Source organism: Oryza glaberrima, chromosome 1 (assembly GCF_000147395.1).
Source record: "Oryza glaberrima chromosome 1, OglaRS2, whole genome shotgun sequence".
Classification (NCBI taxonomy): domain Eukaryota; kingdom Viridiplantae; phylum Streptophyta; class Magnoliopsida; order Poales; family Poaceae; genus Oryza; species Oryza glaberrima.
The window spans coordinates 32653270-32789754 of record NC_068326.1 but is presented as its reverse complement, the minus strand read 5'-3'; the positions used below and the strand labels follow the sequence as shown (position 1 = coordinate 32789754).

Sequence of the window (136485 nt, the reverse complement as noted above, 5' to 3'; positions counted from 1 at the left end):
TGACTGCAGCAGGTTGGTTAGCTTGATCGCCTCTCCACCCTCTCCGACAAGATACGGTCCAAGTCAACCCGGTACTCCTAGTGCAGTCTTTTGCATCACCATCCTCGGCTGTTTGGCACGGTGGGGGCATCACCGAATCGATGAAATGCACCCATTCTGCTTGCACGTCGTACTATGCCACCTTGGTTCGCTGTTCACCATCTCCCTATTTATACGCGGTTGTTGCCGGATCAGTCTCACCAACACCAACACTACAAAAGTACAAAGCACGAAGAACTACATTGTCTGCTCTGCTCACTTGCTCAGTGGTCGATCGAAGCGGGAGAGAGTGTGTGCATCATCGATGGCAACGAGCAGCCACGCTCCGGTGAAGCGCTGCCTGAGCAAGGCGCCGTCGGGGAACCCGCTGCCACGGAGGGGCCAGGTCAAGGAGAGCATGGGAAAGCAAATCGTGGCGGCCGCGGCAGCCGTGGCCACCGCGGCGGCGCTTGCCTGCGAGAAGACGGGCGGCGGTGGCGCTGGCTCTGGCGACAAGAAAGGCAGTGGCAGGCCGGCCCCCGTGGTCGGCGCCAAGAAGAAATGACCAGCGAGCTCACTAATTAAAGCATGGTGCACGGCAGAGTGAAAGCAGAGTGCATGTTTGGTTCAAAAAAAAAGCAGCATAGTGCATGTTGCACGTACTTGCTCCGTCCAAAAAAAAAAAACTCAACCTCATACGTGTTAGTGTCCGATAGTACTTACCATGATGCGAATTACGTGCATGGCCCTTTTTCGGTGCACCAGAGGGACCTGCAGCTATCATGCTCGGTTTCTCTGTGTAGCGTGTGTCGTCTACGAGGCTTTTAAATCTTCCTTGTTTTGTTTGGTGTCAGTATGTAGTAGTAGTAATTGATATGGGTTTTACAGGGGTTTGTATGTAGAATCTTGGATCTTTCCTTGTCACATGCATGCAGACTGCATACGTTTGGTGTTTCTACTTCTTATCTTACATAAAAAAAATCTCGCGGTACTACCTCAAACTTGTTTGAGTACTGATTATAAGACGTAACAGTTTATTAATAGTTAAAAATTAATTTATAAGTAAAATTTTTATGGTAAATTTTGGTACATGATACTCAAATTTTGTATAATTTGCTGATAGATATCGAGAAAACGTGTCACAGCTTAAAAACATTAGTAAAAAACTGATAATTTGATAGAAGACACTTTCGGCTTAATTGGATTGATAATTTCTTTAAAAAGACGAGAATGGCCCTAATACCACGCCCTTCAAACATGACATTAAAGTAAAAGATTAGAAATTATACAAATCTAAATTTACCGTCACCCTAAATACACCACTAGCATACATTATACTCCATCTTTGCTACAGTCTTAGCTCAAAAGCTTTTGACCTTAGGGTATTCTTCTCTTTTTGAAGAATTTCTCTCCCCAATTGAGTCCAAAATGTTCTCTAGCAAATTACCAGTTTTTTAAAGTGTCTTTTGGCCGTGACACATTTTTATGATGTCTACCAACGAATTACACAAATTTTGACTTTCCCGTAGCAAATTTTGCCAATTTTTATATATGTTTGTAGAAATTTAAAAATAAACACTGAAAAATAAAGTACAATGAAAAAACATCAAAATCAACTCTAAAATTTAATTTTTGGTTATGTTTATAAGCTTAACGATGGGACTGTGATTGAGCTATTATGAACGAACAAAGATTCTTTATTAAGATATTCTATATTTTGTCATCGATAAACGATTGATTATAAAAATTGTTGAAGCCATCGATAAATTATGTGAGTATGACAAATCGTGGTTAGCCTTCCATTAACCCCATGCAACAAGTACATTTTGCCTCTACACGCTAAGCTAGGGTAGAGTGCATTTGACAGAAAGCTGACAACGATGGCATAATGAAAGAAAAAGCATTTTGAAATGAAATTTTGTAGAACTCGCATTTATCAAAGAAATTTGAACAATAAAAAAATCTCCTTTTTCAAGGACATAAATTTTCTCTTTAAATAATTACTTCAAAAATATAAAACGGTATGCTTAGATTTGTCTTGAAAATGAATTTTGCAATCTCATAAACTAATTATATTTTTTATAGCATTGAAAGGTCTTTTTTTTTTGTAATATCGAAAGTTACCCATTCATTTTGATAGCACAGTTACCTTTCGTTTCCTTTTTAACTCTTCGGTCAATTTCCTGTCGCTTTGTTGTCAAAAGTTTCCTCTCTCTCGGGATCGAATAGTAGGCTGCACCGTAGCAACATCGTCCTGCCGTCCTGCTGCTATCGGAAGAAGGGACAGCACGGCGCGTGCTCTGCCGCTGCCCCATCGTCTGGAGAATTTTTCCTTCTTTTTTTTAACCTTTTTAATTTTTAATTTTAAAAATAAACCCTTCCACAATCTTTTTTTAAAATCTAAATTATTTGATCACACCAATTCATCTGGTATGGTAAAACAACATTAACACACCACCTATAACGGACACAATAGTATTGTTTTGCCATGCTAGCAAGAGCGGTATGGTCAAATAATGTTGCCACGCCAATGAGATCGGCATGGTCACATAATGTTGTCATACCAGCGAGATCGGTATGGTAGTATTGTTTGTCACATGTTGACGTACCAAATTTAGTTGTTAACATCGCGCCAGTTCGGCTGGCATGAGTAAAAGATTCAGATATTGAAAATAAGTTTTAGAAGTGTTTATTTAAAAGTAAAAAATTTAAAAAGGTTAAAAAAAATAAAAAACATTCTCGCCTGGATCGCCACTCACCCTTGCAGCCTTGCTCGACCGATTGCTTGCTGCGACGGCCAGTTTCATCAGCTCTTTGGTGGTGTGGTTCCGTCTCCAGCAACCTCACATCCATAGCCGGTACCATTAATCCCATCAATCCCCAATCCTGCTAACAATCTCCAATCCTGCTAACAGGAGTCGTCCCATAAGGACACTCACAATACGTCACTAAATTTTGAGGAGCCAAAACTGCCACATAGACTAAAAACTTCATAAGCAACAACCTACTAAAAACTTCATAAGCAACAACCTTCACACAGTGCATGTGGTCTATTTAGTGGGTCCCACAAATACCAACTTTATCACTTTACTAGCTTTTCCTTTATCCTCCTCTCTCACTCCTTTTCCCCACCCCATAGCGCCGAGTCGGGCCGAGCTCCTCCGCTGCCGACGGTAGGGGTGGCGGGGCTTGGCGCTCGCCGACGCACCACCCTCTCCCCCCCCCCCTCGCCGAAACAACGGCGAGGTCAGCACGCGGAAGCGGGCGGTGGAGGATTCGGCGGCGGGGGAGCTCGGCGTTGGCTAGCGAGGCCGCCGTCGCTTCACCACCTCCGCGGGCGAGCTCCTCTCGTCGCCGCCGTATGGGATGGCGAACTCGGTGTGGATCTGGCTCGGATTTGGCGCCCCTACTCCTCTCCCTCTCCGGCGAGCTTCTTCACTCTCTCTCTCTCTCTCTCTCCTGCTCTGTGGCATGTGTTTTTCTCTAACAATTTGCTGAGGTTCTCGGAGCCAATACTAGCCATGCGAAGCTGGTAAAAACGCGCGCCCCACCTCCTTCTCTCCTCCACGTATGCATTGGGCCGACGTGGATAGAGATTGCCACACGCCACCTCACCGCACTGTGAATGGTCTAAAAAACTAACTTAGTACTAGATGTGACACATCCTAGTACTATAAATCTAGACATATAGATGTTCAGATTCATCGTAATAGAATATGTCACATCCGATTCTACATTCGTTTTTTATAGACAAAAGGGAGTACAGCACAAGAACCTCACCGGCAGAACGCAACCAAGGCGGGCAGGGCTCCACGCCTCCACAACTCTATCTCGCGGCGTTGTGATTCCTTACGAATGCAAATATTTCCGGTGAATCAAGAAGCCATCATTTCCTTCTTTCTTGTCGTGCACATGTACAGCCAGATTAGATTATACTCCAATTAGTTTCCTATAGAGAGAGTATCAAATTATCTTTTGGTTGTTGCCTCGGCGGCTCGGCGTATTTTTTTCGAAAGGCTGAGCCAATACCAGCCAACCTTGACGTCAAACAGAGAAAATTGACATAAGGGAGGTAACATCATGATGCTACTAAAGTGAAAACGTAACTTTCAGTGCTATAAAATCAGGATCAATTTTGCCTCGACTAGATATGCACATTTAAGATTGCTATATGTGATTTATCCAAGGATGATTCAACAGATCGGCAGCAAAGGGGCAAACTAACAGAAGGACGATTCAACAGATAGGCAGCAACAAACCTCGCAAAGGGGCAAACTAAAAGAATTTCATCAAAGGATAAAGACTAACCTGATGAACTTATGGCAATGTTTCACATCAAAAATCGGTTATAGTGTGCACGAGGCCAAAAAGTAGTCATGTTATTCACAAGTAGCAACGTAACTCCCGCAAAGATAATATAAAGGGCAGATGCGTCAAAAAATCAATTGTCATGTCATAACAGCACTGAGCATCATTCACTAATCATGGATAGATGATCAGTCTGGTTGAAACAAATTGCACTTGCATCTATGCTCCACCTTCCACCTTTTTTGTTTCTAAAGCAAGTAGGCAATTTAAGGCGCAAAAATGGTGTTCTACTTCTCAATGGCCTTCCAGTCCAGAGTGTTACTGCTCAAGATGATGTTCCCTCGCCAGGTTCTCGAATCTGAATGGAAGTTCTTGACAGGCTTGCTTCAAGCTCGTTTAACTCATCAATGTCCAGGTCATCATCAATATCTATATCTTCATCATCGGACTCTTCCACCTCCTTGCCATTAGAAGTTGATGAACTTGGCCCCTCATCCTGGTTTTTATTGCTCTGCAACATGGAAATAAAAATATATGTAACACATTCATTGAATTGCCACAGAGCAGCCTGCACTTATCTACTATCTGCCAAAATCCCTTTCAAGCGGAAAATATAAAGGAACAAAATTATTTTGGGGGGTTGAAGGAACCAAAGTTGTTAGGATTAGGATCATAGGTAGGGTCGCTTTTCTCCAAGCAAAATCGGACCATAGGATTGGGATCCTATGAGATGTCTTTTGTTTCAATTTGAATTTAATATTGGTATTCAGTTATATGTAGTTATATTGGTATCCAATTTGCATGATACTACAATCCGCATCGCGATACCAAGTTTACTGAAAACAATGAGTTGAACTGAACATAACAACGTGACATGGATACATGATATGTGTATTTCATGTTGACCATTCTATCCAGGCATACCTATTCAACTTCAACGCATACAGGTGTTTCAGGCACAATAAATACATTCAAATAAGCTAAGAAAATAATCTCACTACGAAGTGTCACGCCAACAAATAAACCTAAGTACATTCATGGAAGAAGAAAGAATCAGTTTGGCATAAGATTCAGATTACTTCTTTATTGGAAGTTTTTCCTATTCATTTAATTTCTCAGGAGGCGATCGAGCATAGATACAGTTACCGCCTTCTGTAAAAGTGCCTAAAAAGATGTTTCATTTTTCCATAGACTTGATTTCAGATATGTGAAGGACAACAGCCCAACATATGTTCTGATTGGGTATCTACAACCCACTTGTGATTCAGGCATGTCAATAGTCTTGAAAATAACAAAGGGAATACAAAAGGAGTGCTCCCCAAATAATTTTAAGTTCAAGGTGTATCTGCCAAAACTGATAGTTCCATTATATAACTTTAGAATCTTTGGGGGAGGGTATCTGGGCCTTTTCTGCTCCCTCAAACAATTAGTACTTTCAATCTTTAGTTGTAACATTAATCAAACAATTTGTTAGGAGCAAATATTATAGCACATGAATGAAAATTTACCGGTTCTTCATTAGCCTCTGATTCTTCCTGTCTTTCATATACATCATATGCTTCAGCATCATCAACGAACACACTTGAATCAGCCATGAACAGCTCACGGCCACTGGACACAATAGCAAATACAATCACAGTAAGTACCTCAAGCCTCGAGAGCTCAAAACGATAAACTAATAGGAGCAAATACTACCTCATGCGATCATTCTTAGCCCTCTCTGCCCTCAAGGCAGCCAGACCAGCTTCTCTTTCTTCTGCCTTCTTCCTTTTCCATTCCATGAATAAATCTGTGGTCATAGGAGTTGTTGTTTTTACCTTTTTACGCTGTTAGATGGACATGGCAACAGATCGTCATAATAGTGAACAAGTGGAAAGAAGACAACAAAATTCAATATTCCAGACAGAACAATTTTGACTGTTGATCGTAATTCTACCTGATCTTCAATCTCATCTTCGATAGCAATCTTTTCACTCTCTTCCTCCAATAAGGCCTTCATTTGGGACTTCAGTACATAGCCAGGTGGAAGTGCATGCCTGTAGTGGCAATCTTTGCCCCCATTTGGGCAAACCCAAAACCAACCGTACTGTTTCTTCTCCACGGCATCAAGAAAGTACTTGCAAACCTACAAGACAAAAGAATTACCAAATCAACATCATGTTTGAAGACAACATCTTTCAGCTTGCAAAACAAAAAGAGTTCTTATGGTTTCACTGCTACATAAATTCATCTTCCAGGAGAGAGAGAGAGAGAGTAAAGAAGGCAATACAAGTTACAAATGCAACAGATACAGCATAAAGAAACAGAAAACTGATTTTGTAAATCGTAGCAGCAATGCAATGAAGACAATAAATATGACTTGTTAGAACAGATGCAAATGCATCAGAGCATAATCATAGCTTGTTAATTTACTATATTTTCAAACTGTGCATCATCAAACTTCCCTCACTGCCAATATATTGGCATTCAATAGGTTAGGCTAGCATTTTGTAAGGAATGAAATAATCAACAAACATTTATTAGACTAGAATCTTAATGGCTTCTATAACTTATAGGTGAAAGCTATTACTTAAAAATGATGTTGCATCATGCACATTGCGAAACTATGTACATAGCCAAATTGCCACCACACAGAATCCTAGTAAGTAAAGAGCAATGGTGGAATGACAGTAAGACTACTTAGGCTGTGTTCGGCAGCTTACTTTCCCAACTCATCTCCCTCATTTTCCGTGCGCACACTTTTCAAACTGTTAAACGATGTGTTTTTTTACAAAAATATTTCTATACGAAAGTTGCTTTAAAAAAAATCATATTATTCCATTTTTTTAAAAGAAACTAATAATTAATTATGCACTAATGAGTCACTCCGTTTTCCGTGCGTGGGAGATTAGTTCCCAAATGCAAGGAACAAACGCAGCAATTCATCATACCATATCATGAGCTGCAACTAAGAAAGAGTCCCACCATGCCAATTCATCACACCATATCATGTTAACCACTGTTGCAACATGACATATGTCAGATTTTCCTCTAGTTGTTCCAGGTGCATTCAGAACTAAAATCAACACAGGTGGCTTGCTAATATTATGACCAAGAGGACACCCTAATAACTGCTGTATGCAACATATATTCAGAGGATAAAATGATGCTAACCATAAGATGGTCTGTGTAAATTGTAAAACATAACTGTTTCATGGTCAGATTTGAGTATCCAATTATCATGCATTAGAAGACACAACACAAGAAGCAAAAGCAAATATAGAAGCAGTGAAGCACTGCCTAGCACAAATATTTACAAAAAAGAAGCAAAATACTAGAACCTTTAATTCATTCATAACAAGTTGGAAAATGACATGCCACACATTCACACAATGGGGATGACTTAAAATGATTGGATCACAGGCAATATGTTGAGTAGGGCATACAATATCAGTAGGTTTATTCTGCTGGTACTCTGCTCCTTTTGACGCAACAACCTTCTCAAGAGTCTCCTGGTCCCAGTCTTCCATGGTTTCTGCCATGAAAAAGCATATGAGAATCTTCACAGATGAACTGACGAATTATGGACAAATAGTACAAAAATAGCAATTAAAACCCATATCAGTGTATTTTACCTGCATCACGCTTGTCAGTGTAAATATCAATCTTTTCACCCTTTCTTTGGACATTAAGGTCATGTGAGAACTTGCACTTAAAACCCTTCTGGCACTGGCCAACCTTAAAGAATTCACACACTATGGACTTGGGATCGACACCTGCATAATAAAATGTATGTCATCATCATCGTGACCAGCATATGAGTTGCAACATCTTACAAAAATACCTAGTGAAGCTATGCTTCCTCTACGTACAGCTTGTTTTAGCCCCAATGTGCTCACAATGTACAGCTTTGAACAAATCAATCAAACCTTAGCAGCATTAGCATCAATCAGCACCAATACAATTAGAAACACTACCATACCACAACTGCTATCCTATCGAATAGAGATTATATGGACATATACTCCTTTTTTCCATATTGACCTGATGAGATTCGCCCATTACAGCACATCAATCACATACAAACTCACTGATTCACATTAAGTACATGAGCATAACAAATACAACTCAGTGCGCCTAAATCTATTTGCTCAACCCTAAATCGAGGGAGACATACACACATAAAGGCTGGGTGATGACAAGGTGGAGAGGAGGCCATACCAACTGGGACCTTGGGCTGGCTGACGGCGACCTTGAATAGATCATTGAGTTCCTTCTCGCGCGCCTTCTCCTCCTCCTTCTTCTTCTGCGCATCCACATCCACAGCAAACAGAAAAAAAAAACAACGAACATCAGAGAAGCAAAGCAATCGAAAAATAGGGTAAGAAGAGCTTCGATCTGAGCATCCTGCGTGCCTTGGCGGCGGTCTTGGTCGGGTCGGGCTTGGGCTGGACGGCCTGATGCAGGGACTGGACGTACTTCTGGACGTTCTTGCTCTTGTTCTTGTTCTTGAGCCCGAACGTCTTGTCCTCCACGACCTTCTGCTTCTTGGCCAGGTCCGCCTTCGATGGCGCTGCCTTCTTCGGCGGCATCCTCCCTTCTTCTTCTTCTTCTTCTTCTTCTTCTTCTTCTTCTTCTGGCTGCCCTGTTTCTCCCTTCGCGCTCCGGCGGGTCGGATTGGGCGGCGGGCGGCGGAGGAGGAGGGTTTCTTGGGTTTGGAGCTTAGGAGGTGGGGGGAGGCGGAGGCGGAGGCGGAGGCGAGATGGAAAGTTCTAGAGATGGTGGTGGACTGGTTTCGTGGGGAAACGAGTTGGATGGTGATAGGGGAACTTGGCTGGGCCTCCAGCTAATGTCTTTGGGTCGTGGGCTGAAAAGGCTGTAGGCCGTGGCCTTTGTGGCGTCTGGTAATTGTTTTTTTTTTTTTGTGACAAACGGTTTCGTTTTGGTTTTTTGGTTTGGTTATGCCCATTGTCTCTTCTCCACACTCCACTAACAAAAACAAGATGCTTTTGATTTGGTAAAACAGATTATTTGTATTGCTTTTCCAGGAATATAGTGTATTTTTTTCAGCAAACTATTTGTATTTGAATGTAATAAAAGTTTGATGGTTTGGTAGAAAAAGGAGAAAAAATGAAAATATTATGATGGCAAAGGCAACTTATGTATCGATAACACTTTTCAAGTTGGGTGTGGACTAAGAGGTGGCTGGTAAATGAAACCCATAACTCTACTCAAAAGACTAATGGCTCTGTTAAAAGACAAAAATCCTAGAGTTGGCACAGTGGTTGGTTTCTCCCACTAAAGTTCAAAACTATAAGTTCATTTGCTCACTGTTGGAGGGTAAACTCCTCAAGCAGGGACTGTGGGGGTCCTCTTTATGGTTCGGACCAGGAATGCGGGTGAAGGCTTGAGAAATGAAGGGAAGGCGATTCAGAGAGGGTTCGGGCCCCTCGGGGGCAATGGGGACGGAATCGGTTTATACAGGTTCCGGGCGTTGTGGAAATGTAATACCCTACTCCTATGTGTGGTTGATTATGCTGGGAGAATACAAGTGCTTTCTTTTCTTCGGCCTCTCCTTCCCCTCAGGCATGGATCTCCTTTTATATCTTAAGGGGTTACCACAAAAGGCCCAAGACTTAGCTTCAAGGGAAAGGAAAACATTCTCTATAGGTAATTAATGTGTCTCTCGTCCTCCCGACGTGTGAAGCCATGCGCACCTTACCGCGACATGGGCCCCATCCCATCATGCTGAGCAGTACGGGTGGATGCCTATGTCATTCCTTCTTAACTATCGACGACTTTTGGGCGTCCAGCCCCACCAAGGGGTAGAGATCTCTTGAACGGACCTGTGCAGAGAAAAGCTGGACCGAGTCCAAGTGAGAGGAAAAAAAACCTCATCAATGGCGACGGGACAGGGTAGACGTAGGCCATGTCCCCTGCTAGCAGTAGGCATGTGCAGACAGCGCCCTGTCCTATGCCTGTCCGCTGTCACATTCGTCATTCCTACTGCTAGTGGCCTGTCAGTGCGCATGCTCGCCACATTAAATGCAGCGTGCCACGGCCGGCGGGACCTCATTAAACACAGTAGTTGGGCGCTGGGAACGCCTGCCCAAGGCGCACACACGAATCAGAGCGAGGAGGGGGTCCTAACTCGGAAGCAGCCACCACTTCAACACCCCCCTCCCGGAGGAGGGGCGGCACGTGGGTTTGGGGCGGCTTCCTCCCTTTGTATGGGGGTACCCCGGGCCCATATCACTGATTCACTTTCTTGTTCGAACTAAATTAACCACTAACAAATATTTCTATTATAGGGAGCGTAGGTGCGTATCCCTGCACAATAAGGAACCGCACCTCCGATAGAACTATAAGGATCATGCGCCTTAATGCTTGATCTTAAGTTAGGCGCCAGTTCCACATTGCATTGATTTTCGTCAAAACTTTTCACAACTTTAGTTTAATGAAAGGCATGCAAACAATTTTAACAAGCAAAAAAATAACGATAACTACGTTCAAAATTAGATGCACTTAGATACAAACCAAGAATCCTAGTTCATCCCCACTAAGTGTAGATAATGCTATTTCTCTCTTCTCTCATTAAGCTACATCACCTCAATTATTTCTAGCCTTTGGATGATAGATCTATGGTCTAAATTGTCTCTTCTTTCTTCTCTCTTAAAAACATGCAATATCAATTATTTTTAGTCTCAAAATTATATCAAATTATTTTAGTTTTGATAATCAAATTATGTCTTATTTGTACATATTATGCAACTTAATTTTCCGCAGCACACGGTGGGTAGTCATCTAGTAATATTATATACGAGAGATAGTCGTAGTTGAAACAAAGCGACTAGTAATTAGGCATTTAAATATTTAACGTGCACAACTAATGCTACAAATAAAGGACTCATAATTCTTAAATGAAAAATAATTTGTGTATAAAATGTTTATATACGTGTTCTTAGCAATCTAAAAACAAATACTAAAAAATAAACTTCGAAATTTAAATTTTGGCTGATAAGTATAAACAAAAGCGAAAAATATGAGGCCCAGAAACTCCCGCGATCCACTTCTCAACATCTGGGCCGTCGTCCATCCAGCACGGATCTTGAAGCAGGAAGGCCCATTAGCAAACCCTAGACAGCAACGCCACCGCAAATAAATAGCTTCGCTGCCCTTACCCCTATCCCTCTCCTCTATTGCCGCCGCCGCCGCTCCCAGCTCGTGCTCCCCTCGCCGCCGCCGCCGCCGCCGCCGCCTCGCCTCCTCGGAGATCTTCGCTGCCCTTCCGCCAACATGGGGTAAGCTCCCCGTCACTCTCCTGCGATGGATTTCGTCTGTTTAGGTTTAGCGATCTGGAAGCTGGATGCTTGAATATACCACTTGAGTTTTGTATGCGCAATACTTGTAAATTGGTAAATTTGCGTGTGATGGAACTAAGCTTATTGACGGTCCAGTGCTGATCAGATTATAAACCGTCAGCACTAAACATATTCATAAGCGATATCAATCCGTTGCTGCTGTTTAATCAGAATTTCTTGGATCAATTTACTTGGATCTGGGAGGTTATGCATGGTAGCATACACTGTTATCATTTTTATTGTTTAAAGGAATCGCCATTTGTTTAGCTGTCAAATCTTAAGCCTGACTTTGCAAACAACTATCGACTTCTGATGGCAAATTTATTACATATTATGTTCATCAAAGAACACTGTTTATTATGCTTGCTAATAGTCTGTATCTGGATGGCATACCCCTTTCAATTATTCATTTCATCCCTTTACACTGTGCACGCGTTCTTTTCTAGCACTATGTTATATGTCAACCATCGAATTGTAGATCATAATATTGTTTTAATATAGTTGCATTGACCATGAATTCTTCAAAATGCAGGAAGACACGTGGTATGGGAGCTGGGCGCAAGCTCAAGACCCACCGCAGGAACCAGAGATGGGCAGACAAGGCCTACAAGAAGAGCCACTTGGGTAATGAGTGGAAGAAACCCTTTGCTGGGTCATCTCATGCCAAGGGCATCGTTCTGGAGAAGATGTATGTAGAAACTATAATATGGTTTTGTCACCCTTTACCTTGTGAGTTTATGCTAATGTGAGAAATTTGATGGCTCTATTGCAGTGGTATTGAGGCCAAGCAGCCCAACTCTGCCATCCGTAAGTGTGCTCGTGTGCAGCTTGTGAAGAATGGGAAGAAGATTGCTGCCTTTGTGCCCAATGACGGTTGCCTGAACTTCATTGAGGAAAATGTACATTCTTCATCCTGCACTTTCTCGAATGTTTGCTCTGTCACCTGTACTTATTTCTCATGTCATTATCCAGGATGAGGTGTTGATTGCTGGATTTGGTCGTAAGGGCCATGCTGTGGGAGATATTCCTGGTGTCCGATTCAAGGTCGTCAAGGTCTCTGGTGTGTCTCTCCTTGCTCTCTTCAAGGAGAAGAAGGAGAAGCCGAGGTCTTAGATTACTGGTACATCTTGGTTGGCAAGCATGGAATAGACAGAATGAAGGCTTTAGATGCTCAAGAAGATGGTTCCTTGCTATGTTTAAAGTGCACTCTCTATATTGTTAACTTAAGATTGTGTTGGTAAAAACCATGCCTTGTCATCAGATTTTGCTTCTGTCGAGGGAAAGTACTATGCTGAGTTTTTATCTTAGTTGCCAATGTTTATCTGTGTTTGTGTTTGAGGATCCTTGACCCTTGAGGTATTGTTCGGCTTAGCTCTGTTCACTGCGAATTGCTACTCTTTGGAGTTACCTGTGGCTAATACATATTTAGGCCAACTATGTGGTACTCTAGAGTACAGATAGAAGTGGTGCTGCAGGAATCATCAGAATGAACGCATGTCATTTACTTGGGTTCGTTTGCATATCATCGAATTTGGTCGACGAAAATTGGAATTTTGTTGCCTAAATTTAGAGGCTCTCTCAAACCACCGGGTTATTATGTGACATTAGTCATCTTCCGGGTGCTTACCTCACCAAAACAAGATTACAAACGCGGCTTTCAGATCAATTGAAAATATCCGAAACAAAGATCGCAAACGCTGCTTTCAGATCAATTGGTAAAGATATAAACAGTGATATTTCATGTCCCCTTTATGACATTAGTTAATGTAAATTGATAGTTTTCGGTAAGTCTAAACTCCCCCTTGAATTTTGATTAAAAGTTTACCAAACACCTGCACTTTGAAATTGGACATCCGACCTCCCAAACTATATGATACCGTTAATATAACACCATAAGATGGTTTTATAAAGTGGATTTATCTAGTTTGCATATAAGTTGAATAAGTTTGACCATATGATGTATATGCTGCACATATATGTTAAAATTTCCTCCTTTTTTTTTTTTGCTTTTGCCCCATTTTTTGCTCTCACCTACAATTGGTGTAGATATAATACCATTATGGTATCTATAGTATAAATTGATCACCAATGATTAACAATATGTAAACATGCTATATTAATTATTCAAAACCACTCATTTAAGTTTCCTAATGTGCAATACCACATAGCCATCTTAGAAGGTAATATGAACAACATTGTAAATTGTTGATCGGAATGTTACTCTATAACGTACTCTTGTTTTGTCCAGCATATCATCACCATTCAGGTGGAATATCGTGTGATTATCTTCTCCCGATCATCTCGTACTACATGTGTCGCTGATCACATGACTATATAACACGTGTCTCTCTCAATATCTAATTTTGCCATCGACAAAAAATAGTAGTCGAGCCATGTAGATCTTGAAAGAAGACGTTAACAAGACGACAAACAATTGTTATACATTGTGAAAACTATTAACTTGACATTTTTTACTCCAGTATTAAGTTAAAAATTCTATGGTCTCGTTTTCAAAATTGTACACAACAAATTGAAATTTTCAATTCAACTTTTAAAACCTCCAACCTTTTAATTTCTCACGCGATCATGCACGACTTTGGGGAGTGAATGCGCGCACGTCGCTGCATCTCCCACGATAATATATACTACCTACATGTCTCAATATACATTATGCTTATACACATAACAAAATTAAATTAGACTGCCCATTTGAATAGGAATTAAAAAAAATCCTAAAATAGACTAATTATTAAACGCACCCATATAAAAGTGTGACATGATCCCAAAATAAACTATTTTATCACACCACGCAAAAAAAGGGCCATGTGACATAAATCACACTGTAGTGCTTTAGAATGGGCGGCTTCAATATGAATACAAACTAATTCTAAAATAAAATATTTATCAAATGTGTGGCAAACAATAATAGAGATATGTGACATTATCCTAAAATAAAATATTTTATCACAAGCTCAAAAAAAAAAATCCGTGCATGACATGAGTTATAATTGAGAGATCTGCACATAAAAAATCCACTGAGCTCTGGATATAGCCTTTCTTTTATATATTCATTCATTCATACCAGACCATCTCCGGTTTAAAAAATATATTTGTTAACAAATAAGATTGCACCATAACATTTAGCATGAACATATTACTATCAAATAATGGAAAAAATCGTGCTATACGTCCATTCTCCACGTGGCATGCCAGGTCCACCGTTGGATTCTATCACTTCCCGCGATCCACTTCTCAACATCTGGGCCGTCGTCCATCCAGCACGGATCTTGAAGCAGGAAGGCCCATTAGCAAACCCTAGACAGCTACGCCGCCGCAAATAAATAGCTTCTCTGCCCTTTCCGCTATCTCTCTCCTCTATTGCAGCCGCCGCCGCTCCCAGCTCGCGCTCCCCTCGCCGCTTCCAGCTCGCGCTCCCCTCGCCGCCGCAGCCGCCGCCGCCTCGCCTCCTTGGAGATCTTCGCTGCCCTTCCGTCAACATGGGGTAAGCTCGCTGTCACTCTCCTGCGGTGGATTTTGTCTGTATAGGTTTAGCGATCTGGAATGGTTTAGTCGAGTTCCCTCGTAGCTGGATGCTTGAATATACCACTTGATTTTTGTATGCGTCATACTTGTATTTTGGTAAATTTGCGTGTGATGATGGAACTCAGCTTATTGACGGTCCAGTGCTGATCAGATTATAAACCGTCAACACTAAACTTATTCATAAGCGATATCAATCCGTTGCTGCTGTGTAATCAGAATTTCTTATATCAATTTACTTGGATCTGGGAGGTTATGCATGTTAGCATACACGCTGTTATCATTTTTGTTGTTTAAAGGAATCGCGCTTAGCTGTCAAATCTTTTTGTGGTTTATGCTAAGCCCATCACTTTGCAAACAACTATCGACTTCTGATGGCAAATTTACATATTATGGTCATCAAAGAACACTTTCTTATGCTTTTGCTATTAGTCTGTATTTGGATGTCATGTCTCTTTCAATTGTTCATTTCATCCCTTTTCATTCTGCACACGTTCTTTTCTAGCACCGCACTATATGTCAAACCGTCGACTTGTACACCATAATCTTGTTTTAATATAGTTGCATGAACCATGAATTCTTCAAAATGCAGGAAGACACGTGGTATGGGAGCTGGGCGCAAGCTCAAGACCCACCGCAGGAACCAGAGATGGGCAGACAAGGCCTACAAGAAGAGCCACTTGGGTAATGAGTGGAAGAAACCCTTTGCTGGGTCATCTCATGCCAAGGGCATCGTTCTGGAGAAGATGTATGTAGAAACTATAATATGGTTTTGTCACCCTTTGCCTTGTGAGTTTATGCTAATGTGAGAAATTTGATGGCTCTATTGCAGTGGTATTGAGGCCAAGCAGCCCAACTCTGCCATCCGTAAGTGTGCTCGTGTGCAGCTTGTGAAGAATGGGAAGAAGATTGCTGCCTTTGTGCCCAATGACGGTTGCCTGAACTTCATTGAGGAAAATGTACATTCTTTATCCTGAACTTCTTGAATGTTTGCTGTGTCACCTGTACTTATTTCTCATGTCATTATCCAGGACGAGGTGTTGATTGCTGGATTTGGTCGTAAGGGCCATGCTGTGGGAGATATTCCTGGTGTCCGGTTCAAGGTCGTCAAGGTCTCTGGTGTGTCTCTCCTTGCTCTCTTCAAGGAGAAGAAGGAGAAGCCGAGGTCTTAGATTACTGGTACATCTTGGTTGGCAAGCATGGAATAGACAGAATGAAAGGCTTTAGATGCTCAAGAATGAAGGCTTTAGATGCTCAAGAAGATGGTTCCTTGCTATGTTTAAAGTGCGCTCTTTATATTGTTAACTTAAGATTGTGTTGGTAAAAACCATGCCTTGTCAGATTTTTGCTTCTGTTAAGGGGGAAGTACTGTGCTGAGCTATTTTCTCCGATTTTGAGGCGCCAATGTTTTGTTTGTTTCTTTGATGACTCCAGCTCGTTTCGTTCATCTGTTCTTTGTTTGAGCCTGAAGCATCGTTTAGCTATTGATTTTTATATGCTCGTATGGTTTCCGGTTATCTTCGTCGGCGTCCCCTTTGATTTACTGGCTTACTGCTAGTCACATGCACATATTCACTGTGACTCTAATATGATACCTGCGCTTATGTTTTGCATTTGCTTGGATTCATCCCTTTGATTCATCTCCCAAACGGCCAAACCATCCGATTTGTGCTGAATTTTTTGAAATTCATCGTTTTGCCGGGGCTTGCATTTCACCCCTAAACATTTACAACTCTAAAAACAGCTCTTCTTCAGAACAATTGGTAAAAAAACTAAAACGAGTGATCTTCAATTTTATTGATGACAGCTCTTCTTCAGATCAATTGGTAAAAAAACTAAAACGAGTGATCTTCAATTATATTGATGATGTGAATTATGTATTTTCTTACTACTCTAAGCCTTTCAGATATACTACAATATTGGTAAAAATAAATTGTCCCGTCCAACGCTATATGATGTACTGCCGAAGTTTATATAAAAATATAACAATATTTTTCATACAAAGAAAAAAATATATCAAAACATGTTCAATATTAGATGTAAATGGAATGCTACAAGTGTTGTTATATTTTACCATAAACTTGGTTAAAGTTTTAAGAAGTTTGACTTAAAAAATTTAAAACAACTTACAATATGATGAAACGGAGAAGTATTCTACAAGTAAATTTGAACATGATGTGAAATTTCCCAATCCAGATCAATGCGTAAGAAATTCCCCAGTCCGGTTCAAATTATTTGTTCTGCGATTACTAGATATAAGCTAATATATATTTTCATCTATAGTAGATACAATATAATAATAAGAGTGAATTACGCTTTGGGCCACATTATAAATTTGCCATTGTTACAATTTGGACCACCACGAACGATTTTTTTCAGTACAATTAACGATCTTAAACACATCAGCTTTAATATACGGACAAACTCTTATATGTATGATTCATATGTTTGTTGAAAGGGAAGTTAGGCATGATGAGAAAAATTGTTTACGGTAGTCCAAACTGCAACAATGATAAATTTACCTGGTCCAAATTGAAAAGATATGTTTAAGGGTAGTTCAAATTGAAACTTGGGTAATAAAAGGTGGATCAAAGTGCAATTTACTCTAATAATAATTAAAAGAGAGCAAACCAAATAAAGCCCAAACAGCAAGTGCTCCCGGGTCCACCGGTCAGCACCCAGGGTCTCGAACGGCCCGGATACCCCGGCTGCCCCCATCGCACCGGCCCAAGCCGCTTCTCCCTTCTCCAGCGTCCGATCTCCTATTCCCCACCCTTCCTCACCGCACCATTCACCAACCGCCGTCTCCTCCTCCCCCCACTCTCGCCTTCCCCCCTCTCTCTCCTCTCCTCTCCGCGACTCCCTCCACCCCCGCGCGCGCGCGTTTTTTTTTTTCGTAAGGTACGGATCCAACGACGCTGCTCGGCTGCTCCTCTCCCCGCCACCATCTCTGATGGTTTGTTGCTGTGATGATGATGATGGATCTAGGGTTTTTGGAGGGCGGCGCGGGGATGGCGGACGCGGGGCACGACGAGAGCGGGAGCCCGCCGAGGAGCGGCGGGGTGAGGGAGCAGGACAGGTTCCTGCCCATCGCCAACATCAGCCGCATCATGAAGAAGGCCGTCCCGGCGAACGGCAAGATCGCCAAGGACGCCAAGGAGACCCTGCAGGAGTGCGTCTCGGAGTTCATCTCCTTCGTCACCAGCGAGTGAGTCTGCGCGGGCTCGGTACCGTGATCCTGCCCTCCCCACACCTTCTTTTGTGATGGTTGGTTTAGGGTGTGATTTTGCTTTGCTTTGTGGTTTGGGCGGTGGTGCGGGATGGGACAGGGCGAGCGACAAATGTCAGAAGGAGAAGCGCAAGACCATCAACGGGGAAGATCTCCTCTTTGCGATGGGTACGCTTGGCTTTGAGGAGTACGTTGATCCGTTGAAGATCTATTTACACAAGTACAGAGAGGTAATTGTGCGCTTCGTACTCTCTGCCAGTATAAATGTTAAACCTTTCGTTGTTGTATGAATATCTGATGTCTCTTCTGTCCTCCTGGCAAATTTGCAATACGTGGGGATGTGCACTGTTAACTGCAGATGGAGGTACACCATCTACCATTATACCCTCCTCAAAATCCCCTTTTTTCCCCAACAATATGCTATGGTTTCATGTGAAGTTTTTTTTTTTTTTTTTTTTGGTCAACGCAAAAATGTGTCACTCTTGTAATCCTGCTTTTAGAACAATCCCACAAAAAATTGATATGCAATTATGCCCTTTGATTAGAGATAGTTGGTGCTCAACATGAAATGTACATATCCTACTCTGAACTGTAAGGTTAACACCTGAATCATTCTTTCATTCCTCTGCTTCATATACATTGAAGGAAAGCTAACCGCATCCATTTAGTATGTCACTGTTCAATTTGCCTGGAAATATATATTTGTGCCTTAGTAATACTCTAAGATCTATATCTGTGCCTTAGTAAAAGATCTATTTTTGTGCATCAAGATTCAAGATGTATTGAGTTCTAACCATACCACTATTCCTTATTCTTGGTAGGGTGATAGTAAGCTGTCCTCAAAGGCTGGTGATGGTTCAGTAAAGAAGGATACAATTGGTCCGCACAGTGGCGCTAGTAGCTCAAGTGCGCAAGGGGTTGGTATCAGTAACTTGTACTGCTTTGTTCTTTCTGATGTTTGAAAACACTGACATACTGATAATATTTTTAGATGGTTGGGGCTTACACCCAAGGGATGGGTTATATGCAACCTCAGGTAACCTAGCACTAGCATAGTATCATTTGTCAGCACAATGCTATGGTTCATCCTTGAAGCTAAACAAGATATAAAGTAATAATGCACATTCAACTTTTTTTTTTCTAGCTGACACTGTTTATGCCATTACACGTGCAGTATCATAATGGGGACACCTAAAGATGAGGACAGTGAAAATTTTCAGTAACTGGTGTCCTCTGTGAGGTAAGATCTTTTGTACAGAAATCATTTGCCATCCTTGGGGCAGTTTTCAGTTAGATGTTTTTTTCACTAAAAATTGCCCGTTCTGTCTCAAGGTTCACATATACTAAATCTGTATTTTTTTATTCTTTTTACATGTGAACTCTGGAGATGTTGAGCTGCACATGTGAAAAATTCTCCGAGTGCTTTTATACTTTTTCGCGCTCTTCTAGTTCTGACACAATACTCCCTTTTGCTGCAGTGATTATCCATCTGTTAAGGAAGAACCCACATTAGGGCCATATTTATTAGTAGAAGACTAAAGCACTTGAAGGGTGTTGGTTTAGAAAGGGTGTTAACAGTTGGCTGTGGCGATTGCTTCACAGATGTAAATTGCTTCATAAGTGGTTTAATGCTTGTTTTTGCTTGTATATTCAGAGCAATTTTCACATATTGGTAGTTCTGCAATCTTTTGCATTCCCATACATGTATCAGGTGGCACAAATCTATTGCAAGTACCCTAGCATTGAATAATGCTGGTTAACATATAATTCTGTAACGTCCGTGTTGTTTCGACTGTGATGCTTGCCGTATGGGCAATGGCATGTGTTCTAGAGGGGGCATTCAATATTTAGGTATCTCAAGAATGTACCAAATACTCCCTTCGTTCAATTCAGAAACACCTTTTTTTAATGAGTGAATTGCACTTAGGACTAGGTTTTATTACCTTAGTTTCATATTAGACTAGGTATTTGCAAATGTTTTCAGATTGGACTAGGTTTTAATACCTTAGTTTCATATTAGACTAGGTATTTGCAAATGTTTTCAGATTGGACTAGGTTTTAATACCTTAGTTTCATATTAGACTAGGTATTTGCAAATGTTTTCAGATTGGACCAGGTTTTGGAAGCTAACTTTATTTACTGCATTGATGATTGGAGTAATTCAGTTAGATGTTCTTTTTTTTTTTCTCTTCTACTGGAACGCTGATCTGATTAGAAGTAGTTTAGAGTACTGATCAAATGTGATGTGAATTGGGTATGTATGCAATCTGAATTTGAGTACTGTCAGTGTGACAAATAAGAATTGTGTATGTGATGTCAATCCGATAATGCCCATACTAATGTCGATTGAAGTAAATGTCTGTTTGGGTAATCCTACGTTTTCTTTGTTCTGAAGAAGAAAAAAAACTATGAAAAATGTTATATGGTTACAAGTATGTTTGGGGAGTTGTCTGAATGACACAGGTTTACACATACAGGTCCTGAATGTCAATTGGAGTACAGGTTAAAAGGAATGGCGTCTTTTCTTAATCCACTTAATTTACAGGTTAAAACATATAGGTTCTGAAGTACAGGTCTGTAAGACATCTTGGCAAACTGGTTGTAATGGCTGTCGATATCCTGAAACAACGAAATTACTAGAGATCTCACATTTTTTCTTGTGCGATCATGGCATGATGATGATGTTAATTTGCTGAACAAAACGTCTCATTGTCTGCATGTTATGAACACCATCTGCTCTTGACATTAGTTCATCTCATTTTCTCTAGCTGAGATAAGCGAAACAAAAAACTGAAAGAGCCTGACCCAAAAGTTCTGTAAGTTTTATTTTGAATCTCCGATTCTTGTTTGCCATCTCTAACTTTGCAAGCACATATTATTGTGTGGAGTACAACACTGAGAAGCATTCAGCAATGTTCTCTCACATGCTACTCCATCCTGCTAGTCTCCTGAAGTGGCTAAATTTTCTACTCGATCAACTACTCCATACCACTAATCTCCTGGAGTATGTTTCGGGAGTAAAACACTCACTAGTACTGAACAGCACGAACGGAGTACATATACCCTGACACATTCCACATTCCATTACAGGTCATGCATAAAACTGGAGCTTTTATCTAGAGAACGTACGAGTTTTCAGTGTAGACAAAAGGAAAATTTAAAACAGTACTTTTGTATTATTACTCCAGCAAATATGAAGTGTCAAGGGAGCAAATATGGGATACCCCTCAGATAATGGAACTCTCCCCATGGATACCGTACACCATAAACCGTATTTTGAAAGAGACTCATGGTAGCCAGGATATTCGTATTCAGGGAAGGGTTAAACACCATTCCATCTACGACTTGGATGGCTAGACCATATCGTGGGGATGCCTGATTGGCGACCAGCCGCGCGAGGCTGCAAATAGCGCTTTGGACTGGCAATGGCCATCAAAGCACTCATCGCTGGCTAGCAACTTCTATGGTACACGAGTGGTGGGAGGCCATCGTGAGTACCAGAGAAGCACCAAAAAAGACACTACGCACGTTAACTTTGCTAGTGGCCCTCGGAGATCTAGGATGAAAAGAGCCGGAGGACTTTCCAGCACAAGAAGTTGCCGGTATCAAACCTGCTATCCAAGATAAAAGAGGAAGCAAAAACGTGGAGCCTTGCAGGTGCGAGAAGCCTCGCTGTCTGGTTGGCGTTGTAATTAGCCTTTTTGTCAGGGTCGTAGACTCGTAGCCCTGTTTGTGCTTTTGTAAAATTCCTTTTATACAGTTTTCTCCTTCTCTATTTAATAAAATTGGCGGTCTCGTCGATTCGTTAAAAAAAAAGTCATACCCCTCTATTCCCATTAGTATATACGTATGTATATATACATATATATAAACTTTATATACACACATATAAAGTTTATACATATATATACAAATTGGGATTGTGCATGGCGTGCGACCCAAGTTATATTGCCTTTGCATTGGAATATGGATGGCTTAGAAATTTAAAAATACAAATATGCAACAACACATCAGATAAAAAAAATTTAAACCTTCTCTACAAATGACAAGTTCATAATCAAAATTAACAATGTTATTTCTATTATATAGAAAAGCTGCACCGATTGTTTCTTATTCTAACGGCCCACCATATGTGAATTTACCCTCAAAATTGATTGGAGATACAGAATAGATGGATGGGAAAGTCTGAGTGGCAGGTAGATCTTGTGGAATCTTGGATGTTTGGCCATCTTGATCAATAAGTTGCACGTTGCTGAATGATGCAGCTTTTGGATTATTTGGAAGATACCCACTTCCCATTGGAGCCAAATGGGTCGTTCGAGCCACCGCATAACCAGCGACCTTCATGTAATTAGCTTTGTTACGTAGGGTGGTGAATAAGGATGCAGGAAAACGCCCAATTAGGTATGGTTCTGAGTCCCATCCGCAGTGTAGTAACCAATCTCTGGCACCATCCTAGATTTGTTCAAAATCAGAAGAGGAGATTAGAGGAGTACATGTCTTACAATTTTGAACATACTTACTATTTTAGCTCTTAAAAAACATAATCTTGTATTACCTTGAAAATTTTGAAGATGATAATATGTTTTATTCCTCCAGGCTCTGAGACTGTATCAATGGCAACTCCTGGAACTATACTTATACCTGCTTCAGGTACATAACCAGGGCAGTCTAAATTGTAGCAGCCTGTCTTCCGATATCCATCAATCTATAATATAATTGTAGATTATTTAAAATTAAACATACTAGGGTAATGCAGTCACTAAAGCATACAATTAAGGTGTCTTACCGTCCAGCGGACAAAGAAATGAGCGTGTGCATCACCATTTAACCTTGGATAAACCTTTAAAATTAAAACACCATGCATAATAGTTGATACACATGCAGTTCAAGCATAGTTTTTTTTTTCTCAGCAAAGAAAGAATGTTTTTAGACTTATAGTGTTAAACAACAAATGCATGAAAAATGTAAGAGGGAGACAACAATTACATGCCATCCGATAACAAGTGCATTGGTACTGGATTGATCATCTCCCTTGTTGGCAATTGAAACCAAAATTCCACTATTTTGCTCTCCATCTAAGGAAAGACCATATACATCAGTAGTTACTTCTATTCCGTAATTGTATTGTGAGTTCATCTCGTATCCTGCATTCTGGAAAGAAAATGGAAAGAAATGTAAATCCACGCTAAACCTTGTTTTGGTAATTGTAGCTTCATTTTCTAAATTAGTTATGAATTTATGATATATTCATGCAATTCTTACAGCTAATGAAAGAAATATGTAAATAAATGCATTGAACTCACAAAGACATAATAGGCTCCTTCATCGGGTTGCTGAGTTTTGGTAGATTTGTTCACGATCGCAGCGGACGACGGATCCACATGAAGTAAAGGTAAACCATTGTCCTTCAAATAATTAACCTGAGAATTTATTTTTAGATAATGAATTAAACTGAGAATATGTCACCGGTACTTGTACCCTAATGTCTGCGCACTACATAGCCGGAAGTCAGGTGAGCCCATGAAATTGTATGTTATTGAGTGCTATATATTAAGTATATGCGGTGTTTTAGTTGAGATAAAAAAATCTTCACAAGAATCACCTATTCCCCTACGAATCCCACCCTCAATCTTCTTTATAGAGCCTTCACACACACACACACACACACACACACACACTTCCAGTGCTAGGTGGGGTATCTAAAAAGCACTCAATTTTATCTAAAAAGCACTCAATAACATACAATTTCATGGGCTCACCTGACTTCCGGCTATGTAGTGCGCAGACATTAGGGTGCACAATAGCGTAATGAAGAGACTAACTTCACCCATGTCGATGATTGGAACTTGGAAGCAATATACAACACAATGTTGGATTGGTGCAATGGAAAAGACCCTTTTATAGAGCAAAAGTTGACATATGTTTCCAGCGTCTACATTAAATTCTCAGTCAAAAGATTCTGTTTTAGGAGAAATTAATGTTCATCCAGCAATAGTTTCAATGTACAAATGATTTTTGATATCTGCATTAATTCCAGCCATAATTTTATTAGAAAAAAATGTTTGCATTAGTTCTCACAGTGGCTAACATTAATGTCTGAATCACATGGAACTCACAACAGACAGGGTAACCATTCGATCTGGATAGAAGGCCGAGATAATCAAGTGACTGTAAGATCAAAGGTGTTTTTGATTATTATTCTGTGATGAACAATTTGCACGGAGATTATTGGTTTTGTTATTTGGAATTTATTTACGAAGTGGTTTTGGAGATGATTGGATTTCACAGGTGATCTAAAGGTGCCGCTGTTTGTTTGAACCGGTCAGACCGGGCTGTGTATGCCGGTCAGACCGGCCAGCCCGCGGTCTGACCAGCCGACTCTGTGTCGGTTTCGGTTTCGGGCTGTTTGTTTCGATATCCATGATTGTTTCATGATTATGGCTTCTAGATGGATTTTATACGTATGTAATACTGTTGTTTACTAACAATGAGTCAAGTTGGAGATAGCTTGGTCTCAGAATATGGTTTCTTTGTTTATTTCATGTGTAGGTGACTCGATGCCTCGGGAGAATATTTGCGGTGATGGACCGGGAGTTGGCTTAGGGATAGGACGACGTCCGTGGTGGTCAGAGATCATGCGGGATACTTAGGCTAGAGTTGACGCACGTGGTTGATGGAGATTCCATATGGCATACGATGGAGGTATTGTGTGCGTATGGGATGCGGAGTTGAATTTGGAAGGAGTCCAAATTTGGTATGATTGGTTATGTAAAGTTTGTTTCTTGTTCTAGAGGGTTTCCTAAGGTGTTTAGGACTTCTAGTATGAGTTTGGTTCGTGGCTTTAGACTGCCTATCTCGGGTATAAATAGAGGGGGAGCGTGAGGCTTCCCGGTATCGCTTTTGAGAGCAATAGAGTTGAGTTTTGAGTTAGGGTTTCGAGTTTAGTCGAAATTTTTTGTAAGGAGTGATGTTTGTGCCCTTTATAAACACAAAGAGAATCAATAAAGTCGTCATCCACTTTAAGAGTTCTTCAATTTGTGTTTCACCGGGTTTCGGCGGTCTAACCGGCGATATACCGGCGGTCAGACCGGCGGCATACGGGCGGTCAGACCGGCGGCGGCGGCAGCAAGCGGCAGCTGATCTCAGCAGTCAGACCGATCGATCTACACCGGTCAGACCGACAGGGACAGGCGCTGTCAGACCGGCAGGACAACTTCGGTCAGACCGATCTTCGTCGAATTCGAGGGTAACTTTTATTTCCGCTAAAAGTTTTCGGTTTTTGGGTATACCAACTATTCACCCCTCCTTCTGGTTGGCTTAGTTGTTGTGATTTGATCCTACAGTGACACTCCTATGGGCAATTACCTTTTGCTAGTGTCTCGTTATTCTTGGGGAAGGACAGTGGCACATTCTCGTGAACTTGCATATGTTTTCAATTTGTCGATAGAACAAAGAAAAAAGTTGTATTTGAACTGATAAATTGTACTTCAACATTTGTAACATGTTGATAAATAATAAATTCCTTAGTCTACCCTATAATTCAACAAATAATTTCACTCATCTTTCATTCTTTCATTCATCACTTAATGGTCGATATCATCTTCTGTGAAATCCAACGCATCAGAATCAACTACGTAGTACGCGGGGTCACTAGGCGGAAAATCGCACACGCGGGATCACCGCTGGGTTTCCTTTCCACTTTCCTTCGCCCTCCGCCAAATCGCCAGCGCTCGGTTTCCTTTCCCTTTTCCTTCGCCCTCCGGAGGGATCGCCAACCGCCGCCCTCGCACCCCCATGGCCCCATCCCGCGCCGCCCGCCGCCCTTTGCTCTCCGCCCTTCGCCAAACGCCGCCTTGACTTCGATCCCCCTAAACCCTGGCCGCCGTTGCCCGCGTTCAGGTCGCCGTTCGGACCCCATCGCGCCGCCTCGCCCTTGCGTCGCCACCCGGACCGCGGCCAGGAGATAGAGCAGCGGTAGACGTGCGGCGTCTTCCTCCTTAATCCGTCACCTCGGTTTCTTAGTTCCTCCCACCATGCCCCTCCCTTCCAACCCTATCTCCTTTAAGCGCCAAGTCGCCGCAGCAGCAACGAGGTTCTCAACGGGGCATGTTAAGGTGATGTATCGTCTATTCCTCTGTTCCTAAATCCTCAAACAAATTAATATTTGTGTGCCAAATTTGACTTGGATGTTTTGTTGTTTAATGTAAATCTAAAAATGTTTAGCAGGCTCTGCATGAGATGAGAGGTCGACTCAACGATGGAGGCTGAAAATAAAGCTTGATGTTAAGAACATGGTAGTCAATTTGATGGAGTTATATTTACAAAGGATTATGCAGAAAAAGCATCCGTACTTCATTTCCTTCTGTGCAATGAAATAACCAATTGTTCTTTATTTCAGCCATTTATGTATGGGTTTAGTTTGTGTTGGAGCCAAGCTGCCAGATCGTGTGGTCCCTGGTAAATCTGGAGCTTTATTTTCATATCTATTTACTCTATGAACATTGTCAAATAACTAACTGAATTATATGTTTTGCAAGCATGCTAAGGAACCATTAACCTAGCTTATACGGCTGGAATGTAATTATATACATATAGCCAACTGAGTCATATGTGGTCAAGGAATAAAAAAGTAGGAGGAACTAGGAAGAGATGTCGGTGCTGTGTTGATAGTAAACATATGGGTTCGCCCACTGAGTCAATTCTTCTATTGTGTGATTTAAGTAAAGTTAAGTGAGGAAACCATGCTTAGACATCTCTCCCCGTATGGCTGTATGGCTAATTTGTTTTTAAAGGCAGTCTGACGGTAATTGTACATTTGTACTGTCATAAACTCATAATCTATGGCCTGCAGAGACGCGTTTGTGTCGCACACAAGCATCCCAGTGCAAATTAAGACAGCTTATCATTTCGATCGCTTTTAATTTGACACCTCCTTCTGAAACTTAATTAATTCTCATTAGCCAGCTATAGGATAGATATAGTAGGTCGACACAAAACGATGGAGTATAGTATACCTGCAATCAGCAGGTTGGATTCTATGATATTACTAAATGGTGAAATACTCAAAAGTATTGGGGCTGTATCCTGAAGGAAACCATCCTATTTCATCCAATAAATTAGTTTCGATATCTTACAAATCGATCTGGTTTTGTCGGTGTGTGTAAATGGTGCATGTGCACGTATAGCAAACATGAGTTGGATTACTAATCTTATATATTGTCAATTAGGTAAGTATAGGGACAAAAATCTGTTTACCAGTGGACTGGAAATCTGTTTGTCAAATTCACTTCAATTTTTCAGTGCAAAATTTATATTTTCAGACCTTTTCTTATTTTCTTTTCATTCCATATCAATGAAAGTAATTTATTTTTCTGTCCGGGGAAATTTGGTCTCTTAATCATTCAGCACTTATCTTCTTGCACCGATCGTATAATAAATCTTCTGCATCCGATGTAATCACATTTCTGTCAAGTCACATTCGATACTTATTAGATGCTAATAAACTAAATCTATATGTCAACAGTTACAGGTTGAATCAACTAATTTTCTGACAGTAGATGTGCTGACGTTCATATACTGCAGTTGAATTTAACTTCCAAATATTACTGCCAGCATCCGGCCTCCTCAACATCAGATCAGTGTTTCAGGTGTGTGTGTGTCTCATTTAAATTAGTCATCTTTTCCGGTTCGAAATTTTCGCTTTGCAATTGGTATATATGTTTACATCACACCCTGAAATTTCTCTAATTCAGAAGAACATGTAACCATAGTAAGTATAAAATTTGCAAGATATAGATCTTGATGGCCTGGTGCTGCTAGGTGTATGCATTAATTCTGTTGTGCTGGATGTAGTTTGCTTGCCTTTAGGATTATATGATTAGTTAGATGTATTTTGTTGGCCTACTGGATGTATGCATTCAGCTCCTGACTCATTCTTGATTTATTTGTGCATGCCGGATCCATGGAAGAATCGGCCACTAAAGTCTAAACTCTGAAATAAGGTTTTTGGTATATAGTGGCCTATATATTCTGCACGTCATAGATCTTTCATGTCACAGTATTTATGTAAAGGTTGATTAGTACACAAGTACACATACCTTTTTTGTTATCTTGTAGCATACAAAGTTTACACTTAATCACTACACAAAAGCACTTAAGTATAACTTTGCATTATCTTGCAAGTCACCACACTAAACCACTAAACCATCCTATCAAGAGAGAGAGAGAGATAGATAGATAGAGGTGGCGAGGTGCGGCACCGCTTGGATAGATGGAAGCTGTTTCTTTTCCTCCGCTAATCACACTTGGATACTCTGGTTTATGGCAATAATGAGCAACAGGGCAGCCACGACATCTGTAGGAGCATAAGAATAAAAAGCCCAGTTAATCATTGACGTTTGTATTCAACTTATCGATGTCTGGTACTGCTAATCTCCAAAACAATCAAGATATTTTCCATAGCCATATGGATCATAAATATGCATCTGATCCTTTTGCAATCCCTGAAATTTCTCTTAAAGAATCAATTGCAAATCATGTATTGTAGTTTTCTGAGGTCCGTTGGTCCATTGCCAAATATTAGCAAATACGTTATTTAGTCAGAGTTATGGTATCCTTGAAGGTTCGATGATTGGATTTCCTTTATTCATGCATCAGGAATTTGTGTTGGATGATCAAATTGCAGAATTTTTATGCCCTAGATCTATATACTTTTTAATGAGAGAGTTGTATGGTCTATTAGGAGTGAAGATCAATTCAGTTTCTATCCTAGATTGAGCAGAGTTAACATGGTCCATTTTTTTATCATAAATTCATGTTTTCCTGTCTAATAATTTTTTTGCTACCAACTGCATATTCAAATCAACTGTAATTTGATTGCACCATGAACTGCATAGCATTAGCATGATCCAATCTAATCTATGGCCTCTAACATGGTTTACTGCAATCTGTCATGACCTTCTGCTTGGTTTCATGTGCTTGACATGTTCTCCTCAGATTGAAGGAAAAAACGCATGTCCTCCCACTAGGAGTGGTTAGTGGTTCATTCTTGAGGTATATACTACTCATCCTCTTGCATATGTTAGCTTTATAGTTCACATGTTAGGGTGGAATGGGATCCTTTGCCTGTTCACTGGACGAACCACTTTGGAATGTTCATAATCACTGTTTCCTTTTTGTTTGAATCATATATACATCCCATTATATGTTTAATTGTCAAAACATAGATCATCTTTTGACTGTTTGTTTTGCATTAACAAATAATGCCATAATACCGTTAGCACGGGCATGTTACTATCATAATTCACCAACTAGCAACATGATGTTTTGAACATCTTTAAGAAATGATTTATTTATAAATTGATTCTGTCCCTCTTATTTATAAATGATTTATTTCCCTGAGTATGTATTTTCTCGAAAAAAACTAAATGATTCATTTTCCTAAGTATAGTTTGGCCTTGATTTACTGTTTGCCCATTTCAGGTTATCTTTCTTTTTAGCTTAGCCCTGATAAGTCGCACAAAACTTTCTCTAAATTATTTTGGCCTCATTCCTAATGGCTACATAACCATCATTAAAAAAAGTGTATGTGATATGTGTTCGATCTTGTGAAGTATGCGATGTGGATTTGGGTGATCTTACCATCCTGTTGGCTTTTTACATGGCATGAGCGATAGTGTGTAAATAAAATCATTTAGTACTCTGTAAGAATTTATGTTGCTTGTTCATCTCCGAATGGGCATGTATAACATTGTCATCTTACATAAATACTATGATTTTTAACATTCATTGTTTAGAAGAAGAAATTACAAATTCGAATCCTACTGACTACTGTCATTTGATTTTGTATAGCATACCAGAAGAAACACGTGCGGTACCACGTGATTATCACTGGCTTAACTCTTTATGTAATTTTTTGCTTGAACCTTAATCCCACCCCTTCTATGGGGAAATGTAATGCCTTTAAAATATCAAATGTCACTATGACGTTATATCTTTTTTAATTTGAGTTATCAAGTGTCACCCCGTAGCGTTAGCACGGGCATATTACTGTGTTTTTAATTGATAAGCATTATATTTCAATAACTATCATTCCGTGCCGCACAGGCGCATGGGCAATCAAAAGGCCTTATCCCCATGGCTACTTAGTGGTTACCATTGTTGGCATAGTTTTTGGTCATGCCGCCAACATGATCGGTATCAACCTAAAGCTTTACGATGATATGGAGTCACTAATCACCTCTAGAAGAAACCTCCTGGTCAATATGTGTTTAGAAGATTAAAACCGACTAGTGGAGCTAATTTAGACAAAAAGGATAAACACTCGTCTCATGAGCGGAATGGAAGGTTTTCATGACATATCTACAAAGAGGACCCGCACTCTTGCGGTGAAGACGGACGGCTTACAGCGTGACGACGAACATAGACGAAATTAGGCAAAAAGTAGATACGATATTGAAAGAATGATTCAATTAGCCAATTGTGTTGTAGTAAATTGTTTGTCTTAATGGAACCAACCATAGCTCTTATAAAGACAATTGGTCTTACCTTCCATAGGACTCTCCAAATCCTACTAGGTATAGAAACCAATTAGGACTCGAAAAATCTCAGCTCGAGAAAGAATACCCTAGAACCAATAAATTAGAGTCGGGGTCGGACTCAAACGGTCTGACCGGCCAAATGCCGCTGGTCAGACCAGTCCCACACCATCGGTTTGACCAGCCCTATGGCAACGATCAGACGACATCGCACAACAAACCAATCCTTTCAAAATTCATTCATATTTTTCCTATTTTTACGTAGATGCTAAATTTGAGTATTAACAACCATGTCTCACTTTCTAGATTCCCATTGCTGTTTTCACCATATAAATACTTTTCTAGAATCATGTTTAACATAAGAAGTATACATGGTATACTATCTTTGTCCTTTTTTTTCTTCACCCATCGTATAAGCTAAAAAAAATCTGGTATCATCTTAATAATTTGCTATTAATCTTTATATACGATTTCTGGGTCCAATCCCGGACCTCTCATTGGGCCACGTGGCACATGCGCTGTGCTCCGTTCGTATTATCGGCTGGAGAAGCATGCCACGTATTCGTACACTCCCGCAACCGTCCAATGACAAATCAATGGTGAAAAATATATCCAACAGACGTAAATATAAATTGCACAAGAGTTTTTTTTTTAAAAAAAATGCACGACCTCATCTAGAACAGTCGGGAGCAGAGGAAAAACTCCTAGAAAAAAAAAAGCAAAAAAAAAAGAGCGAGAAAAATCCAGCGAAAACAACAGATTGTATATTCCCCTCACCTGATCTCCATGCCGGGACGATGACCTCGAGCTCGATGTACCACCGGAAGAAGGCCCCGCCCAGCCTTAATCCGCTGCACTGACCCAGAGCTTGCCGGCCCGCATGGTGCCTTGTCGTGCGTTGGCCCCGGAGCTCACCGGCCAGCGCCGCCTCGGAGCGCGGAGTAGGGGCAGCGGGGGTCCACGCCATCGCCATATCCATGGGGAACAGCTCGGCTCGACACCATCCTTCTCGTCGCCAGCCTCAACCGCCTCTGCGACAGATAGATCGCTCACATCGCCTCCTCGACAACCTCCTCGCCGGCTCGCCGCTTCCGCCACCACCGTGACCTCACATGATCTTACCTAGTCGCCCAGATCAAGGCGTCGCCGGGAGAAGGTAGAAGCGGGGCGCCGGGGAGATAGATGGGATAGACGGCGCTGTTGGCAGAGACGACAACCGAGTTGGTGATGGCAGGCTGGCCGGCGGTGAGCACGACGGGATAGGCGAGGGTGTCGGGCCTTCAGCTACTCCTACTAACCCGCTGTTGTTGATCGCCGGTTCACCGCCACCTCTGCTGCCTCCGACATGCATGCAGAGCTGGCCATCTCCGCTGCCTCCCTCACGCAGAAAAGACAAAGTGAACTGATAGATTGAAGGGGAAAGGCAGAGATGGATAATGAAGGATGGAGCAGCAGGTCACTGCTCCCAAAGGCCACCTGCACTGCACGTGGCATCATACTCTAGGAATTTTTCATTTTCACCCCTAACATTATTTTTATTCTATACTTCACTAAGTACTAAATATTTTTAAGGACGCCCCTATATTAGTACTCACATATTGATGTCCAGGACCTTGAAAGTTTCAACTTTCCAAAACCGATCTCATGTACAAAGAGTAAAGAGTAAACTTTTATGTCTCTGTATATTGAGTTGACCATAGGAGTCATTTACCTAAAATAATATTCAATACATAAATTTCGAAATTTTCTAATAATTTGACAAATTTTGTAAATCCTACTAATTCAAAAGACACATCTTTCAAAGTACTTGGTAAAGGCATACAGAGAAGCTTAAACAAGTAAATTGCCCATTCACGAATCATATCTTGAAATGTTGAAGTATAATTATATTACTCTAATTGTTAACAATATTGCTCTCACAATTGTACCTATGATTAGCTAATCAACCGATGATCGTTATATTTTAAGATGACGGAATATCATATATAAGACCAGAGATGTGAGTAGGTCACATGGGTAGATTAGCACAAGAAATTTCTCATAGAGAGACTTGAAAAAAAAACTTAGTTTTCAGTCCTCTAACCGTATAGTCATACCAATTGTTAATAGGTGTCAATTACTCTGTTTAATGGAAGAGAAAAGGGTTGAATTTTTTTTTTTGAAAAAAGCATTCTAAAGTACTACATTTGGAACTCTAAACATGAATAACATTAATTATGTTAAATAAGTAATATGTCATAGCGGTAAGTTAGTGCGCTAACCGACGCACCTATTTTCTAGAAATAGGTAAGCATGGATTTGGGAAAGGATAGGGAGGGGAGATTTTAGGATGCTCAGTATAAAATATTGACTACGTTTTAAATTAGAAAGAAAATGTTAGGATTGAATTAAGAAACATGACAGCTGACATGAACTTTGTATTGTGGGATAAACAATTTTCAAACATGTTACCTCATCATACAAGACACTTTGAGGCTCCTTATAGAAGGGTTTTGTACTGCGAATGATCTAAGAGATGATAGAGCTATATAATTTTCTATCATCTAAATGGGCTATTACTTACCATAAAAGATTAGCATCATTTTAACTGGATGGAATGGCTTGGCATACAAAGAGACTCTTGTGTAGTGTGTTCTTCATTGCACATCGGTAGTTAGAATGGAAATCAGTGAATCTTAATCATCGATTGTTGATCTAATGGCCATATAATTTGAGGTGATGTGACACATTGTGGGATGAGATTAAGTTAATGGGAATGAACTATGTAAGTATATAAAATACATATGGAGGCGCCCCCCCCCCCCCCCCCCAGCGCCAACCCACATGTGGCTCTTAGCATGTGCGCCACGTGGCCCTCTTGCGATCATGACGATTTTTGCTAAGTAATAAGCAGATAAGCATATATTGGAAGAGAAAACGAGAAAATGATAGATATACAAATGATAACATTTTCAACCATCAAAATAATGGATTTAATACTCTAAAAGTAAAAGAAATAAATAGAATGAAAAGGTTATATAGGCTGAAATAGAAAAAATATGGGAAGGAGGAAAGGAACAAAATAATTTCCATTTTCCCATAAAGTATGACCAATTAAAAAAGCATGTCAATTGTTAGGGTTATTATATAAATCTCTAATTTATGAAAGTCCCAAGCAATTTGTTTACTCCATTTTTTTAGCTTGATTTTATTAATAACAATCAAATCGACCATCAGCCAACATAAATTAATATCGCCCTTTGTTTTGCTTTATCTGCTATGTAATTTAAATGTTTACAAACATAATGTTTTTCTCGGATAAAATTTAAAAACCGCTAAAAGATTTTTCTTAAGATATAACTCTTTTACAAATAAACAATATTAAATTCACTATACACGCTATATGGATAGTGCGCCAACGGCGCAAACGCTTTCTAGTATTATCTATTTCTATAATTTACCGAATTATCATCATTCTCAATATATCATTAGACCGTATATTTTTTAAAAACATACCCAAAATACTCTTATAGATAACAAGATTATCAATTAATTTATCCCATTATTTTTTTAAAAAAAAGTGACTTTTAGCCTTCTTACACAACCATGAAGCATGTATATAAGTTTTAATTTTTTTATTGTCATTTTTTTAAAAAAAAAAGTTAATTTTTGCGTATGAGAGAATTTACTCACACAAAAGATAATGACACAAAAATATTTGTGTATGATATAAAAGATGTTTTAAATTAAAAACAATAACGCAAAAATGTATTCTATATAGTATATAACGGATAAATGCAAAAAAATCTTGAAAAGTATACACAAAATTTCATATTTTTTAAAGAGGCTATATAAAGAACATAGTTTTTAAACTTCTGATGGGACAAATCAACTGTTAACCTGATGTGTATTTTGGGAAAAAAAAACTGACAAAATAACATATTGCAAAACAATTGATAACTCGGCGTTATATTATATAAGGGACAATACAAACAGCAAATTGTTGAATTGGACTAAATCAATGGCAAAAGTAGATTCTCTCTTCCAGGAAGCCCCAAGACAATCAAGCGATGACAGTGGCGAATTCCCGTGAGCTTATAGTATTATCAATTAGTTGAGATAACGAAATTATATATTGATTGATAAATATTGTTCATCAATATTTGTAACATCTTGGGAAACCATATATGCTTTAGCTTTTCTTATTTGAATTGACAAACATTGTAGTTCAATAATTGTCACCCTTCGTTACAACCTAATCACGTAATGATTAAAAAAAACGACTGCAACTTCCATTTTCAAGTGGTAAGGGATACTGGGACAGTCACTTGGACAAAGTATAAGTGCTAAAAGTAGACATAGCAAATCTACATTTCTATCTTTGTTGTTAGCATCTATAATCTGCTTCTCCACTGGAGGAACTGTACGAGAAACCTGCCCTCTACAGTATTGCCGTGAACTTACAAAATCTCCTCCCACCACGCTGGCAATCTCAACCAGGACTGCACACATGCGTTCGGAAGAAGCCCGGCGGTCTGACAAAATGCTGTGTATTGGGGAAACCCATCTTGGTCGAAAGAATTCCACTCACGTGCTCCAAAAATGGCAAGAAACAAGATTAATCTCTTTATCTGCTGAATTTTGTATGCATCAGTCTTCGTCATCAGCTAGCAGAGCGAATGAAAAGGGTCTGAATTTATAGCCATCCCCATGGTAGAACTTGTTCATAAACTCAACCCAGTGTAGACGAAGTGCGTGAAGGAAGGCGCTCAATGATTCCATCCCCAGCAATATAAAGGCAGTAGCAAAAGAAAAAATTACAAGCCCCACTAACTTCACAACAAGATTGTCATACCTGTGAACAATATGATAAATACCCCAAGTAAGCAACTATCCACTTTTGAGTCTTTAGATACCATATATTCATGAGGTATCCATGATTAGACGAAAAGATGCATTCCAAGACACTCGTAAGAATAAAAAAACATTGCTATACAAATTAAAAGTGAAGTTGGTTGAAATCTGAAAGACCAAACCAATACTTACCCCCAAGCAAGTACCAGCAGTTTCTCATAGAAGACTGTTGATAGCTCAGAATGCGCCAAACTGAATATAAGACGAAAGAAAGACATGAAATTTATGAAGAGCACCTACAGATATGAAAGTATGCAATATAACAAAATAAAAAGCAAACCTTAATGCCCAAAGCCGAAGATACGATGCAGTATTGGAGACAGCGCCAAGTACAAATTCAATGGAATGTATCATTTGATGCACAAAAACTTCACTAAAGTTGAAGTCATCATGACGTGACCGGGCTGAGTCTGGTTCAGAATCTGGATCCATTTCTGAGGTCCCAAGAAAGCGATAGGTGTGACCTTGAAACCTCTGCAGCCAGGTATATTAGAAAAGCAATTCACTAGATAGCATAACCATGACCTAAAGTTTATTGCTTAATCAAGATCACCCAAAAGATTTTTAACCTCAGCTCCATTTTCATTAAAGAACAATTACAGATCTCAAGGAACCTTTTCCAACTTTTTGTGTATGGTGTATAATCTGAACATTGTTTTCTAGATCATTTGTCAGTACATACAACTATGCAACAAGAACTATTTCTTAAGCTGCTACGTAAAGCACCTCAACCAGAATCAGCCACTCAAATTCAACATCCATTCAGATGACTAGCATCGCAAAGCTCAAATCCTGGCGCTGCCTCATGGACAGAACCAAGGAGGAAGCATTCATTCCATCAACCAGCAACCAATCTAATTTTGTCCTGGACCGGTTGCTCTCTGGAAAGACGGGATCCAGTTTTGACTGTTGTTGCAGTTTCTAAAACCCTGATCATGGTAGATCCACCCACCAATTTTTTTATGGGGTTCAAATACTCTACTACAAGATTTTGCATGGAGCCAAGGAAATAAAACACTCTAAGCCATGGATCACATGCTTAATTGTTGAACGCGGTATATCCCAGAGCATGTGCACAATATAGCCTCCTTTTTCTCTTTAAGGAGAACATCATAAGCATCTAGGAGGGGAAAATTATCTAGAAACCTAAGGTCTACCTTTTCAGAAAGTAGTTATGTATCACATTGCAATTTTATCAACCAGGCAACACATTTATATTACTACCTCCGTTTTTTAATAGATGACACAATTGACCTTTTGAGATATTGACCATTCTATTGCAAAAAAAAATAATAATAATAATTATCATTTATTTTGTTATGACTTGATTTATCACTAAAGGTTCTTTAAGCATGACTTATAATTTTGTATATTTGCACAAATTTTTTGATTAAGTCGAATGGTCAAATGTATGTCTAAAGTCAACAGCGTCATCTATTAAAAAACGGAAGGAGTATTAATCCAATATTTCTGCTAAATAAATAATGTTTTGGATTAGGCAGCTCATCTATTCACTCCAGTGGATATACTTCAATCAGGAGAAGACGCAACCCTACAACCCTAAGCCATAACTCTAACCATTAGCCCATTGCATAAAAAGACTAACAATGTGCACAAGTACTTGCAGAGTATGTAATGGCAGTGGTTTCTGTGGTTGTCAAGTTATGCATGCAGTACTAGAACATGAAAACAAATCAATGCCCATCTCAAAAGGGAAATGCTTTGTTGATCAACTATAAGAATTTTCATGAAAAATCTACCTCCTTGTGAAGTTTCTTCAAGATAAAAGGCTTTGGGAAGAGCATCCACGGAACAGCTACAATAGCCATAAGCAACAAAAGTATCTGAACGGAGAGTAATAATTGTTAGCTGGCAGGAAAATGAGGTAGTGAAGCCTTTTTCTTGTTAATAAAAGGTTATACAAACCTGAAGTTCCTTCTGGCCCCAAAATAGTTGATTTTCTCCAAGATTGCCAGAAGGATCAAGGAACATATATATCATCACATGATATAGGTCAGCTTGAGAGCCCGTGCACCACTTGATGAGAATTAGGAGTGCTAAGTAGCCAAAGAGGCTGTTCAGAAAGATCATCTGTGGTATGAATTGATACCTGAGGAACTCACACAGTTAAAAAGATCGCCCTTATCCTCCCCTTCAATTAGCTTGCAGCAAAAGAAGAAAACTATGCAAACAAAATACAGCACCTTATGTCAAGAGCATTTCCATGAAACTTTGCATCAAAATAACTCAATACAATCCCCAAGTTCATCTGGGTTACACCCATTAGTATAGACATCTTCATCTTCAAGGAGTTTAGAAAGGGTAGCTCAGATCGACTTCCACGCCAACTTGGGTCCACTCCAAAAGGATAGGGATCACGGACTTTAATGAGCCCAGCAGTATGTGCATCACTGAATCACACAGGTCAGAATATTAGATCTTCAGGGACAAATCTTTGATACAGCTGGTCATCTCTCATCTGACAATAAGCTGTATTGCAATGGTAGAGTGCTTCGTTGACCTACTTTACCCATCTGATGTAATATTAACTCAATATACTTCTTTAAATACCCGCCCTTCCAAAAATGTAAATGAAATGGGTATAATCTAGACTTCAAACAAGACACACTACGTTGCTTTTCAGGGTGAATCTATTTAAACAAGTGTATATGTAGATGCCCAGTTGATATGATTTTATTTAGTTTTACATAATTACATTTGAAGAAAATCGTTTTTAGAATTTTAAAATTTGAATATATGATATATATTTATTTAAAAACTGTTGCAACTCTTGGGCACCATGCAAGTTTGGTCCCCATCGTTTGGCTTATTTCCTAATAAGCCAAAACGGCTTATTAGGAAATAAAAATGAATTTGTAGGTAAAAATTTTATAAATGTGTTCTTGGTGACTTAAAAGCCAATGTTGAAAAAGAAACTACGTTGAAAATATCTCAAAATCAATCTCAAAATTAAGCTTGAAAATTCAAAATTTGGCTTTTTCTTTGGCTGATTAGGCCATCCGAATAACAAGATTTGCTTATTACAGGAATAACACAATGACAGCACATAATGATCATGACCTGTACCAGATAATGTGTAGAAGGAAACCATTTCTTATGAGTCGTGATCAGAGCTATAGAAACATCACTTTAAGATAGAGAGGTCCAAGCATCAAAAATGTCCAGCTGCATGTGTGTTTAATTGCATGCTGCGTATAGCTTTTCTGGTTCGAAAGATAATCATGTATACGCTTTCAGTACATAAGTGTATTTTCTGTGTACATTACTACATTATACATACTCAGCAATAGGTATTCTCAGCAGTAAGGAAACAAAATGTTACTCCTTATCCTTACCCTAAAGGCCTAGAGATGTAGGTTGTACGAACTGATGAGCTAGCAAAGTACTATCTGTTGCAGCAGACTAGAAGCATAATGAACTAGGTTTGTAAAATTCAAATAATTTGCAGCAGACTAAAAGCAAATCCAAATAATTATTAGTACCTGCAGGTTTTCTCTCGACATTCATACGCTGATTTCCCGAATATATGAAATGGAACTGAGAAAAACTCATTGTATATAAGCCCACAGTATATTGAGAACAATGCCATCAGAAGGATAACATAACGCCCACCAAATGCCATCTCCATAAAGCTACCAAGCTTCTGAAGTAATGGAGCATGCTGAATGTTAGTGCAGGCAATATACAAAAATGGATAAATTGCAGAGTTATTAAAACTTAAAAGCAAACAACACCTTTCAAGTGTTAGCAGATCTAGAAGGAAATATTCACATCAACAAAATTTATAAACCAGATGTGGAGTCAAATCCAGGCAGTTTCTGGCAGCAACAAAACTATAAGCATTGGTTGGAGATATTACAGTGGATTCCTTCTACATTATAAGAGGGATTTTCTGGACACTCAAGTAAATATAACATAACTGAATGGTTTATCCACAAATTTTCAGGTGCATGGGTAAAGTCACTCCTCTGGCAAAGCTTCAACACATGTCCAAGAAGGATTGGACGAATTCCAGCAAGAAATATAACTATTTTTTACCAATAAATTGAGGACATAGCAAAATTGCTATGCTCAAAATTCATGTTCACTGTGTATTTTATTAGTATTAGATGTACTAGCTTAAGGGCTGTTCTGGACTACTTGATTTGATTTATCATGCCATTGAGCATTAATATAATGATAAAAACCACATAATGTGATTCCAAAAATTTGCAATTGTTTTGGATCCCTAGCACATGGTACATAGATATCCATGCACCATAAAATACCTCTGCCAGAAATTAGATTGATGTCCACAGAAAGGAATTGATAATAATCCTTGGGGTCATTAAAATTTCTCCATTATATATGGGAGTCTATTTGGAATTTACCCATAACAGTTTAATATTGTCTTACGAATGATAACAAAAAAATTTATCAACTCATTGATGCCAAGGTGGTAATCATGAAAGAATATGGTCTACTCCTTCACTTCACTTCACAACTCAGTTATTAAAAACCTACCAAGTGGTTAGCATAGCATAGAAGGGAGCAATAATAGGAAAAGAAAGCCAACACAGCGCACTGGGAATGGTAGAGATAACTAAATTATAACTGTGCAATTCAAACTAGCGGAAATAAGATCACGATCAATCAGCTACCTAAACTTCACACTTCCAGATTTGTATGTAATATTATACCAAAACAGGAATGAACGGTTCAAATTTAGCCAAAAAAAATACCTGAGAGGAAAGTTTCTTCTCACGAAGTATAAGAACACATGCTCCTAACAATAGACATATACCATGACCCCAATCTCCAAACATCACAGCAAAAAGAAATGGGAATGTGATGACAGAATAGACAGCTGGATTAGCTTCCTCATATCGAGCAATACTGCAAGAAGTTCATGATTAGCACACTACCAAAGTTGCATGACTAAAATATCATTAAAAAGTAGGGCCTAAGGATTAAAAATAGATCACATCAGAAAGCAAGTATGTCAAAGTATCAGACAACCTTCCAATGTTTAATGAATCAATCTGTTTTTTATGGTCAGGTTGTCTAGTTACAAAGGCAAACAGAGCTAGCAAAATGTGCACACTAAAGAAGTCAACATTATTAATTACTACCTCTGTCCCTAAAACTAATATTTTAGCTCTTGCTCACCAACCTCAAAATCAAACCCAAAAGTGAAGAACTTCAAAATATAGCAGCAAAATATTTGTGTCAGATAGCTGAAACCTGGATCAAGTAGCTAGTAGTACACATGATTTAACAACTGCTTTGCTCAAGAAATTTAACATTTGAAAAACATATACCCACGAATACTCAGTTCATGAATCATAAAAACAGAAAGCATGAATCATAAAAACAGAAAGCATATGAATTTCATTTATTCAAGTTGACACTTGCAACAAAGTGCATACCCATATGCGTCAACTATCTCCTGGAAAGCGTTAGTGAACTTATCGGTTTGGAAATATGTAGGCGGTGAATCAATAGTGTCCATCTCATGAAATATTATTCCAACTTGTGAATTACTGTGAAGCGTTGCACGCTGCAAAACATCCTTGATCTGAAGTACAAAGTAGAGATAAGATATATATCCTTAAAAGTATCCTAAACAGAATGAGCACAATGAATAGACCTTCAAATGAATGTAATATTTCTGACCTGTGATTTAGCAAATATAGGACACCATCCTTCCCCAACAAGGCATTTCTTCGTGACATCAAAATTCAGCATGTTCAATGTATCATATACAGCTTTCTCTTTTTTCACCTAACACAAAAGGGGGTTATGGTTCAGAAATCCATGTATCAGAACAGACATAAATAAGAGATTTTAGGGATTACAACGCACAAATAGAAAATGAAAATTTTATATTACTTCATTACCATGATTGTCCACCTCCGTAATTGTGAACCTACTGACTCTAGTGCTTTGTTTCTGTGCTGGATTCCAGCATCCAAAGTGGCTTCCAGATCAGCAAGGCGTCCAGATACCTGACACATTTTCATAAACCGTTACTACTACATAATATCTCAGCAGATAACATATTAACATTATGACACAAAATAACGAGAACAATAAGTCAGATAAGTATAACACTCAAGCTTCTTCCAATAAAATTCTAACAAGCACGGTCAAATCAAGCAGTGAATTTGTGTGCCAAATATGCAAATTAAAGTACCTCGCGAAAAATCTGTCTCTGCTTAACCATCTCCTCGGGAACAGGGTAGCAACTTGCTCCAAATGAACCGCAAATCTTTAATATTTTTGCTTTAGCCTGATCCCCAGAAAAGAAAACTACGAAAACAGTTTTCTCTACCTGGCAAAGTAAAATTGAATGTTGAAACTATTGAGAAACTTTAAGGCTTCAAGGTATTGGATGAAATTGTCACATGCAAGGTTGGATTTCAGTACTGCAATAAGCATTAATTTTGTTCATAAATCCAGCTTTCAAGGACAAAAAAACAATAAGCATATAATTGGAGATGAACAATAGATTTCATTTAACACGAGAATCACCAAGAGCAAACCATGACAATCAGACCTCTTCACCAGAAATGGGATCAGTAACAGGTTCCCCTGCAGGCGCCTGATTGAAAAACATATTCCCCCTTGTAGCTCGGAATAGCATCCTCTCAAAAGCCATTGCCTTGGACTTTAAAATAATCCCACTAACAAACTTCACTCCAGAATTCTCCGAAGCCCCTAGATGTACACCCTGTGAGCATTTTTTTTTGTGTTACAATTTTCAATCAAATAAGGTCAAGTGTTTAAGTACGAAAATTAAATATAAGACCTGTTCAAGTAAATAGGCATTTCCATCATCCATTTCCTTGTCATATATGTGTTCATCTAGCTCCCGCTCAGCTGGAGCAGCATGATTGTGAGAAGAAGCAAGAATACCACCTGCCTGCAAGAAGTTATTTGAGGAAAATATGGGAGGAAGCAAACAAAGGAGGAAGTTGAGCACAATCGATATTACTAGACTGGCACAGATAGCAGCTACAATAAAAACTTGTGATTGCTGAGCAGGGTTACTGTTCACAATTTAAACCAAATAAAGTGACTACTCATCAGTTACAAGCAGCATGCTCTTGTCAAATTCTATGTTTTTTATAAAGAAAGTTCCATATGCCTATCATCAAAAGGTGTCATGTACTGGTGCTGATTTTTTTAGTTCCATCTTAACAGTCAAAGAATAACTGGAAGAATTAATTCTATGTTTTCAAAGAATTGAGATACAACCTTTGACAAGACCATCTTGAATTCAAGAAGCTCATTGTATGTTTGTAGTAGTTTCTCACTATTTGTATTCATCTCAAGCAGATCATTCTCATGCTCGCGCAATTTTGCCTGAAAGGAAAAAGGCAAGTCCTTAACAAATTATTCATTTTTTCCTTCAAAATAGCTATTAGCTTCAGAAATAACAGAATTGAACGGTAATAAAGACATGAGTAATGCACCTCTAGCTCCTCCAAATCTATATCTGGTTGCATTGCAGGTCGAACAGAGGACTTTACACCTGCCTTGTTGATCTGATCATTGAAAAATCTTAGTTTGCGTGACATTTCAGAGCATCGCTTTACCTGTAGGAGAATTGAACCATACTTAACAACATCAAACTACGTAAAAGTTATTCAGCAGAAAATTCTCTGTGTCAGGCGGGAAACACAGGTGTCAATGTGCATCTGCGCATGCACAGAAGTGACAGTTGACAGAAAAAATATCACAATTACAGCATCAATCTATTATATTCTGGTGGAACATAAATAAATAAAAGCAAGGAACCAGTTATATATATTATGAAATAATCCCTCCTTTTTTTTAATATATGACACCGTTTACTTTTTAAGATACATTTGACCATTCATTTTATTTAAAATATATATTTATTTATTATTGATTTTATTGTCTCTTGATTTATCGTCAAATGTTCTATAAGCATGACTTAAAAAAATTACATTTGCATAAAAATTTTGAATAAGACGAATGGTCAAACGTGTGTCAAAAAGTTAACAGTGTCATATATTAAAAAAACAGAGGTAGTAACTTGATTGGATCACGATTCAAGGTATCGATGAATATAGTCTGACATAAGAAGTAAGTTCCTCCAAAATATTTCTCAACATGATAATCCCCGCTGCATGCTTCCTAAAGCTAAACAAGGTAACCGCCTGACTTGTCCATTCACTAGTCCCAAGTAAACAATGGTGGTACTCCCTCATCAAAATATAAGGCATACTGTTTTCTCTGAGTTCTATTAAAATATAGAGCTTGCATGCAAATTTATTGATGCTTTACCTTATTTTCCCCGATGTATACTTTGAATGCTCACTAATCATTTTCTCTATAATTCATTAATTCCCTAGGCATTTTAGGTAAACAAAAATGGCATGCTCATTTTCAGTTATGTTCTCTTGATTTTATAATCATCGTAATATTTCTGCACACACAAAATCCACCTTAAATTTTCAGGAGTATATGAGTACCACATGGACATGATATTCAAACAAATATCTTGGAAACGAGCAGGCCAAGTGAAGTAAAAAATAATGGGCGCCACAGAACAATAGTATCCAGGTAGAAATCAGCATAGTGGAATAAAACAAGGTTCATGCAAAATGATGTGATTCACAAAAAAAGATAGATCGAAGATAAAAGGTTGGAATACCTGATTGACAAATATACGCTGAAAAGGACTCTTATCCTCATTCAACTGCATATAAAGAGGAATAAAGTTAAAAAGAGAGAGATAAGCAATTGGGCCTTTTTTTTGCAAATCTCAATTAAACCATTATAGCAGGAAGCACAACCAATAAAAAAGAACAAGTTCAAACGTAACTATGTAAGCATTCTCTAAGTTCTCTGCTAGGATGATGCCATGCTCACAAAGTTCTGTAGTACACAACTATAACGATGACGGTCAACATTTAGTCTCCCTCTCATGATTTTCTTTCATATTGTCCCAAGATTTCAGCGGCATCTATGGGATAAAGTGAACAGAGTACGCAACCCCGTTTTTGCAATCAAACTAAGAGTTCATAAGCTTTTTCTAAACATACAGGTACTGGTGTACTTTAAGACCCAACTCACAAAAATACGGTGTCTATTCCATTAACTGATTCATCAAATAAATCTTGCTGAATAGCAAGGCATGTAACTGTCCACGAATGATACCCCATAGCAAATAATATGTTTGGCATAAAATGGTACAAATTACAAGGCAAAGATTCATGCATAGACCGCAAAACAATGAGACCTGCTAGGATCAGCTAAGCACATAAATGTATTTAAACCATCACCGCTCCAACTCATGCTTAGAGCAAGTTTAATAGTATAGCTAACTATTGGCTATTAGCTCATACTAAACTAACATGTATAGACTCTATTTTTTGTGTTGCTAGCTCTTGCACGAGAGCCAACACTTCTCATTTCTCTCTCTCTCTCTCTCTCTCTTCCACATAAGCTTATAGTTAGCTTATAGCGCACTATTGTCCTTGCTCTTATCATAGGATAATCTCGCGCAATAGCACATTGTTTGATTCGCTCCCTAACCTAATGCATTTATATGAACACCGCATTCATTCCCTCTGATCTAAAACAACCCCGCCACCCACTATCCAATCAACGTAGCAGCCCAAACCAGCTCAGACGACAGAAACACGCGAGCCGTCGCGATCCAGTGACACCAGGCAAAAAAAACTAGTCCTCCGATCTGAGCACCGCCAAAAACCAGATCCAACATGAGCGGATAGCACGACGCGCATAAGCGAGCGCGGTAGAGATCACGATTCACGAGGCTAGATCACACAGATCCGGGACGGAGAGAGGGGCCTCTGATGCGGGCAGCGACTGGCGCCGAGAGCGAGAGATAGAGAGAGAGAGACTCACGTCCTTGAACTGGAGGAGCCCGAGCTCGCCGAGGTAGGTGACGGCGAGGCGCGCGCTCTCGGCGGGGATGATGAGCTGCACGAAGCACATCTTCTCGGACCGCAGGTGGTCCATCGGCGGCAGCCGGTCGAACACCCCCATCTCCCCGGAGCAGCCGCCGCCTCCGCCTCCGGAAGCTTCCAGGAGGTTCGCGAAGGCCCCGCGCGCGCGAGGAGGGAGAGGGAGCCCGGTGGCTTGTCTCAGATCTGAGGCCGCGGGTTCGGTCTCCGAACAATTCTATTTTTCTCCCTTCTCTGAAATTCTATAGCGCTAGTGCGCAACTGCCAATACCGCACGGAGGAGAGAGGAGAGGAGGCGCGCGGGGGGGGGGGGGGGGGGGGGAGGGAAGCGGCTCGGAAGGCGGCCGGTGGCAGTGGCTGGCATGTGGGCCCATGCCTCCCTGGCCCTGGGTGGTGGGCGCGGATCGGTCGCGGTTTCGGTCGCCTGCAACTCCAGTCCCTCTGGGCGCCTCGCGTTTCGAGGTTTTCACGCGGGTGTAGTGGTGTACCGAGGCCACCGACCCTGTCGGTTCCGCGTGGCCGTGTTGGTTGGGTTGGGTCCTTAATTTGGGGTCCCTCCAGAGTCCAGCCTGAGTGCCTGACGAGTGTGACCGGTGGCAGTGGCAGTGGCAGTGGTGGGCTGGTGGCTTGATCGACGTGGGCTTCCCGTCACCTCATGGCCAGAATATACGGGCCGTATCAGATTTCAGATGGAATAAGTTCACTTCGTGACTCTCAAAAGTGATCAAAATCTAATCCATAATCCTAAACCACAAAACCGGATATATTTACCCCAAACTCTTAAAACCGGTGTAATTTGACTCCCTGGGTGGTTTTGGAGAACGGTTTCGCTGACGTGGCACCTACGTGGCAGTATTGACTCGGTCTTCTTTCCACGCGGCGTTGATGTGGCGCTTAGGTAGCATTAGAAATAAAAAATATACGTGGGATCCATTAGTCATTCACACACAAAATAAAAAATTGTGGGGCCCACTGACATGTGGGCCCCACATGTCATCCCCTCTCTCTCCCTTTCTTCTTCCTCCCTTCTCTCTTTCTCTCTTTCTCTTCTCCCCCCTTCGGCTGGCCACGGGGAGCACGAGCGGCTGGAGCTGGAGCGGCGGCGGGCGGGGCCAGAGCAGCGGCGGCGGTAGCCTCGCCATCGGCCTCGCCAAGTGGAGAGAGGAGATGAGAGGAGAGCAGGTGAGGGAGGAACGAAGGTGGTGGGTTACACGAGAGGCGGCGGCGGCGCGTGAGGGCCGGAATGGAGAGGGGAGAAGCGAAGCCGCCGAGCTCGTGTTGTCGCCGCCGGTGCCTCCTCCCGCACTCGCGCTCGCCCGCACGTCGCCGGAGCCGTTGCTCGACCCACTCAATGCCTCCGCCGTCGACGTCCCGCGCCCGCTGCCGCCGTCGACGTCCCGCGCGATGCGAGGATTGATGCGGGGAGGTGGTGGAGGATGGCGACGAGGAGCTCTAATCCCAGCGATGCGGATGGATCCGAAGCCGTAGCTGGCCCGTAGACCACCGTCCCCCCGCTCGATCTCGTCGGTGTCGGCGCTGCCGTCCTCTCTCGCGTCAGCTCTAGTCCGCCGCCGCTTCAGCTCTCGCCGACCGCCACCAATCCGGCCCACGCCTCCCTCCCCCGCTGCCAGCTCCAACCTATCACCGTCGCCGCTCCAGCTAGCTCCCGCCGGCCGCGTCGCTTCAGACCCCGCCCACCGCCGCTCGCTCCCTGCAGACGACCGAAGTGGAGAGGGAGAACAGAAAGAGTGAAGAGAGGAGGGGAGGTCCGGGAGGAAGAAGAAAGGGAAGAGATGACAGGTGGGGCCCACATGTCAGTGGGCCCCACAATCTTGTGTGTGTGAATGACAAGGAAAAAGTACGAAATACCCCCCTGAACTATCGCGGCCGTCCGAATTACCCCCCTAAACCACAAAACCGGACATTCTTCACCCCCAACTATGTAAACCGGACGAATTACCCCCCTCGACCCAATCCGCGGTGGTTTTGGTCTACGTGGCGTACACGTGGCAGTCCAGTCAGCATTTTAGTTTTTTTAATGGTGGGACCCACATGTCAGACTCCACTTTCTCTCTTCCTCTATCTCTCTCTTTCTCTCTCTCTCTTCATCGGTCAGCGGCAGCGCCGCGCACGCCGGCGGCCGGCATGCATGGCGCGGCGCGGGGAAGGGCGATGGGCAGTGACGCGGGGGCAGGCTAGCGGTCGGCGCGCACGCGGCGCGCGGGGAGGTGGAGGGGATGGGGGAGAGACGGGCGCCGGTGGCCATGGCGGAGAGGCGAGCCATGGCCGGAAGCGTCGGGGGGAGGACAGGGGACGGCGGACGGAGGCGCGCGTCGGGAGCTGGAGCGGCGTCGGGAAGAGGACGGGGAGGAGGAGCAAGAGAGGCGGAAGAGGGAGACAGCGGCGGCAGAGGAGGAGGCCGTTCCCGCGACCGCCGTTCGCCATTTCCTCCGCGCCCACCTTCTGTCCCGGCAGCCTCCTGCCTCAGCGTCGCGCCCGTCACAGCATACCGGTTGCCTGCTGCACAGAGGGACGAGCGGCAGACGGTGGACGACGTCGCGTGGGAGCGGGCGGTGGGCGTCGGACGGCGATGCGCGGGGGCGGGCGGTCCCGCGCCTTGAGACGCTCAACCAGGACGTCCACCACGTCCCCGATGCTAACCACCTGCTGGTGCCTGGCGGCGGTGCCGCCATTGTTGGCATGGTGGAGCAACTGCGTGGGCGACGCGAACGCCGCCATCACCGGGGAGGCGGCGACTGGGAACGGCGTGGCGCTCGCTGATGGCGACGGCGAGGCAGCGGCGCGGGAAGAGCGTGGCGAGCAGGTGGTGTTAAGTTCGGCATGCATTTCTTTTTTGTGAGATTTGGTTATTTTCTCGATCGTGGTCTGATACTAACACTAGCGAATTCCTTTCCTTTTGTTAGTTCCCGTGAAGATGACGACGCTCTTGCACCTGGAGAAGAAGACCGGGGAGCAGCAAACGTAGGTGGTCTCTACGAGCTGTACACGGCGTTGCCGCCATGCGGAGAAGGAGGAGGGGGCTGGAGTGGGCCTTCTTCTTCATATGCTGTAGCTGGACGAGCGGTATTGGTCGATGCAGTCCTCCAAGTCGTAGGCGAGCTCGCGGAGCTGCTTCATCCACTCCAGGACGAAGTGGTCCACGGTGCCATCGTCGGCCTCGGATTGCATGCGGTGGAGGGTGTTCATGGTGGCCAGCTCGGCGACCTCGCTACCGACGCCGTTGAGCTGCCGGTATTCCTCGGTCAGCAACTGACCAACGTTGCTTACGAGGTTCTAAGCTGCGTTCTCCATGCTTCGATCTCTCTAACTTAGTTGGTTGGAAGCTAGTTTGGCGGCCGTGGCGGAGATGCGACGGTGGCCGGAGGCGGCGGCGAGGCGGGGCCGTGGCAGAGAGGCAGGCGGCGAGGCGCGCCGACCCAGCTCCGGCCACGGGAGCCGCCGTCCGCGCCGACTACCACCGGAGCCGACCGAGCTCGTCGACCCGCCGCCGCCTCCCACCACCCGCCCCCGCGCGGCGCCGTGCGCGCCGACCGCCCTGAGCCCTACAGCGCGAGAGATAGGGGGAGAGAAACATGAGATAGATAAAGTATATATATGACAGATGGGCCCCACAATAAAATGCTGACTGGATTGCCACGTGTACGCCATGTAGACCAAAACCACCGCGGATTGGGTTGAGGGGGGTAATTTGTCCGGTTTGCATAGTTGAGGGTGAAGAATATCTGGTTTTGTAGTTTAGGGGGGTAATTCGGACGACCGCGATAGTTCAGGGGGGTAATTCGTACTTTTTCCGAATGACAAATGGGTCCCACATATATGTTTTTAATTGAAATGCCACCTCAGCGCCACATCAGCACACAAACTAGGTCAACACCGCCACAACAGTGCCACGTCAGTGAAACCGCCCTCCAAAACCACCAAGGGAGTCAAATTGCATCGGATTCAATAGTTTGGGGGGGTGAAGATATCCGGTTTTACAGTTTAGGGTCATGGATTAGATTCGGGTCACTTTGAGGGTCATGAAGTGAACTTATTCTATTTCAGATCCATTTGCAACTGGGTGTCAGCCCAACTTGTGCATCGTGGAAGGCCCGAACTGCAATGAACAAGGTATTCCTTTTTTTAATAAGTCTATTTTATGTCCCTCGTAGGCTCATTATTGAATCACATCTCTAAGTACAAAACCAGGTATAACGTCTACACCAACTTTTAAAACCGGAGCAAATAGACTAGTTCGATGGTTCAGGATTAGGTTTGGCTAACATGACACGTTAACCACGGTCAGACTTCCTGAGTCAGAATGGGCTATGTATGGTTCTACATCATGACGACTTTCGCGCTCCACCTAGCGAAGTCGATAGCAAAGGGGAATAAGAACCTCGTCTTCTAGTGAACGTCGTCATGCTGCATACATAGTCCATGTTGACTCAGCAAATTTAACCATGGTTAACTCGTCACTTTGGTAAAAACCGATTCCCAAACAATAATCGAAGTTTTATACTTGCACCCGTTTTAAAAGTTGAGATAGATGTTATACCCGATGATACAATTCGATCATAGAGAAAAGATGAGGAAAGCAAAATATACTTGTTCTCTCTCTCTCTCTCTCTCTCTCTTGTCGAAGTCCCTCTTACAGCTTGACTACGAGTTTCACAAGGGGCTCAGTAGCAAAGCTCCGATCAGTCCAAGTCTGCGCATTTTTAAAGACCTATTTGCTCTTTGATTACTACTCGTATGGGTTGATTAAGTTCATGGTCATGGTCACGTTTCAAAAAAAAAAAAAAACCATGGTGAGTTCAGGCTTTACAGGCCCAGCATTTCATTTGTTTCCGCGAGGCCGATTTCGAGTTTTGACTTTTAACCACAAAATACATTATGCATGTTCTTTAATTTCGCGTCCATAAACTGGAAACGTATCGTGGTCAAGTGGGAAAGCTCAGGATTATTGGATGCGATGGTACCGTCAGGAGTTGGCCTATCCAGTTCAGCGACCGTGATCATCGGCCCACGAAAAGGACGCGCCATTTAATTTGCTGCGACCGACTGCAGTTAGAGGCACAGTTCTGTCGAGAGCCATTAGCAACGGAAAAGATGAACTTTCGATAAGCAAAAGAGACAATGAGGTTGAGTGCGATGCGACGCTGCTGCTACAGCCATACAGGCACAGCAGAGCACGCAGCTTAGCTCGACCGAGTGATAATGATGCAACAGCGAAGCCGAAGCTCCCTGACGTCGACGCGGTACGTGATAAAGCCGAATAAATACGCCATATCTCCCTCTGGTAGTTACGAGCGATCGCGGCACGAGCGGGTGTGCGTGCGTGCGTGTACGTACATTGAATGCATGCGCGAGAGCGGCCGGTGGACGGCGACGGAGCTAGTACTACGAGCTGGCCGTAGTTGTCAACGGAGCAGTGGATACAACGGCAAGCAAGCGAGAGCCGAGAACCAACGCAAGTACGAATGATCACGGATTCACGGTACCTGCCCCCCGCGCGACTGGCCGCCTGGATCTTCTCCTGCAAATCTGCTTGAGAAAACCGTGAATTGTTCTGCGTGGCCGCTGTAATCTCTCGCATCCGCATCTGTCAAAACGTGACCCCGCGCCGTGTGCCACAGTGGTAGATTTCGCTTCAGACGATCAGACGAGACGACGGGGTTTCACATGCGGCGCGCACGCCGGGCGCCCGGCACGCGGCTTCACCCCCCCCCCCCCCCCCCAACCCACCCACCCACCCACACACACACAGACACTACGCGGGGGCGCCGGGGGGGGGGGGGGGGGGGGGGGCATCGCGGCCATGGAGCTCAAAGGTAAAAAAAACCTCCTACTACATGTCGCCCGCGCGTGTGACCGGTTTCGTACCCCCAACACTGGGGGCTCCTCCGTATGCACGGGGCTACCTTTACAAAGGCACAGACCTGCCAGTCTCGCGGTAAAATGTTACAAACAGGATTCACCGCTTTGCTAGATTGCCTCGTGATTTTAGTTTTCAGCTTGGCACGTAGTACTAGCAAAGCTGTGCTAGTGCAGTCGTATTTGCAGAAGCCATCCAAAAGCAAGGAAGCGCTAGGAGCACAGCACGCTTTGTTCTGCAGAAGCTTTTTACCTTTGATCGAGCTAAACATGATGGTACTCTGCGTGCAGTGCTGCTGCAATACGTACGTTTCTACTTTCTACTACTACTTTCTTTTTTTTTTCAGTCGTACTAAAAACAGAGCAGCGTACTCAAATTGCCAACGAGGATCGATCATTATCCGAGATCAACAACCTTGAGCGCGTGGCGTCGAGCGCGACGGCAGCATCAGTATCAGAGAACTGTTCAAAACCTCACCAAAATATCGTAGTAAACAAAACCGAGCACTGATTGTGCAGATTTTGTTCGCATTGATTTCGTCCACGGGAGGCCAAAACACCGAAATGATTGTTCTTCCTCTTGCGTTTCTGCTCACTGCAGGCCTTTTTTCCTGAATTCTGAAATCCTCAAGATCTGTCACACCTTCCCGCCTTATTTATAAAGAGCAGGGCATCCTACTTGCCTAGAACAAAGCTCTGCTTCACCTTGGGGCAATGGCTTCTCAAGGCATGGTATATTGATAGGAAGGCCAATCCAGGCACAGAAGAGGAGAGAAGAAAGGCATCTCCCAGCCCATTGTGGGTTCCTAGTTGAGGTGAGGCTTCTTCATTCAGTTTCGTTTGCTCCTTTTTCTGAACATCCTACATCGTAGGGGTGGTTACATCAATGCATTATGCATGGCTCCAATCAGCCAAAAATGTTTTGCCGCCTCTTTACTGGGATTGGTTGCTGCCACTTCTCATGCATTTCTGATTTCCTCATTGAAGTAATCTCCAATTTTGCCCTTTTCTCTCGCATATGTTCTGATGCCCAAGCCTAGCACCTACCTGCCTTGTTTAGCTAACAAGCTTGCTTCTTTATCCAGATACAAGCTGTAAAGCTCTGTTTGAGTTTTGTCTCATCGCCATCAGTCTTATGAAGACCAGCTCACATGCATACGTGGCTATCTAAATTAGATATTCCGGGGTTTAAACCAGTGATAAAGCAAGCGTCTTTTTGTTTTTGCTAATGAAAGGTGTGTTTATTTGGGGTTTGCAGCTGTCATTTTGGCTAGGTCCTGCAACTACTTTTGCACCATCGCCATGCATGATTCAGCTGAGTATTAGGGTGTGGACGCCATTGCTGCTTTTTTTGTGGGGAGTTGAGTAAGGCGAAAGAGAGAGCAAACAAAAGGGGAAGCCTTGGGGTGGTGGATTCTTGCTTGCTTCAGGCCTACCTTTCTGCAGCCTTAAGTTTGGTGGTTGTAGTGGTGTGTGTATAATGTGTTATCTTCCAAGGGACCATGTAGGCCTCTAGTAGTGATCATGAGAGCCATCACCGCCCGTGGCAAAGCTTAAAGAATCGGATTGCTCACCCCCCTTCTTCTCCGTCTCACCATGACCATGTGTCATCTCCCAGTTTAAGGTTGGCCATAAGTATTAAAAGCCAGACTGCTTGTCCTTGTGGTTGGCTAAGTGGTTGGAGTACTAGTCAGTGCCAGATTAGTCGGGCAAGCAAGCAGGAAATGATGCTGCCTCGCATTGCCATTATCTAGCTGCGTTGTTCATGTGAAGATATACAGTGTGTTGTTCATCTTGTAGCTAGGTCTCTGTGCCTCTCATTCATCTCTAAATTTGTTGATGAAAGAGAGGGAGCTGACCACTCATATTTTCTTTCCATTTTTTTGTCTCGTTGCAGCTTTCTTGTAGGAGACCTTGGTGTTTGCCGTGGCTCTGAATTCTGAAGTAAAGATATAGCCATGCAGGCAGCCAAGATAAGGTTTGTTTCCATTCATTTCATCCCCTTCCATGCTACATTCCATGTGCCATTTGGTGATTGCTGCAAACATGATTTTTTTAAATCTCCCTATGATCACGCTATGTGATGTTAGATTCCCTTCTCCATCTTCAGCCGTTGAATCAGGTTTAATTAGTCAATGTGCATGCATCGGTTTTGTTAATGCAAATGTTCTCTGATCCGGTCTTCAGTTGGGCTACCAGCCCATGTTACAAGTCCTATCTTCTACGAGCAATACGAGCACAGCAGAAAAGTTCAGAGGCAAGAAGCTCCTCACATGGAAGTAGTTCATTACTGCTCACACTCTCTTGCTCAGGGGAGTTCAAACAGAGACTCACTGGTCACTACAGTTGCAGATATGGCACCGATCCGTGATGATATGGGTAATTTGTGATTGGGCTGCTGTAAACTACAATTTCCTCCTTATCACGTCCTGCCTGTCACCCGTTTAAAATTTGAGAAATTTTTACTACTGGAGCCAAAGAAGAGAACAAGTTTTCAAATCAGGGGCGCATGTGACCGTGACTGCGCGCAGATAGCTCCATTCGCGTTGCACAATGCGTGTCTTGTTCTTGAGCTCGGCGCCAAGGGGGGGCGGTGGTCCACTTGTCGCTAACCACATCTGTAAAGCTCCGCCCTTTTGATCCCGTGCTTGCACACCGGGAGATTAACTTAATGCTGCCGCTGCTCCTTTTTCTTGGTTCCTGCCTCTCCCTCTCTCCGCTCGGTTTGCTCCCCTCCTCCACTTCTTGTCGGCCTCTCTGCTCCTTTCGGCCTCGGATTCTCTCTGTGTTTTTCTACCCCCATTGCATCCGGTTTAAGCTGAAATCTTGAGCCATTTTGGGATTCATTCAGAAGGAATCCACAGTTTGGATTGGTTCACTGCTCGATTTGGTTGAAGTTTCTTTCTTTTGCGGTCGTTTTAGCATGAGGAGGGGAACTGAAATCTCCTGCTTATTGTGACAATGCTATCTCTGAACAAAATGCATTTTCTCAAGTTATATTCCAGCAGTACGAGCGGGAGGTAACGCGCTTCAGTTGTGAACCCTGCATGCCTTGTGATTCTTGCGGTTTTTTTTTTCTGAATCTTACTTGATGTGTTCTTTTCTGGCATGAAGGAATGGCTCCTTGGAACACCCTACCCGGACGTCTTCCCAGGGAGCTACCAAGACGAGCCGGACGGCGAGGCCGGCCGGGCCGGACTCCGCCGCCGACAGGCCGTCGACGAAGTCGCCGCCCGCCGGGAGGAGCCCCAAGGTGGAGCGCCGCATGACGATGAGCGCGGAGAGAGAGGTATCTGATCTGAACGCAAAGCCTCTACTGTTCAGTACACTCTTGTTGAGCAGTTCCATTTCGAAGTAGAGTTCTCTTCAGTGGTACTAGTACTGTGGTTTGGAACAAGTACAACTGCAAATGGCATGTGGATGGGAAATTTGTCAGATTCCAATCCGTAGTTCGTTGGAGTACAAGTGCTTCAACGATCCGCTGGCTGTTCATAAATGCCAGAGATTTTTTATTTTCGTTTTTGTCCCTGATAGGTAAGTGTTCTATGTGGACACTTTGGACACATTCTCAATTAGTAGTTGTTGGCTGGCTCTTGGTCAGTCTCTCTCTTGATGGAGCACACTGTCAATTACACCGAAGCAGACAGAAGGTGTTCCATAGCTTAATTAAGTGGTCCGGGATATTGAATGATTAGGGAATTTAGGCTATATATTGAAGCCCCTGTCAGAATTAGGAATCAGGTGGATTTGAGATAGCTAACAATTTTCGCAGAAACCGTGTACTGTATGTGGGAGCAACCAGTGAGTGAGTGCAGGTTAGGTAGAATTAGCAAACGCTGAGGAAATTGTTGATTTGGACAGGGAAACTGTAATTGGCACCACCAATTGTTTTCTGTATTGATTATGTTATTGACTGATACCAAAAGATTGACAAGCTGATTTAGCACGTTTTTATGAGCGCAGATATCAATTCTGTTTGTTGCACTGTTCTTTTCTGCCAGTAGTCACATAATCCTTGCAGAAAGAAATATCCACTGGACTGGATAGCTCGATCACTGCAAATATTTTACTACTAGCATTTTAGCAAATGGTAGTAAATAGGAATGTTTGGAAGGTGGAATTTTAAGCTTCAAAATTTCCAGTGATGCATCAGAATGTTCGCCAAAACCATCTTGTCGTGTACTTAAAATTCGAGCTACTAATATCGTTAATCATGCCGTTGTGGAAAGTGATGGGTTTTTATGAGCACTAATATTGTCGGCATTTCGTGTTTGCGATGAATATATGACCAGAAAAGGAGGCCACCGACGAAGCTATCGGAGCTAGAGTCCCAGCTCTCGCAGCTGCAAGACGAGCTCAAGAAAGCCAAGGAGCAGCTGCTCTCCACCGAGCACTCCAAGCGGCGCGCCCTGCAGGAGGCCGAGGACGCCAGGGCGCAGGCGGCGGCGGCGTCCGCGCAGGTCAGGGACTCCGAGGCGCAGCTCGCCGAGCTCTCCTCCGCCGAGGAGAGCCGCCTCCTCGAGCTTCGCCGGCTGTCCCAGGAGCGCGACCGCTCGTGGCAGTCGGAGCTCGAGGCCATGCAGAAGCAGCACGCCGCCGACTCGGCCGCGCTCGTCGCGGCCATGGGCGAGGTGCACCGCCTCCGCGTGCAGCTGGCCGCGGCGGCGCGCGCCGACCGCAAGCAGGACGTGGTGGAGGCGATGGCCACCATCGACGAGCTCAGGGTGAAGCTCAAGGCGAGCGAGGAGGCCGAGGCGCAGGCGCGCGCCTTGCACGAGGAGTGCAAGCAGCAGCTGGAGGCGAGCCGTGCCACCATCGACTCGCTGCTCACGGACGGCTCCAAGCTCATGGACTCCTTCAGCCTCGTGGTCAAGGAGCTCGAGGAGTCACGAGCCAAGGTGAAGGCACTCGAGGAGGAGATCGCGGAGACGTCGGCGGCGAAGGCCGGCGAGCGTTGCAACTGCTCGGCGTCGGCGTCGGCATCGGAGGTCGCTGAGCTGAGGTCGGAATTGGAGTCCACGGAGGCCAGGTTCCAAGAAGAGCGCATCCTGAGCACAGTGGAGACGCAGTGCGCCTACGAGCTCATGGACCAGATAAAAATGGAGTCCGACTCGCGGCACGGCAAGCTCGCCGCGGCGCTCGAGAGCACCAAGTCCGAGGTCATCTTCCTCAAGGCGAGCCTCTTCGACAAGGACTCCGAGCTGCGGCGCGCCCTGGACGCGAACGAGAAGCTCCAATCCGAGACGAGAACGGACAACGAGCTGAAGGAGCAGCTGCAGGGCGCGCTCCTGGAGAACGGGCAGCTGAAGCGCGAGCTGCAGCAGCACACCTCCGAGAAGAAGGCCTCGGCGAAGGCGACGGACGCCGCGGACGCGGCGGCGGAGGCGGCGAAGAAGGGGGAGATGGAGGCCGAGCTGAGGCGTCTGCGGGTGCAGGCCGAGCAGTGGAGGAAGGCCGCCGAGACCGCCATGGCGCTGCTCACGGTGGGCAAGGGCGGCAACGGGAAGGTGGTGGATCGGAGCGAGTCGCTTGAAGGAGGCGGCGGCGGCGGAGGCAAGTACGCCGGCCTGTGGGACGAGCTCGACGACGACGCGGCGGCCAGGAAGAACGGCAACGTGCTCAGGCGGATCAGCGGCATGTGGAAGAAATGAGGCTGATCAGAATCAAACTGCGCGCGCTATGCGCTAGGGAATTTGCTCATCTTTTCCCGTGTTGTAGTAAATTCTTTTTGCCGGTTGCTTTGGTACAAAAGGAAAAAGGAGAAAAACATAGGAGTGTGCTTGTACTGGTTGGGGGTAAACGTGCTCATAGCTGTATCATACGTGGTATATGAAGGGTTAATTCATCCGGGCGTGACAGATTGGATTAGGCTTTTTGTTAGTTTTCGTCAATTCTGATTCTCTCAGATTCACCGATGAGAGCTGTTTGTATGTAACCTTTTGTTCTTCAATCGGCGTGATTCAAACATTTCGGCCCATTTCTCAGTCCTGGGCCCTTTTCTGTCTTGGGCCAGCCCATTTCGTAGCAAACATCACCAGCCTTTTTCGTCAGGATCCCAGAAGAAACAAACGAAGAGTTTAGACCGTGGTAAAGCACAAACCATACTACGGGCCTGATACTGTCACCCAACCGCCTTGCAACCTGCAAGTTGCAACAGCAGCAGAAGGGAAGAAGAAGAACCCATATGCTGGCCATGCATTGGCGTGGCGATGGCGATGCGATGCGCTCTGCACTGGCCCCCCACGTACCACATCAGCATCCATCCTGTCAGGCGGCAGCATTATCCATGCGGATCCCGGCGCGCGGCCCATCCCCATGATCGCATCACATCACATAGCAGAGAAACAGTTTGTAGTGGCGCATTCCCAGCGTCACCTGTTGTCACATGAGACCCGTGGCCCACGAGGGCCCCTTGCTGCTTCCACCACCATGCCTGCGCCCATCAACGAAACGAACGGCCCCTGTTTTTGTGGGGGGGGGGGGGTGGCGGTTGGTCACCTTTGCCCTCCGCGCTATCATGGGTTCATGGCAATGCTTGGAGATTTCCTGGCTTTTGACTCATGTCTCGTTGCTCAGTGTTGTGATTGTTTTATCGGATTTGCTACTCCCTCACTATATTATCTATAAGACGGACATACTATACTTCCAGCGATATAATTTTCGCCCGATTACATTCGATATTTAAACTTTTGATATTCATCTAGATTTGTGCTGGCTGAGGTTGTTTTGGTGTGCACCATGCCCACTACGGCGCTGGGCAACAATGCAGTCGCCGTAGTGTTTAGAATTCAGTGTGATCATTTAACACCCTTCATGTAACTTTGAATAAAATTATGATGTAATTGTAGCGTAACTTTGGTATACTTTTTATAAGTACTGATTCATTTATCTAAGACTCCTAATGAGAAACCAACCCACACCAATGATCTTTGTCGATGTTGTATGGGCCTGGCGATTTGTGGTGATTAAGTTTGTAACTTTGTATCCTATAGTCCCGAAATTTGATGGTTTTCGCCTCTGTTTTATGGCGACATATTTGTAGATACTTCCTCCGTTTCACAATGTAAGTCATTCTAACATTTCCCATGTTCATGTTGTTGTTAATAAATCTAGATAGATATATATGTCTGGATTCACTAACATCAATATGAATGTGGGAAATGCTAGAATGACTTACATTATAAAACGGAGGGAGTAGATCCTTATGAGGCACTTTGATTTTTTTTAAGTAAAACTTTTTAAAATTTGTCCAAGTTAATAAAAAAACATAGTAATATTTACAACACACAATAAACATATTATCAAAATATATTCACCGTTTCATTAAATTAAACTAATTTATTGTTGTAGATGTTTCCAAATTTTCTATAATTTTGGTTAAAAGTGAAAAAAAATTACTATAAAAAAGTCTAAATGTCTTATAATATGATGGAGGGGCTACTTGCAGTCATTTGATAGAAAAACAGGGGAATAAATCCTACATGTTTTAGACTATCTAATTGGCTTCAAGATTTGTGTGCGAGATCTTTGTTCTCTAGCTCGCGATATGTCGATTCTCCCACAGTGAGAACGATGGTGACCCCCTAACAGTTAATAACAGTAGAGGTGGTAGGGGTATGAAGGGGGAGGGGGACCCTTGGTTTAAAGGGAGGTCGAGATGGTGTTTGGCGACGGGTGGTGGATAAGGGGTCGACAAGGCAGTGGCGATGCTTCTGAAGCCGTAGGTGGGCAGTGACGAGGAATATTGGCCGAATGGTTACATGGTGATGATGAATCAACAGTAGGATCGGTTAGAGATGAGGGAGATTGGCAAAGTAGAGGTACCTCACCGAATATCAGGAAGAATATGCTAATTAGTTAGGTGGAGATAGAGAAGATCAATGGCGTAGGTAACCTTGTTGGAGATCGCCAGGAGTGGAGGTTGGGAATGACTTGCCTCACTGGTAAGAACGAGTCGCGGGTGAAGATTAGGCTTATATCTTTAGGTCCTCTTTATTTAGGCTTATTAGACAATTTATAAAAAAATCTAAGTCTAAGCAACAAGGCAAGTTTTTTTGTTTGGCTCTTTTAAAACCATAAACCACGATTACACCGTTATGTTAAAAAGTTATGTCAGAGTAACCTATTGGGCTAATACAAGATGAGATAGGATTACACCGTTAAATTTAAGGTTTAAAAGCCAATGACTTATAAACCATATAAGAAAAAATCGACTTAAAACATAAACCTAAACAAAAGGCTAATAAGTGTGTGTAAGAGTTAGTTTAGCCCATTGAATCTTTTTTTTTTAGCGGGGATAGCCCATTGAATCTTTGATACAGAGCGATGGGAAGACTATATATACGAGAGAATTTTTTTTAATAGTTGTATAGACAGCACCTTGTTTTATTGTATTATTCCTGGTAGGAGGAAAGGTGTTTCTGATTAACGAGCGCGGCCACGTTGTGACGTGAACCCATGTTCAGCAAAATGGAGCAATGGACAGCTGATTTTTTCTGACTTTCTTTAGGTGAAGCAAGCGAAAAGTATGCCGTTTGAGCATTTCAGCTGATACGTACGTTGCGCATCCTAATGATAAATGCCAGGGTTATATCAATCATGCAATACCTAATAGCCCAGCTATCAGCCTATCTGAATCTTCTAAGACAATAAAAGCCTTCTATTAGAGAATGAGAGCTGATGTAAGACCATTAGAAATATTCCGGTTTTGCAACTAATGGAATTGCCCCGGTGCAGATGTCTATCCTCTTGATCCTTCTAACGTCTTGTTGTATTCTTAATGCAGTGGTTTGAAACTTTAAAATGAAGATTTTTTTAAAGTGTGTTCAACTATATTGTGGGGAAAATGTATGGTGCTTTTCTCATGGCAACATATAAGTAACACTTTCCTTGTTCTGAGACAACAAGCAACATCTTTGATTTTCAGGCATCCATAACGAGCAATAATGGTTGTCAAGCGAAAAAAAGGAGTAGAGTTTATTTCTAAGCATATGTAGTAGTATTACACAACCTTAGAGCACTAAGGCTGTGTTTCAATACCAGGAGTTCCCAACTCCCTCCTCTCGTTTTCCGCGCACACGCTTTTTAAATTACTAAATGGTATGTTTTTTTAAAAAAACGTTTATATATGAAAGTTGCTTTTTTTAAAAAAATCATATTGATATATTTTTGAAAAAAATTTAGCTGATACTTAATTAATCACACGCTAATGGACACTTCATTTTCCGTGCGTGGGTGATGGGTTCCCAACACCCACCACCCCATCACCCACTACCGAACACACCCTAAGATTGTGTATTTCGGTGTGAGTTCCCAACTTTATCTTTCGTATTTTACGCGCAGGTTTTTCAAACTGATAAACGGTGTATTTTTTGAAAAAAATCTACATAAAAATTGCTTTACATTAATCATTTTAAGCTATTTTAGTTAATAACCATTTAATCATGTGATGATTAATTAATCCCTCCGTTTTCCGGGGAGAAGCTGGGAACTTCTCCAAACTGATAATCAGTGCTAAGGGTTATGGTAGTGTCTCACTCATCCCAGCGTAGTAAAGTGTATTTCATGAAGTAGTAAATATATCTCCCTTTACTAAATAATCGGATGCTGGTAAATGGTAATGCACGAAACACTAAAATGATAGTGCATTTTAACTGCTTTTTTCTAGTCTACTTAAATTCATCCGTTTTTTCTGTGTTAACAAATTTGTATATCCCAGCATAAATTAAGTAAGCTGATATCCCAGCATAAATTTGTATAACAAAAAATACATCGGAAAATTAAGTAAGCTGATATCTTACTAAGCAAAGGTGAACGGTTAAGCACATCAAACCCATAAAAACCCATCTTTTTCCTTAAGATCATTGACTAATCAACTATATTTCTGTGCTGAAAAGAGCTGGCATTATTTCGTTAGTGTGTGGTAAGTTCTAAAAAAAAGTTTGCGTGTAATATCGCACGCTAGGACCCATTTGAATCACATGAATAAAAAAATAGAAAAATGTAGGATTTTATTCTATGGAAAATAATTCTACAGAGTCCTTAGAAACAAAGGATTATTTCCTACCAATTCTTTTGAAATTACTATGGAATAGACATTGTTTGAGTAATTTTGGAGGAAAATAAGCATGAGATCTCACATCATGTTTATTTTTCTTCGTGTGTCTAAAAATTCCTGTGTTTTTTCTGTGTGCTAATAAAAACGACGGTTGGTGACTTTCCTGTGTTTCAAAGTATCATAGGAATCCAATAAGTATGACATTATATTCCTACGTTTTTCCTATTTCCGTGTTTTCTCAATCATGCGTTTTAAAGGGGTCCTTAACAGGAATGCAAATACAAAACACTGTAAAACATAGGAATGACAATGTTGACCGCAGGAAATACACCAAAATCAGATGAGAAAGATATATTTAAAGGAAATTTTTCAAGATGTTGAATATCTTACTAATTTTCCTCCAAAATCTCTATAGGATCATTCATTCTATAGAAATTTCAAAAGATATGATATGATTCAATCCAATGTTTTAAAGGTCTTCACAGGAAGTTTTTATAGGATTAAAATCCTCTAAAATTCTTATACTTTTTCTAAATATTAAAGGGGCCTAATACTATTGAGTTGCCTTTGCGTATAAACTATTGTTCAGAAGTCTCTTGGCATTGTGTGTCTAGCCGTATAGTCTAGAGTACATTTTTCCAGCCATGCTACTGCATAAAGCATACTGTAGCATCCCAGGCTCCCAGTAGACCCAGTCCCAATCATGCAAAGTCTGATCCAACGGTCCAAAGAGTTCTATGGCACAAACACTGTAGCTCTCTGTGTATTGTTGATCGTACAGAGGATCCCTGTGGCCTTGCCCGTGGAGTCATGGACAACCAACCCTCGTCTCTTCAATAATCAATACTACTACTACCATCTCTTTTATTCTTTTGTTGTTACGAAATCGATTGCACTTACGATCGTGCGACGTTCGGTTGCTCACCCACTTCAAGTCTGCGCAGTTCGTTCCTAGGTGGTGTTTGGATGTAGGGACCTAACTTTAGTCTATATATTTAGACACCAATTTAAAGTATTAAATATATACTATTTACCAAACTAATTATATAAATAAAAGCTAATTTGCGAGATAAATTTTTTAAGCCTAATTAATCCATAATTAGAGAATATTTACTGTACCATCATATAGGCTAATCATAGATTAATTAGACTCAATAGATTCGTCTCGCGAATTAGTCCAAGATTATGGATGGGTTTTATTAATAGTCCACGTTTAATATTTACAATTTGTGTCCAAACATCCGATGTGATAGGAAGTTAAAAGTTTTAATCCTATCTAAACAGGGTCTTACCACGGTACAGTAATTTCTGATCGGAAAAGCGACGCCCGGCACCCGAACTAAGTCACTGACCATGCATCAACAAGCAATCATGAGAGCATTGGTGTCTTGGTGATTAGAGATGTGTAGTCTCACAATAATGAAAGGATCAAACCACCACGCAGTACCTCAGTGTCGTGATAAGTACATTGTACATATATCAATGAATACATACAAATATACAACTAGTAGTAGCAGATTAATGTACTACTCACTCCGCTGCAAAGTGCAAGGTGGAAAGAATGTATGGCCAAGATTCTACGCGGAGAGGCCATAATCTACCATTCTACCCCCAATGATTAGCCACCTGGGTTAGTGCGTGTGACTACACAAACACAAAAACATAATAGTAGCAGTGTTCAAGATGACATGTGAGCACAGCTGAACATACGGTATTTGACTGGACAGAAAAAGCTCTCGCCTCGGCGCTCGGTGATCAGCACGTTCTCATGAACCTTTCACCGCGCGCGGCGCGGTGAGAGTTTACAGATGGCACTATCAATCCATCGCGCCCTCAATCTCACTGTGGCAATCAACAAAGCTGCAGGTTGCAGGCAAAGGCAGAGCCTTTCGCTCGCGTACGGGTGAAAAGGCAGCGGCGCGCCGGGGTGAAAAGGCGGCCGGAGACGGCTGCCCAAACTGGCACTCGGCACGTGCAAGGGCACCAAGAACCGAGGCCAAATAGGCCATGGCCGCTCCCCACCCAAGATCCAAGACACCACACAAAGGCTGGCATGCACACAGACACAGGAATAGTAGGAGTAGAGGAGTAAAAAAGAAAAAAAAAAACCCCGAAAGAACTCGATCCAAGTAACGGATCTCATCTCGTTGGCGGCTTTGCACTGTCACTGACACCAACGCTATTTTAATCGCATGATTGAATATTGATGTGCCATCGCCACCCATTTGCAGCTTGTTTTATACCGCTCCCCCTTCGACCGGAACATGGGTGGCAAAAACCTGCAAAAAGTTACTCCTACAAACGACGAGAGCAGTTTGCGGTTGCTCATCAGCTTTGTCCCTGCTCTGTAAAAACCGCCGAGCATCGCCTTTTTTCCAGCTCTGCAAGACCACAAACGTTTTTGCATCTACGGGTACACTCGCACTTAATCAAAGGCTTAAACGCCTCATTTAACACGGCATTAACGGCAAGTAGGGTATACTACCAGCCCCGCCCCCCCACGTAACAGACCCAAAGGACTAGACTCCTATCTATATTTTACATGTGGACCACGTATACTTGGGGGAGGTCAGGTCTACAGGTGTCGTGTCACGGCTTGTGTACGAGCCGGTGTAGTCGTACTCGTACCTGCCACCGGTTAGGCATGCACGGCCCGCACGGCGCCGTCCCGGCTCGTACAAGCAACGGAAAAAAAAAACCCGCCGCTGACGTGTGGGCCACCACCGCGCCGTCCCGTCCCGTCCCGTACGTAACGTCCTTTCCGCCCACGGCGAGGTGGGGCCCACCTGTCATGGACCAGCAGCAGCTGGGGGGATTCGCTCGCCTTCCGCCTCCATAAGAGGCGACAGCGACACGCCTCTCCGCTGTCACGGTGCGGTGAGCCGGTGACCGCGGCGACGGAGAGAGAGAGAGAGAGGAGGAGGAGTTCGTAGAATCGTACTAGAGGAAGAGGAGGGAACGAACGGCTCGTCGTCGTCGTGGGGCCCGGTCGCCACCAGCGGCTGCTGCTGCTGCTGCTGCTCGCGGTGGTCCCCACGCGGTCAGAGGGGGGCGCGGGGGGGCCCACGTAACGGCTGGTGGTGAGGAGGAGGAGGAGGAGGAGGGCGGGGTCGTCGTCGTCCGGGGTGGTGGTGGCCGCGACCGCGAGAGCGAATCAATTCTGCGTGCTGCCGATAAAAGCCAAAGCGGCGGCGCCTTTCGACGGGGCGAGGAAAGTAAAAAAAAAAAGGAGAGAAGAAAAAAAAAACAGGTTGGGTTATCCACCATTTCCGCCTCTGTGAGTGTTGAGATTTCTTTTTTCTTTTCCGTCTCTTCCGCTTAAGATGGCTGGGGTCGTTGGTTTGATCTGACCCGTAGTAGAAGCAGGGGGAGGGACGGTGGGCGGTGGCTTGGGAGGGAGGCAGGGGCGGGGCGGCTCGAGTTAGGTTTCTTGGCGGCTTCAGTTGGGCGAGGAAGGTGAGCGGCTTTCGGTGGTTGGTTGCTTTGAGGTGAAAGCTCTCTCGCCTTTTCTCACTGTAAAAAACGGCATCTTTCTTTTGGGGTTTTGCGTTGCGTCCCCCGGTTTTGGCGTTCTTCCTGGCTGCGCGCTTTCCGTGGCTCCGCTCCAGGTGAATCCAGGGTTAATTTCGCTGCGCATTTGTGATGGGATTTGGCCGCAGGTGGCGAGGGTTTGTTTCGGGGGTGGGGGATTTTGTCAGTCTGGGTTGGTGTTTGATCCTTTTGGTTTGAGAGGTTTTGCCGCTGCCAGATTGATCGAGCGAGGAAGGAGAACACGCGGAACTAGGATAATTTAGTGGTCAAAGTTTTGCCCTTTTTTGTGAGAAAGGTAGTAAGTTGTGGTGGAGTTTGGCGACTGACGTTAATCGTCTAGCTCCAAACCATGGAGTTCGGTTCCTTGCTTCTTTTTTTACTCTGATCGGTTTAAGGCTTTTGCGTGCTCCTTTTTTGTCAATTTTTGGTGGCCATGCTGATTTTCTGGTAAAATTAAATCTTTGATTTTACGAGTGGGGATACTTGACCGGTTGGGTTTGAGGCAGTATCATAATACTGGCAGAACTTCTGATCTTTAACACATCTTACTAAAAACCCTCTTTTCTGTGCGCGACCATGTCGAACTTTTTAATTCTGCAGAAAACCATAGATTTTACTGGTGGTTATATGATTTCAGCTGATCTTTTACAGCCATTCGTGTCCTGAACCTTTGGTGTCTGCTCTGATGCTTTCAGGCTTTAGCTGAAGACACAATAAAGGAACACCAAAAAAATGGGTAAGAAAGGAAATTGGTTCAGTGCTGTCAAGAAAGTCTTCAGCTCATCCGATCCAGATGGGAGGGAAGCTAAGGTATGCCAAAACTTATCTGCTTCCTCAATAAATTGCTATACTTGTCATAAAAATTCTCCTTGCTTCAATATATATCTTTTGATTACCATGAAGATCGAGAAGGCGGACAAGTCGAGATCCAGGAGGAAATGGCCATTTGGAAAGTCTAAGAAGTCTGATCCTTGGACCTCAACAGTGGCAGTGCCTACCTCTACAGCACCGCCTCCACAGCCGCCACCGCCACCGCCAACACACCCTATCCAGCCACAGCCTGAGGAGATCAAAGATGTCAAGGCTGTTGAAACTGACAGTGAACAGAACAAGCATGCGTACTCTGTTGCACTTGCCTCTGCTGTTGCTGCAGAAGCTGCTGCCGTCGCTGCCCAGGCCGCTGCTGAGGTGGTCCGCCTCACAACAGCCACCACGGCTGTGCCGAAATCGCCTGTTAGTTCAAAGGATGAGCTTGCCGCTATCAAGATTCAGACTGCCTTCAGGGGTTATCTGGTAACCAACTGCACTTGTAGTATAATTTTGTTCGTCCTTGTCACCCATGTTTACGTCTTTTCACTAAGAATACACCCAAAAAATGATTATATCTTGTTATTTGTGCGGGTCACTGTCTTGGGCATTTATTTTTCATTCCTGAGCATGCACTTTAGCTAACAGCCTGCTAATATTAAGTGTTTGTAAGATATCTAATTTGGTTGGTAGAAAATTGCTGTCAGATGCATCATTTTCTGCTTTGTCCATTTTGGCAACACCGTCAATATTGTGTTCTGCTGGTCAAAATGAAACATACATTAGTCTGACGTTTGATGTTTCCAGACTCCAGTGTTGTTACACATCACAATATGTTGGTGTTGATATAATAGCTATAAAAATCAAAGTGAAGCAAGACAAGATACTTCCATTGGGACTTGATGAGCTTTAAATCTTTGTTAAGTTCTGTTTTATTTATGTGACATTAAGTGGCTACTTATTTTACAGAACTAATATTATTTCAGGCAAGAAGAGCGCTGCGAGCACTTAGAGGGCTAGTTAGATTGAAGTCGCTGGTTGATGGAAACGCCGTCAAACGCCAAACTGCGCACACCTTGCATTGCACACAAACCATGACCAGAGTTCAAACTCAAATATACTCTAGAAGGGTGAAGATGGAGGAGGAAAAACAGGCTCTTCAAAGGCAGCTACAATTAAAGCATCAGAGGGAACTTGAGAAAATGAAGGTAAGCACTCCGTAATCCTTCCAAGATCCTATAGATTCTTTTATCGGTATTTTTTCTTCTTTACAGTCTACAAGCATAAATCACTTATGGAGCCTACTTGAGCCATTCCATATTCTATACTTTTATTTATGGAATAGAAGAAACATAAACCATAGCAAAAATTACTGTTGCATGATAGTAGAGTTTTATGTAACCTTAAAAGTTCTGCTATAATAGAATGGGCCGATTCTGATATATAGCAGGTTTCTAACAATACTATGCTATTTTATTTCATTGACAGATTGATGAAGATTGGGATCATAGCCATCAGTCCAAGGAGCAGGTTGAGACCAGCCTAATGATGAAACAAGAAGCTGCGCTAAGGCGGGAAAGAGCTCTTGCCTATGCATTTTCTCACCAGGCAAGTTTCCTCTTTGAATTACTCACTTTTCTTGTTATTTTCCTCCTTATTCTTACCTATTGTAGCTTTAAGTGATATCTCGATAGATGTAATTGTATATCTCGTTACTAAAAAAAGCCCCTTCTCTGTTTTGACTCCTGCAGTGGAAGAATTCTGGCCGAACTATAACACCTACCTTCACGGATCAAGGGAATCCTAACTGGGGATGGAGCTGGATGGAACGCTGGATGACATCAAGGCCTTGGGAGAGCCGAGTGATATCAGATAAGGATCCTAAGGACCATTATTCAACAAAGAATCCCAGCACTAGCGCTTCTCGTACTTATGTACCCCGCGCAATCTCAATCCAGAGACCTGCAACACCAAACAAGTCAAGCCGTCCACCAAGTCGGCAATCGCCATCAACTCCCCCGTCAAGGGTCCCCTCAGTTACTGGAAAGATCAGACCAGCAAGTCCACGGGATAGCTGGCTATATAAGGAGGATGACTTGAGGAGCATCACAAGCATACGCTCTGAACGCCCAAGGAGGCAGAGCACAGGTGGTGCCTCTGTTCGGGATGATGCGAGCCTAACAAGCACACCAGCTCTCCCCAGCTACATGCAGTCCACAGAGTCTGCAAGGGCAAAGTCTCGGTACCGCAGTCTATTGACTGACAGGTTTGAGGTTCCTGAGAGAGTACCCCTGGTCCATTCTTCAATAAAGAAGCGCTTATCCTTCCCAGTCGCAGACAAACCAAATGGTGAGCATGCAGATAAGCTGATGGAAAGAGGGAGGCGTCATTCAGACCCTCCTAAGGTGGATCCTGCCTCACTGAAGGATGTTCCGGTTTCATAATTCAGTCATATTATCAGAGCTTATTATTGTTAGGTTGCTTTTCTTCCTTTGTGTATTTTCTAATTTAGATTGCATTCTCGAGAGTCGAGGTTGAACCCTCCGTGAAAATGTATGATTTGTCAGGGTTGATTTGAGACAATTCTAACTGTTTACAGGCAGTTTTTTTCCTGGTGATTGTTGTGTGTGAAGAGTAAGAAAAAGAAAATGAAGCGGTGGAAAAAAATGGTGGTGTGTTCTAATATTGTGTGTGCTTCTCTTCCAATGTACAATACTCCATGAACTATGGGTTGACCTATTAATTGTAAGACATGGGTTTTTCTGGTTATTAAATATGTGTGCCCGATGTGCTGACCCAGTTGGCTATGGAAACTATGGAACTGTGATTCCAGTTCTTTTTTCAGTGACTTAAGAGTTTATACTAAAAAGGTTTACATGCTAGCAGTGCAGCGAGATTATGTAACATTGACATCTTCACTTGATGCATGCCCATATACCAAAAATGCGATTGTTGAATGTGATAGTGCTGCTAGCAGTGCAGCGAGATTATGTAACATTGACATCTTCACTTGATGCATACCCATATACCAAAAATGCGATTGCTGAATGTGATAGTGCCAAATATATGTCGTATGGATGATGAATGCTTGCTACCACCTTTTATTTGTATCCAGAGAACATAAGATCTTTATTGCACTGTACTTGTGGACTGTGAGTTTGCGCCAACTGACAATTTTGTTTGGGGTTTGTACATGTACTAGTACCTAGCATTATTACAAGATTATACTCCATGGTGGACTGGGAATCTGTGAGTTGCAGCAGGCAAATTAATTAAGAGGGACTCATTGTGCAGAAAAAGAAAGAACAGGACAGTATTTCTAACTTGCATTCAAAGAAGAAGAGAAATCCAGGTAATGCAGAGTAATGCCAGTTATCTTATCTACTGTATTGGCTGTCTCTGTGAAACGACAAAAGGCACAATGCTTTGGTAACACTGTTAACAAACGACAAGGGCAAACGATCAGGATTTCAGAATGCTGTATTCCCAACGATCAGCACGCCGCATGCGCATGCTCTTGCAATCATGCTTGCTTGGCTAGTACTCCAAATAACTCAGCCGACAGACGCATTGCTTACACACGCCGTAACAGTTCAGCTAGATGCTTGTCCTATATAGGACACTAGTACTTGTCTATCGTTCTTGGTAGATTCTGCTGGTTTTGGTACCTGAACATCTCCATACCCATATCAATGTATTCAGGTACGCCGATTATTTGGTTGGTAGTAGTATCGGTGGCCGACTTAAACTAGAAACATGCACAAGGCACTTACTAATCATTTGTCGAAAGAAAAGTCTTTTGCTTCGCTGAAAGCACCATTCTTCTCCAAGTAAGTTTAATAGCAGAGTTAACTATTGTCTATAAGCTCTTACACGTAGTATACTGCAGCTAACATCTAGGAGTACAATAGTTTGTCTACAAAGCTGTCTCCAATTTTTATCCTCCCCTCTCTTTCTTCAGTTCCTCTATTTCATTCACCTCTTTTGGATCGCCTGCAAGATTGACTCTTGCATAAAAGCATGCTCTCTCTTTTTCTCGTCTCTCTTCTCCATATTTGAGAAGAAAAAAAAAAGTAAGCAAGCCTGTAGCTTGCTATTGTACTTGCTCTCAGTTTTTCTTCATTTTGGTTGCAGGATTGGAATTCCCTTCCCCTTCTGAAACCAGCATAAACCAATGATACTTTTCTTTTTGACACAAAATAACTAGCAAGAGCATTGGATGCTGATGCTCTCTAACAAAACAAAAACATAGCATAAACTCTGCCCATAGATATAGCTCAATGCCCAATATTGGGCCTAACTTCCACAGAACTAGGCCCTGGGCTCAATCAGCCTATTTGCTAGGCCTTTGGGCCCAATTAGCCCGTGCTTGTACGGCCCAACCAGTTCACCACCCACCGATAAATGGCCCGACCCGCGACCGCGCGAGCGAGCGAGCTCACTGTTGCCTGCGTCGTCGTCCTCGGCTCGGCTCCTCCCTTCCCTCGCGGATCTGAGGTACGCGCGCACCCGACCTCCTCCCTTCTCCCCGTCGCGTTCGCCTTCTCTCCATTCCGGATTCTCCCTGGGAGCCCTAGGGTTTGATTCGGGTTGGTTTTCTCCGCCCGCGCGCGGGTGCTGCCTGCGGTGCGGGGCGCGAGGATCTGATCGGGACTCGTGCCTTCCGCCATCGACGCGCCGCAGTGACGGAGCCGCCTGGTCGGTCGCGCCACCCGGAGGCCGGATCCGCAGGGCGCTGGCCTTGTTGATTCATTTCGCTGGGTGCGTTTGCCTGTCGGAATCTCTCGGGTTGGAGTCCAGGCTCGTGTTGGGAGTGCCGGTGGGGTTTGCACGAGTTCTTCGTAGCGTCTCTTAATTGCTTAGAAAATTTAGTTTGTGCGCCACCGGGGCGTTCCGTTTGTCTGGATGGTCGGTTTACGTGTGCAGTATGAGGATCGTCCGATCGTGTGCGTTTTTGCGAGGAGTGTTGCATGCCAAGCAGTTTGGTTGTGAGATTTTCTTCCTGTGATTCAGTACTTTGTGAGTCTGGATCTCTGGATATACGCACGTTATGCTTAGAATTTCTGCGCTAGTTGGACGTTGCTTAATTAGGAAAACTAGCTTGAGCCTTACGTTGTTTCAATTAGGCATTGATATCATATTTTTTCTGTTACGTGGGTTTGTATTATGTGATTTTTTTTAACATGGTTGTTATAAATCTATGAAAGTTTGTATTTTTTTCATCACATCGGATGTAGTAACGTCTAGTGGTATGCTGATTGATGCCTATCCATCATCAGCAATTTATGCTATATAAATTCCTAATAACCAGTATTCCCAAATATGTCTGATTTCATCTGTGTTCACGATGGTCACTAACTTCATGCAGTTTTTCCTTGTTATTGTGTTTTAGTAACTTTGATTGGCCTCAATCGGATCTTGAACTTTTGATGCAATTCAAGTGTGCTGGTTTTTATTTAGTTTATGCATCACAACAGCGGCAGTATTCTCTGGTCATTAATAAAGTTTGTTAAATCCTGTTGGACGTGACGCAAAAGCATAAGAAACATTGTACTTATTGACAAACTCATTATTTATGTTTTCTGTGGTTATGCATCTGCAGTGTTGACAAATTTATTTTGTTCAGTTGTCTCGCATGGATCGATTGCTTTGGAACTCATTACTTTCTGTCTTGCAGTTCTATATCTTGTCAACTTGGATTTGGTAATCCCTGGAACTAAAAAGGCCATTCAAAATGGTATGGCTGGTTTATTCGAATTGCTCATTTGCAATGTTACTGTGTTGTAAATTGATTTAGGAAAGGACATTTAGTAAGGGCATCACAGCAAATGAATGAGCATTATCCTTGTTTCATTTTAAACTGTTGCATTTTTTTGCTCTATTAAGAAGAGTGATTGTTTCTTTTATACACATACAGGTGGTTCTTGCAGCTTCTATTATATCGAAGTCTGGAAAAGGTGAGTTTGTTGAAAATTTCCAATTCGCAGTATCTTTTGTTATTGATTTATTTATTGGATTCACAACTTTCTCGAACAATTGACTTGTTGGATTCACAATTCTCTAATGGAATGTCCTCTTATATTAGCTCTTGCAGCCCAAAAAAGGGGCAATACAATTTTGCTAACAATAGCAATTAACATCCTTTTCTTATACGCAAGTACACCAATTCTATCCAAGTAACAACACTAAAATGGCTTTTATATGCACAAGTTTTGGTCTTTAGAATTTTTGCATTTTGTAGTCTGTTTATGTCTACACTTATAATGTTATGAACAAGAAATTTGTCATTTTTTGATTTCAGCTCTTGTTTCGAGACAATTTGTTGACATGTCCCGGATAAGGATCGAGGGGCTGCTTGCAGCATTTCCGAAGCTGGTCGGAAGTGGAAAGCAACATACTTATGTTGAGACTGAAAATGTTCGTTATGTCTATCAACCAATTGAAGCACTGTATTTGCTTCTCATCACAAATAAGCAAAGTAACATTCTTGAAGATCTGGATACTTTAAGGCTACTCTCCAAGCTTGTATCCTACCATCAGTTGTGCTATATTTCTATTCTCAAACGCTAAATTATTTCTTTAAAAAAAATGTAGCTATTTCAGAAAGATTAAAAAAAAGGCTGTAGCTCCGCATTCAATAGTTTTATCACAATGAAAAATTCGAACTTATATTCTTTTTGGCAAGGAGAAAAGGGCAGTATTAAGTGTAACTGCAGAACAACTTCACTTTGGAACAAAGATCAACAGAGTAGTCACCACTAACCTGATAAACCCTATTTCTTGTTGCTGACGACATAGTTAGTATTTGCCTTTTGTGCATACCAATTCAATGCAGTGATTTCCTTGAACATCTACAAAGATACCTGAATATGCTCCCTCTTTGGATGAAGAGGGTGTCTGTAAGGCAGCATTCGAGCTTCTGTTTGCCTTTATTGAAGCCATTTCTCTTGGAAACAAAGAGAACGTAACTGTTGCACAAGTTAAACAATACTGTGAAATGGAGAGCCATGAAGAAAAGCTGCACAAGCTGGTTATGCAAAGCAAAATCAATGAAACTAAGGATGTCATGAGGAGGAAAGTCACTGAGATTGAGAAAAGCAAGGTTTGTGCTACCTATACTCAAATATAGAGCATGTAGTTATCTGGTTCAGTGTAGTTACATCTCAGTATCACATGGAACCTTAGATCTTAAATGTTGCAAACTGTATCTACGAACACATAGGAAGTATATGCTAAAAATTAATGTTGAAGGCGTAGTGAACCAGTAACTGCATAGCTTTATTTTTCATCTTTATATAAGTTGGTAAAATCTGTTGAAATATGCAGACTGATAGAGGGAAGCCTGACAAGGGAGGATTTGGATCCTTGAGAACTCCAAACAGCTTCAGTGACATGGGCATTAGAGGTGGTGGTCCAGGGGGCGATCCTATATTTGGTGATATGGACTCGTTCACCCACAAGGCCAAAGGTTTGTACTCAAACAAATGCCTTACATGTGGAAATGGAAATATTATTTAGCATTTCCTTTTGGAGTCCTATCAAGGAAGCTGACTAGACTTGTAATATTCCTGTAACAATAAATTTTCCTGAGCATTGGTAACCAAAACTAGTACTAAATATTTTATGGCAGTTCTTTTAGCCTGTTCATACATACACCTAATGATTTAGGGAGAGAATCATCCATGCAGCATAAGATAGGATTTCAACCAGTTATTTTCAATTATATTTCCGTGCTCCTATGATTTGGATTAGGTTCTACCCAGGATCTTGATACTGAATTAGACAACCTTTCTTTCTTATGTGAGACAAACAATATTGTACTTGTACTAATGTGCTTGTTAAGTTTGTCAGTTGTGACATGCCAGAAAGTAATACACATAACTATTTGCCAAATTGCAGGGCAAATGTGCATCTTACACATTGTTCATCTAACACCGTAGCTCATAAATAAAATCACTTAATTGTGCAATAGTTTGTTGATTTGTTCGAAAGTAGTGATGGGTTCTGCCACAACAAAAGTACCAACGAAATGGCTAGTGGTTCAAGAAAGAAATACCTGCATCCACAATTCCACATGTATTTTAACTCAATTTATTGAGACCTCTTTTGACTTGAGTAAAGTCGATTCTCTAGGGTAATGGTGTGGCTAGTGGATATAGGATGGTTAATTTTGGTTGGTGGTGTTATGACTATCTAGATGCTGTTTTATCTTGACGGCTGGCATATGTACAGGCCGCCCATCTGCTCCTGCTCCTGCATCTGCTTCTACTAAAGTTCCTGGTGGTATGAAATTAAGCAAAGCACAGAAGACAAACCAGTTCCTTGAGTCTTTGAAAGCTGAAGGAGAAGTCATTTTGGAGGACACTCAACCAAGTGCAACTCAATCAAGGTCATCATATATCCCACCAAGCGATCCTATCACAGTGACAATTGAAGAGAAGCTCAATGTCACTGTTAAAAGGGATGGGGGAGTTAGCAATTTTGATATTCAAGGAACCCTGGCTCTCCAAATTCTGAATGACACTGATGGTTTTATTCAGTTACAGGTTATTTTCTATATATGGTGTCTGGATCTTTTAGTCTGATTATGCCCTTGTTTGGAATCAACACAATCTATTAGTTTGTTTTTAATGAGAATTTGCATGAAGCTTCTGCTTGCATCTATTAACTAATTGCACAGCTTTATACAACTCAAACCCCATTTCTGAATATTTGTTGAAATTACTACTGTTTTGAATATCTTCAGATAATTCGTAGGCCATGAGAACCAAGCTTCTTTGAGAATTGTTGTTCTGCACCGCTTTCCATAAATCAGACCTTTGAGAACCAAGCTCTTTTGGTCTGAACAATTGCATTCATCACAAATTAATTGTTAAATTCTTGTTTGTTCCTAATTAGATTATACAAGTTGCTATAGAACTCAGGGATTTCCTGGCATCGGCAAGTTAATATTTACCTGAATCACTTACCTGCAAAACTCTTTTGACTAATGGTATTATCTAAATTTAGTTTTAATCAGGAGTTACTAAATCTTCAAATATTTGGTGTGCTCGACAGATTGAGATCCAAGATGTACCTGGCCTTAACTTCAAGACACACCCCAATATCAACAAAGAGTTATTCAACAGTCAACAAATTGTGGGGGCAAAAGATCCAAACAGGCCTTTCCCCAGTGGTCAAAATGAAACACCGTTGGTGAAATGGAGAATCCAGGAGTTGAATGAGTCATCTCTTCCATTGGCAGGTAAAAATAACTGTTTGCTTAAAGTTGTTTGCTAAGTTGCACATGTATAACCTGGTTTTGCCAATTGCAGTGAACTGTTGGCCTTCGGTGTCCGGAAATGAAACCTATGTGAACATTGAATATGAAGCTTCAGAGATGTTTGATTTGCACAATGTTGTCATCTCTATCCCTCTCCCCGCACTTAGGGAGGCTCCAGGTGTTAGGCAGATAGACGGAGAATGGAGGTAATGTTTCTTGGCCCATGTCTTGTCTTAATTGTCTGGTACCATGCATAAGGGCAGTCCCAACCCTCCACCTAGGATGGTGTCTATGGCATTAACTACATTGCCATGTAGGACTTTTAGCTTATGTGGCATTATATTAATTAAGAGAGAGAGTAAAGAGAGGAAGAAACTAGGTCTCATGCAAGACACAGCTTCAACACGAGAACCTATGCACTGGACACTATCAAGTTTTGCATTGGGACAGAATAGTGTTTTCATAATAGATGAAGAATAAATATGATTGGTAGAGAAGAGAGATGATACATTTATTAATGGCCCACTTTAAAAAATCATGGGTTGTGGAGTGTAGTTTCTATTGTGATGTCTTATTGATATGACATCATAGACACTGTTTATGGACACTATGGGTTGTGACTGCTCTAATGCTATTAACTGTTAATTTTGAAGTTTAACATTGCACCTAAATGGAAAGAAAAGATCGTGCAAAAGTTTTCATTGAGCATTTAAAGTTTAGGTTACTAGTGAAAGGTGGAGCTCGTTAACAAATACTTTTTGCTGCCAAAGAACTATTTGGAGTATTGGACATTAACTGCACGTTGACAAAAGTCTTGGTGTTTATGTTAACAAATAGTAAATGCAAATAAATATCTAGCCTGGCTTTGCTTTCTCGTGTTAAACATTGCATTATAGTATAATTAGAGCTTTAGAATAATTTGTGATGTGGCTCTTTTTGTTTGAAAATGATTTTTTTATGGAAGTTTCTTCTGATCACCTGCCAAGCTGATCTTTAGCTGCATAGCTTCATTACTTTCATTCATTTATTCATTTCTTGTCTTTACATCCAGGTATGACTCAAGAAATTCAGTGTTGGAGTGGTCCATTATTCTTGTTGATCAATCAAACCGCAGGTACAAGAAGTATATGTTTTCTCAACATTATCCTCTTTTCTAGTATCGCACAGTTTTCCCTCCACGGTGTCCATGCTAACTTTATTTTTTCATTTGAAGTGGTTCTTTGGAGTTCACTGTCCCTGCAGCTGATCCATCAACATTCTTCCCGATATCTGTTGGGTTTTCTGCATCAAATACATTTAGTGATTTGAAGGTTGGTTATTATATCCCACTGTGTCATACATGCATACTTTCTGATTTTCCTTCTTTACCATAGTTGCCTGATTATTGAGCGGACCATACTTACATGCATACAGAGCAATTTGACACAATCAGGCACTTCAAAATATCTTGGAGGATTGAATTTTTCATGGGCATTTTGCTGTATCACATCATTTTTACTAGCCTTTCGCTGAGTTGAAATTAGTTGACTTTACAGCTACCATTGTTCATGAAGCTTTCATGGCATCTTTCATGGTGATGGTTGTGTGTATTCTGTTTTGAATTAATAATGATTCTTAGTCAATGAACTTTCTGCTGAAAGCTTTGTATGTTTGTTGTTTGACCTTCCCAACCTCATCCAACTTTCTTTAGAACACTACCCCTTGTGCGGTCAGATCTGAGAATCTCGACCCATGGTCTGTAGATTAGACTCCTTTCCATGCATCAAGTCTTTTAGCCACTTGACGCCTAATTTGCTCTGGGAAGGTTGCATGGCCACCCACTTAGCATTTTACACCAAGTAGTGGGGGTGTCCTTTCCTGGTTTTTTAGGAAAATGGTATACATGCATTTAAAGATACAAAAGTTCAGCGATATCTAACTCTGGATATCTCCAGTTCTCCACCATTCTATAGTAGAATGTTATTCTAAAACTGACTTTTAAGGAACAGCAGTTCTAATCCTGAAAAATTAGCAGTTTTTTTCCCTATAGAATAATCATTGAAAATTTATAGCAGTTCTAATGCTGAAATTTATTTATGGGCTTTCGAATGTTTTTTTGAACTGATTGCATTATGACACTGTTAGCCCGGAGAAAACAGTCAGGAACATAGCATGCCGTTCCTCTTTGGCTTAGTCAGTCCAACTTTCTATATTTGGTGTTTTTCTAGTTGAATTTATGTTCTTGCGTTGCAAATTCTTGTTTCAGGTGACCGCCATCCGTCCGCTGAGGGAAGGTAGCCCACCAAAGTTTTCTCAGAGGAATCGATTGGTTACTTATAACTACCAAGTGGTTTGACGCGCAAATTAAAGTTAGTTTGTTCCAGTCAAGTAATTGCGCACATTTGCAGTACATAGGAACTTCTGATTTTCTGCCAAGCTCAGATAGCTTGCTCAGTGAGTTGTCCCGACGTGGATAAATATGTGGTATACGTAATGCATGCTGTTTTTCCTTTACACTGTAAAATGTTACCCCAAAGTTATGCTTTTTACTGGAGTGTTACAGAATTGTTTTTTAAGAATGGAATATAAAAATACGAAGAGTTCATCCTACCCTTTGCCGTTTGCTGTTGTTGTGTCTTCTCGTAATGGAGACGGACTTAACCAGGGGCAACCGCCTGTTTTGACCTCTTGTCAGTTGCCTCCATTTGCTGGAGGGAAACGGATTTATCTGGTTTTGAGAAAAAGTAGGATTGGCTTGCCTTCATTATTCTTGGTTCTGGATCTTTACCGTTGTTTTGGTGCTAACGACTACAGTTTCTGGAACACTCACTACCACCCGAATTTCTCCCTGTCCAGAATTTGTAAGATCTGGACGTAGGAGCAGGCAGGCAATGCATGTGGCATGCATGAAATCATTATCGTGGCAAACGGGCTGCCATGCGTGCTGTTTGTGTCTAAGTTGCACTTTTGTAAACTTTTGCCAATACTAATATGACTTGCCTGTATGTTCGGCTATTCCCAAGAGGAAGAACGAAGCGGAATACGAACGACGAGCGAGGCGTGAAGAGATGTGCATCCAGGGCCTATAATCTAGGCAAATTTTAGCAAATTTTAGCGCTACCAATTTTTTGGTAGGACAAAGTTAGCTACTCTATGTTTGGTTTAATACCAATATAAAGCCAAATATTAGTAGAACAAGCTGGGTGGCCCGCGCAATTGCGCGTCTAGCACCCAAACAAAATCATATATTTTTTTAGTATAATTTTACTTAAAATTTATTAAATAGCTATCTAGCTATCTCATTGTCCTAAGACTTTGAAAGACCAAACCTTATCATTCTCGTGTTTCTAATTACGTAGTTTTTAAAAGTCACACCAGTTGCTACCCCTTATGTCATTTCCTTTATTTGCTTGCTTGATCTACCACAATTTCTATTCATTCTTTTTGGAACCTTTAAAAATTGGATTCTGTAGTTTTTAGAGTTTATTATCACGTTGGGTTTTTTTTTATAATTTCTAGATGTCCCGTCAAACGTTGCCATTATACTCCTCTACGGCCTGTCCACTGTCTCTTCTCTTTGTTGTCATTGAAATTTTAAAAATCGAACACAATTAACGTTTGGGTTCATTTTTTATTTTCTAGAAGTCCCACCAAACCATCAGCGGCTTTGCCATTGTACTCCTCTACGGCTCGCCCACTGCCTCCCTTCTTTATTGTCATTGAGATTTTTAAAATCGAACATGATTATCATTGGTTTTTTTTTTTACTTTTTAGAAGTTCCAAACCTTAAAAAAATAGACTTGTAGTTTCATTTTTTATAATTTTTAGAAGTCCCATCAAACGATGCCACTATGCCCCTCTACAGCCCGTCCGCCGCTAACTCTTTATTGTCATTGTGATTCTAAAAATCGAACATAACTATCGTTGAAATTCATTTTTTATTTTCTAGAAGTCCCGTCAACCGTCGGCGGCTCTGCAATTATACTCTTATACACCCCGCCCGCTGCTTCTCCTTTTTATTATTATTGAGATTTTAAAAATTGAATATGGGGTTTGTTTTTTTACTTTCTAGAAGTCCCGGCAACCGACTTACTCATTTGCTTCACGGCCTGCCTGACGTCACTCCTTTTAGTCGTTATTAGGATTCTATTTGGTGTTTTATTAACAATTTTTATATCACGTATCAACCGCCACCACTCTACTCCTTTATAGGCATGTTACTTAATTTATCTCGTCATGTGTTTTAAATGATCTTTTCTTTCAATAATCTTTATTTTTATCACAAATTTTAGTTATTTATAAATTGTATTCCTAATTGAAATCTTAATTTTCTTTTTATAATTTCAGATTTTTTTAAAAAAATAGTTAATATCGTATTGTATTATTTTAATGTTTTTATTTTCAATTTCAGTTGTTTCAAAATTGTATTCCTACTTGAACTCTCTTTTAATTTTTCTAATTTTAGATATTATTTTATTTTTATTCTAAATTTAATTAATCTCGTATTGGGTTTTTACATGGATTCTTCTTTCAATATTGCTTATTTTTAATTTCGAATTTTAGCTAATTTTAAATTGTACTCCTACTTGAACTCTTCTTTTATTTTCTTTTGCTAATTTCGGATTTATTTATTTTTATTTCGAATTTTAATTAATCTCGTATTGGGTTCTTATATGGATTCTTCTTTTAATATTCCTTATTTTTAATTCCGAATTTTAGCTATTTTTAAATTGTATTCCTACTTGGACTCTCATTTCCTTTTCTAATTTTGGATTTTATTTTATTTTTATTTCGAATTTCGATTAATCTCATATTGGGTTCTTATATGGAAACTTATTTCAATATTCCTTATTTTTAATTCCGAATTTGAGCTATTTTTAAATTGTATTTCTACTTTTACTCTCCTTTCCTTTTCTAATTTGGATTTTATTTTATTTTTATTTCGAATTTTGATTAATCTCGTATTGGGTTATTATATGGAAACTTCTTCCAATATTGCTTATTTTTAATTTCGAATTTCAGCCATTTTTAAATTGTACTTCTACTTGTACTCTCCTTTTTCTTTTTCTCTTTTTATCCGATTAATGTGAGAATTTCTAGCTTCCACAGCGCACGTGGTGCCTCCTTTCAAAGCTGTTTTAATAATATAACTACCATGGTGGCCCGCACAGATTACGCGGCTAGCATCATTATATTATTACATATATAATAGCATATATGTTTTCTCATTATATTATACAAATATATTAAAATGACAACATAATTTTAAATTTTGCAATAACTTTACAAAACTACTAATGTGAAATATCCATATTGTATTTTATATACGTGTTAGTTATTAATTATTTTTAATATCAAATTTTAGTTATTTGTAAATTATATATATTCCTATATGGACTCTAGACTCGTCTTTTAATATTTTTTTAATTCCGAAATTTCTGTAAATTGTATTTCTATATAGACTCTATGCTCTTCTTCCAATATTATTTATTTTTTATTTCTGAATTTTTATTATTTCTAATTGTATTTCTATGTGGACTCTAAATTCATCTTTCAACATTCTTTAATTTTTAATTTCGAATTTCAGTTACTTCTAAATTGTATTCCTATATTGACTTTAAAATCTTCTTCCCATATTTTTTTAATTTCGAATTTTAGTTATTTGTAAATTGTATTTTTATACGGATTCTAAACTCTACTTTTAATTTTATTATGTTTACTCCAAATTTTAGTTAGTTTTAAAAATCCTATATGGACTCTATACTCTACTTCTAATATTCCTTATTTTTCAATTCCGAATTTCTATTTTTTTCTTAATTGTATTTCTATATGGACTCTATACTCTACTTCTAATATTCCTTATTTTTTATTCCGAATTTCAGTTATTTCCTAATTGTATTTCTATATGGACTCTATACTCTACTTCTAATATTCCTTATTTTTAATTCTGAATTTTAGTTATTTCCTAATTATATTTCTATATGGACTCTATACTCTACTTCTAATATTCCTTATTTTTAATTCCGAATTTCAGTTATTTCCTAATTGTATTTCTATATGGACTCTAATCTCCTATTCTAATATTCCTTATTTTTTAATTCTGAATTTCAACTATTTCTAAATTTTATTTCTATATAGACTCTAGTCCCCTATTCTAATATTCCTTATTTTTTAATTCCGAATTTCAGCTATTTCTAAATTGTATTTCTATATGGACTCTACTTTTTCTTTTTCTCCGATTAATGTGAGAATTTCTAGGTCATGAGAGCGAACGTGGAGGCTCCTTTTTCTATTCCTTTAATAATATAACTAGCTGGGTGGCCCGCGTAATTGTGCGGCTAACACCATACAAAATTATCTATTTTTAATATAATTTTACTTACAATTTATTCAATACATATCTCATTGTCTTAAGATTTTGAAAGACCAAACCATATCATCCCCATGTTTCTAATTTTATAACTTTTATAAAAGTCACATCAGTTGCTATCCCTTACTTTTTTTTCACCCTTTCTTTGTTTGCTTGCTCGATCTACCACGGCTTCTATTCATTCTCCTTCTAACCTTTAAAATTTGGATCTTATAGTTTTTTTTGAGTTTATTGTCTCATTGGTTTCATTTTTTTTTATTTTTAGAAGTCCCATTAAAAGCTGCCATTATACTTCTCTACGGCCCATTCGCTGCTTCCTCTCTTTATTGTCATTGGGATTTTAAAATCGAACATAATTATCGTATGAGTTCAATATTGTACTTTCTAAAGTCCCACCAAACCGTCAGTGGCTTTGTCACTTTACTCCTCTACGGCTCGCCCACTTCCTCCCACTCTTTATTATATTTGAGATTTTAAAATCGAACGTGATTATCATTGAGGTTTATTTTTTTAATTTTTTAGAAATCCCGCAACCATCGTGACCGTGCTGCTTAACGGCCTGTCCATCGTCACTCCTTTTAATTGTCATTGGGATTCTATTTGGGGTTTTGTTAATAGTTTTTAGATGTCCCTAACTGTCACCACTCTACTCCTTTACAACCCTGTTGCTTCTCAGATATTTATTGTCATTTATCATCGTTGTGTTCTAGATGATTTTTTTTTTGAAATTTCCATATTTTTCGTTCCGATAGATTTTATTATAAATTATATTCCTAGTTGTTTTATTCTATTTTCAGAATTTATTTTATTAATTATTCGGAATTTTAATTAATCTCGTTATGTGTTTGTCGACGTCTGATGTCACGGTTCTGGTATTTGCATGGTATGAGGATCGTCGGTGCTAGGGTATACACGAGGCTGAGGTAAAAGAGACGGAAACGAGGATTTTTATACAGGTTCGGGTCCTTGAATTGTCAGGTAATAACCCTACATCCTGTTGGTCGGAGCCGGTCGTTGCTTTTATTCACCATAATCACACCAGTACAATGTTTGGGGTAGCCTATCTAACTGTTGTCGATATGGCGGTCTGAAGTTCTGACTCGTAGTCGACAACAGGGTAGCCTTCCTCCTCGAATCCGTGCCCGGCGAGATTAGAGATAACGCTTTTGTCTCTCCTGACAGTATCCGGAGACACCGCAGGGTACTAGCCGTGCTTATCCCTGAAGTCGATATCCGGCGGCGTGTCTTGGCGTATGTAGGCTTCTATGTCGATTGTGTTGGGTGTTGATTGAGGTGGTCGTGTGTTGATTGTCCGTGTCTATGTTCTCTCCCCTCTCCTCCTAGGGGGGCTTGTATTTATACCCATAGGTGTCCCCTTGTCCAAGTAGAAATAGAGAAACCAATATGGATACAATCCGAGTAGTCCTTGTCGTTTCCATGTAGAACTCTGGTTGTCTTTCCTTATCCGGAACTTCTCCTATATCCGCAGGTTGTTTCCGTATAGGACATGGTATGTGGTGGATCCTGCCGAGATTTAGTCAACTACTATTAGGTATGTGGTATCCATAGCCCTGACAGTGTTCTAGATGGTGTATTCTTTAAATAGTCTTTAATTTTTATTATGAATTTAAGTTATTTTTAAATTGCATTCCAAGTTGAACTCTTCTTCTCTTTTCTTATTTCTTATTTCGGATTTTATTTTATTTTTCATTTCGAATTTTAATTAATCTCGTATTTTTCTAGATGGTGTATTCTTTAAATAATATTTATTTTTTATTACGAATTTCAGTTATTTTTAAATTGCATTCCAAGTTAAACTCTTCTTTTCTTTTTTTATTTCTTAATTCGGATTTTATTTTATTTTTTATTTTGAATTTTAATTAATCTCGTATTGGGTTCTTCCTCGTATGAAATGAGGGCACTATATTATTTTTCTGCTGCTGCAGCCTAAGCGTGCTGGTCTGGTATCTCCACCATATATATGTGCGGCGATGTATGTTGGTTTAGAATCATAGCTCTATACTGTACAGTTTTGCAATTGATTTTTCTAAATAGACAAGGACTCCTAGTACAGATTGTATGATCTATAATTAGATTGATATGATTATCTTGTGTACAACAAATCTAGACCATTATTCTTTTAGTAATTTAAAATTTGTATTCCTACTTGAACTTTCTTTTTTCTTTTTTCTAATTTCAACAATTTATTTATTTATTATTCCGAATTTTAATTAATCATGTATTGGGTTCTTATATGTACTCCTCTTTCAATATTACCTTTTTTAAATTCCGAATTCCAGTTATTTTTCAGATTGTATTTCTGTTTGGACTCTTTTTTTTCTTTTTCTTCGATTAATCTGGGAATTTCTAGTCTCCACAGTGAACGTGGTGCCTTTTTTCGAGCTGTCTTAATAATATAATAGATAGATAGATAGATAGATAGATACATGGTGAAGAAGATTCTAGAATATAGCTAAATTGAGCAACGATACTACCAATTGTTTGGCCTTCAATCTAAACTAGCACGTTTACTATTTAAGTTACCAAAATTTTGGTAGGGACATGTTTTGGCTTCAATCCAAAATAGCCCCCAATTTCCCCGGGTCAGCTATGCTTAGCCACAGATCGTTCGCCCTACCGAGTACGCACAGATGGACCATGCTCTCAAGCACACGACAGAATGGCTTTTTGGCGCTTTCTTGGCTGAAACCCTGAATAAATCCTGCCATGTACCATCGCCACAAGAACAAAGCTCACATCTTCCACCGGTTGCGAATTGTGCGTGTGCGCCTCTCCCCCTCCATTGCCCTCACGCAAGGAGCGAACTCTTGCCGCGCGCATCAAACGCGATACATCGATCTCCTCTGCTTCCGATTCCGACATGACAACGCCTGCCACTGCCATGGCCATCAGTAGCAGAGCAGCTGCGTGCGGCGCGCTCATCTTCCCGACCACCGCATCCGCCGCTCCGGTCTCCCGGAGCGTCTCCGTGGACCAAAGAGTCAGCCACCGGCGGAGGAAGGCGGTGGCGGTGGCGGCCGTGCCGCACGCCAGCAGCGGCGGCGCGCTGCTGGAGCGGCCGGCCTTCGACCAGTCCCAGCTCGACACGCTTCCCGTGACACAAGAAGGTGATTTATCGATTATGTGCAACGATGTACTTTTTGCAATTCTGCGTCCTTTGTAGAGAGATTTGTCATTCGTCTGCAGTGTTGCTTAAATCGCATTTACGACTGTATACACAGGAGGGGACACCGGAAGGATGAGGGACAGGAGGGGCTCTGGAAGCGGTGACAGCTACAAAGTTTTGATCATAGACGACGCCCGCCACACCGAGAAGCTTGGTACGCAAATCCTTCTCTTCTCACGAAACAACCTGGCCAACCTGTATTGCTGCAGCCTACAAGTCTGCAAGCTGAACAATCTCGCCTGCATCGCTAACGCTGTGAATGCCACATAAACATGCTGCGTGCCTGCGTGCCTGCGTCGCTGTGTGACTTGTGTTGATACGCGTGCGGTGTGTGCAGTGGAGAAGGCCTTGCCGCAGGTGGTGCCGTCCGTGACCGCGGAGGCGGCGCGGCAGCTCTTCCACGCGTCCCGGCAGAAAGGCGCCGCGCTCGTCATTGTCGCCGTGAAGGTATATAAATTCCACAGCCTCTTCACGCCCGCCTCCTTTAGTTCGAAACCAACCGAAAATGGCGGCAACACACACGCTCCCATCACATGCTACTAGTAATCTAGTACTAGTAGTATGTTGCTATAGCTTTAGTTAACTTTTCTTTTGCTACTTTGGTGCTTGCCTGAACAGGAACACGCCGAATTCTACGCGCAGATGATGGTTCGGCAGGGACTCCGCTCCGCCATCGAGCCTGAATCCGATTTGGCAAGTTAAAATTGCTGGCCTTTCGATATGCGGTCGGCTGGCTTTGTCATTGCTGAATTTTGAGAGTCAGTTCAGTTACAGTAGTTAGTTATAAATGGCAGAAATTTCTTGTTTTAGGGTGTGTTTAGTTCACGCCAAAATCAGAAGTTTGATTGAAATTTAAACGATGTAACTGAAGAGTTAAAAGTTTGAAGAAAAAGTTAGGAACTAAAACAGGCCTTACTTTATCAGCTAGGTGGCCACTGGCCGGTTCAAAGAACATGACAGGAACTTTACTGCAAATTTGTTACTACCAAGGTTGCTGGTTGCAGCATTGAGAATGTGTAGTTGTGTGCTTGTGGTCCTCTGGAGTTCGACCGCAAATGCTTGGATTCTGGTGAAGTTTCAGAACCACGGTCCACCCATGAAATTGGAATTGCCACTTCGCCCGGAATTATGGGATAATCACCTAGGATTCCTGCAGCCTGCAGGAGGGATTATACTGTTCCTTTCTCGATGTCGCAACATGCTGCGATGCTATTCTACTGTTTTTGCCTCGACGCTGTCAGCTCGTCGGCACTCGACACCTCAACATGGGGCCAAACCTAGATACCGCCTGCATGCGCTCATGTAATACGAGTTCCTCAAAATGGAGAATTTTTAAAATGGAGCATCGATAACAGAGTAGTACTACTAGTACTCCTATCTGATGTGGGGCTCACGGAAACAAATCTCGCTTTCTTCGTGTGACGCAATGATGCGGGCTGTCAGTTTGGTGACTGTTCTTCTGGGAGACTGCTCGTTCGTTCGTACGACTCGTCATTATCACCGTGTCTCTCGTAAGCAAATCCCGTCTTGAGCGCCTCAAAGTTAGCAAACGCCTCACCATCTCAAATCACCCTCACGATCTCAATCACGTTGCGCCGCGTGCTCCGTTTCTGCCTTCCGCTTTCCATCGCGCACGCGCGCACGAGCGGACGCCGCTGCCGCGGCAAGGAAGGCGCGCGCGTCATCCTCCGCGAATTTTGTTATTCGCTGCCGCTGCCGCTGCCGCGCGCGCGGGGGTTTCCCTCCCAGTCCCATCCCATGTGCTCGTTTCAGCTTCTTCTACCTCCGTTTCACACGCGCGCCCTCGCTCGCCGCCAGCGCCGCCACCACCACCACCACCGCCACTGCCACTATACTAATGCCGAGTTGCCGACACCCCCACTTGCCCCGCCGCGTCGCTGCGCTACAGCGCTAGAGCGAGCTAGCACACTAGCAGTGAGCCAGTGAGTGCCCGATCTGTAGCGCACGCAGCCGCTTACCTAATCTCGCAATCCATCCGGTTCGGCGTGCCAATAGTACGCGATCTGATCCGCCCTTTTCCTCCGTCCCTGAGCTGTACTCGCGCCAATCAATCATCCCCGGCACGGGGAAAGCAAGAGAAAATCTCCGCACACTACCTCTCTGTCCCGCGCGCCGCTGGTCAGAGCGAATGAGCTCAACCGCCGTCCTCCCGCCGCCTCCATTTCTTTAGCGGTTGCCAAGGGTTCTTGAGCTGTCCTTGGTCAATGAGAGTGCAGGAAGGTGGTGGCGTAAGGATCAAAGCTCACGACCCCGCCTCACTGAAATCCATGCAGGCAACCTGGCCTCCTTTGGTGGCTAGTAGCTCTGGATTTCTTATAGCTCATCTTGTTCAGTAGCAGCAGCAGTGTTGCGTACTTGAGCAAGTGCAAGGCTTCTTGCTTGGCACGCTCAGGTGTCCCGTGGTCCGGCCATTGGAGATTTTGGAGCTCGTAATGGCTCACAAGGCCGCGGCTCTGGTGCTGCTGCTAGTGTCAGTGTCAGTGGCGGCCGCGGCGTCGGGCGACCAGGAGAGCGACCGGATCCGGGAGCTCCCCGGGCAGCCGGCGAAGGTGAGGTTCTCGCAGTACTCCGGCTACGTGACGGTCAACCAGGCGCACGGCCGCGCGCTCTTCTACTGGCTGGTGGAGGCGGTGCCGGCGGCCGGGCCCATCGCGCCGCTCGTCCTGTGGCTCAACGGCGGGCCGGGGTGCTCGTCGGTCGGGTACGGCGCGTCGGAGGAGGTCGGCCCGTTCCGGATCAGGCCCGACGGGAAGACGCTGTACCTGAACCCCAATTCTTGGAACAAGGGTGCGTAGCTTTTGCAATTGTTGTTCTTGAGCTCCATTGTTACAGCAAGTGATGCTGCTAACAATGGCAGTGCTGGGAGTGGCTCTGGCTGTTGATTAATTTCGTTTTTAATTTCTGTTGGTGATTGCAGCGGCGAATTTGCTGTTCTTGGAGTCGCCGGCCGGCGTGGGGTTCTCGTACTCGAACAAGACGTTGGATCTGTACGTCGCAGGAGATGCTAAGACAGGTAAACAAATTCGAGGCCATTTGTTTCTGTGAGCTATCCACTAAGCCCTGATTTACCATGATTCAGTTACTGATTACTTGTCACTTGTTTTTTAATCTTGTAGCATCGGATGCTTATGCATTTCTGGTGAACTGGTTGGAGAGATTCCCACAATACAAGTACAGGGAGTTCTACATTGCTGGGGAGAGCTATGCAGGTAAGTTTGCATGAGATAAGTTTTTATTTTATTTTCTGTTCTTGCTATTTGGTGGATGAAAGACTTACAGGGATGTATTTCCTTGGTGCTTTCAGGGCATTACGTTCCCCAGTTAGCCCAGCTCATCTATGAACAGAACAAGGGCATTCAGAATCCAATAATTAATCTCAAAGGATTCATGGTAGATCTCTGAAATCCATGTTCTGCCTGTTCTAGTTTGAGTATGTGTATGTTCTGAATTTTTTTGGTTTCTGAAAAATTAGGTGGGTAATGCGGTTACTGATGACTACCACGACTATCTTGGTACCTTTGAGTATTGGTGGACTCATGGCCTCATCTCTGACAACACTTATCACAACCTGAAGAAGACATGCTTGCTTGAGTCCTCTGAGCACCCTTCTCCTGAATGTCTAAAGAACCTGAACCTAGCCAGTTCAGAAGAAGGCAATATCGATCCTTACAGCCTGTATACAAAGCCCTGCAATAATACAGCCTCTCTCAAACTTGGCTTGGGAGGACGCTACGTAAGTGTTCTTTTTTTCTCATTGACTTTTGATAACTTAGATCACCCTCTGACTTTGTTGCACAGATCTAGTTCCACTACTTAGATCATTTAAACCCATTATAACAGATCTATTTGGATGGTCATGAAACAGTGAATTTACTACTCGAAACACATTGAACTGTGCTGATTAAGAAAGAATAAGAAAGTAGCTGCATTGCAACACATAAAAGAGGAAAATTACCTTTTGGAAATCCATTATATAATGTGGTAAAAGATGCAATAATAAACTTATTGTTTAGTAAATATACCTTTTGGCTAGAACTAATTTCTTTTTTAAGAAGTTATTACTGATTTCAGTTAGATTATTTTGTTATATATTTAGATAATGGATTGCGTTTATTTCCTATTGTGGCATTTGGTACTTCTTGAATACAGAAAAAGTTATATCACCCTATCTAGATCAGATAGAGTGCATGGGTTGATGTTTCTGCAATATTATACTGTACTTTGCAGAACCTTAGAATTTGCTGTTTTATTTTCCTGTTCTCATTCCTCTGCCTAGCATGTCTTTTTTCAGCTTGATTTGATGCCTATATGTATATCGGTAGATAATTGTTGGCCATACTATTTGTACCTAACATCATGTTGCCATCCACAGCCTTGGTTATCCAGAGCATATGATCCCTGCACAGAAAGATACTCAAGTATTTACTACAACCGGCCAGAAGTGCAGATAGCGATGCATGCTAACACCACTGGGATTCAATATTCATGGAAAACTTGCAGGTTTTAATAAATATAGATGTTAATTGTGCCTTAAAATTTCTGCTCTTCTTACACACACATATACTCATTTGGTCTGTTCTACAGCGATATTGTCGGATCTTACTGGGCAGATTCCCCGAAATCTATGCTTCCTATCTACCAAGAATTGATTGCAGCTGGTATCAGGATATGGGTTTTCAGGTCAGTCCAGTACTTCAACTCATTGTTTGATTCAATACTACGATCTAATGAATTACTACTGCTACAAAGTTAATCCATTATATTGTGCTGGCTAACATTTAGTGAGATGACTTAACTTGCTATGTGATTTTCTTTACTCCTTTTCACAGTGGGGATACAGATGCTGTAGTTCCTGTTACTGCAACAAGGTACTCAATAGATGCTCTTAAGCTTCCAACTCTGGTCAATTGGTACCCTTGGTATGACCACGGAAAGGTCAGTATACTAAAAACTATTTGCAGTTCTAAGCAAATTCTGGGTCAGAATGAATCATTTGAATACATGATATATTCCTCTTGCAGGTTGGAGGTTGGAGTCAAGTGTATAAAGGATTAACTCTCGTCACTATAGCAGGCGCAGGCCATGAGGTACCACTACACCGGCCTCGAGAAGCACTTATATTATTCAGACACTTCTTGCAGAATACACCCATGCCAACTCAATAGCCACTTGAAGCAGAATGATAGAGTAAACTACGACAATCATATAAAGTGCTAAAGTGTTTTTACATTATTTTTTAATTTGATTTGATTATTACAACATGATATCAACTATCTCTACTAAATGTATGTATGTTTCTTACTAGCTAGTAGGGAAACCTGACAATTGTACTGCTCCAGCTAAAGAGCTCCTTTGTATATGATACTGATAGTGATTCTTTGAGCAGTAAAATTTACAATTTTACATCTTTCTCAGAAAATGATCCTTCATCTTGCTATTTGCATATCAAATTTTGTGGATTAGAACAGATATTTCTTGGTTATTACAACGCTCTTTACCATGCTATACAACTGAGTTACTGCTTTGTATGAAGTTGTTACTTATATCTAAAAACTTTGTATGAACATGAGCTCACCTGGAGCCCTGCTTACATAAGTTCATTCTGTGCTCCCAAGTCCCATTTCTTGACGAGCTGGCACCAGAGGAAAATTACACTGATAAACAGAAATCAGAATTATGGTTTCACCTTATCAGCTTAACAAAACTGAAGATACATGCCTATTTCTGGAAAACCAAAAGACTATAATTTAAAGTTTAACAGAGAATTTATATTCAGTAACTGACACAATGCAACAACCCATGCTTTCTTAGAAGACTAATGAAGAATCCGTGTAGAGAAACTTAAGACATACCAGTAAAGCAAGATGACTCAAAATTGCAACCCCTATGAACCTCATGAGATGGTACAAACTCAATAGGGCCAAGCCACATACAGCAAACTTTGTCATTTTCCAATATTAACAGATCCAAAAATTAACAACCAGTGTATACTCCCACCAATTCACAGAAGAAAAGAAAAGCACTACTAGTCTACTACAGACAGCAAAGGTGACTCAAGATCATGATGGTATCAAACCCTTCCAAAAGCTCACTGCCATGGCGATCCCTTCCTTGACTGCAATATCACCCTTTTTGCACTCCCAATGCGAATTCCAAGACTGCAGCAGCAAATTCAACCGGGCCGGAAGAGATGACAGGCTACAGCAGAATCGTCATAGGGTAAAGGCAACAGCATCAGAATCGTCCGACGAGGGCTGCAGCGCGTTGATCTTGATCACGTAGTTCTTCTGGCTCGACGCGCTGCCGCTGCTCCCGGAGCTCGTGGTGCGCAGGTCGTCCGGGCCGTCGCACGCGGGCAGCGCCGCGGCGGCGGGTTCGTCCTCCTCGTAGGCGCTGCCGATGCGGCCGCCGCACTTCCGGCACAGCAGCCGCGACCTCCGCCGGAAGAGCCCCCAGGAGCGCCGCGAGTGGAAGTAGGGCACGCAGGTGACCTCGTCGGCCTGCGTGAACCGGCTCTCGTCCACCGCGAAGAAGGAGACGACCCCCTTCTTGATCTGCTTCCCGTACTTGGACCCGATGTTCGCCGTGTTCCGCGTCGACGAGCTCAGGTTCAGCGCGTACCCGCAGTATCCGCAGCTGCCGCCAAGTAGACAACAGCACTTCAGAAATTGGATTCCCTCTAAATCCAAATTAGGGAAACTACACCACATACTCGGTGAATCATACTAAAGATAAAATCAGCATAACTGACGAAAAGAACCGAATTTGGCAGTTATTTTTGATCCAAGAACCAATTTTTCGACCAGGGGAAGCAGAATCGAACCTGTAGGTGACATCTTTGATGGAGGGGTAGCTGTCGAGAGACCTCACCATGGCGGTCGAGCAGCCGGAGCATCCACTTTTTTGCTGATCAGAGAGAGAAACGGGGCGGCAATGGAGGGGGGAAGTGGAGAGAGTGGAGACTAAAAAAAAAGGCGGTTGTTTGGTCGAGTTGAGCCAACGGACACGGAGGATTGGGCGTCCCTCGTGCCGTGCGCTTTTGCTTCTCCAACGATTGCTTTTTATGAGCAGCTGATTACTACTAGCAGCAGCTAGAGCTAGTACTCCAGTATTATCCTGTTAATTAATCCATAATCAATTGCTAAGCAGCGGCTAATCAGCATGGGTGCCCGGTTTTCTCTCTGACCAGGCCGGATAATGGACGTGGACGTCGGGGAAACGTGGCGCTTGCGAGAGGAATTTGGAGGCCAAAGCCGCGAATAATTTTCCTATATTTTTTTGAGCCTGGGGGCCGACGTCGCGCCATCGTCCTCGGCCTGGATCTTCCACCGCGTTCGCCCGTATGACCGCGACTGTGCGGCGTGCGGCCGCCGTGGGTATGGGGCGAGAGGCCGGGCCGCCGGCGCCGCCGTGCGTCATGGCCGGCCAAGCGCCTACTACGGATCGACCCAGCGGACAGGTGGCCGAATCGTTAGCCGCGATCGATCCAAATCGGGGCTTTTAAAAAAAAAGTCCAAACGCTGCCCGGATCGGCAGGGCGCGTCGTTGTCGAGGTTCCGTCTCGTCACCGTCGATCCCCCTGGCGCCCCCTGCCGATCTCTCCGCGTTCAGAATTGCGCGTCCAATGTCACTTCCTTGATAACGAGATTTTGGTATGTCAATAATACTCAAGGAGTAGTAAGATTTTTCGCGGCACCACAAGCACAAACATAGTATGACAGCCACGATACCAGAAAGTCCATTGTCTGATAGTTCTCTCTCTGGAAATACATCACTTATTGACTCAAATCATTCATATTGTTTTCAGAAAAGAGCAACATCATTTCATACTGGACGGCTTTTTGCCCTTTTGGGTGTACCCACTAGAGACTCCCCTTGCCTCTTTTTTCTTAATTTGTTTTTTACAATGACTTGAACAAGCAGCTCATATGTGCATATTGTACATCACATTTGCATATCGATTGTTCATTAAAAACTCAGGAAACAGACAAGACATGCAAACAGTCTAGCATATTCATTACCCAGCCTTAGGTTGTGAAATGTGTCTCAGTCCTCAATCACAAAAGTTACCCCGTCGTCTTTCTTGAAATCGTGCGTAGTGTGGTCGACAATCTGAAAAGAAATAAGCAAAAGTATTATGACTGAAACAAACACCATATGCTCAGTTTAACTTCGAGGTGAATTGCAGGAACTCCCTGCCCTTTTCAAAGGTTCACAAGGGGGAAAAGGAAAAGTTTAACTTCGAGATAGAAATGGCAGTTTGTCAAATAAAAATTGAACATAAGTCTGATGGTAGCAATGACATGTTGTAGTAACATAACTGCACATCCCAAAAAGATGATGATAAACATATGCTACTAATTGACATGTATACAAAAGTTCCTCTAAAAAAGAAAGACACTTATCAGAAGTTATGGAAAGAGGGACGACCACCAAACTTGGCAGACCAACTAGATTGTTGGACTTTCTTTAGTGCTACAACATATTGAGTTGTTTTCGAAAGAATGTCCTTGTTATTTCTGCACCCTAACAAAAGTAGGAATATGGGTCTTGTCATTGGCCTCCAACTAGCAGATAATTACTAACTCATTTTAGATTAGACAAGCATCAGATATCTGGAGTCCATCGCAAAATTTAGAACCGGCAGGTTCAGTTGGTCCATTCTTGTGACACAGAAACAAGACTCTGTGGATTTCGGTTCTGGACACACCAGCAATCAGAGACTACCAGATAAGTTTCCAACTCTAACTGACAATAATTCATTTAGAGAAGATTATTACCACACTGGCACCCTAGATTTATTGGCAAGAATACAATTACGAAAACATGCATATAAGTCAGCAATAAGCAGAACCAAGTTTATTAACTAGGAAGACAATAGAAATCGCCAAATCGGTCATTGAATAAACTGCTTTAGTCTAAAAGACAAATGCAACCACAGAGCACACTGCTTCAATGAACTGTATACACAGATGCAACCAGATTGAACCTGATAAACTCTCCAAAATGCCTAAAAGATGAGTAAGGGCTTAAGAATTTGATGTAAACAGTGCACAAAGATGAAATTTTCATGCACTGTTTCATGAAATATCTATTAAGGAGGCACAACTATAGTATTTCCCACAGCACCATAGAAAACTATTCTAAAAGAATAGAGTAAATTTCAGAAAACTACAACTGTTGTTATCAAAACTATCAATTTTCTACAACTTTAGCTAGCCATTACAGAGAACTGTGACAACAGTATATGATTTTATCATAAAACTGCAACTTTATTTGTGAGGTAATTTTACCATCCTTGAGAAGGTACCTAGAGATACCATATTTTCTATAGTAAAATTTGGTAACTCTAGGTATATCTCAAGGTATTAAAAATTTAGGTACCTCAAGGTACTTTCTCAAGTAGTGTAAAATTTCTCTTATTTGTGTGCCAAGTTTGGGTGGCGTGTCATACACATATGAAGTACTCATGCTTCTCAATTCCTACATACAATCATACAACTTATGGGGATAAAGTTATAGCTTTCTGATAAAATTCTGTTGTTGCTGTTCTGCGAAATACCTTACTAAAGTTGCTAAATTGTAGTTTTGTGAAATTTACTCAAAAGAATGTTTTCATAGTGCTGGACTATCCAAACATTGTAGTACTGAGTATTGCAAGCAAGATCACACACTTCTGTCAGTGATAAAGATTGGTGAAATTAAAAGTTGAATAAGTTTTATTCCTAAAATTGTATCAGGCTCTAAGACATATATAAACAAACACAACTGTATGGCCATGCGTAAACGCACCGCGCCCGTGCATAGCAAAATGGAACAAACAAAAACATTCCTACCTTTTAAAGTTGAGAAGCCATTTTTTTCCAGTATTACTGAACGCAAGAACCAATAGCTAATAAGTCGAAGTTCAATTCAACAGCTTAGAACTCACATTGGTGTTGCTGAGCTCCAGGTTGTAGAAATCCACCGCATCCGCCTTGAACTGCGGCCCCGCATGCCAGGTCCCGATGTGCAGCTTCAGAAACTTAGCGCCGGAAACCCTGAAGACGCAGACTTCAGCTGGATCGGGAGGAAGGTAGTAGTGGCCAGCACGCGACTGCACGGGCTTCCTCCCATCGCCGCCCTGCTCGTGTGCCCCATCCTCCACGATCGAGGGCTTGGCCACGCCGAGGTACCAATCTTCGCCGCCGATGGAGCCGAGGCACTGGGTCACGCTCGCGTGGTGGGTGATCGTCCAGAACTCGAGCGGCCGCTTCTCCAACCTCATGATGTAGAACCTGCCAAGTAGAGGAGAGAAAAAAAAAGATCAGAGGAAGTGGGAACCTTTCGCCTAAATCAGGTGCAGGAACCAGAGATGCAGACGGGATCGATGGATCGATGCTAGCTAGGCAGCGTGTGGGTTGAGAGACCTTGGGACGCCGCGGCTGAGGTCGAGCTGGGCATCGTTGGGACCGAAGCGCTTGCCGCCGTAGGCGGCGACGACCTGGCCGAACGGCGCGAAGGACTCGGGCGTGGCCTCCACCGCCCGCAGCGTCACCACCCTCACCCCCTCCATGGCCATCGCGCGCGGACCGGGCGGCCTCCCCTCCTCGACTCCGGCGTTTTCCCCAGTTGGTGAGTTGATACGGCGAATTGGCGATGGAGTGGATCAGTGGAGTGGAGAAGGCTTCACGGTTGACCCAGGCCTAGTGCGCCTGCATCATCCCGTCCCACCTACCGGCCACCGCATCACCGCCCTACGTGTAACGTGTGCCCGCGCGACGCGTGTATTCCTAGTTCGTGGAACTGCAAGAAGATTGGGGGTGGTGCATCCTGACCTTGGGATGCCGCGGGTGAGGTCGAGCTGGGCGTCGTGGGGGCCGAACTCGTCGCCGTCGGGTGTGGCGGCGATGACCTGGCCGAACGGCGCGAACGACTCGGGCGTTGCCTCCACCGCCCGCAGCGCCACCACCCTCGCCTCCTCGTCCTTCTTCACGGCCTCCATCGACTGCGCGGCTGCCTTCGCGCACCTCACTGCTCCTCCGCCCCCGTTGCTACTGCCGCTGCTACGGTGGAGCCGAGCAAGGCAGCGGGAGGAGACGGCGTCGCGGCCGCAGGAACGGCCCAGGCGGCACGAACGGCCCGGGCGAATCGCCTGCATCGATCGTCGCGGTGTCCCACTCCCACCAGCTCGCGCGGCGCCCAAAGCCCGAGACGGTTTTTGTGTGGCACGGGCCGCGTGCGTGCATGTGTCCGGTACAGAACGCATCTTCCATCGCGTCCACACGTCGTTCGAGGCGCACGTACGCGCCCCCTATCCGCGAGCGAACGTGGGCACGCGAGGGAGACGCCAGCGACGCGGCTGGGAACTGTGGAACGGATGGATTCCTGAAACAGCATGCTCGTGCTGTTGTCCGCATCCAATCTTCGTGGGCGGAAGGCCCCCGTAATAGTACAGCCAACTAATAGCTTCAATTTATCTATAGCTAATCTAATAGCTTATTCATACAAAGTTATATACTACACTATTAATATATGGTTCCACCTGTCACACACACACTGCGTCTTAAAGTCCGTGCTGCAACTGGCTACCTGCTGTCCTTCTCTCTCCTTATTTATCTACTTAAAATATGTTTGCAGCTGTCTTATAGCCTGCTATTGTACCTGCTCTAAAACACAGATCTGAAAGCTCAGCGTGTGTATAGTTCACGTTAAATTTGAAAGTTTAATTGAAATTGAAACGATGTGGTGAAAATATTAAAAATTTATGTGTGTAAAAAAATTTTGATGTGATAGAAAAGTTGGAAATTTGAAGAAAAAGTTAGGAACTAACCCAGCCCTCACATCACAGCTGCACCCCACCTATCGCTGACACTTTTATATATCCGCGCTCCCACAGATCTGTGTCAGAAGAAACGGGCTTTGATTTCGGACAGTGCGATTCACGTACGTTCAGGTGGCGATTGGTGAATGGGGATGGCGAATAACGCACGATTCAACGTACAGAACATCGCTACAGGTGTATACCCATCAGGGAGCTGTTTTGGTACTGCATAGTGGGGCGCCGGCGCGATGCTAACGGAATGTATTCATTGGATTGCAAAGAAGGCTACTGACGGAAAATTGAGTCCGTGACTATACTGACTGCAGAAAAAAAGGCTCGGTTAGGATTAATTTATTTCTCTTTTTTTTTGAAAAGTTAGGATTAGTTTATTTTCTGTTGTACAGTTTGTTAAGCAATATAGAATCATCTGATGCACAAGTATTTGGACAGGTTTCCCTTTTAGGCTGAAACTCCAATAGTTTCTCGAAAATTTGTTTTAAATATGAAGCCACATGTATTTAGGGAACTCTGGTTATTCGCAATAAAATTATATAGTAATATACGTGTGTCAATTCATACGAAGGTTGTGTTTGTCGGAGCATTTCAGTTGAAGTTGTTCGTTGTTCGAAAAATAGAATGAATCACTACCGCGTGTTTAATTACATATTAACTATTATAAATTCAAAAGAGAGTTTATTTGATTTTGAACATAAAAAACTTTTATATATAATTTTTGTTTACAAAACATACTATTTATAAATTCATAAAATGTGCCAACGAAGAACGATAAAATTGTTGTTTTATGTTGCTGAAATGAACTCAGCCGAAGACTGCCCTACTCTCTCCGCTCACATTAGTTTGATTAATTCCCTACTTGAAGAAAATAATGCTACCAAAGAGCTGGTGGCAAAATCTTTAATCTACATCTGCGTTGAAAAGGTGCTTAAAACCACTGCCTCTCTTGGGGATTAGGACTAGTTGGTCCTGATCTGCCATAGCAAGCCACCTCAGTTTGTCACCCCTTTTCTTCACCTCTCTGTTGCCTACTTTCAGATCCAAGGAATCTGAAAAGACAACCAAGTTAAGCTTAAACAAGTAGAGCATCTTTTCATGCTTTTAGCATGTCTATAATTAGAGGCAGTACGAGCTAATAACAACGAAAATGACAAAAACAAGCAAAATTCTACTGCCAGGACCCCATGAAAACAGTAATTTGTGCAGTGCTCCAGCTTGTTAGTACTCTCCCATCCCATAATATAAGGGATTTTGATTTTTTACTTACACTGTTTGACCATTCATCTTATTCAAAAAAATTTGAAATTATTATTTATTTTATTTGTGACTTACTTTATTATTCAAAGTACTTTAAGCACAACTTTTCATTTTTTATATTTGCACAAATTTTTTTAATAAGACGAGTGATCAAACAGTGCAAACAAAAAGTTAAAATATTTTATATTATGGGACGGATGGAGTAGTATAATTCCTGGGCATGAATATGGTGCTAAATATAATTTGTCTACTCTAATAAGTTAAATTTGACTTTTTTCTAGTCAAACTTATTCAAATTTGATCAAGTTTATAGAAAAATATAGTACTATATTCGACACAAAACAAATATACTATCAAAATATATTCAATATTAGATTCAATGAAACTAAATTGATATGTTAGATGTTGCTAAATTTTTCTATAAATTTGATCAAACTTAACACTAAAAAAGTTAAACGACTTGTAATATAAAACGGATGAAGTAGTATAGATAAGCCTGAAAAGCTAATGGTCATTTTCACTTTTATTCTAAGTTTACGGTATAATCCAATGTTGCAATCAAAGGCGGAGGTAGGCCTATAATACCAAGGGCTTGAGCTCTAAACTTATCTTCAAATATAGGTTAAATATCTTAAAACATCAAGTAAATCTTAAAGAAAATCAATAAACTATTAGTTAAATCCTAAGTTGCTCGCAACGCTCCGCATATTCGTGTTCCAGCACGAAACAGACGATGGTGCAACCAATGAACAGCATAGAAGCACATCCTGATAAAATTTTGGACTCATCCATGGTGTGACATCAGAACAGTATTGATATGTTCCAATTACAAAGCAGCCAGACAGCTAGCTACGAGTGGCCGGTAAGCGTAGCCAAGCAGAAGACGCTTTCTCAGCAAAGAATTTACTAAAACGAATGAATCAGTTTGTGCTATTAGAAATTTGGGAGAGTCTCCGCACTAAAATTAAATTAATCCATTCAATTCGTTCACCTGGACAGCTTCAGAGCTACCAACAACCTCTCCATGATGAGTATTTTCGGTGTCACAGAATTTCATTTTTTGTCGTAGGTAAGGTAACATTGGGTTTATTCATTGATGGCAAGTTCAGTTATTGACCACTGCAATAAAGAGGGAGGAAAGATGACAAGCATATGTGAACAATGAACAGGACAAAAACTAATGAGTTGAGGGACCATAGTGAAGACATTCAGAACTCATAAAACACATGCAAGCCTGGTTTCAAAAAAAAAAAAAAAAAACACATGCAAGCCTTAACTCGTTTTTTTTACCCTCAAGAAACTTCTGCCGTTCAAAACTTCATGGGTGAAAACTTCAGAACTGTATCATCTGTATAGTAACCTGAGTACCTGACTGGCTGACTATACAGATTTCAGAGAATGCATGCTCTAATCAGCAGCATGTTTCATCTGAAAACAACTAGTACTCCTACTACACACCATGGCCACAGTAACTTTAAGCTAAGCCCCGTTTAGTTCCCCAAAAGTTTTTCTAAAAACATCACATCGAATCTTTGAACATATACATGAAGTATTAAATATAGATTAAAAGAAAAACTAATTACACAGTTATGGGGGAAATCACGAGACGAATCTTTTGAGCCTAATTAGTCTATGATTAGCCATAAGTGCTACAGTAACCCACATGTGCTAATGACGGATTAATTAGGCTCAAAAGATTCGTCTCGCGGTTTCCAGGTGAGTTATGAAATTAATTTTTTCATTTGTGTCAAAAACCCCTTCTGACATCCGGTAAAATATCCTATGTGACACCCAAAAATTTTTATTTCGTGAACTAAACAAGCCCTAAATGACAGCAAGTGACAATATTCAGTCCTAGAGAGGCCATTTCTCAGGCTTTTTTCTTTAAAAAAAACTTTAATCAACACGTGATGGTAATTATTTTTCAACTGAACAAGATAAGGCCCCTTTTATTGTACTCTCCTTGTCCTGCTTTGGTTAGGTGTCTTTTACCAAACGATATTCATGGAGCATGTCCCACTTGTTTTTCCGTTGCCCCTATAGCTCAAAAAGATCAAAGGGGCCCTGCTTTGCTTAGGTATAATCAACAAGAAAGAAATAATAGCAAAGCATGCCTTTGGTGCAATGCAAGGCATGGCATCTTTAGGAGGAAATGATTTTTTTTTTGTGAGGCGAGGAAATACTCTGTGTACACTAGCTAAGAAAAATATTTCATTGCATTTTCGTAAGTTACAGAACTCATTATGTCTAACCAACCATTTTGCTAGTACTACATAAATGTATTGGTTTAGTTTTCTGAAAGCAATATTTCTGGGACATTTTTCTGAAAGCAATATGACCGCTATTTTAGATAGCATGCACATGTTCCATTTATATTTTTCTAATTATATGCGCAAATGTAGGTTATAACTGTTCCATTTATAATTTTCCAAGTGTATACAATTAGGCTGTGTTTTTCTCTTAATTTTTTCAACCTCCATTCCCTCATTTTTTTCGCACATACGTTCAAACTATTAAAAGATACGCTTTCTTAAAAAATAAGAAAAATATTTTAAGCTAATATTTAATTAATCATATTCTAATAGTTCACTCAGTTTTACCCTGTATAAGAAATCCATGCCTTACTCAAGATTACAATAACAAATTGTACAACAACAAAAACACATGCGTTCCTGGAAAAATCAATTCGCATGATTGAATTCGTTAACATGTACTCAAGTATAATAATATGTCAACGTTACTGTTCCTCGATTGATACTTTGTCAAAATCAAACCAGATAGGATAAACACATACGCAAGCAGGAAAATACATACACAAGTAGTATGTACTCGTCCGTCCCATAAAACCCAATCCAGTTAGGAATAGAACATTAGATGTCCAACGATTTGTTACACTAGGCAATATCGCATCCTCAACTAATTTAGTTTTTTTGACGGAGGGAGTAGATGATAAACAGGAGATGGAGAAACACATGAAGTGAGTTTAGCTTAACTTATTACGATTATGGCTGCGTTTACTTTCTGAAATTGAGGAGAAGTTCGGCGAAAGTTGGTATTTTGGGAAAAAAGTTGGGAGTTTATGTGAGTAGGAAAGTTTTGGATATGATGGAAAGTTGGGAGTTTGAGAGAAGTTTGATGTGAACTAAACAGGACCTATGATTAAATTCTTTGTGAGAAATTAGTCTAATAGTAAATTCATACTAAACTTGGCACAGACGTTTGTATTTATGTCTAATTATTTTTTAGAGGTAGCCTGGTAGGCGAGATATATCAGATTAGTCTTCCAGAGGGCATATAGAGATAGGGTGTGGGTGTCCGCATCACATGGGTGTGAGTGTGAGCGGTTTGCATGTTCTTTCTTGACAAATTTAGGAGAAAACTCCGTGTGCACGTAAGTATAATCACACTCCCGGCAGCTCGCCAGACGAGCCGAGCCTCTCACTGACAACTGGGCCCGCTAAATCTACTCCTGTAACTCCGCTAAGTCCACACGGACACGGGCAAACGAAGCGCCAACACACACACGCACACGTAGACGAATACGGACTCGGGGCACCCGCGGCCTCCCCCTCAAACACACGACCACGACCAGTCGACCACCACGTCCTCCTCCCCCCCTCCTCCCTCCTCCGGTTGCCTCTCCGGCCTCGCCACCGCCATCGCCTTCGCCTCCCCGCCTCCCAACCGCCCCACGTTGCGGGGAGACAGCTCGCCGCGGGCGGCGATCATGGCGGCGGCGGAGGTGTACTCGCCGACGGCGGCGGCGGCGGCGCAGCAGCAGCAGCGGGGGAAGGTGGCGGCGCAGGCGTGGCAGGCGGTGGTGGGGTGGATCGGGTTCCTCCTCCAGGTCCTGCTCCAGATCCTCCGGGGCACCCCATCCTGCGCCCAGCTCCTCTCCTTCGTCGGGTTCCGCTACCCGCTCCTCTCCGGGCCGGCCGACTCCGAGCAGTCGCCGTCGGTGGCCTTCATGCCGCTCCGCTCCGAGATCCCGGCCGACACGGCCCCTGCGCCGACGCCCCCGCCGGAATCCCTGCAGCGCCTCACGGTACGAAGAAGATTCGGTTTTGAGTGGATTCGTTGACGCTATGGGGTTCCTCGGTAGTTTGGTAAGGGGGGAAATGGCTAGTTTAGGGATGATATGGGCATCATTTGGATGAAACAGTAGATGTGGGAGGAGCCTCTTGATCTGATTTTTGATGTCCCGGTCTTCGTGGGAGATTTAGGATTTGGTAGATGCGTAGAGTGATTGATTTGAGGTTAGCTGGGTGTTATTCCGGCTTAATTCAGGCAATTCGATTTGTTTTGGGGGCTAATTATTGTGTGGGTTGTAAAGCTGACCTTTTTTGTGGGGATTTGAATTGCGATGATTTTGTTTTCTTGGCTTACGAGCATGGGCAATCCGTTGTCCTGCAATCCCCAATCAAGTCCTCGTTTAGCAGCCAACAATGGCGTTAATCCGTCTCTCTGAATTATACTGCTTGGATAATTCATGAAATGATGATTTAATATTCCAAAATTGCAACGGTGCTGGTGTTGGTACTTAACCGGGACAATACATTGCTGCAGTCTTTAGCAGAGCTGTGGATGGTAATTTAGAACGTCCGTTGAAATCGATGTGTAGATGAGTAGATATTTGAGCAGTATTGTGGGATAATGCATTTGGTGATGATACATTATGACTGTAATTGAATCAGAATTATGAGATTATACATATGGTGATTATATATGAATTATCATGTGGGATTAACATTGGCTAATTTGCTCATAACAGGGTTTCCTGTTAGCATATTTTGTTTTAGTGGGTGAAGAACTTGGATGGTTTTATGTTGAGCTTTCAGTTTTACATAAAACAAAAGATGAAATGATAACAGTTTTACATAAAACGAAAAATGAAATGATAATTATAAGTTATTCATTCACCATTTCTGAAAATATTTGGGTTATCTATTCAGGTTGTGCTTGATTTGGATGAAACTTTAGTTTCTGCATATGAATCATCCAGTCTTCCAGCTATTGTACGCACCCAAGCTGTTGAAGCTGGATTACATTGCTTTGACATGGAGTGCATATCCACTGAGAAGGTACAGAACTTGTGCTTTTGGCTCTTATTGTATGTAATGATTTTAATCACTACTGCTAAAGGATCTTTTGCTTGTGTGAACTGTAAAGGATGTTGAAGGGAGAAACAAAGTGAATCATGTCACCGTTTTCGAACGTCCTGGTTTGCACGAGTTCTTGCAGAAAACTAGTGAATTTGCAGATCTTATTCTCTTTACAGCAGGTTTGGAAGGTATGTGCTTGCTACTATTTTTCTTCATTCATTTGAACCCAATTAGCGCCACCTCACATGCCCATGTTTGTTCTCAGGTTATGCAAGACCTTTAGTTGACAGAATAGATGTCCATAATAGATTCAAACTCCGTCTATATCGTCCATCAACTGTTACTACGTAAGTTACTGTTAACTTTCCTATCGATACACATGGTGTTTTACCATATTATCATAGTGCTGCTGCATTCATTACTATGCTTGCTGAGATGTGTGCCAAATTAGTTGAGGGCTATGTGTTAAGTGGCTTTTTTTCTTGCTGGAAATGTCGCATAGGACCTATTTGGTGTTTGGCCAATGCGCTTTCTGATATCCATGGGATGCACAATTTCAGGGAATACAGAGAACATGTCAAAGATCTTTCTTGCGTGTCAAAAGATTTCTGCAGAGTTGTCATTGTTGACAACAACCCATTCAGTTTCATATTGCAACCTTTGAATGGAATACCCTGTGTTCCATTTTCAGCTGGACAACATAATGATGATCAGGTAGCTGATAACTGCCACCAGTCTTTAGCCATGTTCGAGTTTCCACTACTTACTAATTCTGACTTGTTTAAACGTTTTCAGCTCATGGAAGTTATATTTCCACTTCTGAAGCATCTCTCTATCCAGAGAGATGTTAGACCAGCACTATACGAAAGATTTCATATGCCTGAATGGTTCCAAAAACATGGCATCCCCCAAACTGATCAGGCAGTGTAAATTTTGCAGCCGCTACATGAAATTGTTTTGATGAAGGCTGAAACGCCTGCCACGCCATAAGTCCGTTCTCAGGGGATAGCACCTGTACATTATTATTTATATATTCGTTTAGGTTTCCTGGATCCTGATAAAAATCAAGTCAAGGTTCGTACAGAATTGCCATGCCTGAAGATAAAAGGAATTGTAATCTAGCAGAATGTTAGATTGGTATGTGTGTAGTGGGGCATTTAAACACCAGTTGTATATCACCTTCTGTTGTAAAATTTCATTGTTGATAGTTCAGTTAGTCTAATTGGTATGCTGCCAGCATCCTGCTTGTTCCGTTCAGCAAAGGGTTCAGCATCAGAAATGTTCTTGGCACTGTACCATCACTTCACTCCAACCAAAAAACATGTATTTATATAAATGTAGTTATCTGATGTTTATATTTACAAAGGCCTAAGCCCAACAAACAGCACCGATCAGTGATAACACTTTGGTGTCTAAAATTTAATTGAAAAAGAACTTCCACAGTGGCCACGCGCACTTACAAGTTACAACCTTGAATTGTCAATGACACTATGGTGTGTATTGCTGTCTGGCAATACACCTGAATTTGTCGTCAGAGAAACTGGAGGTTCTCATCTGAACTTCTGGACACCAATGGCGTTGGGGCTTCTTATCTGGCTGATAATCTGTGACGACTCATCAAACTTGCATGCTCTCTCGTACACGCCGGCAGCCACAAGGTAAAGCTCCCTCTTGTCGATGCTTGGGTCATCGCTAAGCTCACCGAGCAGTGCCTCCAGCGCGTCGAAGTCCTTCTGGGCGCCGAGCAGGCTGACCATCTGGAAGTGCACCCTGTCTGAGAAGACGCATCCTTCCTCCCTCATCGCCCGGTACAGCGCCGCCGCCTTGTCGAACTCCTTCAGCTTACCATGAGCATTCATCGTGATGGCGATCGTCTCCGAGTCCGGCAAAGACCCCGCCTTCCTCATTTCGTCGAACACCTCGATCACACTCCGGTGCCTCCGGCTCTTTGCGAACAAGTCAATCATCATTCGGTACACCGATGTGTCCCTGACGTCGCCGGCGTCGGCTGCACGGCGGAACAGCCATGCGGCCTCCTCCACTCGGCCGGCATTCGCCAAGATTTTGATGGCTGTCTCCTTGGGGACGTCCTCTGAGTCTTTGAGGTCATGCAACAGGCGCTTGGATTGTGAAACAAGCCCGGCACGCTCGTAGGCCACGACCATCGTCTGGTAAAGCACCGGGTCGATCTCCGTGCCGGCTTCCCGGAGCTTCTCGAACAGCTTCCCGGCACGGTCGAGCTTCCCGGCCTTCACCCATATGGACAGGATGGTTGAGTAGGTGATGGCATTGGGCTGGATGCCATTGGCCTGCATGTCCTGCACCAGGCTCCCGGCTTTCTCGTCCTCCAGCGACTTGCCGTAGATGGCGATCATGGTGTTGTACGTCACCACGTTCGGCTTGATGACGCTGCCACCGCGGTCGCTGCCATCGGAAGCGGCGCTACGCATGAGGCCGAACAGGTGGACCGCCTCCCCGAACAGCCCGGCGTCGCCGTACACGCGGAGCATGGTGTTGTAGGTGACCACGCTCGGGGCGACACCAGCACGGCGCATGGACCAGAACAGCCGGTCCGCCTCCCGCGCGAGGTCGAGCTGCCCGTACGCGTTGAGCACGATGTTGAACACGGACAGGTCGGGCTTGACGCGCGCCACGGCGCGCATGTGCGTGAAGAGCGACACGGCCGCGAGGTGCCGCCCGCGGCGCGCCAGCGCGGCGAGGATGGGGGAGTACGACTCCGCGTCGGGCGCGACGCCGTCGGAGGGCATGTCGTGGAGAAGGAGCCGGTTGGCGTCCCGGAGCAGGTCGGACTTGCAGTACGCGGCGATGGCGGCGTTGTAGGCCTTGAGGTCGGGCTTGATCCCGGCGGCGCCCCGAAGGCGGGAGAAGAGCGCGAGCGCCTTGGGCGCGTCGCTCCCGCGGAGGGCGAGGTGGATGAGGTTGGAGAAGAGCACGAGGTCGGGCGCTACGGCGTCGTCCTCCATGAGCGGCAGGAAGGTGAGCGCGTGGTCGAGGTGGCCCGCGCGGGTGAGCGCCGCGAGGAGCGTGGAGTACGAGAACGCGTCGGGGGCGACCCCTCTGTCCCGCATCTCCAGGAGGAGGCCGGAGGCGAGGCGGAGCATCCCGGCGCGGCACGCGGAGCGGAGCAGGAGGTTGTACGGGATGAGGAGCGCGGAGGCGGGGAGGTCTGGCGCGAGGAGGTCGAGGAGCGCGACGCCGCGGCGCGCGTCGGGGAGGCGGGAGAGGAGCGTGCCGAGGAGGCGCGGGGAGACGGGGCGGTGCGGGGAGACCGCGGCGGCCAGGTCGGAGGCCGTGCGCGCGGCGGAAAGGGCCGCGAGGAGCGCGGGGAGGTCGGGCACGTGGTCCTGGCGCTGGTGCTGGGGCTCGGCGGGTTTCCGGCGATGGAAGGGGTGGGAGCTCGGGAGGCTGGGGTTTACCCAGACGGATTTTGCGGTGGCGGGGAGGCGGCGGTGGGAGGAGGAGGAGGAGGGAGAAGGGAGCGCGGTGGCCGCGGCCACGGCGACGGCGACGGCGGCGGTCGGCGGCATTGGTCGTGACCGGTGAGCGGCGCCAGTGGTGGGGCACGGGGATAATGGATAGAAGGGAGGGAGATTTTTGCGTGCCGGGGACAGAGCGAAGTGTCGCGACCAGATCTGATCCGAGACGTTGGTTCAAGATCGGATGGATAGGAGTTGTTGGGCTGGACGTACACGGTACACTGCCCTTGCTGGGCCGCGTTGTGCAACTTCATGGGCCTGCAAATCTGCAATGGTGGTACCTTCGGCTCTTCCGGGTTACTCAAAGATACTAAAAACTCTCTCATGAGACTCAAAATTTCTCATGGACAATAAAATTCCTTCTGTACTTTCCTGTGCATTTAACAAAACATATCTCCACGGGATTGAGATTAGAAGGGAAATTTTCACAGAAGTATGGCGACAACTGAAGAAATGCAGGATGATTATTTCATATTTTCACTATGTTATGAAAGATGAATCAGATGGCTTACAAGAGCCTGTTTCAACTGTACATGTACACAGGAAAATTTCCTCATATTTACATACACTCACGAATCTTAACACTGAGAGCAGGGCTTCCACTCCAAGAATTGCCCTGAAGAAACGAAACAAGAAAATTGTGCCGCATGCTAGCTCAGCAAGCACAAAGGTAAATCCTTCTAAAACTCAAGGAAAGTGTAAAATGTTTCATGTCATGGACTCATGGGGAAACATCAGAAAATCAATCCATCTTTAGAAGATTGCAGGGATCCAGCTTAGGAGCAGTTGAACAAAGCACTTAAAACAAACGAAATGATCTGTTGGTTTCTCATTAGTCATTAGTATGCAAATGAAAGCCATTGATGTTGTAGCGCTTCACTTGCCGTTGGTCTTCTCCTGGGGTTTATTTGCAGCAAATAGGATAGAAAATCAACAAACTCTGAATCAGGGCATTGTAAGTGATGCTGCAGAGAAGACTTTTCTGGGATCAAATACTCGAATTGATCTGTTTCCTGAATAGAAATGAGGTAAACAACAAAATGAGTTCAGTGTTTAATGTGTTATAACTCGCACAGTCCACAGAGAGAGATAGACATGATGAAATTCGAGTGGTCACAGGAAAGGCTACTTCCACTAGCACTAAGAATAGTGTACCTCGTTCTTGGTGAAAAGGTCGTAATCATCAGTGAAATACTTTTGCGTCTCCTCTCCCAGGGCAAGCATTTCCATGTCAATTGGGCCAATTATCCCGATCATTTGAGCAAGCATTATGGGCACTGGTTCATTAGGAAATAGTACCTGTTATGTGTACCAGTTAGGAATTATAATTAGACGATTAGCATTTTTAAATTTTAAAACAACTTTGTTTCCATATGGATAACAACAAAACAACTTGAAGCACATTATTCGTTTCCATGTAAAACGTTCTTATTTGTCTTTATTTATTAAAGCCAGTCCTTGTGCCCCAAAATTTACTCAGGCATTCATTCAAAAAAAAAAAAACTCTGGCACAGAAGTTTGATCTCTATTTTCTGTTTGGAGCTATATGTTGCATAGCATTTAGACAAGAAAGAAGGTATCAAACATGCCAACACAGCACTTCACTATTAATGCAGTGTGTTGAAATCTCCATAAAATTCTATGTGCTGTATGACAACAGGCCACTATGGGTTTAACACAGCTAAAAGGTCAGCACGTGTCCAAAAAGAAGGATTAGCAAGGTACAGAAGCTTCTTACCTCACCAGTGTAGAGTTCCGCAAGGATGCAACCAAGAGACCAAATATCAATCCTCTGATCATAAGGAAGCCCCAGAATGACCTCAGGAGCTCGATATGACCGTGATTGTACATAGAGACATAAGTTGTCTGTCAAGAAGCAACTACTTCCAAGATCGATAACCTTAATTTCACATCTGCTGTAGCTCTTGATAAGGATGTTTTCAGGCTTCAGGTCACAATGAATGATCCTTAAATGATGCAAATATACCAAGGCTTCTAAACATTGCCGAGCTATTGCCTGAAAGAAAAGGGGGAACTTTTGTTCATCAAAACCTTTTTTCTTAAGTTAAATTTAATTGCACTTAAAACAGTTAATCATTTTATTTACAGCAGTATCATTCCAAGAAAATGATCAATTACGGTTCAAAAACTTTATGTTTAAATGAAGCATATTAAATTGGTTTGGAACATTGCATATCGTGCATACTACAAATTGAACTGTAAGTGTCTATGCATATGCAACAATTATAGATAGCATCTTAGTATAGAACGGTCAAACATACCTGTATTCTAGGCAATGTGAAGTATGCTTCACCACCAGATTCCTGATTATATTTCTGGAACTCATATAGATTTGCTCGCAGTAATTCAGTGACAATAAAAAGGTGTTCCTGTTGCAATGTCAATATGCAGTTACAGAAATTCTATGATTTTGCAACCGCAAAAAATAAAGTACTAATAAATTCTATGATTTTTCTACAATTAAACAAGCATGCAAGCAATTTAAGAAATCAACTGAAAATAAGAAGCTATATTGCTTTTAGCCATCATAGATCCTTTTCAAAGTTGCCAAAGACCAACAATATATCCCTTTCAAACTTCCTTAGCTTCCGAATAGCCAAAAAGTATGCACATAACATCAATGCAAAGGGAGTATCTTAGTCAACTTTATTTCTTAAGTGATATACCTGATGATAAAAATAGTCATAGAGACGCAACACATGATACTCATCTAATGGATCGTATTTGTTCACAAACTTCAGAAGCTTGATCTCATCCAGACTCTGATCAAAGAAATCCTTATCATTTTTAATTATTTTAAGGCAAACATCAGTTCCTGTCTGAAGATCATGTGCTTGCACAACTTTACTGAATGCAGCTGAGCCAAGGTATTCAGTGACATAATATCTTCCTGCTATAACTGAATTTATGACAATGGGGAAATCTTTGCTTACTTCAAAGCCGGTCCTGCAGTGAAGACATGCTATATGAGCATAAGAATTAACTTGGAAGTATCATTTAGCAACCAAAAATGGAAGAAGAGAAGGGAGAAACAAGAAGTGATTGTGAACCTGTTCTTGCGGTGGACAATTCTCAGTTCAAATACCTCATATTCTCGATGGAAATTAGCGAGAGCGAGATCAACATTTGTCTCTGGATTTTCTTCCTCAGCTTTAGCAGCAGTTGAGTTTTGCGCATCAGTATTCAATGGTCCAATATCTCCAAACTCAAAGGTATCATCAACAGAACTCTCAGGGAAAGGCTCTATGCTATAACCTTCCTTCAGATATTTGTCGCTACTGTTTCTCATATTCTTTTCAATGCTATCATCCAGTTTGGCATTGTCTGTGATATCGTGTACAAGTCCAGGACCTAAAGACAACAAACATTTACAGTAAACCTAACGAAGCAAGCAGCAAATGATCTTTATACAGGATAAGAAGATGACTGGAATTAAATTGTAAATTCACACAAACGTTGGTAAACAAACAACAGTTCAGTAAGACTGATAATAAAATAGGTTTGGCCTTTCTTTGTTAAAAAATGTCTCCTCAAATGTGCATTTTTAAATCCAGATTCATTTCATTTCTGTAGTGTTACCGAAACCAAGTTACATATTATATTGAAGAGCAGAAGAAAATTTTCAATTCTTCTAATATACAGAGAAAACCCATGTGAAGCATAATCGTATAACAGCAGTAATGTTTCTGGAAGAGGTTACCACTAAAATGCACCATTTTTTTTTAGCTCTGTGCATATTTAACAGCAAATTTCAGTTTACAACAGTAACAAAACATCTCTCATTCAGCATTGTCTGCACCACTCATACACAATTCAAGTTGAATTGGATCCCAACACCAATTATAGTTGAAATTTGAATTGGACCACCATTTCCACAAACACAATTCAATTCTTTTTTTTTTTGGGATAACTACACAATTCAATTCTGGCATCCAAACGGTGCCTAACAGTATCCAAACTCTTTAATGCTGTAATTCAACCCTGTTCTCCCACTTCAATAAATAAATTCATAATATCTTCATCGGAGCAAAGAGGGTTAATGTTGAAAATTAGTACAAATACTGTATTTAGTGGAGTACTAATATTGAAGGGTGAAATCAAGCAGAAAGTTTAAGATTTCAGAAGTACTTACTTGTAAAAGCATCTGCATCAACCCTAGTACCAAATGAACTGAGCATTTGAAGCTCCTTCTCCACTACACTCAGCTCCGATCGCTCATCTCCTTCCCCAGAATCTCTTGGCAAATGACACTCAAGCACAACATCCGCAGGGTGCTTCAACTGAAACCCATCCATGCCACACTCATCAAGTATCTCTGTCTGGTCATCAATGATCTGGTACCTCCCATAGACAGTGGAGCTAGAATCCTTCACCACCTCTAGCCCCCCGTTCTTCAGTCCCTCACCACAGCATCCGCAGAGCGGTGATGAACATGTGTACACCTCAGCACATCCCTCACAGCCGTCATTGCCAACATGTTCATGACGGTGGTCATCACCGGCACTAAGCACTCCCATCTCTATCCTCCCTGAGCCATCGTGGACACCAAGAACAAACTTGTCCTCCTCTTTGTCTTCTCCATTGTCGTCGTCCAGCTCCGACTTGCTATGGAAGAGATGGTCGTCGTAAAGCCAACCTTCTTGGAAAAAGAAGTCGGTGGCGTCGTACTGACGCGCTGTGCCAAACTCCATCTCCGATGACGACGTGTCCGAGTGCCGCGGCGACCAGACTCCATATGGATTCAGCATCCCTAATCTCACAAACAAAATATATCAAATTTAGGACCAAAATCGTGACTTAAACACCCACAAATCCGCAAATTAGAACACTCAACTATACTGAGAAATCAGAATTTAACGACAAGCAGTATCATTGGTGTACAAAACCCAGGGGAAGGGGTTTAACCAGCACCCTACTAGATCAAAAGATCACAATTTTCCTCCATGAACATATGCACAGAGATATGCTGGCTTTGATCCAGCAGGTTCGAATTGGACCCAAAGCCAACCATAGCCGCCAAAAACATCGGCGCACAGATCGAGATTTCGCGCGACATAACTGACGACCTCGGAAAACGAGAAGAGATGGGTTTAACGCTGAGAGATGATGAAAAAAAAAATTCAGCCTTGTGCCCTGATCCCCTAACTACCTGAGGGCGAGGAGCGCATGCTGACGAAGGCAGAGGACGACGCCGAGTCAGAGCTGGAGCCAGGGCTTGCACTTGCAGGCGGCGCCGCCGGCGCCCCACCGCCTCCGGACGTGGACGCCGGCAACCGGAGGGGCGGGAGCTGGGGATCTAATGCGGCATCGGAATCGGAGCCGGCGTCCCCGGCGGCGGACGCGGCGCGGGCGAGGACGTCGTCGCGGAGCGCGGAGGCGGCGCCCGCGAACCCGTGGTCGGTGAGGAACGCCATGACCTCGTCCAGGCCCGGCGCCGCCATGCGGTTGGCGGCCCCTCTCAAGCGCGTGGCGCGCCGCGTGAGGTAAGCTGTTGCGTCGGCATTGGGACTTGGAAGCGAAGCGAGGCGAAGGCGAGAGGCGAGAAGCCTTCCTTGGTCTGCGCTGCGAGTGACGGAGGGAGGACGAGAGCGAGGACTGGAAGGAAGCTTGGAAGAAGCACAAAAGAAGTCAGAAGAAAGAGAGAGAGAGAGAAGAGAAAAGCATATGCGCACAAAAACTTTCCGTTGATTGCGCTCAGCCCCTCCAGTAACTCTGATATTACATTTTACGGCTTCGAGATTTTCTTCTTTCCAAATACAAACAGTCCAGTCGATGTCTCGTGTTCTCAAAAAAAAAAAAAAAAGGAGAGTCGATGTCTCGTTGACACGTATAGGTCATAATGGAATCTTGAATTATAAACTGCGTCTATATCAAGCGGTAGATCTTAGGTCCAACCGTGGAAGAGCTCAGAACCTATGACAACCGTTGCTTGTGTTTAAAAGGACACAAGTTGCTCAAATCGAATTGTTGACGACTAATGTATTTGGATTTCGGAGTTTTGAAACACATGCTATAATGAACTTAACCATTGTAGTAGTACTATAGTACTAGTACTTCTTTATGTTCAACATGGTACTTAGAAATTCTTACTTCTTACTAGGGTGCAATTTAGGTCTGTTTAGAACGGGGAAAAATAACTTTCTCCTGCAAAAACTGAACTGGCTGTGGCAAATTAATGTGAATCCTTGATTTTTTAAAATTGTTTTTTAATCTTTTAAAATTTAAAAATAAAGCCCTAAAAGCTTATGAAATTTGAACATTTTTCCACGCAACTTAAACTAGTGTGCAATGACAATATTGTCACACCAGTAAAAAGTGATGGCATGACAAAGATTTTAACGTGGCAGATAATGTTATCACACCAACGGCTCATGGTGTGATAATATTGTCTTGCCATGCCATTCTAACTTGTCATTTAGTAAGTTTTGGATGTATCTTCCTTTTTTTTGTACTCATAGAATAGGCAAATCAATGGGCTGATATGCATCTCTGACGACTGATGGCGTGATAATATTGTTCTGCCACACCATTATAACTTGTCATTTCAATAAGTTTTGGATGAACCCTCCTTTTTTCTATGATCAGAATATATAAAGAGTGGGATTCATGGCGTGACAATATTGCCCGGTCACACCAATCTAACTTGACAATAACTTCTTGTTTCGGCAAGTTTTGGATGAACCTTCCCTTGTCTCTGCGAGCGAAATAGATAACCAAGTAGCTAATATGTGTCTTTACCAATAGTTCATGACGTGATAATATTATCTGCCACACCAATTTAAGTTGCCTTACCTTCTCTCTCTCTTTTTTCTCTACAAGCGGAATAGGGCAAACCGAGGAGCTAATATACATAACCATTTTTGTTTTTTTTTTCCCACAGGCAGAATAGGATAACCGAGGGCTGGTATGCATGTTTTGCCCCCTAATATAACATGTACGCCGTGTTAAGGTCTGTGGCCCTTGGGGAGCTAGGGATGTGCCTCCCTTTTGGGGTTTTTTGGCTCCAGAAGGAGGGAAAAAGCGCGAGGAGCCGTGGGTCCTCTCCCGGTGGGCCTCTCGCTGTAACCTGCAGACCGAGGCAGGGCAGAGAGCAGAGCCAACTGATGTGGAGACCCCTCCCGGACGCCACATGGCGGGGCCGCCCCCCATCCTCGGAGCCGCTGCCCGTGTTGCTTGCACCGCTCTCCTCGCCTCGCTGCCGTCGCTTCCCGCGCCGTGCCGGTGCTCCGATCTCATCCACCACCACAACGGCATCACCCCTCCTGCTCGCGTCCACCGTGGTCGGGCGGATGGCGCGAAAATTATTAACCGGCTCGGTGTCCACCCCACCCCATTCACCGCTCGCCAGTGAAGGCTGGACCCGGGCGCCCGTCCGTCCCCACCTCTGCCGCCCGCTGCACCGCACCGCACCACCAACCCACCCCACCCAACCCAACCCGGGGCGCGTCGCCTCGCCACCTTTTCCGCGATTTGCTCGCGGTGGCCATCGAGAAATCGCGTGCCACCCCGCGCGCGCGCGGAGCCGCGGGGTGGGCTGATGCATGCATGGCGTGAGCGCCCCGCGCGACGGGTTTGGACTTTGGACTGTGACGCGGCCGATGGCGAGTGGGACGGGGAATCGCCAGGTCGGTACTCGGTAGGTAGGTGAGCCGGGTGCAGCATTGGTTTCTGCTGCCACCGCGCGCACCTAGCCCAGGCCGTGGGGATGTCCCCGTCCCCTTTGTCTTCAAGGCCGTGACTGCCGGCTCCGGTTGCCTGGTTGGTAGGAGTAAACGAGCACTCCGTACCGTGCACTACTGCGCTGCATGTATGCTTCCTGCTGGTTTTATATACGAGTTGCTCCTAAATATGCGGTACTGGCATGATGATGATTATATAGTGCTGGTACTTGTTTTCTTCCCAAGAGATGCCGATGCAATTTTTGGTTTGTAGCAGCATATGCCAACTGTTACGTTCTTGTCTGCGTGATGGTACGATATCACTCTGTGACTAGGATTATTACATGGGGCGTGACCACATATACAGTGCAAGCAAGCAAGCGTGGGTGAGCTCTACCGTGCAGACGAGTGATCATAATTCTAATAGAACTCTCGTCTAATGATGACATTAGCCATTGCTGGGTGGTAAAGCAAGAAGCGGATGAGCAAGCATAATCATGACGGCTGAATTCTATAGGCCTGTAGTTCATCTTGGGTTATCAATCAACCAACTTTCAGTTCGCTTAGAGGAGTAAAATTAGAAGCGCGTGAATATACTGAATAACAACCGCAGTAACCAAGGCCTATTAATAAACACCGGGGATACAAAAACAGGTCACCGAACAAAGTTTAATTCAAGAAGTATAATCAACACGATGATCGTCGTCTCGAGGGTGTTAGGCGCACCTTCTTCAGACAGGACACCCGAAAGATCATCAGAGCCCGTGGTCGGCGGTAGTTGCGGAAAAGGTCATTTTCTTCTGATCAGCGATTCAGGAAAAGTTAGCCCTCCCTGATGTGGATCTCAATCAAGCAGCAGACCGTGCGTCACAAGATTGATAATTGTACTAGAACGGCACTGAACGACTGAAGAAAACCCAGACAAAGATAACCAACTCTAACTTAATTTGATCCAAGAAAAGGTTGGTGATATGCCTAATGACTAATTGAGCAATAACAATGGGCGCACCATTGATTATTCCAGGCTATTTAAGCGATTCACATTTCGCGCTCGCTGTCACTAGGAGTGTTACCTGCCTAAGGGGCAGTGAGCAGTGAAGAGAGAGGACTGTGCTGCACAGTTATTCATGCACAGTTGTGCATGAATAACTTCATCTTAAAAAGTTCGTAGGCAATCAATAATGTAATGTGATCCGGAACTTTTGCTTAATCAGTGTGCCTACCTTTATGTGATCTAAGTACCTTTTGGTGGCAAAAGAGAATCTATTCCCGAGTGCATGAAAATGTGAACCGATATTAACTTGGTCCCGAATCATATCATCTCTTTGCAGTACGTAGGTTCACGATCTTAGGTTCTCGAGCCATCAGACAGCACGGGACTCTTGCTGAGAGAGGAAGTGCACCTTTTGGTGGCTCAAATTAAACATTACTTGACCAGCCGATGCCTATTCCTCTCATTTTTTTCTGCCGGTTTATCAAGTTAATTTGGTGAGGTTTTGGTTGGTTTCGAAGGGAAATCCGGGGTGGCGTGATGTGTAATCTACTCCTTTTGCTTATTGCACGGCTCATGTCGCTTTAGGTCCTGTTTATTTGGAGAGGACAAAAGACAGAGATAGAGAGAGAACTGAAAGAGCAGAAAAGTATGCAAAATAAATGTATGTAAGTTACACCGAAACTAGTATCTTTTTTACATTCGCCTCCTGATGTTGATGTCTTCTACTTTTACTTTATGATGATGTCGTTTTTATTCTTTATTTTTATGATTTAAAATAGGCCAAAAAAGGTTCAAATGTCATCCTCCTCGCTATATCATTGGACTTGTAGAGACAAACGTGGGCCAATGCTGCCCTGGTCGGTACACCCTTTCTCTTTTGGTAAAAAATAAATTAGTTTTATTATTTTACATTACAGTCCCATGTTAATATTAGTAGTAGCTCATAATTTAAGTAGATAAAGCATTTGAGAGGACTTTTTTTTTGGGTGGGGGGGGGGGGGGCTAATGGGCGGGCGATCGCCACGCGATCGATCAAGCCATCATATCCGCCCCCCTCCCCCTATACTCGATACATTCCTCCCTCCTCTCCCCCCTTTCTCCTCCCCTTCTTCTCTTCCTACTATAGTACACCACACAATTTTTTTTTAAAAAAACAAAAAGTTACAAAAAAATTTATGTATAGAAATACTATATACAAAAAATTTGAATCGGGTATGTAAACTTTTGACTTATAAACTTTGGGTCTATAAACTTTAGGTGTATAAACTTTAGATGTATAGAAATACTATATATAGAAAATATTTGAATTTAAATTTAAATTTGAATCGGATATAATTCAAATTTAAATTTGAATCGGGTATGTAAACTTTTGACTTATAAACTTTAGGTCTATAAACTTTAGGTGTATAAACTTTAGATGCATAAAAATACTATATATAGAAAATATTTGAATTCAAATTCAAATTTGAATCAGATATAATTCAAATTCAAATTTGAATCGGGTATGTAAACTTTTGACTTATAAACTTTGGGTCTATAAACTTTAGGTCTATAAACTTTAGATGTACAGAAATACTATATATAAAAAATATTGAATTCAAATTCAAATTTGAATCGGATATATAAACTTTTGGTCTCTAACTTTATATGTGCAAACTTTGGGTCTCTAAACTTTAGATGTGTAAACTTGAGGTGTATAAACTTTAGGTGCATAAATTTACTAAAATAGGAAAGTAATACGGTGCCAAAAAAGGAAACCAGTAGAGGGAGGGAGGGGGGAGGGGAATTGATCGCTACCCCCGTCCCAGGCGATCGATCGCCGATTAGGATTTCCGCTTTTTTGGGACAGCATTTGAAGACACCTGCAAAGTGAAGATTACCAGATCACCTTTTGGCCCAGGAAGCATGCGGGTGAGACGGCAACTCGCTGTGCTCGGCCCGGTGTACATGTTGGGCCTACATTGTTCGGCCCTCAATTAAGGCAGGTCCGCAAGTGTAAGAAATCTTTGTAGCACTGCTAGCCCAATACCAAATTTTCGTTTTAAACATTTTTTTCTGTCAAAGCAAAAATGTTTATATATAAAAAGCTAAATATCTCTGAAATTTGTTTTCTTTCGACGCATTGGACATATCATGCAACTCAATCATACCCGACTGTACGTGTGTAAATGTTCGAGAAACTTGATTTAATTAGGTATCCCAAATATAAACCAATAATCAATATAACATACAACAGTTAACTAAAATAGGGGAGAACCCTGTAGTGCTAAACTTAACAACTTTCGTTGATATCCGCCTTACAAGAATCAATAATACTCGCATACTAGCTAATTAATCTTTTATCGATCAGAGCATCTATCAGTGTTCGTAGTATTAAATATTTAAATTTGATGATGAACTATAGGTCCGATCTTTCAATAGGCACTGATAACTCTCAATTTGGTGGAAACTTGATACACATGATCCGGTTTCCAATTGATGAGGACATCACTTTGTCGGATACGCTCATAACTTCACATGTTCCAATGATAATTCCAAGTCCAAGTCCAGTTCGGTCTCCGGAGACAGTACTGACTTCAAATGGACCTAGCATCTTCATGCCAACTCCGATTTGGGTGATCTTGGACTTCGTGGAAAGCTTATCTCGTTACCTTTCAAACGCATCTAGTCTCATGTCCAAATTCATCTCGAGTCAACGGGAATCGCCAAAATAAGACAGTGCTGTTGCTGAAACCGAATTTGGGCCTTGGGCCTTGTAATAGACTAGGCCCATCTCGGAAGTGCCTCCCTCCACCTCCACGAATTAGCACTTAACCCTAGCTTTGTTTTCCTCTACAAATAGCTTTGTACATCCTAAAAAATAATTGGGTTTTGTTTAGTTGAATTTTGCCAAGTGCCATTCACCTTGTCTCTAGTCCTCGCTCGATTAGTCGGCGACTATTGATTCAGAGCCCTCAATAGTTGGTGTGTTGATTTGCCGGGTCGATTAGATCTACCACTTCAATCGCATCTATTCCTTTGTGCTTAATTACCTATTCGCAATATTTAAATTGCATCTTATCTTGTTCTTGCAGTGTTCTCTCGTTTGCATTGCAGGGATCATCAACCGCTCGTCACGGTTGGTACGACATCATTTGTGGTGTAGCGATTGCATGGCGTCCTGGACTTGTTCTGGTTGGTAGCCACGTCGCAAACGTCGCACTCCATCAAAGCGAGAGTTATCTCCTCACCAGAAGATCGGGCCACGAGAGAGAGCGTCATCAGTTGGTATCAGAGCTTCAGTTGCCTGGTGAGGATTTTAGTTTTGTAATTTTTTTCCCATCATTCACTATACAGCCACACCACTTTTTCCTTTACCAAACATTAGTTTTGAGCCTTGCAATTTTCATTCAATTTTGCTTTATTGAGTTTTGGTCCACTGTCGTGCGAGAATGCTAATCTCTTTATGCGAATCGAATAACAAAAGTAAAAACAAAGTATATTGCAACTCAATTTACTGATGAATGATTAAGATATCAAAGTTGGTATTTTACAATTAAACTGAACTATAGGAGAAACTGCAATGGCAGAAGTAATCTAAGCTAAACCCAACACTAAATTAACGATGACTACTGAATATATAGGTTTTAGGGTCGACATTAGACCCCTGGACGCGTCCCTATTGAACTCTGACACAATACACGGCTCAACGGGCCCAAAGCCAGTGACGCAACATCTAGACAGAATTTGAACGCCTTCTTGTTTCAACTATTCCTGTCAACTTGGAAGGAATTTTGACGTGGACCAGATCCATTGGAAATGTGGTTCCGTTAGCTTTACATACGTATGTAGAACGTTGAAATCGAAGTCCAAATGCAATCTGACCGATGATTTTAGTGTGGGCTACTCATAGAGTCCAAGGTGAACTCGAATTTGATATATGAATTGGGCCTACATTTTGGCTTGAAGGCTCATGACAATCTTGTTCATCTCCTTGCCTCTTTTCAAGTGCTCTATGGTTCTTTCCATAGTTTCTAATCATAATTAAATTATTAGGTAGCAATATATCCTCAAAATCATATAAAGAAATACTTAGAAACAAACTCACTTGTAAATTTAATTGTCGGACACGAACTCTAGTGATTGGATCTTGCATAGTAATTTGAGTATTATGTGTGTGCAAAGAAGAGCGATATGTTCTCATCAAAATTGCTAGCTTAAATATATGTAAAGACTAGAAAAAAATGTCCGTGCGTTGCAATGGGTGAAGTCTATTTTAATCTTACTATTGTTATATGGTTTAGTTATGATGAAATTCACTATGGGAGTTCGCTTGGATATATATATTTTTAGAAAATCATGGGCTACAGTTAGGAGTCCGATCGTCTCAAGTTAGCATGCGAGTTTTTTTAAACAGATTTCTTATATGATTCCTTCTGTATTATCAAAACTGAACGATCTTAAAAGCCGACTCAAATACAGATATATATTTCCAAAAGCAAACGAACTTAAAAACTGACTAATACACGGATGACGTACTAAAATACCGGCAAAACATCTTCAATTTTATAATAGTAGAGAAGTGGATTCAGTGTTTACTTAGTACTGTACCAATTAAACTAGTACACTTAGCATAGAGTTGACCATGAACAGAATCAATCTATATATCTTAGCGTATTAGTGTATGTTGCAGTGTAGCTAACAAACAGGCGGCATGGACGTGGTGCCATTCGCTCTGATCAGCTAGCGCATGTTTGCGTCGGCGATGACGAGAGGAACGATTCGATGCAGCAGCAAATGATTCTGGGTTTAGTCAAATAATTAATTAAATTCTGTTTCTGATGTTGCTGTATGGCCATGTGGATGCGTACATGGTCGGCATTACTATGATGTTATACAGATATAATTTTGACTTGTTTATTCCAGCTTCAACTCTTCGTTGTAAACTAATTAACCTAGAGATATAACTCATCGATCCCTTTCGTTTTGACAATAGAACACATTCATATATTGTCACTAATTTACCATCCTCATTGTGTGTGTGTGTCTATATATATATATATATATATATATATATATATATATATATATATATATATATATATATATATATATATCTATATATATATATATATATATATATATATATATATATATATATATATATATATATATATATATATATATATATATATAAAACTGATCCAATAGATCAATTCATATTATATTTACTATCCATCCTCCCAATCAATATATATCCTCATAATCTCCCTCCCTTCTAGTAGGAGTTGTGCGGTGTGCAAGTTCCAAGTGTAAGTTGTAGAGTCCACTATTATTCCGCATTTGAGCTAGCTAGTCAAACCCCTGGATCAGAGAACGATGGAGATGTATTTCCTTCAGCAACTGAAGAACACATTTACACTGGAACAAATATATAGCATGCAGGTAACAAAGATACTACCTTCATCTTAAAATGTACTTAAAAATGCTTATATTTTGTGACGGAGGTAGTATATATATAGGACACATATATGAGGCAAATATACGATTTAACTCAAAAACTTCTAATTTTTTTCAACTTATGAGTATATATATACCTAGTTGTAAAAATTTGATTCATATCTATACCTAATAACAAAACAACTTTAAGTTCAACTTTATTTCACAATCATTATTACGTGCCTAACTAGCTAATTATTATGTTTGATGGTACATATCTAAAATCAATATCTAAAATATTCAATTCAGTTTAAACTAGATAAACAAGATAATGTTCATACCTAAAAATTTATAAAATTTGTCATACTCGTTTAAATTTAGGATCGGATATATGCGCTTATTTTAAACATATATTAGAGCCGGGCACCATCTCATGTAACGGTTAATTTATCGTTAAATATATTTGTTTCGATACATAATTAAAAACCATGCATGTATCGTTATCCGTCTTACCTTTTGGTGAACCCAAAAGGCCTAGTTTCCACTTACTGATCTGCACGATCATCTGGATATATATGCAGGCAAGCGCACTGCGCACATCAGTCAGCAGATAGCATATATACGTGATAGGAGCGGTGCATGAGTAGTGTGTTCAGTGGAGTGGTAGTGATCTAGTCAAAATTAAGAACACAATGCTGATCGATGACTGCTCGAACTAGCAACTAGCTTAGGAACAAAACAAGTAAAGTGGATGCTCTTTTGGGTTTTTTCTCGTCTTCCGGAAATTGTTGGATTTGTTGCGTGCCTAACTTTAGTCATTTTCCCGTTTCCGCTCTCTCAACTTTGTGTGTGTGTGTGTCTGCTCCAACTAGTGGGAGTTGTTCTTTTCCATCTTTTCATGGCTATTTCTTAGAGCTTTGTAGTTCTAAAGGATTTTGTTTCATGCATATCTTTGGATGAAAAGACATGCTCGAAGGGATTTTATATTGAAAGCTTTCCAACAATGAAAGGATAGATGGTTCGGGAATATTCACCACAAGATAACCACAACATACCTTTTACACCAGTTCGTCTGGCTCTACCACATAATTCGGCAAACCCATACAGCTACTGGATTCACAAAAGATATATCGTCTAGAAATTCACATTAATTAAATAGAGAATACATGACCAAGTCAACATATATACAATCTTTAATTCCTAGGTGCAGCCTAAACTACCTTCAACTAGATGATCTGTAAGTGTTGCGCTATCCTAAATGCAAGTTCTCCATTTGGCTTGTAAAACAAGACTATACCAAGTTTGGACGGTGGATATGCTTAAGAGAAGAGGATGCCAAACCCGTAAATGTGCCCACTCTCAGTCGGATAGCACCGGGGACAACAATAAACCTACTAGCGAAATACAAATATTTACAGAGGATATGGATGGCGATATGTCAATAGATGCAGTTTCACCTAACAACAATAGGAAACCTGTGACACCGTATAGAGGAGTGGTGGCAACAAATTCTCTCTATGCCACGGACGCCGAAGATGTCACTCAAATCCCTTCTCATTCTCATTGTATAGGAACTTTTGCGTGAGCACAACACACAGATTTTTCGACACATGGCGTCAACCACTGCCACCATAATAGCTAAAACTAAAGAAGAGGCGGCAAGGAAAGTGAGAGCAGCAAAGCTTCGAGAGATACCCACACCGGGAGATCTAACAAAGATCTTCTTTTTCGCGGGCACGAGACCTTCCCCCATGCCATTTAAATACTTTTAACGTTAAAAAAATAATCCTCTCTATTAATGTAGAACGGCAAAGCTTTTGCCGATGTTAAAAACATAATATTGGCATGACATCAACCTTGGAGAGATGCCATGCGAGATTTGGAGTGCTGCTTAGAGAGAGGAGATATGAGTTGTCCATGTACTTATATTATCGATAGAATTAACTATTCCTATTATGTAACGGTACGAGTTCTCTACGAAATCAAATAATATAATTAATTGTATAATTAACAAATTAATGAAATATTATACAAGTTTGTCTATAAATTATCTAAATAATGTGACATGGAAAACTTATACAGTCAACTGTTATTTAAATAACTAGTCTTATATATACGCATATATTATAATTTGTCTCTCGCACTACTATGCAAATTTTTTTCACATACAGGTGTATGGCTTGCCTCTAACAAAATACCTATCAAAATCATTTTTCATAAGCAAGTGCTTAAGACACATGCAAGTAAAAGATATGTTTTTGGCAGAAAAGAAATGATTCTCGTAGATGTCGATTGGTGATATGGGCCCGGGGGAATCAGGGCCATAGGGAGGAGGCTGCCCCACATAGCCACGTGGCCCTCCCCCCGAGGGGGGTCGGGCAAGAGGCGGGGTAGCGGCCGCCCTCTATGTGGCCGGGGGCCGAGCTACCCTGACCCCTTCCACACGGTGCCGCGTTAGACGGGCGCTCCCAGTGCCCACCTAACCGCATTTAAGACGGTTTGAGCAAGCTACATTAAATGCGGCGCGTGGTGCACTTGACTGATCTGTGACCAGTCGAATGACCGATGTAGCCGGGGTAGTGCGCTTGAGCACTGGCTCCATGTCAGGCGGCGTGCCGTCTGACACCCCCTGTCACGTTGTGATGATGAGAGGCTAACTGCCGGAGACGGTTTGCCTAACCCAGTCGGGGTAGGGTTTCCGTTTCCCGGCGTAAGTGAGGACCCAAAAGTCTTCATTCATTAAATGCCGAATAACGGGATGGCCCGCACACCCTAACTACATAGGACATTTACTTGTCTTATGCTCCCTCCTTCTCAAAATAAATATAACTTGTATGTGATATGACATATCTTTAGTACTACAAATTTGAATGTCTCTATCTAGATCGTAGTTGTAGGATGTATTACATTCACTATTAATTTTGTTATATTCTAGGAAGGGGAGTACAATACAAGAATTTTCAAAGGGTGCTATCCGTATTGTGGAGCCCACTAGTAGGATCTTATTATGGATTAATTTAATATTGACCAAAAATGCCATATCAATCACAATCCACTGTTGTAGGTGCTATATATATACTCCATGTGTAGATATGTACTCCTGTTCGGCTCATTGCATATGGTTGGCTACCTACCGATCGACAACCGAAAGACTTGCTACAGTATAGCTAGCAAAAGCTATGTAGGAGGTTAGGAACATGCATCTAGCAAGCTAGCTAGCTATAGCCCTCGCAGCAGTTGAATTGTATGCGCAGATGCAATGGCCAATGTTCCGAATCCATCCAGATGCTTCATCCGTTTTTAGACAAGATTTGACAGACACATGATACGTGCGTTTCCAAATTAAAGAAGTGCGCATGGCATATATTCTGAGATATCTCAAAGGAGTGCTTCAGATATGTAAAGCTCAACACATTCTGAACACCATGCATCCATTTTCTTTTTTTATATGCATGATGATATATTACTACTACCTCCGTCCCATAAAAATTACATTTCGAGCTAATTTAGGACAAAATAGTAGGATTAGAAAATGACCACAATAACCTTATTTAATGAACCCACTGCATGCATACATTCCATATATACAAATGATTAAAAGAAAGTTTGAGAGAATTAACCCATATAATTAGTATACTTAATAAAATTACAAGCATTAGCAGCCCAAATTATGTGGGATGGAAGGAAACTTATATAGATGAATCAATTGGTTGGACCCCACATGGCTAGAAATATAATTTTTGTGGGACAAAGTCTTAGAGCTAGAAAAGCAATTTTTATGGGACGGAGGGAGTAGTAGTTTAGTTCTCCATCCATCCATTGGTAAATATACGTAAACATCAAACTAAATTTCTTGCTTGAATATATATGGTAGAAGATTACATGCACTTAATTACTAATTAGCATCGCGTCCCTGAATTACATATAATGCATATATACTTCAGATAGTGAGCACGCATGCGTGCAATATATATGTGCTTATTATAATTAAGGCCTATAACTATATATGTAGCGTAAATTAAGTAGGCCATGTACACACACTCATGCATGTGTTATTCCGATTCAGATCATACATGGGATAATTAATGCTGACTGCTAGCTAGCTAGCTTGCTAGTTCGATCCATGGATTAGCATGCCGTCGCTGTTGGATCGATCGGTGTAGCTTAATTAGTTAATTAATTACTAATTATTTATTATTCGTTGTTTTGGGTGATTGACTGGCCCTTGAGAGCCTCAAGCTGTGCCTTGCCCTTGGGGCCATTCTTCCTGACGTACACCCTGTACTCGTCGAAGGTCATCGGACGGTAGTAGAGCGACGGCCGCTCCGGCGTCACCAGCTCCGGCGCCGGCGCCACCGGGACGTCGCCTCTCGGGTTGTAGAAGAGTGCGAGCGAGATGCGCTCCTCCTCGGCGTTCACGATCACGCGGTGCTCCACGCTCTTGTACATCGAGTTGCTCAAGATCTGTACGTCGTCCGTCCATGAATTCCATCCATGCACAGTACAAGAAGATATTAGTTCCTGAGAAATTAAAATAGAAGAACAGCTTGAAACATTATTGATGCAACTAGCTAGCTAGCTAGAGTACTATAGCAACGCAAGCTGTATATATGTGTGTATTTTGTACGTAGCTAGCTAGCTAGCCAGATACATACGACCATATTCATGCTTATGCTCATATATCAATGCACATGCATCATGGAATATTGATATATACTCGTATATGGATTCGTTGGCCATGCATTGAGTGCAGTTGGGTACTTGGGCGGTTCGTGGTATGATTCGCCGTAACATGCACATGTCTGTCCGAGGTAGAGAGTAGTAAGCTTCAAACCGACGCACAGAAAACTCGTATGCATTTATGGAGCTAGCGATCGATCACAATCCGCGCATTTTCTGCATGGTTGGGGCTCATCACCGTCCATGCATGTGTGCTCTCATGCCGCGTAACCTGCGCGAAAGATCGCCGCATAGATCGATCGAGCTAGCCGGCCGCCACTAGCTAGTCAACTCTAATTTATTCCTGATCATCATTTGACTCGAACTTAACTAATTAATCATGAGTAATTCTTAATCCCAGGTCATGGAAAAGCCACGATAGTGATTATTGCTCTTTGATTAATTAATTATATAAGTCCTACATATATGTGTACCTCAATCTGGTCGCCGACGTTGACGATGAAGGCGTCGGGGAGGGGCTGCACGGTGACCCAGTGGCCGTCACGGCGGCGTACCTGGAGGCCGCGAACGTGGTCGTCGGCGAGGAGGACGGTGAGGATGCCGGGATCGGAGTGGGCGGAGAGGCCCAGCGTGAGGTCCGGCTGCGGGCACCGCGGGTAGTAGTTGGCGCGCAGGCCCGCGCCGCAGTCCGCCCCACCGAACGCCTCCTGGAACCGCGTCTCGTCCAGCCCCAGGCTCGCTGACAGCAACCTCATCAGCCGCTCGCACAGCTTGATCACCTCTCTCCCGTACTCCTCGGACACCTCCCTGCACGCAGTTACTCGTTTATGTGTTTTTTCTTTAAAAAAATATTATCTATTATATTTATGAACGGAGGTAGTAAGTTGAGAAGATAATAAAAAAATATGAGGCAACATCTACATAATGGTTGTGGGACGGTTCTATATTGTGGTTGTACAACCATAGCAGCTGCAGCTGCCATCAATATAGATCTTCTTTATATTTTTACTGTATCAGTGGGCTGCAAATTAGCGATACTGAACATATCCATAAACTACAAGGAAGAAAGAAAAGGTGGTAGTGGATATGTTGAGAAGAAATGTATAAAATAATAATTGTGATTGTGAACGTTTAGCTGATAATATATGTTGTGGAGAAAATAAAAGAAAGTCGTCACCCTATTAATTGAACTATCTCTAAACCACACAAAATGGAAAGTGACTATAGTACTAGAAATTTTACAGTGCCCGCCCAAGTAAGCTGGGAAATTTTGTTTTAGCGGTGAAGTGAGACTGGGCCCGTCAAGAGTGAGGACTAGGACATTTTACATATGTACAGTGGATGCATTCTTGTGTCTTGCATGCTTTGGACTAGTATGCATCACACTCTTGCTAGCTGGATGGAACTTTTGCATGAAAGCACCCTTCACCTACTTTTCGTTGCATGCACGTGTTGGATTTCATGAACTGAGAAATTAAGGTGAGTCAGATGAACGTACCCCTGTCCCTTTTCTACAACAATTTTCATGCTGCTAATAAGTTTTAGATCGGCCTACTCTACCTATATGTATGTATTACGTCTACCCATGCCAAACACAGTCAAGACACACCTATATAAATAGCAAGTACTGCATCTTCTACTACAGTGCAAGTAGAGAAAAAGGTACAACAATCATAGAACGAAAGGAAATCAACGGATGCTCCAGGCAGTTAAGTTACTCTGTTCATGACAATCAGTACACTGTTCTCAGGTAAAAGCTGACCGAATGGATGTTGATTTATGTATGCAGTACGATAGTAAATTAAATATGTACTGTACCGTTAGTTTTTTAGCGTGTGAACTGTTCAATTTTGTCATATTTTTAATTAATGAATGCCATGCTTCTAATTAATTTTGGCGTGTGGAGTAGTACTTATTATTAGTACATCACTAATCAAAGATGCCATTATTAATGTTCTAATAGATAAATAAATGAATAATATTTAAACCCTAATGAAACTAAAGGTATGTTTGGTTTGTCGAAAAAAAAAGTGACGGAATTTTGGCCAAACAAGCTCCTATATATATATATATCATCACGACCACACCGGTATAAAAAGTTGATAGGGTTGATCTGGTAAGATTTATTAGCAAAAAAATAAATGTGCCCTAAATTTTGTTAGAATCAGTGTATAATGAACGTATACACAGAACATATATATGGAGCAAAATGAACGTTCTCGCCTTACCAAACAATTTAAATTACGGCAGGCCGTACACTAATTTAAATAATTCTGAGATGCACATTATGGAAATTTATAAATTCAGTGTAACAGTCAAATATATATGCACGATTTGATCAGTACTCCCACCCTTTTGAAAAAGAAATTCGACGTACCAAGAACGCACAAGAACCTCTGCAGGTAAAACATGCATGCACATGGGCAAAGCTAAATGAGAAATATCTCTCGAAGGAAAAAAGGCGAATATGCAGGTACAGTACTTGCAAAGAGATCGAGGTGATCTAAGCTAGTGCTTACTTGCAGATGCCGGGATTGGCCGGCCAGTATTTGGCCGGACTCTTGGCGGCGTCCGGCGAGAGGACGAGGAAGTAGTAGTCTCCCCAGTCGAGGATGGCGCCCTTCTCGACGCCGAGCCGGCTGCCGTACCCCTCGTACGTCCGCGGCGAGTTGGCGTACTTCTGCTTCTCCTGGAGCGGCAGGCGGAAGAAGCCGTGCCACGCCTCCCGCGCCGCGCGCATCAGCTCCGGCCGCACCCCGTGGTTTACCACCTGGAAGAAGCCCCAGCCCCGGCACGCCGCCGCCACGGCCTCCGCGAGCTGGCCGCCCTCGTCGTCGCCGCCGTTGCCGAGGTCGACCACCGGAATGCTGGCGCCGGAGGACGCGTCGTCCGCCTCGGGGGCGGGGCGGTCGCACGGTGGTTTGACGTAGCAGCGCGGGATGGCCTCCAGGCCGCTATCGGCGAGCGCCTGCACGCGGACCACGGGCTCCGGCCACTCCTGCATGCAGTCCGCCATTGCAAGCAAAAGCTAGCTGGCCTATGCAACAGTAAAGAGAACACAAGATAAGCAAACGTGTGCTTACTACAAAGAAGGCGGCCGGCCCTGCCGGCCGCCGCGCGTACACATGCACATGCATGCACGACGCGCGCGCTCCGGTGCGCTCCGCGCCTCAAAAACACGGGAACGTGAAATCGATCGGGAACGCGGAGATCTAGCACGAGATGGCCGGGCGGGATTAATGGCAGAGTACGACGACTCGTCCAAGCATGGACGCGCGCGCACATCGGCACACGCCGTCACGCCCCACGCTAGTGTACGTACTATACCAGTGTTCACCCATCAATTAGGCGCTATCGAACCACGCGGGCGCACGTACGAGAACACGAGCAGCACGCACGCACAAGACAAGAGCTATAGCTAGAACATACACGTACTACGTTTGCAGCGCGCACAGAGTATAAATGGAGGAAATGAATTAAACATAAACATACGTGCTGGGAGAGATAACCCGGGGAGTGTACTGTGTACTGCTCACTGAGCTAGCTCTCTGGCTGGGTTCGGAGTATGCCTCAGCTCTTCCTCCTTGCCTTGTTGGAGTTGGAGACTTTGTTGCAGAGATGGGGGTATATATAGAGCCAGATAAGGTCGGGGAGACCAAGAGAGAGAGGAGATATACAAAAAGGGTCAAGTGAATTAATTCTATTTGGAAGGTCGTTGATGTTGTTGCTTAGCTTAATTTTGTCTCTTCCAGAGGACAATAACAATTCGTCACTCAGATGGTCGATCGATCTGGGGTTTGGCCGTGGGCAGGATACCATGCTGGGCCATACAAAAGCTAGTAGTACGTGTAGCTGCTGAATTAAAACAAAACGTGTTTTTGGTGAGATAAATCGATCGGGATCTTTTGTGTGTGTGCTTTGACGCTGAACAGTGGGGAGACAGCGAAGCTGGACTGGGCTGTGAGACGTACTGGCACTACCACGACGATAGCAAAAGCAGAAGAGCCGTCTCTCTCCGGCGCTCGAGAATTCCACGAATCGATGGATCGGATGTGGCGAGCACATACGGATACTACAACATGAGTGAATTGGGGTTAGTGGGAAGGTCCACCGTCCACGGGAGCTGTGTAGTGGTCAGATGTTGTTTTACAGGTCGGGGCATCATGAAGCGATTGATTTGATATACGTGCTCCTATCATTTTTCAGCTACTCCCTCCATCCCATTTTAAATGCAACCATAAGTTTCTACACCTAACTTTAATTGTTCGTCTTATTTCAATTTTTTTTAATTAGTATTTTTGTTATTATGAGATGATAAAACATGAATAGTACTTTATACGTGACTTATATTTTTAAATTTTTTAAAAAAATTTCAAATAAGACGGATGATCAAAGTTAGACATGGAAACTCAGTAGCTTACTATAGTTCCTTAAAAAAAAATTCCCAGCTCAAATCATAGGCCGTGTTTAGTTTTTAGCCAAAAATTTTTTAAGCATACATGCATACATTTAAAGTATTAAACGTAGACTAATAACAAAACAAATTACAGATTCCATCTGTAAACTGCGAGATAAATTTATTAAGCCTAATTAATCCGTTATTAAGAAATTTTTACTGTAGCATCACATTGTTAAATCATAGCGTAATTAGCTCAAAAGATTTGTTTCACAATTTACATGCAAACTGTACAATTGGTTTTTTTCGTCCACATTTAATGCTCTATGCATGTGTCTAAATATTTGATGTGATATTTTTAGCCAATTTTTTTTCTAAACACACCCATTGTGTCGTGCGAGGCAAACATTTCTGCCGCCATCTTTTTATTAGTTTAAGAAGTGAAGTCAAACGGTGTAGCAATTAATTAGTTTCCTGATGAATATGTGCACGATGCACAGGACTGCGTTGAATATATGTACGCGTTTTTGGTTTTAAAGAGTCGTGTCGCACAATTATTCAGCACAAACAACATTTTCAAAGTCTATATATATGGATAAAACCATGTAGTAATCTATGCTTGTGGCCGGTGGCCGGCGGCCGGCAGGAATTGGAAAATATTTTGTGTTTCTAAATAAAGAGAGAATGGTAACACAAAAAATGCATGGAGTAAAATTAACAACTTCGATAAAACTACACATTAAGTGACAATATCATAAAACTACTAATATATCACAATCTACATATTTAAGCGTAAATATTCCATTGAAAAATAAACCCTAAATAGTGTACTCCATCTATCCCAAAATATACGTATTTCTAGAGTTCAAATTATCCTAAAATACACATATCTCATTGTTGACGGACTATACCCGCCTATGTTATTTGTAGAGTATAGGAATAGTTGATATAATGGTATACGCGATATTGAGGTAAAGAGATGAGAGACGGCGATTTTTATGCAGATTCGGACCCTTTAACCCTTTAACTAACAGGTAATAGCCTTACTCCTGTTAACCGAATCCGATGTTGCCTTTATATATCAATATCACATGAGCACAATATTTGGGACAACCTAATATAGTCTTTGTCGGTTTAGCGGCATGGAGCTCTCACATGTAGTCAGCTTCCACAAATATGAACTCGGCGATATTTGGAGGCAGCGCTAGGTTCCTCTTGTCGGTATCTGTGGCTCCATAGTGGGTTTGTCTAGGCTTTCCCTCGCATATGTTGTTGGCTTGTCTTAATCTGTCCTAGCCTATATATCCGCTCTCCTCCTAAGGAGTCTTGTATTTATACGCTCAGATGTCCCTTGTCCAAGTAGATCTAGGGAACCAAATATGGATACGATCCAAATAGTCCTTGTCTTGCTCAAGTAGGAGTTTGCTTCTCTTTCCTTATCTGGAACACTTTCCGTATATGTGGCTTGATTCCGTATAAGACTTCATATACGGTAGGTTCTGTTGAGCCTAATACAGGTATGTTATGTAGGTCTTATCCATGGCATTGACACTCTAAACCTCCCCCCATCTCAACCAATCAAACCATCTCATGTTTAATTTCTCGACTAATCACAATCTTCTACTATTTAATTTAATTATTTTCTTTATTTTAAAAATACTTTTAAAAAATACTTACATTTGAGGACGGAGGGAGTGGACATCAAATTAACCGTGGAGACTTCCACAAAGCCATTGTAAGTATTTAAGAGTAGTTTCCTAGTGCTTCTTTTCTAATGGAACATTTCAGACAAATTCTAAATTTTGACATTGATAAGCGACCAGTTCTTAAAACTGCCATCAATGAACACAAGTTCAATAAAATACCATTGTACAAGCATTCTTTTCTTTTTGCAACTACCATCCATAGATCTTTGTTAGGTCGTCTAAGAGGATCGTTTTACCCCTAGAATTTGGTAAATTCCATAATAATAAATTCCCAAATTACCCTTAAGAATATCATAAATAATTGAATAGCAAAAATATGTGCATATTTTCATATGGAGATTCTACATAATTATCTTAATGGAGGCCTTTAAAAGGGCAAAAAGATCTTTTGGGAAGACATAACGTAGATCTATGGATGAAAACCTAAAGGTAGTGCCAAAAGGGGATAACAACACTTGTATGGTAATATTTTGTAGAACTTGCATTCGTCTAAGACAATTTGTAGAATCATTCATTTGTTGGTAGCAATGTGTAGAATTTCTTAACATTTAATCATGTAGTTCCATAAAATTGGTACTATATTTGTGGTCATACACTCACTTCAAGTATATCTAGAGTTTTCTGATATATTTGAAGCAAGATGTGTAGTATTATGATAATATAATTTATCTCTGTTGTTTTCATGATAATTTTATAAAAAAAATATCTTAAGTTTTGTAACATATACTAAAAAAATAAGGGGAATAAATTTTAAGAAAAGTTGCATTATGCTCACTCTCGATGTATCCAAATCACCATATTTACCTGTGAAAAATATATACTCAACTGGGAAGCTCATGTGTGGCATGCATCTGGCAATAGGGGGACCCAATTTGAAAAAAAAATATCAACTAATTTACTATAGTTATGAGTAAATTTCGGAAAGTTTGTACTGTTTACCCTTTTATTAGATATTATCCATGTGATTTGGGAAGATAAGGACTTGGATATGAAAGATCAGTAGTAATGCAAGTGTTGGCTGGTTTGTGGCAAGATTTGACCCTAAATAGTTAGGACTAAGGAGGTGTGCGAATTGATGGATGATAAAGGATTGAGGGGTAAGTCACACACTGTACCAACAGAATGAGGGAGCTCGACATGTTATCTCAGTCGTGGAGTTCAGAACTGTGTGTTCGGAACCCTGGTTCCCAACACTAAGTGCCTGCACAGAAAACGGAGCAGCGATTAGAGGGTGATTAATTAAGTATTTGCTTTTTTTCAAAAATAGATTAATTTAATTTTTTTAAGCAACTTTCGTATAGAAACTTTTTGTAAAAAATGGACCGTTTAGCAGTTTAAAAAGCGTGCGCGCGGAAAACGAGGAAGATGGGTTGGGAAGAGGGGCTACCGAAGGCATGTGGATTGTACACATGTGTGTGTGTGTTTTCAATTAGGGAATGCATGCACGCCTGATATTTGGAAAGTAGTTCATCTTGATTCGCTTTTAGCATAAGGTATTATTCGTCCTTTTGTTGTAGAAAGATCAAAATATTGCAACAAGACAAGGTCATTGTAGAACAATTGTTGTGGATGGGGCGCGCGGACCATTGTCTAGGTCACCATCATTGTTTAGATTGTATTTGTGCTAGTATGGTGGAAATTTACATAGACTCAATGCTCCTTTAGTCTCGGACCATGCTTGGGTCTGCCCATGGCTATGAATGCAGAGTACTCCTTAAACTATCTCATTAATTTAGGGGCATTTCTTCATTTCTTTTGAACTAACGGATTATGGATTATTGTGGGAACATTTTTCATATTCCTAAATTATACTCCATCCTTTCCATATCGCATATCGTAAGGTGTTTTAGTTTTATCAGAAGTTAAACTTTTTAAAAGATAATTAACGTATAATATCAAATAAATACACTATCAAGACATCTTTAATAGTATATTTAAAACTAATCAGATAATGTATATGTTGCTTTTTTATATAAATATGGTCAAAGATAAAAAAAATAATTCTGAAAAAAAAAACAAAACACTTTACACTATAAAATGGTGGGAGTACAATGTATGCGAAGACTTTCTTCACCGATATTTCTTAGAAAAAAATGTTAAAATTAACTTGTCCAAGTTTTAATATTTAATTCATTTGTTCATGTCCTCGATATTTTTCATCAATTCACAGTTTCATCTATAATCTACTAGAACACTTTAAAATCGGGCTAGTCGTCGCACATGCCCTATATTGGGACATCACGTACATGATTTCCTAATAAGGGTTGTTTTATGAAATAAGTATTTTTCTAGTTTTAATTAGGATTTTAAAACTTGCTAGAAATAATATACGTCCTCGATAGAGATATTACTCTCTTGGTGATAAATAAATGTTCTGACTTTTCTCCCTTCAAACTTTTAAAACTCTAATCATTAAAAATTTAAAAATTAAAACAATTAATTTGAAAACATAAACACGGCATACATAGATATGTCTTGACAAATAATGTGATTTTATTACACCATATACTACTGTTTATCAGATTTGGTAAACTTGTTTTAATAAAAGAAATTGTGATCAGTCACACTCTGAAGACGAAAGTCAAATGACGTACATTTACTCTGAAGAAAAGAGTAAACGTTTCTGTGCAAAGAACATACTCCAGGTGTCTGATTCACTTGTGTGTCACAGTGTCAGTGTGTGTGATTGATTGCCCATTGATGCATGGTCATGTCAGTAAACATTGTCATTGTTACACAGCAGTAGTACGTTTTAGTCCTACTCCCTCCCATCACAAATATTTGACTCTTAAGATAATAATCAGTTTTGACAATTAATTTATATTTGAATGAGTTTAATTAATAAATTTAATAACTAAATGATAAATCTTTATATTATTTTCTTTGTTTTGAATAAACTAGGGTATTTGAGAAATATTGTTAATTTTTAGATAAATATTGTTCTAAACGTTAGATATTTTATAGCCGGAGGAGCACTTGCTGAGGATATGCATGCGGCGCCCTTAATCTAAGCCCATTTGCTACCTCCAATCTGTTAAAATGATGATTAGCTAGTTCGGCTCGTGTCGTGTTCTTTGTCGGTCGTCGTCTATATCACATCCCCGCATGGGACAAGTGAAAGTTACATTAATTAATTGATGTGGTGTAGCTTTCCGTCGCTGATGGTGATGTGTACATGTGTGGTAGGGAGCTTAATTTGGACAGCCAACTGCAAGTGCCAAGTGCCGACTTATATTATATGGTGGTCACTGCATGGGGCAACTTCATATGCATGCATGATGCATGGCCGCAATGAGGTGTGGGCTCTTAATGAACGATGATGAGAAGGACAAAAGGTTTGGGGGATAAAGCGTGAAACAGAAAAGCAGCGGCAGGCAATGTGTGAGGCAGGCAGCAGCTGGAGAAGAATGCTTGTCGTACTTTTGGTACGTACGAGTGTATTGTTGTGTTTAGGGGCAGATCTATAAATTTTTCTAACCTGAGCAAATCTAATAATAAAGAAAAACTACAATTAAATTCATACAACCACGTGCACGATTTAGCATAGATCGAATTCTAATTTATGAAGAAGATAACAAATGTGCGAAATTATATCGATGAAATGAAACTCGTTAATTGTTAATGTTGAATACTTCCTCCATTCCACATCCACCCAAAATCCATTATATTATAGGACGGAGGGAGTACTAGACATTATATGTACTTATAGCTAGTCATTTTGCTAGTAAATGTGCTGATCCACTGATCTCACATCCATTAGAACTACTTCATAGTACGGCTACATCCTGCAGAGCCCGGGCACCTGCCGAGGCTAGCTATCCGGGCCCTGGCTCCGCCGCTAAATTGTGTTCCTACGAAGAAAGATTGTTGCATAGTGGCATACCATCGAATAGATCTTGGCAATCCTACGGTCGGAAATCAATCTCGTGGTGATATCCATTGGACACTCGGATCAAAGGCTACTAACTTAAGGATTGTGCTACTTTGTATTTGCGGTAAGCACGATTCCGATCCGAACTGTCGAACGATGTATTTCGTATAAATTTTTTTATACATAAGTTTCTTTATAAAATAAATAAATCTATCTTTTAAGCTAATATTTAATTAATCACTAGATAATGATCGCCTCCTTTTGCGTGTCCCAGGTCAGCCAAACCTATTGAGCATGTCGAACGCCGCCTAAGCTGGTCTCGCTTACTTTGTTTTTTTTGGGAAAGGTTGCTACTTGATATTAAAAATATGTGTAATTGGCTGGAGAATACCGCAAGAACGTGTCAATATTGAAGGACACTTAAAAAAATATGTGATTGATTGAAGAAAATGAAGATATTATTGTATCGTTTTGGGTAAAAAGGGGGGAGAATTTAAAAAGGAGAGTAAACTACAGTTTGTGTCACCTTTTATTGTCAAAGTTTCGCTTTGGATCAACCTTAAACCAATCTTTTTACTTTAGACCGGATAACTTTGTTATTTTTTTCAGTTTGGATCATCTAACTCTCTTTACTATTCACACATACCCTTCATTCTGGTGAAGATATGGCCTGCATATTGACAGGAAGTTTACTAGTGTATCAAAACCAATTTGATTGAGGATGCTGATGAATGTTGAAGTTGTTTGGAGTGGTCCAAACCAAAAACAAAATTACAAAGTTATCCAATCCAAAGTGAAAAGATTGATTCAAGGGTGATCCAAAGTGAAACTTGGACGATAAAATATAGTCCAAATTACATTTCACTCTAAATAAAGTAATATTGCCTCTGGTGCCAGTTGCATCTAACCCGTTTGAGTCTGGTTTGAATTGGACCTAGCCACACTATCTCCCCTGGATCCGCATCCAAAGTGCTAAGCCTAGCTATAGGAGGTGACAACGGCGGTTTCGATGGTACTGAGCACAATCGACAGTGCAAGAGGGTGGATTCAAGTAGACGAGTTTAATAAAAAGCATCGATTGAGCCATGGTGGAGTGAAGGTGAATGGATCTTCTTCCTCATAGATTGTGCATCGCCTCGCTGGT

The 136485-nt window shown here is 42.1% G+C and overlaps 16 protein-coding genes, 1 long non-coding RNA gene and 1 pseudogene across 29 annotated transcripts; 10 read left to right on the top strand and 8 right to left on the bottom strand.

Moving 5' to 3' along the window:
- Positions 1–4330: 4330 nt before the first annotated feature.
- LOC127760744 (zinc finger CCCH domain-containing protein 11) lies at positions 4331–9095 on the bottom strand. The gene is made up of 8 exons (XM_052285042.1): positions 8721–9095; positions 8527–8611; positions 7941–8081; positions 7752–7840; positions 6263–6451; positions 6022–6152; positions 5835–5937; positions 4331–4837 (listed from the first exon to the last, which is right to left on the bottom strand). Exons 1-8 carry the CDS (start codon positions 8895–8897, stop codon positions 4652–4654), a joined length of 1101 nt encoding a protein of 366 aa, XP_052141002.1. The 5' UTR covers positions 8898–9095; the 3' UTR covers positions 4331–4651.
- A 2379-nt stretch (positions 9096–11474) lies between these two features.
- Positions 11475–16597, top strand: LOC127760745 (40S ribosomal protein S23). 3 transcript variants are annotated; one of them, XM_052285043.1, is made up of 4 exons: positions 11475–11606; positions 12199–12354; positions 12439–12565; positions 12639–12973. In XM_052285043.1, exons 1-4 carry the CDS (start codon positions 11602–11604, stop codon positions 12777–12779), a joined length of 429 nt encoding a protein of 142 aa, XP_052141003.1. In that variant the 5' UTR covers positions 11475–11601; the 3' UTR covers positions 12780–12973. The 3 variants fall into 3 exon arrangements, with proteins under 3 accessions (XP_052141003.1, XP_052141005.1, XP_052141006.1); XM_052285045.1 differs by lacking the exons at positions 12199–12354; positions 12439–12565; positions 12639–12973 and adding exons at positions 15799–15954; positions 16039–16165; positions 16238–16597 and having other exon boundaries at positions 11476–11606; XM_052285046.1 differs by lacking the exons at positions 11475–11606; positions 12199–12354; positions 12439–12565; positions 12639–12973 and adding exons at positions 15018–15168; positions 15799–15954; positions 16039–16165; positions 16238–16597.
- Positions 16598–18175: 1578 nt separating this feature from the next.
- LOC127760746 (nuclear transcription factor Y subunit B-2) lies at positions 18176–20210 on the top strand. 2 transcript variants are annotated; one of them, XM_052285047.1, is made up of 6 exons: positions 18176–18414; positions 18536–18671; positions 19257–19352; positions 19427–19471; positions 19610–19675; positions 19914–20210. In XM_052285047.1, exons 1-5 carry the CDS (start codon positions 18176–18178, stop codon positions 19628–19630), a joined length of 537 nt encoding a protein of 178 aa, XP_052141007.1. In that variant the 3' UTR covers positions 19631–19675; positions 19914–20210. The 2 variants fall into 2 exon arrangements, 1 of the variants encoding a protein (XP_052141007.1); XR_008015130.1 differs by lacking the exons at positions 18176–18414; positions 18536–18671 and adding an exon at positions 18777–18799.
- A 2324-nt stretch (positions 20211–22534) lies between these two features.
- Positions 22535–24227, bottom strand: LOC127756532 (uncharacterized). Its single transcript, XM_052281910.1, has 6 exons — positions 24198–24227; positions 23742–23858; positions 23425–23589; positions 23225–23278; positions 22994–23143; positions 22535–22890 (listed from the first exon to the last, which is right to left on the bottom strand). The coding sequence occupies exons 1-6, from the start codon at positions 24225–24227 to the stop codon at positions 22546–22548; spliced, it is 861 nt and encodes a 286-aa protein (XP_052137870.1). The 3' UTR covers positions 22535–22545.
- Positions 24228–26006: 1779 nt separating this feature from the next.
- LOC127758888 (uncharacterized) lies at positions 26007–31635 on the top strand. 2 transcript variants are annotated; one of them, XR_008014223.1, is made up of 6 exons: positions 26007–26552; positions 26665–26732; positions 26837–26895; positions 27962–28085; positions 29434–29490; positions 30289–31635. It is a non-coding gene; the product is annotated as an uncharacterized LOC127758888 (long non-coding RNA). The 2 variants fall into 2 exon arrangements; XR_008014217.1 differs by having other exon boundaries at positions 26010–26552; positions 27962–31631.
- Positions 31636–35116: 3481 nt separating this feature from the next.
- LOC127772546 (V-type proton ATPase subunit a1) lies at positions 35117–46086 on the bottom strand. Its single transcript, XM_052298484.1, has 18 exons — positions 45774–46086; positions 44554–44598; positions 43346–43468; positions 43128–43235; positions 42679–42792; positions 42427–42600; positions 42064–42201; positions 41768–41875; positions 41544–41651; positions 41297–41445; positions 40610–40763; positions 39371–39531; positions 38072–38278; positions 37794–37977; positions 37628–37711; positions 36148–36341; positions 36000–36059; positions 35117–35808 (listed from the first exon to the last, which is right to left on the bottom strand). The coding sequence occupies exons 1-18, from the start codon at positions 45912–45914 to the stop codon at positions 35604–35606; spliced, it is 2457 nt and encodes an 818-aa protein (XP_052154444.1). The 5' UTR covers positions 45915–46086; the 3' UTR covers positions 35117–35603.
- Positions 46087–48004: 1918 nt separating this feature from the next.
- On the top strand, positions 48005–48818 carry LOC127771577 (uncharacterized; annotated as a pseudogene).
- Positions 48819–52154: 3336 nt separating this feature from the next.
- LOC127760022 (interactor of constitutive active ROPs 2, chloroplastic-like) lies at positions 52155–57694 on the top strand. 3 transcript variants are annotated; one of them, XM_052284231.1, is made up of 4 exons: positions 52155–52524; positions 53607–53687; positions 54824–54998; positions 56002–57694. In XM_052284231.1, exons 2-4 carry the CDS (start codon positions 53668–53670, stop codon positions 57358–57360), a joined length of 1554 nt encoding a protein of 517 aa, XP_052140191.1. In that variant the 5' UTR covers positions 52155–52524; positions 53607–53667; the 3' UTR covers positions 57361–57694. The 3 variants fall into 3 exon arrangements, with proteins under 3 accessions (XP_052140191.1, XP_052140192.1, XP_052140190.1); XM_052284232.1 differs by lacking the exon at positions 52155–52524 and adding an exon at positions 52550–53513; XM_052284230.1 differs by lacking the exons at positions 52155–52524; positions 53607–53687 and adding an exon at positions 53709–54729.
- Positions 57695–64870: 7176 nt separating this feature from the next.
- LOC127786002 (protein IQ-DOMAIN 3-like) lies at positions 64871–68878 on the top strand. Of its 5 annotated transcripts, none has more exons than XM_052313347.1 (6): positions 64871–65016; positions 65993–66107; positions 66201–66590; positions 67091–67312; positions 67593–67712; positions 67856–68878. In XM_052313347.1, exons 2-6 carry the CDS (start codon positions 66030–66032, stop codon positions 68546–68548), a joined length of 1503 nt encoding a protein of 500 aa, XP_052169307.1. In that variant the 5' UTR covers positions 64871–65016; positions 65993–66029; the 3' UTR covers positions 68549–68878. The 5 variants fall into 5 exon arrangements, with proteins under 5 accessions (XP_052169307.1, XP_052169314.1, XP_052169292.1 ...); XM_052313354.1 differs by having other exon boundaries at positions 64902–65043; XM_052313332.1 differs by lacking the exon at positions 64871–65016 and adding an exon at positions 65067–65222.
- A 1659-nt stretch (positions 68879–70537) lies between these two features.
- Positions 70538–77955, top strand: LOC127785070 (coatomer subunit delta-3). Of its 2 annotated transcripts, none has more exons than XM_052312493.1 (12): positions 70538–70601; positions 71782–71841; positions 72022–72061; positions 72406–72629; positions 72964–73206; positions 73431–73572; positions 74337–74650; positions 75162–75348; positions 75419–75572; positions 76418–76480; positions 76580–76676; positions 77612–77955. In XM_052312493.1, exons 2-12 carry the CDS (start codon positions 71839–71841, stop codon positions 77699–77701), a joined length of 1557 nt encoding a protein of 518 aa, XP_052168453.1. In that variant the 5' UTR covers positions 70538–70601; positions 71782–71838; the 3' UTR covers positions 77702–77955. The 2 variants fall into 2 exon arrangements, with proteins under 2 accessions (XP_052168453.1, XP_052168459.1); XM_052312499.1 differs by lacking the exon at positions 70538–70601 and adding an exon at positions 70635–70865.
- Positions 77956–84466: 6511 nt separating this feature from the next.
- Positions 84467–86296, top strand: LOC127785104 (ATP-dependent Clp protease adapter protein CLPS2, chloroplastic-like). Its single transcript, XM_052312530.1, has 4 exons — positions 84467–84843; positions 84958–85056; positions 85240–85349; positions 85521–86296. Exons 1-4 carry the CDS (start codon positions 84597–84599, stop codon positions 85602–85604), a joined length of 540 nt encoding a protein of 179 aa, XP_052168490.1. The 5' UTR covers positions 84467–84596; the 3' UTR covers positions 85605–86296.
- Positions 86297–86543: 247 nt separating this feature from the next.
- LOC127785085 (serine carboxypeptidase-like 27) lies at positions 86544–90445 on the top strand. Its single transcript, XM_052312511.1, has 9 exons — positions 86544–87710; positions 87841–87936; positions 88040–88132; positions 88228–88313; positions 88396–88656; positions 89296–89423; positions 89508–89603; positions 89753–89858; positions 89945–90445. The coding sequence occupies exons 1-9, from the start codon at positions 87356–87358 to the stop codon at positions 90086–90088; spliced, it is 1365 nt and encodes a 454-aa protein (XP_052168471.1). The 5' UTR covers positions 86544–87355; the 3' UTR covers positions 90089–90445.
- A 408-nt stretch (positions 90446–90853) lies between these two features.
- On the bottom strand, positions 90854–92160 carry LOC127785113 (uncharacterized protein At4g08330, chloroplastic-like). Its single transcript, XM_052312540.1, has 2 exons — positions 91747–92160; positions 90854–91559 (listed from the first exon to the last, which is right to left on the bottom strand). The coding sequence occupies exons 1-2, from the start codon at positions 91794–91796 to the stop codon at positions 91136–91138; spliced, it is 474 nt and encodes a 157-aa protein (XP_052168500.1). The 5' UTR covers positions 91797–92160; the 3' UTR covers positions 90854–91135.
- A 524-nt stretch (positions 92161–92684) lies between these two features.
- Positions 92685–96114, bottom strand: LOC127785096 (uncharacterized). The gene is made up of 3 exons (XM_052312521.1): positions 95741–96114; positions 94855–95200; positions 92685–93035 (listed from the first exon to the last, which is right to left on the bottom strand). The coding sequence occupies exons 1-3, from the start codon at positions 96061–96063 to the stop codon at positions 92970–92972; spliced, it is 735 nt and encodes a 244-aa protein (XP_052168481.1). The 5' UTR covers positions 96064–96114; the 3' UTR covers positions 92685–92969.
- Positions 96115–101563: 5449 nt separating this feature from the next.
- LOC127773631 (uncharacterized) lies at positions 101564–104312 on the top strand. Its single transcript, XM_052299768.1, has 6 exons — positions 101564–102043; positions 102951–103079; positions 103168–103288; positions 103366–103447; positions 103661–103814; positions 103896–104312. Exons 1-6 carry the CDS (start codon positions 101726–101728, stop codon positions 104028–104030), a joined length of 939 nt encoding a protein of 312 aa, XP_052155728.1. The 5' UTR covers positions 101564–101725; the 3' UTR covers positions 104031–104312.
- Positions 104313–104402: 90 nt separating this feature from the next.
- LOC127773621 (pentatricopeptide repeat-containing protein At5g39980, chloroplastic-like) lies at positions 104403–106701 on the bottom strand. The gene has a single exon (XM_052299757.1). The coding sequence runs from the start codon at positions 106646–106648 to the stop codon at positions 104651–104653; it is 1998 nt and encodes a 665-aa protein (XP_052155717.1). The 5' UTR covers positions 106649–106701; the 3' UTR covers positions 104403–104650.
- Positions 106702–107019: 318 nt separating this feature from the next.
- On the bottom strand, positions 107020–112230 carry LOC127773612 (serine/threonine-protein kinase PKH2-like). Its single transcript, XM_052299747.1, has 8 exons — positions 111768–112230; positions 110751–111368; positions 109669–109969; positions 109285–109564; positions 108880–108987; positions 108336–108614; positions 107753–107896; positions 107020–107610 (listed from the first exon to the last, which is right to left on the bottom strand). Exons 1-8 carry the CDS (start codon positions 112057–112059, stop codon positions 107437–107439), a joined length of 2196 nt encoding a protein of 731 aa, XP_052155707.1. The 5' UTR covers positions 112060–112230; the 3' UTR covers positions 107020–107436.
- Positions 112231–124529: 12299 nt separating this feature from the next.
- LOC127760802 (jasmonate-induced oxygenase 2-like) lies at positions 124530–129008 on the bottom strand. Of its 2 annotated transcripts, none has more exons than XM_052285100.1 (4): positions 128861–129008; positions 127888–128405; positions 125842–126175; positions 124530–125152 (listed from the first exon to the last, which is right to left on the bottom strand). In XM_052285100.1, exons 2-4 carry the CDS (start codon positions 128382–128384, stop codon positions 124883–124885), a joined length of 1101 nt encoding a protein of 366 aa, XP_052141060.1. In that variant the 5' UTR covers positions 128385–128405; positions 128861–129008; the 3' UTR covers positions 124530–124882. The 2 variants fall into 2 exon arrangements, with proteins under 2 accessions (XP_052141060.1, XP_052141061.1); XM_052285101.1 differs by having other exon boundaries at positions 127888–128400; positions 128861–128968.
- Positions 129009–136485: the final 7477 nt, after the last annotated feature.

What these genes read in the sequence shown, in the direction of transcription:
- LOC127760744 (XM_052285042.1), bottom strand. Translation starts at nt 8,897, where the DNA reads ATGCCGCCGAAGAAGGCAGCGCCATCGAAGGCGGACCTGGCCAAGAAG. An exon ending in CCAGCCCAAGGTCCCAGTTG is followed by an intron (nt 8,082 to 8,526) that starts GTATGGCCTCCT and finishes TTTATTATGCAG; the next exon opens with GTGTCGATCCCAAGTCCATA. An exon ending in AAGATGAGATTGAAGATCAG is followed by an intron (nt 6,153 to 6,262) that starts GTAGAATTACGA and finishes TCCATCTAACAG; the next exon opens with CGTAAAAAGGTAAAAACAAC.
- LOC127760745 (XM_052285045.1), top strand. An exon ending in GGCATCGTTCTGGAGAAGAT is followed by an intron (nt 15,955 to 16,038) that starts GTATGTAGAAAC and finishes GCTCTATTGCAG; the next exon opens with TGGTATTGAGGCCAAGCAGC. An exon ending in TGAACTTCATTGAGGAAAAT is followed by an intron (nt 16,166 to 16,237) that starts GTACATTCTTTA and finishes GTCATTATCCAG; the next exon opens with GACGAGGTGTTGATTGCTGG.
- LOC127760746 (XM_052285047.1), top strand. Translation starts at nt 18,176, where the DNA reads ATGATGATGATGGATCTAGGGTTTTTGGAGGGCGGCGCGGGGATGGCG. An exon ending in GTAGCTCAAGTGCGCAAGGG is followed by an intron (nt 19,353 to 19,426) that starts GTTGGTATCAGT and finishes TAATATTTTTAG; the next exon opens with ATGGTTGGGGCTTACACCCA. An exon ending in TGGGTTATATGCAACCTCAG is followed by an intron (nt 19,472 to 19,609) that starts GTAACCTAGCAC and finishes TTACACGTGCAG; the next exon opens with TATCATAATGGGGACACCTA.
- LOC127756532 (XM_052281910.1), bottom strand. Translation starts at nt 24,227, where the DNA reads ATGTCTGCGCACTACATAGCCGGAAGTCAG. An exon ending in AAGGAGCCTATTATGTCTTT is followed by an intron (nt 23,590 to 23,741) that starts GTGAGTTCAATG and finishes TTTTCTTTCCAG; the next exon opens with AATGCAGGATACGAGATGAA. An exon ending in CACTTGTTATCGGATGGCAT is followed by an intron (nt 23,279 to 23,424) that starts GTAATTGTTGTC and finishes TTAATTTTAAAG; the next exon opens with GTTTATCCAAGGTTAAATGG.
- LOC127772546 (XM_052298484.1), bottom strand. Translation starts at nt 45,914, where the DNA reads ATGGGGGTGTTCGACCGGCTGCCGCCGATGGACCACCTGCGGTCCGAG. An exon ending in GGCTCCTCCAGTTCAAGGAC is followed by an intron (nt 44,599 to 45,773) that starts GTGAGTCTCTCT and finishes CTTTATATGCAG; the next exon opens with TTGAATGAGGATAAGAGTCC. An exon ending in AGCGTATATTTGTCAATCAG is followed by an intron (nt 43,469 to 44,553) that starts GTATTCCAACCT and finishes ATTCTCCTACAG; the next exon opens with GTAAAGCGATGCTCTGAAAT.
- LOC127760022 (XM_052284230.1), top strand. Translation starts at nt 54,671, where the DNA reads ATGCTATCTCTGAACAAAATGCATTTTCTCAAGTTATATTCCAGCAGT. An exon ending in TCCAGCAGTACGAGCGGGAG is followed by an intron (nt 54,730 to 54,823) that starts GTAACGCGCTTC and finishes TCTGGCATGAAG; the next exon opens with GAATGGCTCCTTGGAACACC. An exon ending in CGATGAGCGCGGAGAGAGAG is followed by an intron (nt 54,999 to 56,001) that starts GTATCTGATCTG and finishes ATATATGACCAG; the next exon opens with AAAAGGAGGCCACCGACGAA.
- LOC127786002 (XM_052313347.1), top strand. Translation starts at nt 66,030, where the DNA reads ATGGGTAAGAAAGGAAATTGGTTCAGTGCTGTCAAGAAAGTCTTCAGC. An exon ending in CTGCCTTCAGGGGTTATCTG is followed by an intron (nt 66,591 to 67,090) that starts GTAACCAACTGC and finishes ATATTATTTCAG; the next exon opens with GCAAGAAGAGCGCTGCGAGC. An exon ending in GGGAACTTGAGAAAATGAAG is followed by an intron (nt 67,313 to 67,592) that starts GTAAGCACTCCG and finishes TTTCATTGACAG; the next exon opens with ATTGATGAAGATTGGGATCA.
- LOC127785070 (XM_052312493.1), top strand. An exon ending in TATATCGAAGTCTGGAAAAG is followed by an intron (nt 72,062 to 72,405) that starts GTGAGTTTGTTG and finishes TTTTGATTTCAG; the next exon opens with CTCTTGTTTCGAGACAATTT. An exon ending in ATGGTTTTATTCAGTTACAG is followed by an intron (nt 74,651 to 75,161) that starts GTTATTTTCTAT and finishes TGTGCTCGACAG; the next exon opens with ATTGAGATCCAAGATGTACC.
- LOC127785104 (XM_052312530.1), top strand. Translation starts at nt 84,597, where the DNA reads ATGACAACGCCTGCCACTGCCATGGCCATCAGTAGCAGAGCAGCTGCG. An exon ending in GCTTCCCGTGACACAAGAAG is followed by an intron (nt 84,844 to 84,957) that starts GTGATTTATCGA and finishes CTGTATACACAG; the next exon opens with GAGGGGACACCGGAAGGATG. An exon ending in TCGTCATTGTCGCCGTGAAG is followed by an intron (nt 85,350 to 85,520) that starts GTATATAAATTC and finishes TTGCCTGAACAG; the next exon opens with GAACACGCCGAATTCTACGC.
- LOC127785085 (XM_052312511.1), top strand. Translation starts at nt 87,356, where the DNA reads ATGGCTCACAAGGCCGCGGCTCTGGTGCTGCTGCTAGTGTCAGTGTCA. An exon ending in CGCAGGAGATGCTAAGACAG is followed by an intron (nt 87,937 to 88,039) that starts GTAAACAAATTC and finishes TTAATCTTGTAG; the next exon opens with CATCGGATGCTTATGCATTT. An exon ending in TTAATCTCAAAGGATTCATG is followed by an intron (nt 88,314 to 88,395) that starts GTAGATCTCTGA and finishes CTGAAAAATTAG; the next exon opens with GTGGGTAATGCGGTTACTGA.
- LOC127785113 (XM_052312540.1), bottom strand. Translation starts at nt 91,796, where the DNA reads ATGGTGAGGTCTCTCGACAGCTACCCCTCCATCAAAGATGTCACCTAC. An exon ending in ATCAAAGATGTCACCTACAG is followed by an intron (nt 91,560 to 91,746) that starts GTTCGATTCTGC and finishes ACTTGGCGGCAG; the next exon opens with CTGCGGATACTGCGGGTACG.
- LOC127785096 (XM_052312521.1), bottom strand. Translation starts at nt 96,063, where the DNA reads ATGCAGGCGATTCGCCCGGGCCGTTCGTGCCGCCTGGGCCGTTCCTGC. An exon ending in CTCACCCGCGGCATCCCAAG is followed by an intron (nt 95,201 to 95,740) that starts GTCAGGATGCAC and finishes TCTACTTGGCAG; the next exon opens with GTTCTACATCATGAGGTTGG. An exon ending in TGGAGCTCAGCAACACCAAT is followed by an intron (nt 93,036 to 94,854) that starts GTGAGTTCTAAG and finishes ATTTCTTTTCAG; the next exon opens with ATTGTCGACCACACTACGCA.
- LOC127773631 (XM_052299768.1), top strand. Translation starts at nt 101,726, where the DNA reads ATGGCGGCGGCGGAGGTGTACTCGCCGACGGCGGCGGCGGCGGCGCAG. An exon ending in CTTTACAGCAGGTTTGGAAG is followed by an intron (nt 103,289 to 103,365) that starts GTATGTGCTTGC and finishes GTTTGTTCTCAG; the next exon opens with GTTATGCAAGACCTTTAGTT. An exon ending in GACAACATAATGATGATCAG is followed by an intron (nt 103,815 to 103,895) that starts GTAGCTGATAAC and finishes AAACGTTTTCAG; the next exon opens with CTCATGGAAGTTATATTTCC.
- LOC127773621 (XM_052299757.1), bottom strand. Translation starts at nt 106,648, where the DNA reads ATGCCGCCGACCGCCGCCGTCGCCGTCGCCGTGGCCGCGGCCACCGCG.
- LOC127773612 (XM_052299747.1), bottom strand. Translation starts at nt 112,059, where the DNA reads ATGGCGGCGCCGGGCCTGGACGAGGTCATGGCGTTCCTCACCGACCAC. An exon ending in ATTGTCCACCGCAAGAACAG is followed by an intron (nt 109,565 to 109,668) that starts GTTCACAATCAC and finishes TCTTCACTGCAG; the next exon opens with GACCGGCTTTGAAGTAAGCA. An exon ending in ATGACTATTTTTATCATCAG is followed by an intron (nt 108,988 to 109,284) that starts GTATATCACTTA and finishes ACATTGCAACAG; the next exon opens with GAACACCTTTTTATTGTCAC.
- LOC127760802 (XM_052285100.1), bottom strand. Translation starts at nt 128,384, where the DNA reads ATGGCGGACTGCATGCAGGAGTGGCCGGAGCCCGTGGTCCGCGTGCAG. An exon ending in GCCAATCCCGGCATCTGCAA is followed by an intron (nt 126,176 to 127,887) that starts GTAAGCACTAGC and finishes AACTGCGTGCAG; the next exon opens with GGAGGTGTCCGAGGAGTACG. An exon ending in ACGTCGGCGACCAGATTGAG is followed by an intron (nt 125,153 to 125,841) that starts GTACACATATAT and finishes GACGACGTACAG; the next exon opens with ATCTTGAGCAACTCGATGTA.